This window comes from Sciurus vulgaris, assembly GCF_902686455.1.
Source record: "Sciurus vulgaris genome assembly, chromosome: 5".
In the NCBI taxonomy this organism is placed as follows: domain Eukaryota; kingdom Metazoa; phylum Chordata; class Mammalia; order Rodentia; family Sciuridae; genus Sciurus; species Sciurus vulgaris.
In genome coordinates, this window is record NC_136465.1 from 149,775,859 (window position 1) to 149,920,037 (window position 144,179).

Below are 144,179 nucleotides of genomic sequence, written 5' to 3' on the forward strand. Positions count from 1 at the left end.
GTAATTTTATGTCTGATAATATTTACTATAATACTGCATTTTTATAATGGTGTTAAAAATTTGAAAACCTAAATATATAACATGATTATATATTTGATTACATGATTCAATGTATGAAAGAAGGTTAGACAGCAATGATGACATACACAAATAAGTTTTAGTAGCAGAAAAATCTTTACCTTATATTTAATTTTTAACCACTTGTAATACATTTTTATAATCTCATAAAATACTCAAATGAAACAAAGTACATTAAAATGCAAGTGGTATTTTTGATGGACTAAGGGGATTTTTAATTGCTTATTTACATAGTTAAAAGTACAAAATAAAAAATATATTTTCCATATTTATCAATACAAAGCAAGTGCTAAAAAACTACAGTAACATACATATTACAACTAATGAGGAGGTTTAAAAACAAAGAAAATTTTAATATTCCTTTTGTCTAAGAAATTTGCTTACTCAACGAAACTGTGATCATTTCCAGGGCAAAAAGATGAATCAGATTACAGAGTTAATCCATAAATCTGGATATTACTGGAATTCAGGAAGCCTGAGGACACACAGAAGATGGGAAAGGCTTTTAAGCTGTAGTGTAAGGCAAGCACTCATCTCCCCAATGACCTTACATGACATTCCAACAAAAACTTCCAGTTGAATTATCTTATATCCTTTCGCTCCTTCTTGTCACATTGTACTTTCTCCTAACCAATAAGGTGCAATGTGACAAGATGCAGTGGTACCCTCCTAATTTTATTTTTTTTCGGATTCTAGAAATTGAACCTAGGGCCTCACACATGCTGAACAAGACTATACCACTGAGCTACCTCCCCGTCCCATCAAACTTTTCTACGTAGTTCATCCTTCCAATTTTCCGTCTTCAAATGGTTGGAGCTAATCACATAGTAGATTCTTGAAAGTTTATTGCATTAAATTTCCCTAATTCAATTCAATATCTATCTAATAATCCAATAAAGTTTCAAAGGAAGGGAGATTGGTAATAAAAACAGATTTGGGGGGAAGGCTGAGGTGGTGATAATGCATAAAATAATTGAAGTTTGGAGAGGCTAGGAAGTGTGAATAAGGCATAGCTATGATAATTTGGGTAGAAGGCAGCATGGTTACTGACCATCCCAAAGAGACATTACCTGACAGTTGCACCATAAGTTCTGGGATATCCCTAAAGCAGGACCAATGGAAACTCCTATGTTGCTGCATGGCATTGGGTTGTTGGGGAGGTTCCAGGGGAACCAGTGGTAAGGTGTGGTGAGTACATAGGAGGCTCAGAGCAGAGCAAAGGGAGAGTGTTCCAACAATGTCATGCCAGAGCAGCCTGTGAATGCACACCACCTGATGTCCCCTGAGGAGAGAAAAAGTGATGCAAAGAGTACTTGGGAAAATGAATTCAGAGAACTGAGCAACTATTTAGAAAATCATGCTATAAAAAACAAAAGCATTAAAGAAGCTTCTTAGGTGTGGAGAAAAAAATTGTACCTCTAACAAAAAGATGAACAGAGCCAGTTTTAATAGTGGGAGGAAAAAAGACGAACTGATTTTATAAATGCTTCCATTTGACATGATAGTAAGACATCTAAGTGAGACTAGTCTAATGAAAGTTGGAAATATATGCCTTAAGGGAGGAGCCCATTGAACATATTAAAATAGTTAAGCAATTCCATCCAGAGATAACTCTAGGAAGCCCATACAGGAAAATGCCCTGAAATTTGAAAAAAGAAGAAGAAGGAGGAGGAGGAGGAGGAGGAGGAGGAGGAGGAGGAGGAGGGGGAGAAGTCAGATCTTAGGAGACCACAATACATAATGCTCCAATTAGTGGCACTTAAAGAGTCCTTTTTTTTTCCTTTTTTTTTTTTTTTTTCATATCTTCTTTCTATTCTTTTGCATTTTTGCCTACAACATCCATATCATTCCTTGTATAAATGGGGAAAGTATTCACTTCTGAAATTTGATTTTACTTTCACTAACTACATTACCTGGATCAGTATACTTCAAGGTGTGATCTAAATCACATGGTTAGGTAGTTAAACTTGTTATTTTTGCCTCGTTTTGTTTTTCTGACTTGATGAATCAGGATCTTGGTGGATGGTGTCCAGGAATCTGCATTTTCAACAACTTCACTAGCAATTCTTATGCACCCTGAAGTTTATGAACCAGTGACCCACAGCAGAGCTGCACAGCCCTAGGAATATTTCCTTATCTCTTTTTGCAGTGATGGTAATCAGTGGGCATTGCTTCCATCTGCAGCTTGGGGTTTTCTCAGCTTCACTGAGCATAAAGCTTTCTGAGGTTCCCAAATTCCTTTTAGAATTTCTACTGTGGTCCTCTCTGAGAGAGATTACTCAGTAAACCATTTTGGTTAATATGTTCCAGGTAGACTTAGATAAATCCACTGGCCCATTAAAATCTTTTACCTACTATAAGGAATAAACTTTTGAGGGATTTTTTTTCCTGGGCCCCTTATTCTTTTTGCTAAGCTTTATCTCAGTATGAACTGACTGTTATTCTTCGATTTTTCTCCATTAATAATGGCTAGAAGAGGTGCAAAAGCAAGCCTGATATACAGAATCATGCATCATCTCAGACACTGATCCATCTCAGACACTGAGATGATCTCCCAGTTGGATCAAGTCTGCCTGCCTTTGGGGAAAAAAAATGTTTAATGACTTTATTTACACACAAGCATCCCCCCCAACACACATATAATCTTTGTCCAGGACCCCTGTTAATGCTTCTTACTAACCCAAGGGAAATTTTTTTTAAAAGATAATCAGAATATTTCTCTCAGTTGTGGAAAAGCATAAGATATGTAATTCTTACTTGAAAAAAAATATTGAAATTCAGATTTTTTGAAGGTCATTAAAATGTGTGAAGCGATTCTCACTGAGAAGGCTTTAGGGAGATGACTATTGCACTGATTTTTTTTTTTTTTTTAAACTAGGTATATCTCTTTTCCTCTACTAAAATGTAGATAATTCTCTTGAAGATTAAAACACTTTTTGAAATTGGATAGGGGGAACTAAAGGGCAATATTAAAATCACACATCTAGCTATGCTAGCAAATAATGTTAAGGTTTTTTTTTTTTTTTTTTTTTTTTCTCACATTGATGCCCTCTAGCAAGATCAGAGACAAGGTCACATATTCCCAAATGTAACCAGTTAGCTGCAGAATCCAGAGAGTGGTGCTAATGAGGCTAAGGTCAAGGTTCAGTTCCAAAACAAGCTGGTTAGTGTTCCAAGAGTGATGGCCTTGTCAATCTGGCTGTGCGAAGCATTATAGTCACCGGAGGATTTATTTTTTTTGCTCTGTTTTGGTTTTTAATTGTATTTGTATTATAAATTTCTGGGTCTTATTCCAAACCAGCCAAATTTGAAATTCCCTGGTAAATTATAAACCAATCAGGATTTTGGAATCAATGACCCTAGAGGAGGGGCCAGCCCAAGCGTGAAATAAAGTCAACATGACTGCTGGCTGGTCAATGCAAAATCGCAAGTTCTGAAATTGTATCCATTGAGAACCCTCCAAATCTCCAGGGAGTTTGTCCTTCTACCCCCGCGGATTAGGTTTCTTCGGAGAAGCCAGGAGTTCAAGAATATTTCAAGTCTTAATAACAAAGAACAGGCCTGCCCTCTTACAAATAACCCTCCCTTACATGCCCCTTTTTGTGCGCACTTCACTGAAGTTTTAAATGCTGACCGGCAGAGCTCACCTTTCCCCACAAACACAATTGTCCCATTGCCCTGGGAAATGAATATTGATGGCAATTCAGCCTTCCAGAATACTCTGCTCTGAGGTAGTGATCATTTCCCCTGAACTTACCCAGACATTCTTTTGGAGAAATGAGAAAGGGTATCTTTTCTGGAGAACTCAGCTCTTCATGGCTGAAGTATTTTCAAATACAAAAATCAGTCTCTGGCCAACATCAGGGGAAAACAAACAAACAAAAAAACCAAAAAACTCACTACAGGGTGGTCCTGAGGGCAATCAGGTGAAAGCAAATGATAAATCTATGTCCCCAGTGGGAATTTGTATTGGAACACAGGGGAGGGGTCTCGGGCAGTGTGTACAAGCTAGGAAAACAGCAGGTTTAAGAAATAAAAAGTCTGAAAAACTGGCAAATGGAGTAGAAAACAAAACACTAGAGAAGTATGTGAATTTTTCACATTCTAAACAGCGGTGCTGGTGTAAAATATATACAATCTGACTGTATTTGCTTTATTTCCAAGCCGAATAGTTAACAAATAGCTCTCCGAGTTAAACACAAATGCTGTAAGATGGAGAAACCCAATTTATCTTAAGGCACAAAATAAATACCCCCCCCCCCCCAGTTTTTAAAACAACATATATATATATATATATATATTTTTTTTTTTTTTTTTTTTTTTTTTGCGGTACTGGGGATTGAATTCAGGGCCTTGTATTTGCAAGGCAAGCACTCTACCAGCTGAGCTATATCCCCAGCCCACAACATATATATTTTTTAATTTAGGTCTGGAAAAAAAATTCAACTATAAAAGTTTTCTTTGAAACTGGACATTACCCTTCTTTCTGTCAGATATTGGTCATGTAAACCCCTCCCCAGCAGAACTTTCAGCCCCAACCCAATTGGCTCAGCAAACACTTCCTCAAATGCAAATATCATACCCATTTCCACTGTCATCTAGCAAAGGAATCAAAGCCAATGAGATCTGCCTTTGCAAATTTTGACAACAGTAATTGACATTTATCCACCATCCCATCTGTTACATTTTCGGATAACTTTTTAGAAGATAGACTTTCACTCATTACCTTCTGTTGTAAATATGCTCAAAGATGGAAAGGCCCTGGGGGAGGGAGCTGGCGCAGTGCATCACACATTTTAAAAGTTGCCTGATACCTTTGTTTCTCAACAGTCAATACAGATGGTCCCTTCCTTGTCATGAATCTTCTTCAACTTTACGATGATGCAAAAGCACACCCATACTATGTTTTCAAGTCAGTGCAGTATTTAGTAAATTACACGAGGTGTTCAACACTCCATTATATAATAGACTTTGTATTAGATGATTTTGGCCCATTGTAGACTAATATAAGTGTTCTGAGGGTGTTAAAGGTAGGTTTGGCTTGGGCTAGAGCTGTAACTCAGGTAGAATATGTGCTTAGCATTGTGAGGTCCTGTGTTGGATTCCCCAGCACCACCAAAAAACAAAGCAAAAAGACACACAGACACAGACACACACACACAAAGGCATAGCTAAGTTATGATGTTAGGTGTATTGAATGCATTTTCTACTCATGGTATTTTCAACTAAGGATGAGTGTATTAGGACATCACTCCATGCTGTCAAGTAGCATCTGCGCTTTTAAAATAAAACAATGTCCTTCTCCAGAGAATATTAACATTAAAGGGGTTTCTGCTCTGTTATTAGAGCCAAATGATGGCATAAAATAATCTCGTTCTGAATTCAGTAGGGTCCTTGACTACAAAGAGTCTACAAAGAGAGAAGCTCAGTTACTGTCATTGTGAGACAGTCAGCCAAACGGTTTTACAAAGAAGAGGAAACTGTGGGTAGATGAAAGTTCTGCCTATAAAGTGGATGTTACTACAGTGCATGTGGTTATATTATGTGTGCCCAAAGGATAAAGAATTCAGGTGTGAAGTGGTGTGGCAAGAGTTGCAAATTAAGTAAGCTCTGCATTTGGGGTTTTTCCTTTAGTGAGCTGCAGTAACATGCCCGTGGCTCCAGGGAACTTCATGATTAAGTTGGAACCAAGCACTCATGCCTCATGTTAAATGTAGCAGAGGAAAGGTTATTAAATATTTCTTGGCAATTAATTACCTGAGATACACCCTTTTTTCACAGCTTTAGTTTCAGGTATGTGGGAGAGTTGAAAACATTTAATTGCACCTAATTTGTTGCTGTAGTTTAATCATCTGCCTAAGCATTGTGCTGGAGTCTGTAACCTGTGAAGAATTTGTAAGGGGCTTCATTGTGACACCACAGAAGAAGGATTTTTTTTTTTTAACTTTTGTTCAATAATCATATCTGACCTTTGATCTACTTTCTTTGAAATTAAGGAAATTATGAAAACCTGCCAAATACATAGTAACAATTTGGAAAGAAAATCCTGTTCTTCCTGTACTTTTTCTTTAATTAGAAACAGCCCTTTTTCTCACTCTAATCAACCTGTTGGCCCAGATTCTGAAAGAAATTTCTTCCCAGATAGAAGCTAAAAGAGAAACTGAGGGTAGCCATTCCTTTGCATTTGGTCTATGTCACGCTATCTTGCTGTGACTTTCAATCACCTGAGATCTCATTACTACTCCTAATCTTGCTGACCTTGTCTTTTTTTTAGACCTCTAATTTAACCATGCATTTAAGGTATTTTGTTTTGTTTTGTAGTACTAGGGATTGAATCTAGTAGTGGTAGGCATACCACTAGTGAACTACACTCCCCCCGTCCCAGTTCATTTTATTTTGATAAAGGGTCTCACTAAATTGTCCAAACTGACCTTGAACTTGCACTTGTGATCCTTCTGCCTCAACCTCCTGAATAACACAAATTTCAGATGCAAACCACTTCACCTGACCATACTCCAGAATTTTTACCTCCTGGTTTCAAGACATTCTTCTTGTTTTCAAACACTTTCTAGTTTTCTTCATAGCACTTTATACTAAAATCACATTATTTATGTATTTACTTAATGTCAACTAGTTTTTGCCTGTCTACTCTCACTAAAAACTATGCAACAGAAGGAAGCAACTTTGTCAGTCTTGCCTCTGTTAATTCCCTAACATCTAATCCAGGGGCTAGCACCTGATATTTTCTAGATTCTGTTGAGCATTGGGTTTATGATCACCTCCACTTTGGTACCTTCCATGTAACCCAAAATACATGGTGTATTTTAGGAACTTGCCAAATTTTTATGTGTAAAATACAGGTAAAAGGGTTAGAAGTACTAGATTCTTCTAAGAATGCTTAAGGTGAACATAATATAAAAACAACTTCTGAGTGACAGTTGACCAGATGGGGGGAAAACTGATAAGATAGATTGTGGACCATGAGTTTGGGGAGAGGTGACTAATCACTGGAGATATTCCTGCTTTGCTTCAGAGATAATGAGTAAATGGGTAGAAGATTAGAGTCACGGTTTCCCAGGTCAAATCAAATCAGTATCTTCTACTCAGTCATACATTCAAATAAAATGAATAGAGGATGAAACATAAATAAGAGCAAACTCACAACGGAAAGCATTTTAAATCAAAGGCTTTAATTAGATATAAGCATAAGTATAAATATAAAGGCAGAAGTATGGAGAAGTACCCTTAAAGCTGAGATCAGATTTCACTTATCCTTCATAATGAAACTATCAAGAAGATAATGCCCAATAATATAGTAATACATGCATACCCATATTTATAGTAGCACAATTCACAATAGGCAAACTGAAACCAGCCCAGGTGTCCATCAACAGATAATTGCATTTAAAAAAACAAAAAAGATGGCATATATACACAATGGGGTTTTATTCAGTCATAAAGAAAAATGAAATCACAGCATTTGCAGGAAAATAGATAGAATTTGAGAACATTATGTTAAGCAAAATAAGCCAAACTCAAAATTCAAGGGTCATATGTTTTCTCTTGTATGTGGAAACTAGAGAAGAAAAAGGAAGAGAAAGGTGGGAGGGGTGTCTCCTAAAAATCAAACAGAGATCAGCAGAATAGAGGAAAAGAACCAAGGGGACGGCAAAGATTAGGGAGAAGGGAAATACTGAGGAATGATATTAGTCAAATTATGTTATATTGTGTGCACATATGGATAATGTTATAAGAAATCCCACCATTATGTACAACTATAATGCACCAATAAAATACATGGACAAAAAAGAATGTCCAATTTTATAGGAAACTAAAGGTTATATTAGCTTATTAATCTGCTCCAGGTCACACAGTAATAAATATGTGACTCACACTCAAATACATGCTGTTTGGGCCGTACTATGTTGGAATAAATGGGTATCATTTAAACTTCAGTTCTGGTTGACTGGCAGCAGCAACATCAAAACTAGTGCTGAGAAGCCCTTAGACAAACAGAAGGATCTGAGGGACTGGATGACAAGTTCAGCCTTGGCTTCAGATGACCACCATGGGGATCAACAGCTCCTGTGGAGCTGCCCTCTCTGCACATGTTGCTTTGTTATATGAGCTGCCAAATGGTATTGTTTAGGTGTTTGGTAATATTGGGGTGATACTATATGAAGAATTACTAACAATCTTAGTGTAGGTGGCAAATGTGATGAGGTATTTCTATCTAAACAAATACTTGTTTTATAAGGAAACAGCAAGAGCATAAAGCGACTTTTAAAAATTTTTCTCCATTTTTATTATTTAAAAAGGAGTACATACTTATAACATATATAAAGGTAGAAACACTTTAAATAATTGAAATACCATCCCTCCATCCACCAATTTTTACCACTTCCATTTTAATAAGGAGGTACATTTCCCTCCATATTTTTTCCATGTTTACCATTTTCCACATATGTGAACATAATAGAGTTTACCATTTGTTTTTGTAATTATACCATTCTATCTGTCATCTATCTAAATCTCTCAACTTCTATTTCTCAGCTGGTATTATGTAACATACCACAGTGTATACGTACATAATTTTAATGGTAGAATAATGGACTCTGGTACCATTCCTTCCCTGATATACATTTGAGTTGTTTCCAGTACTTTATTCTTTCATACGAGGCTATAAAAAGCATATCTTTATGCACCAGTGCTTTCAATTTTATACAAAAAAAATCATTAAAAGAGGAATTTCTGGGCCAAAATTTGTGTTCATTTATACTTGAGTACACATTGCCATATTATCTTCAAAAGGGTGTAGCAATTTATGGTTCTGTTAGCAATAAATAAAAGCATTTTATTCCATGGATCCTCACCAGCACTTAGGCACCATGCCACATTTTTTAACTTTTGAAAGTTGAAGAGGAAAAGTGATATTTAATTGTTTTACTTTACCTTTTCCTGACTGCAAGTAAAATTTAACAGCTTTTTATGTTTATTGAATAGTTAGGTTTCTTCTGTGAAAAGATACTTGTCAGTTTTCTAAATATGCATATTTCATCACTTTTCTTATCAATTTTTACATGCTTTTTCTGTTTACAAAAAGTAATGCTTTTCCTGTGACGTGCACTGAAAACAAAATTCTTCTCCTAGGAAATCATTTGGTTTTCAGTTTTTTTGTACAGTATCATTTGACATAAAAATATGTTTTACTTTTATACTTTTATATGTACTTAAATCTCTCTTTCCCTCTCTCTCTCTCTCTCTCTCTCTCTCTCTCTCTCTCTCTGGGTTTCAAGGCTTGAGCAGCAACAAGATTTCCTTTCCCCCAGAACCATTTTTCTACAAATACTTGCTTAAAATTTCTTCTAATATACATAATAATTTATATATCACATTTAATTCCAATTCATCTCTGATTTCTTTAGTTTTCTTTTAGATGGAGTAGCTAAAGAAACACCATCTAGAAAGTAATCTGGAAAGAATAGACATAAGAAATTCATTAGAAAACAATGCAGAAAGAAATGAAGGGTAAAGGGGGCACTCATGCAGGGAAGATCTATTGAACCCTACCAGCTGTAAGTTGGCTCAAGTTGAGTCATAAAGGGCATTGTAAGCATATGCAAATCATGTCACTATTTCTCCTTTTTTTCCCCCTTAATCCATTATTGATATTTCTAATAATACTTTTCTGCTCACTCCTTACTATCAGTAGTTCTACTTCTAGCGAAGGAATCTCAGTATTGATGACTCAAGTGTCAGGCAAGTTACATACAAGGTGAATGTGGTTAGCAAGAGCATGCCCTAAATTAGTTGGCTTCCCAACAACCCCTGCAGATTCCTGCCACATGGGAATGCATGTTTTATTTTGCCATATTTAAAGAGAAATTTAAAATATTCATTTTTAATCAAAACATTTAATTTTTAAACATTAGCAACTCATGTCAATCACACATACACACACACACACACACACACACAAATAAACAAAAATCTTTAGGCTTTGTTCTTCTCATGAGTTACCTTCTCTGAAACCACAGGGTTGCTCCCAGCCCTGATGACGTTAATGGGTTCTGCATATTTTGCCAGATTCATCATCTCACATTCTTACTCAAAAGTTGGCTGCTGCTTCACCCAGTTGAATGAATTCAGTCTCAGAGTCCTGGCCTGATTTTCAACATTGTCAGTGCCTTGTCCTTCACCTGTCTTGCCTGTATCACCTTCCACACAGCTCACCACCCGGCTAGTGAAAGTTAGTATCCTCAGCATCTAACAGAATGTCTTACACATGATGTGCCCAGTAAACTTTGTACAATGACTGGGTGAATGGCTCTTTAAGGGATGATGTGTTGGCACGTTTGGGTATGGGAGTTGAGACAAGACTGATATGACAGATGGGATTTAAATTGGTCAGAGCCTAGAATAAAGTTTCAAGAGTTTGGACATTATGCTCCTGGCAGGATGTGTAATAGAGAGCATACAAGACTAAGAATCAGGAAGCCTGGATTTAAATCTGGTTCTCCCATTTTTAAATGGTGTGGTTCTAGATAAGTAACATACTATAATTCAATTTAGATTTCTTCATTTATAAAGAGAGTTGGAGGGTTTCATTTTTGTTGTAATTAGGTGGAGATGAATTTGAAGGAGGAAGGTATCTTTCCAAGACAAAGTGGGAAGATGAATTTGATGGTGAAAGGAGAAGGGAAGCGAAAAGAATCTCAAGATAGTAACATCATTTGATAATTATTGTACTGGTCAGACTATGAAGTAATGGAGCTGGGGACCACAGAGGCTAACATTAAACCCATGATGTCCCATTGCCTTATATAAAGGACATCTATTTTTAAAAAGCCTATAAAATTATAAGATACCTTTAAAATTGCTCAATTCAAGTTTTTATAGGTTTTTCTATACATGGACTATGGGACATAATGGGTTAAGAATAAAACAGAACTGTGGTATATATATACAATGGAATATTACTCAGCCATAAAGAATGATAAAATTATGGCATTTGCAGGCAAATGGATGAAATTGGAGAATATCATGCTAAGTGAGATAAACCAATCTCAAAAAACCAAAGGTCGAATGATCTCTCTGATAAGCGGATGATGACCCATAATGGGGGGTGGGAGGGGTTAGTGTTAGTGTTAGGGTTAGGGTTAGGGTTAGGGAGGGTTGCAAGAATGAAGGAAGGAAGGACTGTATAGAGGGAAAAGAGGGGTTGGAGGGGTGGGGGGAAAGGGAAAAAATAACAGAATAAATCAAGCAACATTGCCCTATGTAAATTTATGATTACACAAATGGTATGCCTTGACTCCAAGTACAAACAGAGAAACAACATGTATCCCATTTGTTTACAATAAAAAAAGAATAAAACAGAGGAAGAAGATGTAACTATGAATAAAGAATTTACAGGACTAGGTGTCAATTGGACAGGAAGGACTCAAACAGCTTTCTAGATTCAGATTTAGAAGACAAAGAATGCCTCAAAGACTTAGAGATTATCGATGAAGATCATGTTGGGATACTTGTAAATAACCAAACATAGTTAAACGGAAGAAGTAGAAAAAGCAAGTAAGCAGAAAATATTTTACTTTGTCCTATCTTTTCAATGCACCCCTGAAGAGCATCTCCAAGCTAAAGGAACTGGAACAGTCAGATGATTGGCCATGGCTTCCATTCTCACCTGAACTGGAAGACTTCTATTAAATAAATGTTCTCCAGATCTTAATGTCAACTGCAGCATTCCTATAAACATATCATTCCTGAAAAACGTGTCACCTGTGTAAACATGTCTATCAAATGTAGTTGAAATTTTTCAGATTACAAATACACCCAGACCAAGGGCTATAATTGCAGCATTGATCTTTTTCCTGATAATCTTTCCTCTTTAACATTGCTACTGACCCTCCTCCAGACCTCCCCCAGCCTCCCAATCAGTTGGATTTGAGTAGTAAAGCCATCGAATTGAGAAGGGTGAGAAGGGAGTACAAAAGGTTAGAGGAGACATTGGGATTTAATATTGTTTTATAGCTTATACATCTTTGTTAAAGACTCTCTCAGAACTGCATTTTTCAATATGAGAGTTACTGGCCATACGTAGTTGCAAGTGGTTGAAATGTGACTAATTCAAATGGAGATGTGCTACAAAGTGTAAAATACACAGTGTTTCAAATACAGCAAAAAGATATAAAACATCTTGAATGATTGTTTTAAATAATATTTTAGATATCTTGAGCTAAATAAGATTTCTTATTAAAGTTAATTTCTTTTTTTTTTAAGCTTTTCTTCCTATGACTGAGAAATGTAAAACTGTATATGTGGATTACATTTGTGGCTCAAATTTTATATCTATTGAATGGTGCTGCTCTATGAGGCTTATTCAGACCTGAAGGCTAATTATCCTAGCAAGGGAGATGCCATGTGTCAAAATTTTCTAAAATTCCACAAGTCAAATGATGCTTGCCTTTCATGTTTTTATTTAATTTACTCCAACATTCTACAGTCTAAGACTCTAAGGGAAAATTGGGAGTTTATATCATTACCAAAAGAATTTTCTCCATCCAGGGGAAGATGAAGAGCTCTATTTTGATCATGCTGAGTGTGAGGAAGAACGTTCCAGGAGAATATCTAAGGAATTGGAGATGTGGGATTGAAGTTCAGGAATGAGGGTAGAACCTGGTATGTGTAAATAAACTGAAGCAAAAAGCAAATGACTCATGTAAGCCTGTGTTTAAATGTCCACATCTCTTAGTGCTAAATATTTAGTCACAAATAAATTTGTTTGTTGCTGTTGTTATTGTTTTGTACTAGGGATTGAACCCAGGGTCACTTAACCACTGAGTTACATTCCCAGCTCTTTTTATTATTTTTTAACTTTGAGACAGGGTTCCATGAAGTTGCTGAGGCTGGCCTCAAACTTGCAATACTCCTGCCTCAACCTCCCCAGTTGCTGGATTATAGGTGTGCACCACCACACCCAGAATAAATAAATTAGTTTCAATTGCTGACACTCATTTTCATAGTACTAATATAAGAATAATCACTTTTTATTCTTTGGTAAATATTACTGAGTCCCTATCAGGTATCAGGCACTACTCAGGTGCTAAAGACAAAATGATGAACACTGATGTCTTCCAGAAGCTTCTGCACTAGGTAGAAAGACAATAGGAAAACCAGTGTGAATTACCATGGTCTATAAATTACCAAGTAGGAGCGTATCAGTCTTAGGGGCTCCAAACTACCCCTCTTCACCCTGATAATACATTTTCAGAATTCTGTATGCAATACAGCTATTCCTCCCCTAGAAAAATTTTAGCCACCCTATACACCCCAGAATCTGAGAGGTGCTCACCTTTTCTCCCTGCAAGCACACCTGCCAGTATCTCTGAATTGCTAATCCATTTCTCTCCTCTTTTATCTTTATTCTTTCCTCATCTCTTCTTCTCTTCTTTTTCCTCCACCCACTCTCTCTCTATGAAATCTTTGAGGGAAGTATTTGTGTTTTCTATCTCTGGTTCCTTATCAACACACTTCAAGTACTGAATAAAAATTCCTTTTCTTTCCTTTTCCTCTCTTTTTCAATTTGAAGTTAAGAGTTAAAGCCTTGAAAACAGATAAGGGTCCTAAGAGATGATGAAGAATCCAGACTTTAAAAGGCTCACGACTGTTCTTTGGGAAATATCTCCATTTTAGAAGAAAATTTTATCATTGAATCTAAGAGAATTTTCCAAAAAGAAGTGGCAAACAGTACTATCAAATGCCACAACAATATCAATAAGGATGAGATCATTAAAAAGATGACTGGATGGGGCAGTTGTAATACATTTATCACTTGAATTTAGATCAGAATACCATAGGATAATTTCCCCCAATGACTTCTTCAGCTTTAGCAGTATTAAGTCTTTGTTTTTCTTACCTGTAAACATTATGAAGATCTGAGAAAAAGATAAGATTCTTTTGCTAAATGACAACAAAACTCTTGAAGGTTGACAGATGCCTACTAAGGCTGTACAATGAACAGTGAAGCCAGGCAAGAAAGAAAGTCGGGCAATTCTCTTGCTAGCATTGAACCACACAGCATGACTCTGGGCATTCTTAAGAAAACAGCCTCAATTTCTCCTTTCAGTTATTTCTAGCAGTGGCTGAAGTAGAGATTCCAGGTGTTAGAGTCATAAATTCTCTATTCTTCCTCGAACACTCAATTCTGACTCAAGTATCTCCACCCATTTCAAGTGCTGGAGGGAGGTAAAGAGGCCTGACATGATTCTATACTCTGACTTGCTGCTTTCTAACCAAGAGCAAGTCATTTCTGTGCACCCGTGTCTCTCCATGTGTAAAATGTATCTTCCTACTCAATTGTAAGCTTAGGTCAAGCACCAACTTTAATTTTTTTTTTTTTTTTTTTTTTTTTTTTTTTTTTTTCATTTCTTCCTCTGGATGGCATTAGGTATTGAATGAGAACTAAATTTTAGCTTAGAATCCTGATTTGGTTATTCCAACATCTGAAGTTCTGACATTTACTTTAAAATTTAAAATGCTTTTCAACCACAGGAAATGCAATAGCATTAGCAATGTATGACCCAGGGCCCAAATCCAGCCCTCTTGTTTTTTTAAACTTTTACTAGAACAAAGTCATGCACATATATTTGTATGTTGTCTGTAGCTAGGGGCTGTCAAACTGTAACAGCAGAGTTGTGTAATTCCAACAGAGATCATTCAACCTGCAAAACCTAAAATATTCACCATCTGGCCCTTTATAGAAAAAGTGTGTCACCCCTGATATAGCCTCCTGTTGAACTCTGAGTGGAAAGAAATCTCACTGCATAAAGTTCAGGTGATTCCCGAAAGACAGCACTGAACCCAAGGACATTCTTCTTGAATAATACTGAATTTACATTGCAATAGACTAAGCTTAGTGGTCAGTAAACATACTTTTCTTTAAGGACCCCTTTATCTTTGAGATCTGCATGCTCAATGAAGCTGCCATAATAAAATACTGAGAAGTAGAAATCAACCTTTACTTTTAAGCACTGGTGATCCAATAGTGTCTGAAAAGTAGGCCAAATAGCTCACAGGGCAAAAGCTATTTTTTGCTTGACTAATTTCACATTCAAGATCAAACTACGGCCTCAGCAAATCTAGGAAGGACCCCTAGAAGCATACCTGGCATATTTAGACAGTATATTTTTTTGAGTGGTTCTTAAGACTATGGAATCCTCAAGGGATCAGATTTGTATTGCTGATAAATAGCACAGTGCATAGCATGGTATATTATAGATACTCAACAGATACTTTGGAGCCATACTAAACTGAATAGATGGGGTTCAGACTGGACGAAGACATCTACCTTTACCTAAGTTGTTGCCCCAGATTCCAAATGAATTAAAGATTATTCTATCCAAAAATAGGAAATAAATGCAAACTTCTTCAGATTTCCTTTTCCCCAGAACTCCTCACACTTTCCAAAGTGATTTTTAAAAATAATAAAAGAAAAACCATATGAAGATCAAATATTTGCTAAGCGCAAACTCTATTACAAGGCAAATGAAAATAGACAAATTTCCATTGATTGCATGATATAATTATTTTTCCTTCAAGATCCCCTAGAGATCAATTAAGATCACTTTTTGCTGGGGCCAGGAAACCTCCCATTAGAGACAGGGCCAGATGAATGCCTAGGCTGAACAGTAGAAAGGGAAGAATGCAGTCAGGGTCTACACCATGCACTCTTCACCCAAGGAAGCAACAGTTGTCTTAAGTTGGCTGGATGAAGTTTGTACCCATTAAGGATGGACCAACTGGTTCAGATAAAAGCTTGTAATGAATGAATCATTAAGAAACACACTTGAGGAACATAGAAAAACCATGAGCCATGCAGCATACCCAGAAGCAATCCTCCAGATACGTGGTTGTGCTTAAATGCAATGCTAATTTCTGGGTGCCTGCCATTGGTAATAGTACTGAGATGAATCACGATGAACTTATGAATGTGATTCTGCATTGCCCATTACACAAGCCTTCCCCTGAGGAAGTGAACCATCCTGAGAGCAACTCCTAATAAGCACAAATTAAATGTTACTGTCCCCTGCCACTAGGAGGAAAAAAAAAAAAGAATGTATTTCTTGGGGGAGGGATGGAAGGATAGGTAATTTGGTTGTACATAAATAGTGTGAAGGGAAAGAGGCAGGCATCTATTTAAGCCTGTGGCCTGGGAAACCACAGTCCCCGTGCTCAAAAGTCAGGAGCCCTCTTACATAATGAATAACTCAGAAACCCCAGACTGAGGGCCTGACTAGGAGGCCTGCTTCTGACAATCTGTCTCTTCTTTTTTTTGGAAAAAGTTATGGATCACTTTGCAACTCAGAATTCCTGCTTTCCACGTAAGGATTATGATCAAGGCCTTCAGCCAGGGTGCGTCAGGAGGAAACAAACACAATCCTGTCATTGTTTGTGTTATTTATAACTTATTGTTTAAAAAAATTGGAAGTGACTGGGCTCTCTGTGGCAAACTAAAGATCTCCTGTGCGTGAACTTGGAAGACGCTTTTATGGGAGCAGATTTGAAAAGCAAATTCAAGATATTATACCCTGTTCGAGGGAAATATGGCAAAAGAGAAACCCTTCCTTCCTGATATTTATTTCTTTTGTGTCCCTCCAGTGTCTTCTCTGATATTTACCTGGGGTGATTTTGATGAAAAGTCAATTGACTTTAATTTTTCAACTCACCCCCAATTTTTCTATGTGCTATCTAAGGAAAGAAAAAATCCAAATATCTCCTTTTGATTAATCTGATTTCAGTATGATCTATGATAACGCTAAGAGATGTACACAAAAAAATTAATGAGATATGGTCAATATATAATGTACTGAAAGAATGAACATTTTTTTAAGCTGTCTGTTTTATCTCGACTCCCTAAGGTCTCCCTCCCAGTGATGGGAACAAAGCCCTTAAAGCTGTTCCAGGATATAAGATAACCAGAAACTGTTGACCAGAATCTACGCCCTGTTGTAAAACATTGTGAAACATGTTGTATGTTATCAGCAAACCCAGACCCCCTTTGGAATTTCCCAGCGGATTTGTTCCCCTTTTCCCCTTCCATGTGCGACCCCACCCGATGTGTGGTTTCTGCCTTTATAAACTTGTAAGATTTTCTGCTAGGGACTCGACTCCTCGACTCCTGCGTGAGTCACCAGTTGGGTCCCAGCGCCTCTTGCGGTTTGCATCAAGTGACGCCTCCTGCGGTTGATTGGGGTTGCTGTTGATCTGTGGGACAGAGTTAGGGTCTCCTTTTTGGGGGTCTTACATTTGGGGGCTCGTCTGGGATCTGATGGCCCCCCTCATCCATGGAGTCGACCTTGGAGGTAAGAAGGGGTACCCTGAAGTTGTCTGTCTTTGTCTTGTGTTTTGTTAGTTGGTCTGGTCCTGTAAGTGCACTTTCAGTTTCGGTTTTGCAGCTGTTCGGTGACTCGTGAGAGTGGCCCAACAGTGGTCGGTAGACGTGCCTGGAGGGCCACAGGTTGCAGCCCTGGGGGAAGCCCCAAGGGTGGAGGAGAGCCAGGGATGCCTGGTAGTCTCCTACGGTAAGGGTGCTGATCATGTTCAATTGTTGGATCAGAGATTGTCAAGATCGCACCCATCTGATTCTGTTGCATGTTTGTGGCAGACAAGGTGGAGTAAGTGGGTCCTCTTATCTGTAGCATTTTTGTTGTTTGTGTTTCTAACAACAGATGAACTGACGATGGGGCAGACTGTGACAACCCCTCTTAGTCTGACATTAAACCATTGGGCTGAAGTTAAGGGAAGAGGTCGCGAACTATCAGTTGAGATCAAGAAAGGCCCATGGCGGACCTTCTGCTCCTCAGAATGGCCTGCTTTTAATGTAGGATGGCCAGCAGAAGGGACCTTTTATCTATCTGTCATTCTTGCTATTAAAGAGATTGTTTTTCAGAAGGAACCTGGAGACCATCCGAATCAGCAGCCCTACACCGTGGTCTGGCAGGATCTGGTGCAAAATCCACCCCCCTGGATTTGTCCTTGGGTTGCAAAACCCAAGCCCTGGCCAGCCGCACAAATCCTAGCCACCCAATCTCCCAGTTCTGGGGGGAAATCCAGTCACTCAGACACCCCCCCCAAGAAGATTTATCCCGAAACCTAGGCTGATCACCTTCTCCTTGACTCACCTCCCCCATACCCTCCCACCTTGGTCCCCGTAGGGGGTCAGGAAGAGCCAGAAGAACCGCCGGCCCCTGCAGTCGCCCCCTCTGCTCCCCCTAACGAGTCTATGCTGGGGCCCACGCAGGGCACCATGGGGCCTGCAAGGGGTACCAGGAGCCGCCACGGAGTAACTCCCAACACCACCATTGCCCTTCCCCTAAGGGCTTATGGGCCCCCGCCGGTGGCAACGGATGATGGACTGGCTCCTCTTCAGCCCCTCTAGTACTGGCCTTTCTCCTCCACAGACTTGTATAACTGGAAAACTAATCATCCTCCCTTTTCAGAGGACCCCCAGCGCTTAACCGGGCTGGTGTAGTCTTTAATGTTCTCTCATCAGCCCACATGGGATGATTGCCAGCAGCTACTGCAGACCCTTTTCACTACTGGGGAGAGGGAGAGGATTTTATTGGAGGCAAGGAAGAATGTACCAGGAGCAGATGGACGACCCACCCAGCTCCCAACATCATTGAGACTGCCTTCCCCCTCTCCAGGCCTGACTGGGATTTCAACACGGCAGAAGGTAGGGAGCGACTGACAGTCTATCACCAGACTCCAGTGGCTGGCCTCCGTGGGGCAGCGAGACGCCCCACTAATTTGGCTAAGGTAAGAGAGGTTATCCAGGGGGCCACGGAACGCCCGTCAGTATTTCTCGGGCGCTTAATGGAAGCTTTCAGGCGCTACACCCCGTGTGACCCTACCTCTGAGGGGCAAAGGGCTTCCGTGGCCATGGCTTTTATAGGGCAGTCAGCAATAGATATTAAGAGAAAGTTGCAGAGAATAAAAGGGTTACAAGATTATACCCTACAGGATTTAGTTAAGGAGGCAGAGAAAGTGTATCATAAGAGGGAAACTGAGGAAGAGAAGGAGCAAAGGAAAGAAAAGGAGAGAGAGGAAAGAGAAAACAAAAGGGATCGTAAGCAGGGGAAGAACCTAACATGGATTTTGGCCACAGTAGTCAGTGAGAAGGGCCAGGAACAAACACAAGGCAGGGCTAAGAAAAGGGTCAGGTACCTGGGCAACCGCACTCTATTAGACAAGGATCAGTGTGCCTACTGCAAGGAGAGAGGTCACTGGGCTAGAGAGTGTCCTAAGAAGAAGACCGGGCCCTCCAAGAAAGTGTTAGCCCTAGAAGAAGAAGAAGATTAGCGGGGACGGGGCCCGGAACCCCTCCCCGAGCCTAGGGTAACACTAGAGGTGGAGAGGAAGCCAGTTGAGTTCTTAGTAGATACTGGGGCTCAACACTCGTTCCTACTTGAAACGTCTGAGCCCATCTCCCACAAGAAATCATGGGTCATAGTAGCTACAGGGGACCAGCAGTACTCATGGACTACCTGAAGAACGGTAGACTTAGGAACGGGATGGGTAACCCACTCGTTTCTAGTCATCCCAAGTGCCCTGCGCCTCTACTTGGGAGAGATCTCCTAACCAAAATGGGAGCTCAGATTACCTTCACCCCTGATGGCCCAGAGGTGACCCAAAGCAAGAGAATAACTACTGCCCTGACTATGCGCCTGGATGATGAACACAGACTTTTTGAGAGACAGGGAGCAAAAATATGTCACATAAATAACTGGTTGAACAGGTATCCAGGGGTGTGGTCCGAAACGGCTGGAATAGGACTAGCCGCAGAAAGACCACCCATAGTTATAGAGCTTAAGGCCACATCTACTCCTGTGGCTGTACATCAATACCCTATGACTAAAGAGGCCCGGGAAGGAATTAGGCCCCATATCCAGCGCCTCCTTCAGCAAGGTATCCTAGTGAAGTGTCAGTCACCATGGAACACTCCCCTGTTACCTGTTAAAAAGCCTGGCACAGGAGACTATCGCCTGGTACAGGACTTAAGAGAAGTAAACAAGCCAGTACAGGACATCCACCCCATTGTACCTAACCCTTACAGCTTGCTGAGCTCTCTTCCCCCGGATCATATTTGGTACACTGTCTTGGACTTAAAGGACGCTTTCTTCTGCCTGCGACTACACCCTTCCAGCCAAAACATCTTCGCATCGAGTGGAGGGACCCTGACTCTGGGACAACAGGACAATTGACTTGGACCCGATTACCCCAGGGGTTCAAGAATTCCCCCACCCTCTTCGATGAAGCTCTCCACCAAGATTCAGCCCACTTCCGTGCCAGCCATCCCCAGGTAACACGTCTGCAGTATGTAGATGACTTACTACTGACCGGGGCCACAGAGGAGGAATGCCAACGGGGCACGGGACTACTGCTAGAAGAACTTGCCCGCTTAGGATATCGGGCCTCCGCCAAGAAGGCCCAGATCTGCCAAAAGGAGGTAACGTACCTGGGGTACGCCCTCAAAGGGGGGCAGAGATGGCTAACGGAGGCCAGAAAACAAACTGTGACTCAGATACCCGTTCCTCGCTCACCCCGCCAGGTGCAAGAATTTTTAGGGACTGCGGGGTTTTGCCGCCTGTGGATCCCTGGGTTCGCTACCCTGGCAGACCCCCTCTATCCTCTGACTAGAGAGGGTGCCTCATTTGAGTGGGGTAACGACCAGCAGCAGGCCTTTGATGACATCAAGAAGGCATTACCGTCTGCCCCAGCCCTGGCATTGCCGGACGTAGCAAAGCCCTTCGTCCTATTTGTGGATGAGAGGAAGGGAGTAGCCTGAGGGGTGCTGACCCAGCCTCTAGGGCCATGGAAGAGACCGGTAGCCTACCTCTCCAAGAAGCTAGACCCTGTTGCTAGTGGCTGGCCTGCCTGTCTGAGGTCCGTGGCAGCAGTGGCAGTATTGATGAAAGATGCTGACAAATTAACTATGGGACAAAAGCTAACGGTCATTGCCCCTCACTCCTTGGAGAGCATCATCAGACAGCCCCCTGACTGGTGGCTGTCCAACGCCCACATGACACGTTACCAGAGTCTCCTACTGAATGGAGACAGGATCCAGTTCAGGCCGCCTGCCATCCTCAACCCAGCTACCCTACTACATGACACGTCCACCCAGGAGAGTGTGCTGCATACCTGCCAAGAGATACTAGCAGAAGAAACGGGGACCCGAAGGGACCTCCAAGACCAGCCCTTATTAGACGCTCAGCTGACCTGGTTCACTGATGGAAGCAGCTACATAATAGAAGGTAAAAGGGTAGCCAGGGTGGCGGTAGTGGATGATGAACAAACTATCTGGGCAAGCAGCCTACCCGAGGGGACGTCGGCTCAGAAGGCTGAGTTACTAGCTCTGACTCAGGCTCTGCGGTTGGCAGAAGGAAAAAAAAATTAACATCTACACTGACAGCAGGTATGCCTTCGCTACTGCCCATGTCCACCGGGCCATCTACCGGCAGCAGGGACTGCTGACCTCGGCAGGGAAGGAAATCAAAAATAAAGAAGAAATTCTAAGCCTGTTAGAGGCCATTCACCTTCCTAAGAAAGTAGCAATTATTCACTGCCCCGGACACCAAAAAGGGGGGTCCAAAGTTGCCGGAGGGAGCCAAAGGGCTGACAGGGAAGCCAAGCGGGCAGCTCAAGGACTTAACGTCCTATCCTTGCAGGGGGGGGGGGGGAAACGAGGTCTCACCCTAAGGATGCGATATACCCCTCTGTTAGGAACTTTGAATATTCAGAACTAGACCTTGAGGAAATGGACAGATTAGGAGTTCGCCTGGAGACTCCAGAGGGGATCCGGGAAACCTCAGAAGGAAAAAGAATTCTCCCTGAAACACAGGCGATCATTTTTCTCAGACACCATCACAAGTTAACTCATCTGGGCCCAAAACATTTAAAAACTCTTGTCCAGTCTTCACCATATTACATCATGAAGCTCGGGGAGCTTGCAGATACAACTGTAAAAGAATGCAAGTCTTGCCAGATGGTGAATGCCCAGCCCAGCAAGCTACCTCATGGCAAACGGCTCCGAGGAGACCGTCCTGGGAGTTACTGGGAAGTGGACTTTACTGAGGTAAAACCAGCCAGGTATGGATACAGATACTTATTAGTATTCATAGATACATTTTCAGGATGGGTTGAAGCCTTTCCTACCAAGAAGGAGACTGCTCAGGTGGTGGCCAAAACAATACTAGAAGACATCTTCCCGAGGTTCAGGGTGCCCAAGGTAATCAGGTCAGACAACGGCCTGCGTTTGTTGCCCAGGTAAGTCAGGGACTGGCCAAAATCCTGGGGCTTAATTGGAAATTACATTGTGCTTATAGGCCCCAAAGCTCAGGTCAGGTAGAAAGAATGAATAGAACTTTAAAAGAGGTCATGACTAAATTATCCTTAGAGACTGGCATAACAGACTGGACAGTCCTCCTTCCCTTTGCTTTGTTTCGGGTGCACAGTACCCCTGGCTCCCTCAAGCTAACTCCTTTTGAAATCCTTTATGGGACTCACCCCCCACTCATTACCATACAACACCTTCCTTCCCCAGAATCTTACCCCTCTCAGTCTCTGTACACCAGATTAAAAGCCCTTGAGACTGTGCAGAGGGAGGTGTGGAATCGGTTGGCGGAGGCCTACAAGCCTGGGGACCTAATAAGTGCTGTACAGGTACTAATGCTCAGGCAACAATACCAGTCCCTCTGCCAAGGAAATAGCTTTGGAGAAGAGTATATAGAGACAGAAGTTCCATGATTAGAACTTACCAAAAAGAAAATGGGGGAATGAAAGAATGAACATTTTTTTAAGCTGTCTGCTTTATCTCAACTCCCTAAGGTCTCCCTCCCAGTGATAGGAACAAAGCCCTTAAAGCTGTTCCAGGATATAAGATTACCAGAAACTGTTGACCAGAATCTACGCCCTGTTGTAAAACATTGTGAAACATGTTGTATGTTATCAGCAAACTCAGACCCCCTTTGGAATTTCCCAGCGGATTTGTTCCCCTTTTCCCCTTCCATGTGTGACCCCTCCTGATGTGTGGTTTCTGCCTTTATAAACTTGTAAGATTTTCTGCTAGGGACTCGACTCCTCGACTCCTGCCTGAGTCACGAGTTGGGTCCCAGCGTGCTGGAATAAAAGCCTCTTGCGGTGTGCATCAAGTGACGCCTCCTGCAGTTGATTGGGGTTACCGTCAATCTGTGGGACAGAGTTAGGGTCTCCTTTTTGGGGGTCTTACAGTACAACATACAACAACATGTAAACTATAAAATTTCATCGAATGCTACTTTGTGACTCTGGAGAAAGGCACTCATTCCCCAAGTCAAATTGAAGCTACATTTTTCAGTAAGTGGAATGTGTTCTGTTTGTTTCTCAGACCTCAGCCCATAGTCTCTCAAAAGTTTTACTTTTCAGGGTATCTTTAAACAGTAAAGAGCACTAAGAAGGACAATAAGAAGGATGGACAACCTGGGATTCCTCCAAGAACCTGGAGTCAGTAAATAAATGTATTTTAGTGTGAAGGACAATTTTGCAAATTTTTTAAGCTGCCCAAGGTTGACAACGCACACAGTTGAATATCAACATGCTATTACATTATGTGCTATAGAATAAAAATGACATCAAATTCTTCCTGGCCTTGAAAATGCATGTCCCACCTGAAATGGCTTCATAAATCTGCCAAGTAGACAAGCAAGCATGCCTCCCCCTCCCTCTGACTCCTCCACATACCACCTGAAAAAGAAGGAGCAGGAAATGTCCTTTTACACTTCTATTTACTGGTTCTGCCAAATGCTTATTTGCCTCTAGGGGGCATTTCTAAAGACAGCAAAGGAAAGTATTTCAACTATTATGGCTGTCAAACCAGATGGCTCAGGCACAGGTATTAGATCTAATGATAAAATGGGGGGGGAAAAAGTCACATTGGTCAAGTCAATTTTTAAAAAATTATTTCCTTAAAACTTTTCATCTACTACATTTTTCTGAAGAGTGTCTGATCTTTGAAACCTAGAATAAATGCCACAAGGGTTAGAGTCACAGGGGTCACATTAATTCGGAAAACAGTAATGGGAAGAGTCCACTTTGATGGAGATAATCACTTCCCACTTTTAAGGCCAGCACCTTAAGGAAAGAAGGTGTTACAACATTCAGAAATTAACTGTTACATATCAAAAGAGAGACTCGTTCGAATGGGCTCTTCAAAACCTAGAATCAATATTATGATTTAGTGTTACCCCAGCTTTATTGTCTTCCAGGTTCTTTCACCTCATCTTTCTAGATCTATTGCACCTTCCTTCATTTTGAATATTTCACTTTGTTCTTCTTTAATATGTTTTATATTTCCATAGTTCCTTTTATCTCCCAGCATTTTGCAAACATCAATTAACTAAGCTACCCAACATCCCTGTGTGGGTAGAAATATGCTATTATCCTAATTTGGAAGTTGAGTAAAGCAGGTTAAGTGAGGTGAGAGGCAGAAAAGGATTTGCAGCTTGTGATGCCTGGTTATCTGCTGTAACTAGCAGGGCACATCAATCCACCTTCTAGTCTCTTCCTGTGCGTTATCTGGATGAGGCCATCAATATTGAGGTCCATTTGAAGAATGAGTCAAAATTTCATAATACTCGTCCACTTGTGCTTTAAAAATTTTTTTTTATTGAAAAATTTCAAGAGCCCATTACAACTCTGTCAATTCATTTTTCAACAAGCAATTTAGCAACTAAGAATGATATTTTTGTTGTTCTGTTTTTTTTTTTTTTCTTATTTTATTTTTTTTATGGTATGGGGCATTGAACCCAGGGGCACTTTGCCATTGAGCTATATCCCAGCCTTTCTCTTTTTTATTTTGAGACTAAATTGCTCAGGTGGGCCTCAAATTTGCAATCTTCCTGTCTCAGCCCCCTGAATCACTGGGATTACAGGTATCCATTACGATGCCCAGTTCAAAAGTGGTTTGATGAGGACAAAGCTGTTATACCCAAACTCACTAAGAGTCAAAAAGAAATTAATTTTTACAAACAAAGACAGATGAAATTGAAATTAACCTTTGTTAGTAATAATAAAATCTACCATTCTTTGAGGTCTTGAGCATATACTGTGAGCTGGTACCTATGTGTTTTTTATTTTGTCACTTAATGCTAACAATTCTTTGGGGAAGTACTCTTCTTGTTCTCACTTGAAGGATGAGAAAATTAAAGCACATAGAAATTCATGGGAATCGTCCATCATCAGACAGCTAATAAGCAAGGAAGTCTAAATTCAAAATTGAATATTCTGTCTCCAGAACCCCTGCTCTCAACTGATTCCTGGTGATTAGCCCATTGTCTAGGTGAGACCTGGCTTTTTCTCCACATTAGAAATTGCATTCTCTCTGACCAATACAGAGAATATCAGTAAGCACAGTCCCAGCCATTGTATATTGCACCAGGGTCTTTAAAGGACAGAGTAAGATGTACTTTTCTCCTCAATGACAACATGCCACCTTTTATTGAGTGTCTATATTGAGTTTGACACTAAGTTTAGTGCTTTACATGCATTATCTCATATACTCTTCCCCAGTCCTATATAGCCTTTACTTTCCTTTAATAGGAAAAACAACTAAGTTAAAGAGGCATGAAACAACTTTCCAAAGATGACTCTGATCGGAATGTTGGTGCAGGTATCTGACCCAGGTAATAAGACTCCAGAGCCCAAAACCACATATTACTGTCTTTCTATCTTTGGATTCCTGGAAAATATCCTACAGATTAAGACATCTATTTTTAAAATATCAGAATAATTAAAGGCATTTTACAAGTTCTAAAGCAAACAGTGAAAAATAGCTTCTGAAAGAGCCCCAGGTTTCCTTTTGCAGCAAAAGGTCATTGGGCTGAGTTGTGTTTGTAGCTATGGAATGAAGCCTGAACAGACATCCCTGTAGTGTCTGGGAAGAAGGGCAGGGGAATTAGGTCACCTTGGCTAGCATCTCAAGAATGATCACAGGCAGGAAAGATCTGGTGTTAATCTGATATAATCTTATATTTTTCAAAATTGATTTCAAACACTTTACAGGTAAAACCCACTCACTAAAAGGCAAGAATCAAAAAGAGGTATGGGGGTCGGGGTGCGGATTCAATTCTGATTTGTAGGTTCAGTGAATTAACCACTAAAAGAGATGGCCTTTAAGGCACCAGGGGAGGTTTGAGCTCAACCTCAGTTATCTTTTCCTCCTGAATAGCAGTATAAACTCCTGGGGAGCAGATGAAAGCTGCCTTGCAAAACAAAGGCCAGCCTTTGCTGCTTTTTCTCTATCAGATGGAAGAAAAGAAACTGTAGAAATCCTTTATAGTTAACAATTAAAATTGGCCATTCCTTTTTGCTTTTTTGTAACTTCTTCTGTAGCTGTCAATCTTTAAGAGCAATCAAGCAATAAAATTGATCCCTAGGTGAGCAGCAAACATGAAGGTGGCCGCTCTGCTAAAACCAGCACCCACAACACAGCTAAAAGGAGAACCAACTGCCACTCATTTGCCAAAAAAAGGTCTCAGTCACCTGGGTATATTTTCAGCTTTGGTGTCAGATCCTAAATAGGATGATTTTTTTTTTCAGGGTCTGTGAAAGAAGGTAGGGAGAAAAGAGAGGTAAAAGATGTCTGAGCTGTTTCATTCCCTATCCCAAGACCCTCTCAACTGCTAGAATCCTGCAGCTCAGGATGGAACTGCCTGAAGTAACAGAAGAGCTCAAAGGAAAAGAGAAGCACACACAGGGGCAGGTAGCTCCAAATGAAAACAGAAATGTCAGAAATGCAGGGAGAGGACTAAAGAGAAAAAAAAAAAAAGGAACACAGAGCTCATTTCAGAATAACAAGAAGAAGGAAACACAGAAAGAAGAGAAAAGAACATAAAAAACCTGGGATAGCAGTTTACTGTGTCAACAGTTTAGCAAGGCAACTGGCTATAAGAGACCATTGTCCAGGAAATATACTGAACACAACAGGGATTCAAAGACAGATGGGACGTATCTCTGGCTCTAAAAAATTCACAATTTAGGTAAGCAGATAAAACATGTAAATAAATAACAGCTAAATGTAGCAACCTTGATCTCAAGAAAAGGCCTTTCTATTTGTTGATCCTTCACCTTGAAATGCTGTCTCTGCTTATCTTTTCATATCTGACTACTTCCTGGTATTCAAGTCTCATCTCCAAACACCTGGTTAAAGCAGCACACCCAGTTCTTCTCTGCACTAACTCGCATCTTCTCCAAAAGTCATTTTGAACATCAGAAGATATCTTAAACTTATTTCTCCAAAGTTTTAAAAAGTCTATCTTCCTTTAGGAGCATGCAAATTCAGTGAGGAAAGGGACTCAGGGAATAGGCATTGGTGACCTTGTAAATATTTATTGATTTTTTTCGATGAACAGAATCACATTAAGTATGCCGTAAAAGAGAAAAACCTGGGATTCAATGGTGCTGCAAGGGAAGATGCAAGCAACTCTATTATGAGAGCATCAAGAAAGTTTTCTCAGAAGAGGTGACTTTGTTGTTGCTGAATAGGGCAAGGGAGCAGAGCATTCCAGGCTAAGAGCACCTGTAATGACAGGGTCATAAAAGAACAGGGTTCCTTCCAGGAATTGCATTTTAGTGTGTCGGAATACTAGAAAAACCCAGAAGCTACAGTGGAGTCCTTGAAAGCATAGATTTTGAAGCTAAAAATTCTGAGAGCAAATCCTGGTTCCTTCACTGGTAATTAGGTGACATGAGGTAAGTTGTCAGTCTTCCCTGTATTCTAGAACCCTCATCCAGCTCATATCATGTCTACCTCATGGGATTCTTGGATCAATTTCATCAGTTATCATATGCAAAACTTTTAAAAGCATGCAAGTGCTCAGAAATATACATATTATTGTTATTGGCAGGTGATGATGCAAAAAAGTAATGACGGTATGTGACAGCCCTGTTTGATTCTAAAGACCATGCAGACTAATTTAATCCATACATGCTTATGAAAAAAAAGTGATATTATTATCACCATCTTACTGATGAGGAAACTGAGAGGTAGAAAGTTTAAGAAATTTACCCAAAGTCACACAGCATTTAATTATAGTACCAAGATCTAAGTCTAGGAAATCAAATGTTTGAATCTTGACTTTCACTATTGCATTAGACCATTTCTTTGAACACCTAATTGACAGGGATCTTCTGAGCAAAAAAACAAATAAAGTCCTTGTCTCACTTGAGGGCCTAGCCTGTATTGAACACTCAATAATGATATGCATTTTTAAAAATACCTACAGGATAATAGAGCTACAATTAAGCTAGGTCAATATTTAGAAAAACAGTGTGTGGGTTTACTAGAAGACGCAACAGAACCTGGAGAAGACAATTAGGGAGCCCATCAGGAATAATTGGCTGGTTGATTTACTGCTGATCCACAGTTGAAAGGTGGAATAGCCATAATCTCTTGCTTGACCTTGATTTCTGATGGGACCTTGATTTGCACCAGGGACCTCCTGCACATCAATCTTTGCCCATCTCTACTTCTCAGCTAATTAATTTTAAAAAGATCTAAGTCAATTAATTATGAAGCAATAGGTTGTTACTTCCAGTTGCCAATATATCTACATTACAAACTGTAGCTAGTTAGTTTATTCTATCTCTTTCTTGGAAACACACTTTTGTATGTTTACCTGCAAATAACAAGCTATTCAATATTCTCTAAAATATTGTGAAACTATTTTTAAGAGGGTTTCTTTTTTTATTATTTATTTCTTTTTTCCACATTGTTTATTGGTGAATTATAGTTGCACATAATGATGGGATTTGTTGTTACATATTCATACATGCACATAATATAACAATGTAATTTGACTGTGGAACTAGATATTTTGGGGACATTTACCTTAAAGACACCAGGTAGAGGAAAACATCTTTAACATGCCTAGTCAGGTTCATAAATAAACAAGCGAACTTGATAAAAATTCCATAATGGAATATGATAAATGCTTTGAAAACACTCTGTAAAGCCAGCCAAAAGCCTGGTTGACCTTGAGGGAGATGGAATCACAGCAGAATTAAAGGAGCAACTCGACTAATTTCATATAAAGGGTTGGGCAGCCTTAACACAAATATGAAGAGAGGTATTTTCTTTTACAAAGAAGCTATTATTTTTCTTTGCCCCATCCTTTTTTTTCTTCCACTTGTCTTAAAAGAAAAGGTATCCCTCTTATCCAAGGCTAAAAACTCCATGGAAGCTCTTAATCTCAGTTCCTCCCACTCCCCTGAGCCCTTGCCACATAAACAACTCCCTGTTTTCTTTTGTATTATCAATTGCTGCCTCTCTTGGCCCTTTCTCAGACTACAGACACTCTGATAGCCTCCTGCTACTGAAAACAGCTTCCCTAAGGCCTGGTACTGTCACCTCCACGATTTAAACCACTTTGCTAGCCTTGCTCCTTTCTTCATGCCAAGGAGGAGGCTCAAGTTTTGTGTCCACTTCTTTATCTATATAAAGCCTCTCTTGAGAGATAAACGTCTATATTCTGCATGGATTGAGTACTTTGTTCACAAAAGGCTCAAGCCCTTTGCACATCAAGTACCCAACAAGTATTAGCTATTACAGTTGTTATTTTTTATTTAGAGCAATGAGATTTTAGAGCACAGGACCCCCAATAAAATACTACAGCTCAAATCCTGGTTCCATCTCCTTCTAACTGTGTGACTTTAGGCATGCTGCCTAATTTCTGAAATGTTGACTACTTGAATATAAACTGTGACCACCTAATAAAGTTGGTGAGAGAAATGAGGTAAAGCATTTAAGTACTTAGTACTATGTTCAAAACATAGTACTCAAATATGCTTTTTAGCTACTCAGTATAACACTGTGGATGGCCAATTTCAGTCCATCCCTCTCTCTTCTAATAAATACAGGGAATTTCCTTCCGGGAATAACTGCCCGTCCAAGAAATTGGACACTACTTCTGACTTCACAGGTAAAACATGAATCAGGTCTAGCCAATCAGATCACTGAATCTGGGCACGTGACCCATGCCTGACCAATCAGAGCATGAGATCCCCTTCTGAGGCCATATGAAGCAGCTTCCATAATCAACATGACACTGCTTTGTCTTCTTGTTCATTTCACAAGAGGAATTTGCCAAGTCATTCCCATAAGAAGGAAATTCAGGATTTTTTCACAAGTTATCCATAAGAGATGTTGTCTCTTTTCTAACCAAGAGGATGTGTTATGGAAAGCTTCTGGAACCATCATGCTATCATGTCTAACTGTCCTTCCCAGTAGGAATTCAACCTACAGAAGGATCATAGCCAATCCAACAGACCTGATATTGAGTCTCTAAATCCAGCCACCACTGAGGCCAGGCCTGCCCATGTACCTTTCACCTATTTGCCAATGAACTTCTATTTATGTTAGTGTGCATTTTCTGTCAATTGCAAGTGAAAATGTTATAAATTCTCATCATGCTTTAGCATACGTAGTTGTTGAAGGTAAGAAACCCTTTTGTTTATTTATTTAGTTATTTTTGTGGGACTGGGAATTTAACACATGGTCTTACACATGCTAAGTATGTGCTCTACCACTGAGCTGCACCACCAATCCAGGACCACTTTGCACATCTTGTTTTGGGGTCACTGCATAGCTCTGTAGGGGCTCTATAAATAGCTGTTGCACGGAGGTGAAAATACTTGGTTTAAAGTGATGAGAGGTACATTTTGTACCCACAACTCATTACCTCACTCACCCTTTGGGCACAGATTGATGCAAATGTCAGAATAAAAGGTGATTGACAGAGCAGGAAGAATATTCCTTACAAGTCCAGAGCTGCCCTTTGGCCAATAAATACTTTTTTCATTTTAAATGTCATCTCTTCCAGCTATTAAGAGAAGGAAACAAATAGCTTATTTAACAAAGCACTTAACTGAAAAGAGTAGATGACTGTGTCAATAATTTTCAAACAGGATAATACACCTTTGGCAATAAAGAATTGCATGCTTCTGATTTTAAATTATTTCCTTTGTACTTTTTAAAATCGTTTTCTGCAAAGGTTATCTTTTCCCAAGTTTATAGTGAAAACTGTAGTGACATGAGAGGAGCAACAATGAAATTCAGTATCAACCAACTTTTCATATATCATAGTTCTTCTGGAAGTTAAGAGATACCTGAACCTGGTTCTATCTAGCTAAACTAAAAATCTGCCTAAAAATAATTGAATAATCCTGCTGTTGAAAAAATTTCTTCCTATTCTTTTGGCTGGGCATAAGAATGAATCAGAAAGGAGGCAGGCACATGAAGAGTGAAAAGAACAAAGGATTCAAAGAAAGTATGTATTTAGGTGGGCAACATGGGGGCAGTTAGGGGAAGTGAAAAATGAAAGATATTAAACAACTGATGTGCATTGGGGAGGACATTCTAACCGAACGTAAAAAATGTTATTTTGATGCAGATGGCAAAAGAAATAAATTCTGGGGGAAAAAAAAAAATCTGTGCTCCATTAAAAGCCCTGCAGGCATATTCCTGATTCTTCTGTTGCTTTGCAGCACAGGAACACAACAAAGAGGAATCAGAGCCAGTTATGAAATCATGGCAACCAGGGTACTGCCATGGAAAGACCTCCTCATGTTTGGCACATATGCCAGGTCTAAGAGGGTTTTCATCAGTGAAAGGGCTGCTGCTGGACAATAAGCCTTCTCTCCTAAGAGTGAGAAAGGTTGTTGCTTCTTCAAATTGGCATCTGCAGCTGCTGGTCCTTGCAGTCTTTGCTAGTCACAGTCCCTCCTCTGTCCTGTGAAAGCTGGCACCATTTTAATTATTTTCGTAAATTTTGCCCTCCATTAGCTCTACCATGCTGAGATATAAAGGGGGAAAAATGCCCTCTAATTTGAGGATTCATTAAGCAGCTGTTAGTTATTTGATGCAGTAGGAGCTGGAAATCTGCTGATTTGCTGAATTGGTGTTAAAAAAAAAAAAAAAAAAAAAAAAAAAAAAAAAAAAAAAAAAAAAAAAACTACAGTATTCTAGCCAGATTGGTTTTTATTTGTTTCACTCTGAGGTCAAGCCACAAGGAAACAGACATTCAGCTAGAAAATAAACTAATATTTTTTTTTCCCCTCTCTTCTTAGAAGGGTGTTTATTCATTCAATAAATATTACTGAGCATCTACTTTATAAGATCTCTTCTAATATTGTGCAGTTACTATTTCATGAAGAAACATTTACTGTAAGAATCTCTGTTTTCTCTGGGATAAGTGAAATAAGCTAGAAGCAAACCCTTCTTAAAATATTGTCTTTGATTTATAATCCATGTACATGCATCCTGTATCTTTATTTCTCAGATTTTAACAAGGACAGAAGGTAGAGTAAATCTTTCTTCCAAATTGTACAGCCACACAATATTATATCTGACCTGTAATCTGAGCAGAAAGTCAACTGTAAAAAAAAAAAAAATGGATGCTGGGAAGTGTGGAATGAGACCACATTCCTTCACTGCTCCTCTATAGTTCTGTGCTGGAGATGAGCACCCATAATTCCATTTCAGGCAACCTCCTTCCAAGCCCTTTGATGGGTAGAATTCTTCAGCTGAAACCTCCATCAAAAAAATCCTTCTGCTCCCATTCATTTTCCCCAAGTCTCTCTAGTAAATTTTAATAGAAAAAATCTAAGATTTTATTTAAAAGAAATAAAGTTTATGATTCTTAAATATATGAAAACGGTAGCCTCATATTGTATCTTGAGGCTAAAAGGCCAATTTTCTCTAAATAAAAGAAATTAGATGCATTTGTGAAACTTCCCAGGAAGTCTGAACACCACCCAGGTCAAAACATTTTCTCCAAATTCCAAATGATCTTCCTCACATAATATGGCGAAATGAAAGTCCAACCAGGGAGCTAGAACTCTGTCCATTGGTGAGAAATTGGCACCAACTACAGGCTGAAAGAGAATTCTTCTACCGGTTCTGTCCCCAAAGGTCATGCTTGGCCATATTTTGTCTCTGAAGACAGAGAACTAAAATGTTATTTGGTCTTGTGAATTACTTTTTTTCTTCCTTTATTGAAATTCAATGGAGTAAAAATAACCCCTGTCCATTATCCGTTGCCTGTGAGCTCTACCTGGGCTGAGATGGTGGGAAAGGACAGGAAGAGCTGTTACAGATGTTTAATAGAAGAAAGCCCATTTTGGAATGTGTTTGCATGACTCATAAAGAACAGTTATTCTTAGCTTTCCCGTCAGAAAAGATAAAGCTCTTTGTCCTATAATACAGGCTTCTACTTAAAAGGAAAACCTAAGGTCCATTCAAAGTTAGAGCCCAATAATAAGCTCTCATTATAGTACCTGCCGAAACCCCTGGAGTTATATTGTATCACTCTTTGCAAGCCCAGAACACAATGCAAAATTTTATTCTGTTTGGCTTTTTGATTTGTCAAGGTTACACCAAGAAAACACAACAGGCACTGCTTAATCCCATAGCAATGAATTTAGTTCAGTATAGAAATTACTCTATTTAGCTGTACAATTTAATGCAACTTAATTTATTACACCATATAGAAAAGTTATCACCTTTTTGGATCACCTCTGTAGAATCAAATCTTACAATCAAATTTCAGTCTAATTTTCATTATTATTATTATTATTTGTACCAGGGATTGAACCCAGGGGTGCTTAACCACTGAGCCACATCCCCAGCCCTTGTTTATTTTCTATTTTGAGAAAGAGTCTGATTAAGTTGCTTGGTGTCTCAATAAATTGCTGAGGCTTTGAACTTGCAATCCTCCTGCCTCAGTCTCCAGAGCCTCTGGGATTACAGGCATGTGACACCACACCCAGCTTTGATTATGCTTTGATAAGCCTGTATTGATTTCTAGAACCAATAAGCCAATAACAAATTGAAGCAACTCACTAAAGGAGAGCTCCACTCTTTGATGGATTAGATAGCATAGTTCAGTGGAGACTAAAAGGACTTTGTCTGAATTAAGATGCATCCTCCCTCCAGTCTGTTTCTAAACTGGTTTCTTGCAAGTTCTGAGATTTTTCTCCTTTTGGATTGTTTTAGCTCATCAATGCACTTTTTCCCTTTCATTATTCTTTCATTGTTTCAAAATTTATTAAAAAAAAAAAATTGGGGGGGGACAATCGTTTTCTTTCTTTTTAAAATTGTTTTTTTATTGTAAACAAATGGGATACATGTTGTTTCTGTTTGTATATGGAGTAACAGCATACTATTTGTGTAATCATACATTTACATAGGGTAATGATGTTTGATTCATTCCGTTATTTTTTCCTTTCCCCCACCCCTCCCACCCCTCTTTTACCTCTATACAGTCCCTCCTTCCTCCATTTTTGACCCCCTCCCACCCCCCATTAAGTGTCATCATCCACTTATCAGTGAGATCATTCGTCTTTTGGATTTTTGAGATTGGCTTATCTCACTTAGCATATTCTCCAATTTCATCCATTTGCCTGCAAATGCCATAATTTTATTATTCTTTATAGCTGAGTAATATTCCATTGTATATATATACCACAGTTTCTTTATCCATTCATCAATTGAAGGACATCTAGTTTGGTTCCACAGTCTGGCTATTGTGAATTGAGCAGCTATGAACATTGATGTGGCTGTATCTCTGTAGTATGCTGATTTTAAGTCCTTTGGGTATAGGCGGAGGAGTGGGATAGCTGGGTCAAATGGTGGGTTCATTCCAAGTTTTCTAAGGAATCTCCACACTGCTTTCCAGAGTGGCTGCACTAATTTGCAGCCCCACCAGCAATGGATGAGTGTACCTTTTTCCCCACATCCTCTCCAACACCTATTGTTGCTTGTATTCTTGATAATTGCCATTCTAATTGGGGTGAGATAGAATCTTAGGGTAGTTTTGATTTGCATTTCTCTTATTACTAAAGATGTTGAACATTTAAAAAAAATTTTTAACACTTTCTTTGAACCCAGGCATCACAGGAAAAGAAATAAAACTTCTTGAAGAGAACAAATGTGCCTTTATAAAGGATTATCACTCTAGCTCATGAAAAAGCAGGGCACCACATATATTCATATATCCCTCTTTCATCTGGTTTTAAACTCCTCTACTGAAATACTTCCTATCTCTTAGGTCCAGGAGGCCTTCTCTACCTACCTATTTCCAATATAATATCCATGCCTGGCAGGGGACGGCTTCCTAATGTGCTTCAGTATCAACCTGAACTCAACCCTATGGGACTTCTCATGCAATTGAAAATATGTACATATTCCCAATGACTTACATGTCTGTATTAGGATTCTCTAGAGAAACAGAACCAACAGTATATATACATATATATATACATACACATATATATGCATATATATACCTATGTACATAATTTACATATATATATGTGTATATATTTTTACATATAAATATATTTATATATGTAACCAACAGTATATATATATTATATATATAGAATAATATATATATATATGATTATAAAAAGAGAATTAAAAATTTTTAAGATTGGCTTATACAACCAGAAGCAGAATAGCCCCACAAAGGCTGGCGCCAGGCTGTAGAGCTGGAGGAACTAGTAGCTGCTCCGTCCAAGAAGCTGAAGCCTCAGAACAAGAGGGATCAATGATGTGACCCAGTTAGGGACTGAAGGAAACTCCCTGGAGACTCCCTGGAGAGTCACTAGGAAGAGTCTGCTTTGGAAAAGTGAAGGAGGTGGATGGAGTCTGATGTCCTCAGGTGATCCAGCAGCAATCAAAAACCTGTTCAAGAAGTATCAAGCCTGATCTGTTGCTGCTTCCTTATTCTTCCAACTTTTTGTTCCATCCAAGTTTCCAACTTACTGAACTGTGTTGCTGACACTCAAGGTGAGTCTCTGATTCAGTTTTCTATCCCATAGGCCAATCTATCGTACAAACACCCTCACTGAGACAACTAGAAGCCTCTTAATCTTTGGTATTTCTTAATCCAATCAAGCTGACCCTTCACATGTCCCAATATATAGTTTTATTTTAGATTGCCTACCTTTGGAGTTCCTGTTCTCATTGATAATGGTGGAAAGGGAGGACACTTGTCAATTACAGATGATTGTGTTTCTTTTATTTACAACATTTTCTCTAGAAAACTCTTCTGTCAATTTTAAAGCTCAAATTCCCGTTTGGGACTGTCTTTACCCTCTCAAAAGGCACTGTTCCAATAGTTCATTTGTCTATTTCTGCACCAGTATAACATCATCTTATTATTTCTAATATGAAAAAGAATGTTCAATCATCACACTGAATTTTCTTTTTCTGAAGAGATTTCTCATTGTTCTTGGGCTTTGTTTTTCAATATGGAAATTGAAATTGTGTAGTTTAGTGGGAAAGCCCTTACCTAGCATGTGCTAATGCCTTCAGTACTGGAAATCTTCAGTGCAGAAGTACAATCTTCAGTACTGGAAAAAATAAATAAATAAAAACTCTAACTTTTACAAAAATACATCTTTGGATTTCAACAATTTTATATTTGTTATTGAGATTTTGAATTCACCACAGTAATATATGTCTCCATTAATGACTCTTAAATGTCTTTCAGTAAAATTGTATTTCTTCTGTTAAGGTCTGAAACATCACATAAATATTTCTAGGAACTTACTGTCTCTTGGGGATAGGCATTATGTTGTCATTATTGTTGTTATCCTGTGTTGGCTATGCTTAAAAGTGATTGATTTTTGTATTTGATATTTTTACCCAGAGATTTTGCTGATATTTATGTTGTGGATAATTTTTTAAGTCCTTTCATCTATCCCCTCTTTTGCTTGGTTTATTGCCTTCGACATAACTGAAAAAATTGAATAGAAGTGATGTTAGAAGACAGCCTATATAGTATATATTATATAATGTTATTGTTATATATAACTTAATGAATATACAATTATATAATAATTACAATATATTAATGTCGATTAATATAATAATATGTATAAACTCTAGATTGCAAATTCTGAATTATTTCACTACAACTATGCCAATTTCATTGAAATATTCACAGAATTAAAAACTTGGGACTTGGTGAGTTAAACAGGATTTTTTATTACCAGCGAAATATTTTCTGAGTATTTTTTCTAGACCCTGTTTATCAGTTAAAGAATGTTAATTTTTTTTATTTTTACAAACTGCATTTTGATTCATTGTACACAAATGGGGTACATCATTTCATTTCTATGGTTGTGCACGATGTAGATTCACACCATTCGTGTAATCATACATGTACATAGAGTAATGATGTCTGTCTCATTCCACCATTTTTCATATCCCCACCCCCTCTTCCCTCTCATTTCCCTCTATGTAATCTAAAGTTTCTCCATTCTTCTCTTACCTCCCATCCCCATTATATGTCATCATCCACTTATTAGGGAAAAACTGGACCTTCAATTTTGGGAGATTGACTTATTTCACTTAGCATAATATTCTCCAGTTCCATCCATTTATCTGCAAATCCCATAATGTTCTTCTTTTTTTTTTTTTTTTGGTGGTGCTGGGGATTGAACCCAGGGCCTTGTGCTTGCAAGGCAAGCACTCTACCAACTGAGCTACATCCCCAGCCCTATGTTACTCTTCTTTATGGCTGAATAATATTTCATTGTATATATACATATATATATACAATGAAATATTATATCTATTATAACTATAAATATATTATAAATATAATATAAATACATTATAAGTATATTATAAATATTACATATATTATGTATATACCACAGTTTCTTTATTCATTCATCTGTTGAAGAGAATCTAGGTTGGTTCCACAATCTACCTATTGTGAATTGAGCTGCTATAAACATTGATGTGGCTGTGTCACTGTAGTGTGTTGATTTTAAGTCCTTTGGGTATAAACCAAGGAATGGGATAGCTGGGTCAAAAGGTGGGTCTATTCCAAGTTTTCTGAGAATTCTCCACACTGCTTTCCAGAGTGACTGCACCCATTTGCAACTCCACCAGCAATGCATGAGTGATAGAGGTTTAATTTCATTTTATGGCATATGGATTTCCAGTTTTCCCAGCACCATTTGTTGAACAGGCTATCTTTTCTCCATTGTATGTTTTGACTCTTTTGTCTAGTATGAGGTAACTGTATTTATGTGAATTTGTGTCTGTGTCTTCTATTCTGTACGGTTAGTCTTTCTGTTTATTTTTGGTACCAATACCATGCAGTTTTTGTTACTATCGCTCTGTAATATACACTAAGAAAGAACTTGAAGAAAACCTTAGAAGATGGAAAGATCTCCCATGTTCTTGGATAGGCAAAATTAATATTGTCAAGATGGGCATTCTAATAAAGGTGCTATACAGATTCAATGTAATTCCAATTAAAATCCCAATGAATTTCCTTACAGAAATACAGAAAGCAATCATGAACTTCATCTGGAAGAATAAGCGATCTTGACTAGCCAAAACAATCCTGAGCAGGAAAAGTGAAGCAGGAGGCATCACAATAACAATGTTAAATTTTATCAAAAGCTTTTTTATATCTTCACTGAGAAAATAATCTACTTCTTCTCATTTAAATGTTTTACATTAAAAACTATTATGAATGGATTCCTTATATTAAACAAGTCTCATATTGTTAAAATAAACCCAAATTGTTTCATATATGTTAATCTTTTAATACATTCCTGGTATTTTGTGCTATTATAATGTATATGATTTTTGCATTTGTGCTTTTGAACAAGATTTTTCTGTAAATTTATCTTCCCATTCTTGTCAGCAAATGCAACCCAAGATTAACCTAGCTTCATTGAATTAATTGGGGGAAGATGCTTTCTTTTCTTTCTTGTATTCTCTGCAATATTTTGTCTAAGATCAAAGCATTCATTCCTTGAGTGTTTAATAAATTTGCCTGTGAGACCATCTGGATCTTCTGTCTTAACTCACTGGATTTAGAATTTTTAATCACTGATTCATTTTCTTTATAGCATCATTCATGTGCTTACATTTTTTGTGAGTAATGATTAGTCACATATTTCTACAGAGTTCTCCATGTTAACTTTTCCAATCTAATTATTCATATGGTTCCATTATTTCTTTGCAATCTCAGCTACATTTCTGGTCATATAGCCTCTCTGTCATTCTTAGCATTTGTTTTACTCTCTTTCATTTGACTTGGCCAACCTTGCCAGAAGTTTCTTATTTCTATTTATTCTTTTTGAAAAGATTTAGTCTAGTAAATAATTTTTGATGTCTTTATTTTCTGTTAAATTTATATCTGATATTTTAAAAAAACATTTATTTCCATTTTTAGATGGTGATTTATTGTGTTGTTCTTTTTCAAATTCTTGAAGATGGGATCACATACCAAGTTTTGTTATTATTTGTAACCGTTCATGTCACCCTTCTTTTAAAAAAATGATTGTACTTCTTTGCCCATTATTTTAGTTTCAACTCTGGAACTTGCTTTGGGTAATGGAATGTGAGTGAAAGGGAAAGGATGCCAGTCCTTTTACTTTCAATTGTGGGCAGAACCTTATAGAGACATTTGAATTTCCTGGCATAGAAGCAGGACTCTCAGGCTGGGTCATAGAATGGAGCAGAGACAACCCAAAAACCTGTAGCAAAACTGTAGCAGAACCAGGATTCTGTGTAATATAAGCAAGAGATTGATTTTTGTTAGCATAATCGCAAAGCTTTTGAACTCATTTGTTACCATAGCAAAATTGACAAAAACAGATATAGCTATCTTGAAATGAAGCACTCCTATAACAAACCATTGGAAATCTGTGTGTTGACTCTGTGGGTAAGAGACTAGTTGCAAACTATTATTGGAGGCTGGGAAGATGGTGACCTATGGTTGGAAATGGCAAAATATTTAGCAAATGGTCATCTGCAATAACGTGGGAAGTAGATAATTTATCTTCTCATTAAAGAGTGGCTTTGGGAGAAGAGGTTTCCAAACAGAATGTTGCTAACATTACTGCATTACTTCTTTTCCTCTGAATTGTCAAATGTGCTCAGAAAAGAAGTACACCGTTTTGCATGCAGGAAAGACAGAAATTAGAGAACCAGTTCTCTGGATTGAAGAGTTGGAAAACAGAACTACTTCTCATTAGTAAAAAATAAATAGAGCCACGTGCAGTGGTGCACACCTGTAACCCCAGTGGCTCTGAAGGCTGAGACAGGAGGATAACAAGTTCAAAGTCAGTCTCAGCAATTTAGCAAGGCCCCAAGCAACTTAGCAAAACTCTAACTCAAAATAAAAAATAAAAAGAGCTGGGGATGTGGATCAGTGGTTGAGCACCCCTGAGTTCAATTACTGGTACCAATCAATCAATCAATCGATAAAAAGTAAATGCTCTGAACAACAAAATCTCACATTAAGATACGTGCTCAAGTAAAAGGCATTGCCCTTCATATCCTTTGTTAAAAACACTGAATGGTTTAAACTGACTTCTAGAAAATCATGCCAGTTGGATAAAAACACTTCTTAGCAGCAGGAATTCCCAATAATTTCTTTGAAGGCTCATGGCTCACGTTATCTGTAAGTCTTGAGAGAAAAACACATCTCCAAAGAACAGAACACATTTCTGATTGAAATAAAATTATTTTTAAAACCCCACAGTTTTAATGCCACAAGTTGGCTTAAAAAAGTTTGTGAGTATTAAGGTGTGAAACAACTTCTGGACCCCAGATCTCTAGAAGGAGGGGAAACATCTAAGCAAGATCGGCTCCCAAGATGCATGTTATACAATACATTTCTGTGATAAGGCCAAGATGGATAACAGAAATGACTGTTCTTTCAGAGAGACGATATCAGCACCTGGGAAAATAGTAGATCTAGCAAAATAAGGTCTAATCAAGTAACATTTCTTATTCTTTTTCCAAGGGTTGAATTTACTGTTCACTATCCCTTGATCATGTATTTGAGAAAAATGCCTTTTTGAAAGATCTCTAGATCCTCATCTGGGACAAAGACCATCATGAAACCCCAAATTTTGAGCTTGATGACAAGATTGAAACAAAATATTCAAGGTTACTATCTTATAGCTAGGAGTAAATACATTTTGACTGCAAAAGGAAAATGAATCAAGGTAGCAGACAGCAATTTATTTCCTTTAATTCATGTCAAAACTTTGACTTTGGGCTTGGGCCTAGACTTGCTTTGACAGTGGAACAGTTTTGAGTAAAAGCTTAAGGTATAAATGATTTTCCACCAGCTCTCTTGTTCTTCACCTTGTCCTTAAGTACAAGAATAGACTGATCTCTTTCGAAACTTCTTTAGCCTGGATTCTGGAATGAGAAGATACATGAACCAGAGTTACACAGCAGACCAACACTGGGGCAGACCAAGGCCTGGCTTCCATCTAACATGTGCAGCTGATAAATCCATCATAAGTTGAAAATGTCTTCAGTCAAAAAATGTGTTTAATACACCTAACCTACAGAGCATAACAGCTCAGCAACACGGCGCTCTATCAGTTATTTACCCTCAAGATGCATGGCTGAGGGAGAGACTCCATTGCCCAATACAAGAAAGAGTATCATACCACAAATTGCAGACTTGGAAAAGATCAAATTCAAAGTACCATTTCTAGTGAATATGTATGACTTTCACATCATCTTAAATTAAAGAAAAAAAGCATCAGTCAAATCATGGTAAATCAGGGACCATCTTTACATGTTATGTCAGAAGGAAATGAGCAATTGTCAATGTCAGGCACTAAGATACTGCATGTTACCACAGCAAAACTGACTTAAAAGGTACTTAATTCAGTATTTTTCATGCCTTCATTTTCCTAAGAGAAAAATAAAGTAATGACATTTTCTCTGGAGAGATCTGTTAATTGTATTCTACAAGTTAGTATGTAATACGTTTTAATGGTTTAAACCTTTCAGTTCTAAATATTTTCTAATTTCCATTTCCATTTTGTCCCATGTGTAATTTAAAGTCAATTTCTTAATGTGCAAATATTTGGGACAGTTCTAGTTATTTTTTTAACTTCTAATTTAATTGCAATTTAATAAAAAAGTTGGTCCATACTATACCAATTCTTTGAAATTGAAACTTTCAAGAGGAAGTTAATTTCAATAGATTTCAAAGTGCAGTAAGAAAAGAATGCATGTTCTCAGTTTTTGCATGTAGTATTTAACACATTTCTATTAGACTAAAAACAATAAATTTGATATTTGTATCTTTTTTCTACTTAGCATGTTTTCTCCTTGATCCATCATTACTGAGCTCCAACAATGACTCTATAGTGGGTGATTATCTGCCTCACATTGTAGTTGTACAATATCTTAAAGTTATTTTGAGATTCTGCTACTAATAATACCTTTGCTTTGAATTTTAATATCTCCATGGAAAACTGAAATAGTTTTCAATTTAATGACATTCTTTTTCTCTAATAATATCTTTTTTTAAATCTATTTTGCTTATATTAAAATTTCTATATCTTTCTTCTGTTTTTATTTCTTTTTCAATTCTTTTACAACTCTATAATTCTTTACTACCAGATTTTCTGCATCTTTTTTAGAGCACTCTTCTTTATGGCACATGCTGGATTTTTAAAACGTATGTAGACCACTTTTACACTCTGCTTGAGGTTTTCCCTGTTTATTATAATAACTAATACACTTTAATGATTTCTGTCATCGACTTTGTATTGTGTATTTGTTTTGCATTTGCTATTGTTTTTTCTTGTTTCTCTTTTGGAAAAACTAAGTAGTCCTTTGACATTTAATGTTATTATTTTCTACTTCTTCCAATGTTACACATTCTATTTCTGTGCTAGAAATTTTAACAAATTCACTTACCAAAATCTAAAGAATCAATAGTTTATTCTCCATCTGACTAACACCTTAGAACACTTAAATTACCTTATCCCAATTTCAAGGCTATTGTTTTGCACTTTAATTCTATCTTGGTTTTTATTTGTTAATATTGATTAGCTGACTATGATAGTAGCCACAAAGATAATGCTCTAGGGGTTAATGAAACAAAAATTAATTTCTTAATATTCACATTCTGACTTGGGTTAGGTATAACTCTGACAAACCTCCTCCTACATGGTATTCAGGAATCTGGATAAACTTCCTCCCTCTCTCCCTCCCTCCCTCCCTCCCTTCCTTCCTTCCTTCCTTCCTTCCTTTTATTGTGGTTGCTTTTTGTTGTTGTTGTTGCTTTGGTTTTGGTTTTGGTTTTATGGGGGGGGGGGCGACTGTTTTTGTTGTTATTGTTTTTGGTACTGGGGATCAAACTCAAGGCCACTCTACTCTATTTTGAGACAGGGTCTTGCTAAGTTGTCCAGACTAGCTTCACATTTACAATTCCCCCTGCCTCAACCTCCCAAGTCTCTGGTTACAGTTGTATAACACCACATCTGGCGCCACCACACCTGGTGGGAAACTACATTTGTAAACTGAACTGTTTCTGAATTGATTTCCAACCACATCGATGGGAGAGAGACACAGTGAACCACATACCTGTCAGCAGCATCAGAGTGGGTAAAGCTGAAGTCCCAAACTCCCCATGCTTCTTAATCCTGGTTCAGAGGAAGAACAGGAACTGCAGTCTAAGTGCCCAAGGAGGAAAGAAAAAGCCCTGTCGGTCTACACACTTTAATGTTCTTGTTTGTAGAGTTAATACTGTTTACATTTACTTATTCAATTTTTTCTGTTGGTTTGTGGTTCTCCTTGCCTTTCCTGCTTGTTTGTTTGAAATTCCTTTCCCTGTGCCTGAAGAACATCCTGTGGAATATTGCACCTTGTTAGAAAAACTTTGGTTTTTAATTAAAATATCCTTTTTCTATAGCTATGCTGAATGCAGAATTCTGGATTTAAGAGTTTTAGATGTACACTTTTTATAGCTTAAGGAAGGCACTTTGACTGCCTTTTGCTTTCACTATTGTTCTTGAGAACAACTGTCATTCCAACTTTATTTTGGAGGAATTCTGTCTTCTCTTGAGAGGCTTTTAAAATCTTCTTTTTGTATTTGATGTTATGCAGTTAAATTGTGATGTACTGGCATATTAATTTTTGAAATTTTTAAAAAATTTCCATTATTATCTCTTTTATTTCTAGTTATTGTGGTTGGTTCCTTCCCAAATCAGCCTCTTAAAATACTCTCTTCTGCTTCTGCTTTATAATTCCTGTTTCTTTAAACATTCCGAAGATAACTGAAACTTACCTGAAGTGTCAGAAAGATGAGTTATCTGGTAGAATAGTCAATTTAAGCAGTCAGCCAAAATGGAGGAGTTATACCATTAATCATTTTCTGAGATGGTATAAGCAAAAGTCTAAAACTGAAAGGAGCTCCCGCTCTTCCTATTCCATTTTCCCTGTGAAATGGTCTATGATGAAAAGTCAAGTAGATCAGATCGTAGTGGGGAAGGTCTCACTGTTGAGGGCACCTAAAACTACAGGCTCCAACAGCTTTATGGACTTTGGAGTCAGAGAGGAAGGACTGAGAGTGGGAAAGTACTGGGTACTGTGTCAAAGTGAAGCAAGCATCTTCAACATCCCTTCTCTCTCCACAGAGAAGGTCTCCACAAGGCATCTGAAGACTTCCACCTAGACCTCAAATAAAGACATCTGAGGCCAGGCACAGTGGCACACGCCTGTAATCCCAGCGGCTCAGGAGACTGAAGCAGGAGGATCATGAGTTCAAAGACAGCCTCAGAAAAAGCAAGGCGCTAAACAATTCAGTGAGACCCTGTCTCTACATAAAATACAAAATAGGGCTGGGGATGTGGCTCAGTGGTCGAGTGCCCCTGAGTTCAATCCCTCTACCCCCAAAAATAAAAAAGATAAAGACATCTGGGAATAAAGGGACTGGGAATGTAAATATGTGAAAGAAAGTGACTGTCCAGGGGGTCTGAGGTCCCAACTGTAATTCCCATAAGAGACTGCAGGGCACTGAACTTGCACTGAGTCTGGCCAGGGAGGGCAGCTTTCCCCGTGTGGCCTCTCAGGTAGGAGACTTCATAGTTGTCTCTGGTCAGAACTGAGACATCACACTTAGGTTTTTAAACCAAGAACCAGATGCCACAAAAATGTAAGCATTTTATAATTATTTTTTTCTAATAATTGCAGCTACCAGCAGAGAATTTTCCCTTCCACTCCACTCAACATTTGAGAAAGACAATTTCCTCACATTCTCCTTGTGGAGAAGAGAGAAGGCCAAATGGATTTATTTCTAGTTCACATGGAAGGCATTTACAGCTTCAAGCTGGATGTGATAAGGGTAAGGAAGGAAACTTTCTATTTGTCTGTCCACCCTGGACTGGCTTGGGACTTGCTTATTTTTCTGGTTTCTATTCTCTATCTAATCTTCAAGTTCAAATTCTCTCAGTATTTCAAATGTTCTCAGTGAAACTCACAGCTTTGTCTCTTTTCTTTGTATTCCTGATTTTGCTGTTAGCCCATCAATATATTTTTATGTTTTTAAAATGTATTTGATGTTTCTGACTATGTCCAATAGGTGATCTATTGGGTGATCTATTGGACCATTATAGTCTCATGTGGAAACACGAACAATAGTCCTGCTGGATATCTTTGTATTTCATGCTGCTATCTGCTGCTGGGACTGAGGACCTTGTAGTGCAGATGTGTACTCTGAAACCTCCTTATTCCCACTCTAAGCCTTTCTTGGTCTCCTGGGCCTCTTCACATGCAGGGGAGCATATGAGGACTTCTTCAACCCATACGCTAAATGTGGGAAGACATCGATATTCTCTCATATTTTCTGTTAACTATATAATACTTGTCTTTTTACTTATCTGCTCTTACCCCAAATGGTTCAGGGACCACTAAAGAAAAATTCTACAAGTTAAAAATCAGGACACAAGCTTTCCATGCTTTTGGCATTGCTCAAACCTAATATCAATTTTCTATTGTCATGTTACACCCTTTCCATGTCCCACCATTTCCACCAAGTGATCCATTAGGCAGAGGCCCAAAGTGGTGGGAGTCTAGAAGACATGATGGAGTTCTTCCAGTCCTTCCACCTCCATCTGCATTTCTCTCATAAAAAGGAGATACAGGAGGAGGAAGAGGAGAAAGAAGAAAGTCGAATCTGAAATCCAAATTCAAACAAGAATTTACTGATTCCAGTTCAGGTTCCATCCTTCCATGAAAAGAAGAGAACCAAGGAATACTGTAGAACCAAATTCTTTGCTTTGGTATCTGAGAAACGATAACCTGCTTCACTTGTTTGCTTACATGCATTATTTAAATGCTATATTACAATTTGTCTCTCGATCACATTAGACTCTAAGCTTCTCTAGACTATGTCTATTTTTTAATAACTGAAAAGTCTCATTCAGGTTTGCCTGCTGAGAAAAAAGTGAAAAAAGAAAGAACATCTAGAATACCAGCATATTCAATATAAAGAAGATGTTTTAAAAGAGTCCCAGCTATACAAGCATATAAAAAAAAAACAGAAACAAAAACCCAAAATCCCATTCTATCTATATTCTCAAATGAACAATAAACATGCTTTGCTTATCAACATTTTCCCAAGTGCACCTAGGAAAAGTTCATCTGGAATCGGTATGTAGAAAACTCAGCCTGAGAGGAATTTAATCATAGTACAATTTCTTTGAAACATTTGCTTATTCAAATGACAGGTGTGTTTGGCTGGGGGGAAATTGGGAGAATAACCAGTGATCTGTGTAAAGTACATGTGCATGTCAGAACAAAATAGGGATCTGGAGACTTCCCATGCCTCTCCACCACTCAACATAGCCCCCCAACTTTTTCTTCTTTCCCATTAAAATGCTTCTTAAAATGATTCTGCTCAGAGGCAAGACACGCTCAGGTGCTTTTCATTCCTCCTCCCCTTCTCTTTCTTCTTTAGCCATTTATTGAACATTTACTACATACCAGGCACCGCAATAGAAATGAAGATGAATGAGTCTCAGCATCTATCACCAATAACAATACTGAATGGCACCATGTGTTAGAGAACAAGTAAGAAGCCACTGGAGTACCCTAGGTAGAGGAAGAGTGGTAAGTACCTTCATGTTTGAGATAACCATTTTTCTGGGCCCTTAAGAAAATGATCCATCTGGTTTCCCTGATTGAAATATGTGTACCTTCAAGAATGCAGCTAAGATTACCAATGAGGGCATCAGGTTCCTAGGGGAAATGAGGGCATCAGGTTCCAAGGGGAAATGAGGGCATCAGGTTCCTAGGGAAAGGACAATTGGATTCCTAGTGTTTTTACACCTGCCAATTCTGTAAAATTTCCTCCTGATGATTACATAAGTCTTCTTTCACACCAGTCAAGATAACATTATGCAAGTCCTCCTAGTCACACAATAACCAGTCACAGACAATCTCTTTCAAAGCTGTTAGCATTTCCTTTATAACTTCTTCAAGTCTTGAAGTCATAAAGTCGGAAATGAGAGATGCAACTTTTACAATCTCATAGAGTTCTGGGGGTCAACTTTCTGGTGATATTTCAAGTTTCCACTTTCATTAAGGGAAAGACAGGATTATATCAGTAAAAAACAAAATCCAGGTATAATTCATGTGTTTTTAGGTACATACCATCTCACTCTCTTAAAACCACTGTCAAAATGAAGCATCAAGAGCTTTCATTGTTGTGTCGCTCTAGAAAATGTAAATTGGAATTTCAATCACTCATTCTCTAATCTGGAGCAAGTGTCAAAAATCCTTTCCAAAAAGTAAATAGTTTACTCACTTCTTTATGAGCAAATGAGCTTACTTATTTTACTGAAAAGTAGCTCTTGAAATAAAAATGACAGTTGTGTAAATTGTTAGGTTTCTGATTTTTTTTTCTCACTTTTGAAGAATTACTACATTCTGTTTATCTATTGATTTGCTTAAGAAATATCTATTGAGCACACATTAAAAACCACTGTAATTGGAAAAAAATCACTGCATGTCTTCAAGAAATGTGCAAAAAATAGACAGTGTTTTGTGCCCTTAAAACTATTGACAGAATAAAATCATTGAACTAAAGAGTCTGATTTGTTAACTTTCTACTTTGAACATGACATATTGATAATGATCTGTATTGTTTATAAAAATGTTTTCTAATAGAAATATGTGAATCAAATATTTAATTTAAAATATTATAGTAATAACATCTAAAACAATAATGAATTAATTTAATGGTATTTTATTTAACTTGACATATCTCAACTATTATCACCTAAGTATACATTCAATGTAAAAATTAATATTTTACACTTTTATTATACTGTCTGAAATGTTATATATTTTCCACTTATAACACATCTCAATTCATATGCGCAACATTTTGAGTATTCAGTCATGGATCCATATAGCTAGTGGTTAACACATTAGTTCAGTTTTAAAACAGATGAGTTGGTATAATTTTTATATTTTATAACACAAAGAGGAATGAAGAAAATATAGTGAACAGGATAATCCTTTATGAGAATCAGAGATGTCTACGTATTAAATGTTTAAATGATTTTGAGAATGTCAACAACAAAAGTAAAGGATTTGTATAAAAATTAAGTTCAAGTTCATAAACAAAGATCTCTTTAAGAAACCTGTCTGAAACTGATTTATGTGGGATGGCTTTTGTTTTTCATTTAGGTCCATGTGTTTGAAGTGATCTTGTTCATGGGGTGGAGGAGTTTTAACATAATAAACCACCATAATAGAAAATGCAATGACTTCTGACCTTGCAGAGAGGAAATTCTATGATCTATGACCTGCTGGACTTCAGGGTGGGGTCCTGTTGTTCCATAGAACAATCAAAGTAGACAAGGCTCAATTCAAAGCCTAAGGAACAGCGACTACCTGGGTTGAACTTTATGTGTTTGCATAAGGCATTCTGAAAAGAGTGCATGCATTTAATCAAGTCACAAACTACATTTATTGGGCCCCTAAGGTATTCAGTTTCTTGTTATTCCATGAGGTTACTGTGTTTATAAACCAGGTACACAAACTGGTAGCTAAATGACAATCAAAGTATTCCAGAGGCTGTCAATTCTACTTCTTCTCTGCTTTAGTCAGCTTTGAATTGCAAAAATCCTGACAAGAACAATTGTAGAAGAGAAAAAGTTTAATCGGGGGCTCACAGGGTCAGAGGTCTCAGTCCATAGATGACCAACTCCATTCCTCAGGGCTCTAGATAAGGCAGAACATCATGGTGGAAAATGATGGACAAGTGTGGTGGACCAAAGAGGCTCACAGGACAATCAGGAAGCAGAGAGACTACACTTGCTGGATACAAAATATATACCCCAAGGCATGCCCTCGGGTTCCCAACTCCTCCAGCCACACCCTACCCTCCTTCAGTTACCACTCTAATGGGATTCATTAGAGGATTAATTCACTGATTGAGTTAAGGCCCTCATAACCCAATCATTTCACTTCTACACTTTCTTGCATGTCTCATACATCAGCTTTTGTGGGGACACCATATACCCAAACCAGAATATTCTCATTTTTTGGGGAGGGAGGAGAACTTAAGGCCAAGAGTAAATCAAGTCCCTTATGGTAAGTATCACATCACATCATCTTTTGTTTTCCATATTTTTATTGGTGAATTGTAACTGTACATTATGGAATTTGACATATTTGTACATGCACACAATATAACAATATAATTTGGTCAATATCATTCCCCAGGATTTCCCCTTTCTTTCCCAGGCTTCCTTGAATTGGAGAAGAAGATAGAGGTGCGAAAACACAACCTTTTGATTTCTGGGCTGTGAATTTTTAAGCAGTCAGATGTATAACCAAAGATATCAGTAACTATTAGAATGTATGACACAGGGATAGGATCCAGGGATACTGATCCTACGGTTCATATGACAAGAGATTTCATTAGCATTGTTTGAATTTTGAATTATTTGTCCCAGTTCATCCTTGTTATTCTCATTCATATCTTAAATTTACTTAAGCCAGTATTTTCTGTGCTCAAAATATTGTCATTATTAGTTTGCTATCAGTTATGTATAATTCATGCACTCAATATAAGAGTTAATATTCAGTCATTAAAACAAGAGCAAAAAAAAAGTTGTCCAAAGAACATATAGGTACCATAATACAGCACACCTAGGTATGTTTTAATACACAACTTAAGAATCCATTTGCTGGGCTGAGGTGTAGATCAGTGGCAAAGTCTTTGCCCCGCATTTGCAAAGCCCTGGGTTTGATCCCCAGTTCTAAAAAAAAAAAAATAGAATCCATTTGCATTTGCCAACCATACTCCCAGGGCTAACTGGCTCACAGATTCAAGAAAAGCTGTTGGAGATCAATGATTCCAATTTATTCTCATTTTGTAAGGCCCCCTCCATGACATCAGGATTTGGTAAAACAATGACAAATTCTGATGTGTGCTGAAGAGAGCAGAGTCTGAGATAATTGCTAGTATCTCCCAAATGATCCCCAGTGAGCCATAGTTAAATGCCAAAACCCAGAGGTCATGTGTTAAACAGGCCTAAGATAAATGTCTTTATCTCATCTGTGCAGTGGCCTCCCATGCTTCTAAAACATATTACCAGTGTTTAAATCATCAGTACGCTATGAAAAAAAAAAAAAAAAACTTTGTACAGCTTGCAGTTCCATGTCGTGTGCAGTTTGCAAAGTAAGCCCAACCTTACATCTGCCCCCCCCCTCACTAATTATCCATCAAGCTTATTTCCCAATCTGACTTCTCATTTCCATAACCTATTTTCCTTTTCACCTTTCTACCTCTCTGCTCTAGTTTTTAATTTTTTTTCCTTTCTTATTCTCTAATGCAAAAGTACATTTTGTCCCTAGATAGCACATTTTATATATTCAGGTTAATATTATTAGACTAAAACATTCCTCACTACCAGCAGGATCCCTGTAGCAATCCTGAAATGGCAAGTCATTTAAAGCAGAACTCCAGTCTACATGAAAGTCAAGGATCCCTCAGCTGAAAAGGGTGCCTATTTCATTGTATTTCCTACTCATGTTATTCACATTCGAGGCTAGGGAGTTTCTTACTTGACTATATTTATGGTGTCGGAGAGCATGTAACCAAAAAGGCAATCTTTTCCTTTACGTTTATTGTTAATTAAGTACATGGGAAGGTAATCTCCTTGGTCAGCAGGGAATCATATTCTCAGTTGCAAGTCTCTAGCTTGATATTGACTGTGGGATCATGAGCAATTATCCAACTTCTCAAAGCTTCTGTTTCCTCATCAGCACTATGGGAATAATGAAGAACCTACATTAGCATCTCTTGAATAGTCAATGAGATAATACACAGTTCCTTGCCCACTAGAGGTACTCAAGAAACTTGTCATGGTATTATTACCACCATTGTTATCAGTAATAGTGGATTAGCATTATGAAGTCTTCATCAATTGGGAAAAAAAATTAAAAAAAAAACTCCATGGAGTTCATTCAGTGTTCAAAAATATATGCCAATGACCAAAATATATGCTGGAAAAGATGACGGAAGGCAGGTGCAGTGGCCAGGAACAGGGAGGAGAAAGTCTACTCTTATGGTAATTTAAAAGGAAGCCCAAGATAATTGCTCAATTTTTTCCTCTTATTTGCCAGTTTAGCACACTGAATGTGACTGATGGTCTCATAAGTCCGTTTTAATCAATAGTGTCTCCATTGTATTCTCTTGATATTTATAAGTCAGACTGAATCATCATTAGATAAGAGATAGGAATGGTGGAGGAGAATGGGAGGGCAAGGGAGGGTAATGGTGGGTAGATAAAATTAAAAGTATGTTATATGCAAGTACAAATATGCTCCAATGAAACCCATTATTCTGTATAATTAATATGTACAAATAAAAAAGACTGAGTCATTTATCTTTAGAGATCTTTAGGTTTCTCTGCATCTAGATTTTGCTAATTGCATCTCTATGTTGCCACTAGAAGGTTCCCACATTTTCTATTGTTCCTGTTGTTAGATCTAAGGAATGATCAGATTCAGATTTGAATGTTTTTTTACAAGACTACTTTATAGATGGCATATTTTCCTACCAAGAGACACATTGTCTCTCTCTTTTAATTTTATAAGAAGTTATTGGTGCTCAGGGTCTTGATCCTTTGTGTGAATCAGTGAGAAAGGGGGGAGGGAGGAAGAGATAATATTGCAGCCTTATTATTCCGTCATTATTTCCTAGAACATTTCTATTAAAAAAAAAAAAAAAAAAAAACTAGCCCTCCTCTATCAATTCACTGTTCAATGATACAATATTGGAAAGGCAGGGTAAATGCTTAACCTGACACTTCTCCCTATTTTTTGCCAGCTTTAAAAATAAGAAGACTCTCACATTGGAGGAACCAGTGCATTTTGTGAGTGTTTATTTGGGTAGTGCTACAGATCTGTGATGGGCTCATTGAATTATTCCTGTGCCCTCAAAGTGAAGATTGTTATCCTTAAAAGAGAAAGAAGGGGATTGGGGATTTAGGTATTAGAAGAGGTTAAATAAAACTCTATCCTTGATTTAAATTGGAAGATACAGTAGGAATTTTCATTAACTTTATCTTAAAAAATAATTCCTAATTTAGTCTAATGAAAAGACCTCAAAACCATGACTAACCAAAGAACAACAACCCTTTTCCAGCCCAGAGTTTCATTAAAAAAATACTATCTCACCAAAACAAAACAAAATGTCTGGGACAAAGAGTGTGCAAGATGATTTTAGAACATTTTACCATATTACTTAACAAGGAAGTTGTCCAACACTGTTAAGGTCATGGTGAAAAGATTTAGACATTAATCTAAAGATCCACTGACAAAAGATGAAACAGTTCCAATTGTACTGGGAAAACAAACCAAAACAAAACAACATGTTCTATATCTATTTGAGCAATGTTCTACACACACACACACACACACACACACACACACACAAAAAAAACTATGTCAACTTTATTAGTCATCATTTCTAAATTCTTTATATTTGATGATTTCTATCTGATTATTTTTTCAGTTACTGGATATTACACATATATTACAATAAAATAAACTTTAGCAAAGAAAGAAAGAGAAGAAAAATGGGATAATTTGATCATCAATAAGAATGCAAGCTGCAATGAGTAACTTTTTCGCTGCTAAATCTCCAGTGTTCAGAATAGTGCTTTGCACAGAGTAAACATTCAAACACTAAATAAATCAACAAATGGACTCAATTACCATCTATATACTTATTACTTCCAAATGTAACCCCAAACTTAGAGTACTCACTGAGCTTCTTATCTATATATTTGACTTCCCACAATATACCTTCATGTGGATAGTAAGTAGGACTTTGTGGTCAAACCAAAATTAATTATGTCCTCCTTTTCAGTGACTTGTTCCACTCTCCACCACCCAAACAAGAAACTTGGCTATCCTTGATGCTTCCTTCTTCCTCAACTCCCACATTCAATTCATCAGCAAATCTTGTTGACTTGATTTAAAAAAAAATATTTTCCAAACTGTCTTTTTCTTCTTTATCCACACCCCAATTTAGTTTAGTTTGGTTATCTTTCTCTGCAGGCTTATGATGTTCTACTAAGACTTATCCACACTGCATACCTCCAATCTGTTCTCACCACAGTTCAAATGTGGCAAAAGTGCAAATCTGCCTGTGTCACTTGCCTACTTAAAAGTCATCAATAACTTCATGTAAGTTAAGATAGCATAGGTGAATGCTTCTATAACAAAAGCAAAATCTCAATAATTTAAGATAAAGTTATCTTTCACTCAAGTCTAGATCAGGGACTTTCACACACAACTGTCCTTATCATTAATCCAGACTGGATCAATTTCATAGTTCTGCAGTTCTGATAGATCAAGGGTAGTATACTTGTCTCGGTTCTATATCCCCAGTATAACCAAAAAAAAAAAAAAAAAAAAAAAAAAGAACAAGCAAAAACTGTTACATCAGTTTTATATTCTGACATTACAGGGCTTCTATGTTCAATGCTGGGAGGAAGAGAGGGATGCAAAATCTTTTCAGATATCCATTGCTTCAGTATATGCATTAGTATATGTATTCCTACTGCTGCTGTAACAAATTACCATGGTTGTACATGGTATACTTGTATAAGATAACACAAAGCAGTTATCTTGGAGCTTTGGAAATCAGATGTCTCAAATGGATCTCACTGGGCTAAAAGTTCAGATGTCAGCTGGTTCCTTCTGGTGTCTTTAGGAAATGATCTACTTGTTTTTTTTCTAGCATCTACAGACTGTCTATATTTCTTGGGTCAAGGCCCATTCTTTTGTCATCAAAGGCAGGATTATAGTGTCTTCAAATATCTCTCTTTCTCCCTCTTCCTCTTTCTTTCTTTCCTTTTCCCTGTCATTAGGTCATCATAGCTCCTTCTCATAAAGATCCTTACAGTTACATCAGGCCCATTGGATAATTCAGGATAGCATCCTATCTCAAGGTCCTTAATCACATCTGTAAAGATATTTTATCCATGTGAGGTATCATATTCAGAGATTCTTGGGTACATGTATCTTTGGGGTGAGGGACCTGAACCTTAATCAGAGTCCATATTGGTCCTTACAGTCTATTATCCAGCACTAGTGACAAACCCTCTCCCAGGTGCAAGATTTCTGGGACACATAGTCTTACATGTGCCCAGGAAGGATAAAAGAAAGACAGATACTGGTGAGCACCAGTAATACCTACCCTAGGGTCCTACTGCTCTTAGAATTAAATCTGAACCGTGTTGATCAGGTAAGCCCTATAGGATCTGCCCTACTACCCATGCTCCATTTGACCTAAACTACATACAATTCCCCAAGTACTTTGCCTGTTCTCTATCACCCCAGGAATTTCAGACTCTTCTTTATGTAGAAATTCTATAGCCAATCCTTCTTTTCATTTCTTCCCTTCTTAGATACTATGCTCTAACTGACTTGGAGTACTTAGGCTGCAACCAGTTGAAGGCTTTTCTTCACACTTAGGCTCATTGCTCATATGGATTCCTTATGCAGCGATGTGATTAGTTGCCTGGGCATGCTACTTACACTACTGGCATCAAAGGCCTATTTACCATTCACTTGCTTTCGCAGCCTGAGACAAGTTAATTAACATCTTTGTATATCCATTTCCTCATTTGTAAAAGGGAGAATCATAATCAACCAAATTTATAGTTTTGTGAGGATTAAGTGAGAAAAATGAATATGAAGTATTAGCACATTGTCACTAAGAAATGCCTAAGTTCACTGGTTATTATTACAAGGAATTCCCTTTTTCCTTTTTGCTCTGAAATGATACCTTTTTGAAAATCTTTCTTATTTTTGAATGTTTGGTTCATAAATCTATGCAATGGGTTGATTGTGTCTCCCTAAATTCATGTGTTGGAAATAGTCTCTAAATTCAAATGTTAATAGATTTAGAGGTGTAACTTTGAGAACCAGGATTAGATGAGGTCATGAGGGTGAGACCCCAATAATGGCACTATAAGAAGAGGAGGAGTGCCCCCACCTGGTACCCTTGCTCTGTCTCCTCATGTGATACTATTTGCCATATTATGACACAACAAGATGACCCTCGTTAAATGCCAGGCAGATGCTGGCACGAAGCTCTTGGACTTCAGCCTCCAAAACTATCAGAAAGAAATTTCTTTCTTTTATAAATTACCCAGGAACACAGCCATAGCAACAAAAACAAACTAAGACTCTCATTATCTTGGTAAAAATCTATTCCTTGAATTTATACTGTCTTCTGCATATGCACACATAATGTCAGTATTTTCAATGTCATCCAAGTAAATATGACAGCCAAGAAGAGTCTAAGAAGAAGTAAAAGAAGCTCAGACCACTAGAAGGGACGCAAAGATGCAAGGGACTATTTAAAAGTTTTAATTGGCGAGGAAGAGTTAGGATAGCTGCAGACCCAAGGAGACCTATTCCAAGATGCCAGAGAAAGAGATCATGGAGAATGGTGTTTTGTGAGAATTTGTGGGTATAAAAACTGTACCACAGATTTGTTAAGAGGCAGATTCTGATTCAATGTACCTTGGAAGAAATCTGAAATGCTGCATTTCCAACAAATTCCCTGGAAGGCTGTGCTGCTGATTCTCCAATCCCACTTGAGTATCTGGAATCTAGAAGGGAAGGTGAGGTTGCAATCTAATACACTCAGGAAAAAAACAAAATTAAAGCCTGTGAGTCAACAAGACAGAGTGTACAAACTAAAGAATAACACCTGCAAGAAAGGAGCATGGGCCAGGAGACCAAGGTCAAAATCAAGGGAGGCACATTACGTGGTCATTTACAGCCATGACACAGCTGACCCAGACCTATCCTGGAGTCAGAGCCCAGGACAGATAAGGCCCGGAGAACTGAGTAGAGAAAGATGCTCACCACAGCAAAATCCTTCCTTCTTGTAAAGAGGCAATATAGTATGGTAGACAAAGCTCTGGACTTAGAAATAAATTCCAGTGAGATAGAGACCAGAGTCTTGCACTTACTAGTTGTATGTTTTTGAGGACCCATTTCCTAACCCAAGAAAGGAAGAGTAATACTGTCTTCAAAAGATTGTTGTCAAGAGTAAATAAGGCAATTCTTTCATTTGATAATTGGGTACCTAGAAGATCTCTAAGTTCCTAAACTCAGATTATTCATCTATGATAAACATAAAGATGACCATAATGCCTTATTTGAAAAAAAAAAAAAAAAAAATCTTGTCTATTATAAAACTCACAAGTCTTGCCTAAATGGCTGAGAAGAAAACTTTTTCAGCTAAACCATTATTATGCAGGAGATGATAGAAGCCTAAAATGAGGGGCTGCAAAGCCCAAGGAGGTAAGTAACCTCAATGAAAGTCATGAATTAGGCAGGAATTGGAGGCCCTTAGAGGATGCCTGTCCTTTCACGAGACAGTCACCAAGAGAGAAAGTAGGCCTGGCTTCAACATAAAGAGAGGGATATTTACTTGAAAACCTCTTAATTTTTAAATGTTGGCAATAATTCAAATATTTAAACACTTGTTTGGGCCACATAAAACTTAACTTGTAGGCTCAATTCCTGCCCTGAGCTAACAATCCTCACCCCCTGCCTTCCACCTTTGCCTTAATCCTTCGAGGAATTCATGCCTTGTAAAAGAAGACAAAGCTGTCCTTCAGCACTCTCTGCATGGTAGACTGTCATGCAATCCTAAAGGAAAGAATATGAGACTTTCAGAATAAAGTGCATTTCCAGCATCCTTAAATCAGGCCATGCAGACTTGGAAAAAAAAACCTCTGCCCTTTTATATAATGCCTAAGAAGAAAGGCAGGTGGCCCTTCATCAGTTGGGAGTCTTGGCTAACTCAGGGTTGGGGAGACTTTCCATGATATGATCTTATAAACTAACTGCCCCCAAGATTCCAACAGTTACAGACCTGGCTTCTGAGAAACTGAGGAAGTGCGAAGACCTGTCCTTTAAAACTGATTCTTGCAATCAAGTCAGAAAGATTTCAGACATGTTGCTCACAGTAACAGAAATAAGTTTATTGAAAGGATTGGAAAAGGGAAAGGGGACACTCTCAAGGGAGGGAACGGGTCCTCTTGGAGATGAGAGGGACAATGTGCCTCTCATGCACTCCAGTTTTATTGGGGATCCCAGAGAAGTTTCCAGAGAAACTTCCCACCCCTTCCGACTCTTGACTTTTACTGAGAGCAAGATGACATCAGACTTTCAAGTGCCCACTGCCATGGCAACTCCAGGTCACCTTGGTCCATGCTGACTGGTTCTAGTTGGATTCTTAACCATACATTCTCACAACTTTTATTGTTAGGAGGAACTGTTTTAGTCAGAGTTCTCTAGAGGAATAGAATCAACAAGAAATATGATTATAGAAAGGGGAATTTATTAGAATGGCATATACAACCAGAAGCTGGATAGTCCACAGTGGCCATCTGCAGGCTGGAGAGCTGGAAGAACCAGTAATTGTGCAGTCCAAGAGGCAGAAGCTCCAAACAAGAGGGATCAACAGTGCTACCCTAGTCCAAGATGGAAGACTTCTGGAAACTCCCTGGAGAATTACTGGCAGAGTCTACTTTGGAAGAGCAAAGAAGTTAGAGTCGGATATCCTCAGACAATTGAAGCAGCAATCAAGAACCCAATCAAGAAGAGTCAAACTTGCATCCACTACTGCTCCCTTGTTCTTCCAACTGTTATTCCATCCAACCCACCATCTTTTTGGATGATGCTGCCCTTTCAGGGAGGGTCTTCACTTCAGTTGGCTATCCCACATCCAATCATTCTAGACACACCCTCATCGACACACCAGAAGTCTCTTAATCATCAGCATCTCTTAATCCAATCAAGTTACAGTTCAAATTAACCATTACAGGAACTATCCTTATCTCCCAGTTTCAGGATCTGATCACAAAATCTACCCATTCAGAGTAACTTGGATTCCTCTTATCAATATTATTTTGGGCCTGCATTTCTCCTGCAGTTAACAAGTAATTTACTGAGGAATGTGACATATCTTGTCCACTTTGGCCAGGCAGAAATGCAGGCAAATTTCTTCTTGGAAAAGAAAGCATGTGGGGGACAGCACAATGGGCCCATTTTATAGAGTTATCTTCTTAACCTCATGTTCTCCCCATTCTCATCTGTCTGTTCCCTAACAGGACTCTGTATTTTTCCCTCCTAAGGGCAAGACCACTTTCAAATTTCATTTTCCATGTATTTTTCTCAGTTCTAATCTTTGCATGGTTTACCATGGAATTAATCCATTAATCCTTAAGATTTTTGTTTTCTTCTATCACTGAATATCAAGCACTCTTGTAGGTGCTGGAGATAGAGCAGAAAAAGATAGTGGAGTGGAAACATTAATAAAGAATGTAATAAGAATAATAAATCAGGGACAGGGGAGATAGTTCAGTTGGTAGAGTACTTGCCTTGCAAGCACAAGGCCCTGGGCTGGATCCCCAGTAACGCAAAAGAAATAAAAAAAAGAAAAGAAAAGAAATCAGAAAATAATTTCAGAGAGTGGTAAGTACTAATGACAAAATAAAACAGAATGGTGTGGGAAAATTTCATGCTTTGAAGGGTTGTGAATCTATTTTTACTTGAATGGTTGAAAAGACCTCTTTGAAAAGGTGACATTTAAGCAGAGACTGGAGGATAAAGAGACAGTAGCATATTAACATCTGAGGGAAGACTATGATGGAAGCTGATCCCTTTTGTGGAAGCAGTGTGGCTTGTTTTTGGAAGATGGGAAGGCTGGTGGGGCTACTGTTTGTAGATGAGAAGAAAGGAGTGGCAGCAACTGAGAGGAGGAGAGAGGGGCCGCAGCAGGCACCTCAAGTGGGCCTAACAGGAAAAAAGGCTGGGGTGAATTTGAGGGTCGTGCAAAACCAGTGAAAAGTACTTAAAAGGAATATTATGATATAATTTATATTTTCTACATTTTCAGGAATCACTTAGGCCACTGTGTGAAGAATGGATCCAGAGCAGCAGGATTAGCAGCAGGGGACTCATTTCCAGACCATTGCTGGAGGCAGAACAGCATAAAGCCTCAAACAGTGGAGAGAATAAATTCAGCAATTTTTGGAGAAAACACCAATGGGATATAAATATGTGTGTATTAAGATAAGGTAAAGGAGAGAGGGAAGGAGAGGGGGAAGGAAGGGAAGAAAGAAAAAAAGAAGGAAGGAAGGAAGGGAAGGAGGGAGAAAGAACTACAAGGTTCAAGTGTATTAGGAAATACAGTGTTATGGTTTGGATGTGAGATGTCCCCCAAAAGCTCACATGTGAGAGAATGCAGGAAGGTTCTGAGGAGAAATGATTTGGTTTTAAGAGTCTTAACCCAGTCAGTGAATTAATCCCTGATGGGATTAATCAAAATGGAAGGGTGTGGCTGGAGAAGATTGGAATCGGGGCGTGACTGTGGGGTATATATTTTGTATCTGGAGCATGGAGACTGAGTCTCTCTGCTTCCTGATCACCGTGGTGCAAGCTGCTTCCCTCTGCCACACTCTTCCACCATGATGTTCTGCCTCACCTCAAGCCCTGAGGAACGGAGTGGGCCTTCTACAGGATAACATTTCTGAAACCGTGAGCCCTCAAATTAACCTCCTCTATCATTGTCCTGGTCAGATCATTCAGTCACAGCAGTGAAAAAGCTGACTAAAACACAGAGTTAATATAACTCTGAGTGTGTGTGCATGTGTATGCGTGTGAAAGAGAAAGACAGAGAGAAATGTCTACCAAGGGCAGTGGCAAGGTGGGAGTTATTTTAGTAAAAAGTACTCTTATTCTCCCAAACTTCTTTGAACATGAAATAATTTTATCCATGAAGTAGCTCCAGGGACTTGCATGCTACAAAAACAAACTTGAAAAATGTTGTCAAAGTATGATTTTCCAAAAGTTACAAGCACAATTTTCATAGACAGTAGTCTCCTCTTATCTCAGGAGATAATGCTAGAAGCCCTCAGTAGAGGTCTGAAACCATGGATAGTACTGAATCCAATATATACAATGCTTTTTCCTCTACTTACATGCATAATTTAGCTCCTTTTCCATCTTATCTAAGTACTTATCATGTACTGCGGCCACAACTTTTTGAGTTTGAGATATGACAGCCAAAACAGCAATAATTTCTTTTTCTTCCTTCACAATTCATGAATAGAAGATTCATTCTACCATAAGTCTTAGCAACCTTAGCATATGATTTTTCTTTTTTGTTGCTAAGAACTTTCACCTTTTCACTTAAAGAGAACACTTTACAGTTTTTTCTTGATATATTTAAATTTCCAGCATCACTACTCTTGAGCTGTAGGGTCATTATTCAGTAAAATAAGGGTTGTTGAAACACAAGTCCTGTGACAATATGGTAGTCTCTCTGATATCTAAGACAGCTACAAAAGACTAAGGGCAGGTAGTGTGTACGGTATGAATACTGTGGACCAAGGGATGATCACGTCCAACCAGGATACAATGGGACCAAGACAGATTTTATCCTTCTACCAAGACATATGTGCAATTTAAAACTTGTGAGTTCTTTGTTTCTGGAATTTTTCTTCCTTTCTTTTTTTTTTTCTTTTTTTTCTTTTTTTTTGATACTGCAAATTGAACCCAGGGGCACTTTACCCTCTTCCACTGACCTACATCCCCAGTCCTTTCTATTTTTATTTTCAATTTTTTTTCGAGGCAGGAATTCACTAAATTACAGAAGCTGGTCTTGAACTTGCAATCCTCCTGCCTGAGTCTCCCAAACTGCTGGGATTACAGGTATGCACCACTACACTCGGCTTGGAATTTTTCATTTAATTTGTTCAAACTGAGGTTGACCTCAGGTAACCAAAACCACAGAAAGCGAAACCGTGGATAAAGAGAATTCCTCTATTCAACTCATGTACTATGGGACGAGAAGATGGTAAAACTTGTTCAAAGCACAACTGAAGGACTACATAGTCATAGGAATTTGAATACAATTGCTAGGTTAGATACAATCCTGATTAATGTCCTCCAGAGAAGTGATCATTGAGTTCTTCTATTCTATAGAAATTATTTACATCTCTACTGACTCCATAGTTTCAGTGTTATGTTCAATAGAATCCTGGTTTATGTGATTTTTCTGTTTATTAATCAAACACATAAGGTACAAAATCTAGACTTTCAAACTAGAGTAAAGAGAAAATCCAACAAAAGTACTTTCCTTTAGGTAGGCAATAATCCTTGGTTAGGTCAATAACATTCCAATATAAAATTTAAAAATATGTTGGCCTTTATTAGTCACACATTATTTTGAAAGAGTGAAAACCAAATTCTGGTGTTGTACAAATATAATTATTTGGTAGTAAAAATGTCAAAGATTTCTTCCACATTCAGGATACTTTTCCTTAACAGACACCATATAACTTAAATAATCTTCAAGGATTATTCAAGATTCCTCATGAATACACACATACACATACACATAATGATTGCTTATTATATTCTGGTCATTCCATTTACATAGATTAACACTATATGCTAACTCAGTTGAATACATAGAATAATATAGTTTTCAGAACCTACTGCCAGAGAAGTAACTTCCGTGTGGAAATTTGTATGATTATACTTTCAAAAACCTCTAAGTTGTTTGCTCTTTGGTTAAGAGCCTGCAAAACCAAGCCCAAGAAATTCATCTTTGTGAGTTTCACCTATAGGACCTATCATGAAGTCAAATTCCCTGGTTTCCAAGACTCCCATAATCTATTTATGTTCTTGGTCTGCCAGAAAGAGACCTAGGGAGAGCTGAGCTCCTCCTTTATTTTGACAATCCTTCTTTATAAAACAGTTATGGTAATTGTCTCAGTAAAATGCTTCTTACTATATAGTTGAACTAGTTAAGAAACACTGAACATATTAAATAAAACCTAATCTTTTTTGCTTCTTGAATGAGTTTTGTGATTATACTTAGAATCTCTGGGAAATCTCACAAATTTTAAGTGTAAACAATATATTGATTTTTACCTCCTAAAGTTAAGATCTGATCTTCAAAAGCAAAAAAAAAAAAAAAAAAAAAAAAAAAAGTAGTTCTTGATTAAACCAATAAGTTCCAAGTGTTCAATTCTACAAATAGTTCAAAAACCAGACACAGTTATATTAAAATAAGTTGGAAATCATAATCTAGAGCTTATATGTATTATACCAAATTCATATTAGGTAATTAATCTGAGTATAATTATCTTATTCTTCAGTGCTATAAAATTATATATTATATATTATATATTATATACTATGCCTAAGTTTTTATAGGTATCCTGTATGTAGGAAAATGGTACAAAAGAAGATCATTCCTAAAAAGACTAACTCATAGAACATAGGCTACTTATCAACCTAACCATACAGAGTTTAAATATGCCAATGTAAGGAACTTTAGCTCTGTAAAGAAAAAATCTTTTGTGCTTTTTTTAATAATAGTAAGATATAGAATATCTGCTGAGTAATATCATAAAAGATAAAGGATATATTTTATTACATCTGGAAAAATCAAAAGATGCCAAGACACACATTATTTTGAAAGAGTGAAAACCAAATTCTGGTGTTGTACAAATATAATTATTTGATAGTAAAAATGTCAAAGATTTCTTCTTTATCTTTTGAGCAAGTCCTCAAAAATGAATAACATTTTAATAACATACTCATTAGTTTCAGGTTCATTACTCTCAAATATAATAAGCTAGGGAAATAAATTTTATTTTCTTTCTACAAGATTCCTACAACATTCTATGTCTATGCAGATTTTGTTTCTTACTATTTGACCTGACACTGGTCAAAACTACAGTCTCTAACACTTGATAAACAAAAATACATCCATTATGTTAATCATTGTCATCCCTCTGTCACTACTGTTCCTAACATAGCTTCAATTGCTCCTATTAATTCTAATTCTTAACCAGATTGAGTATTTTTATAGAAAAAATCAAGAGATATGTAATGGTAACTGTGTATCTTAAGCATTTTAGCATACTAACAAAGCTCATGAATGGAGATGAGTAAAAATCTCTGTTGGGATAGTTTAATACACTCTCCACAGTCACACCAAGTTCTTTCACATCTTTTTAAAATGGAAAAAATGAATACATGCATTAATATGATCCAAAATATGACAACTGTATAATATATGTATATATACATACATATACATATGGAGCCAATAAAAAATTTGGCTCTGAATTTATGTGCTCATACCTACATGTATACATACATCTTTGGTGACCAATGTTTTAGTATCCTATCTTAGAATTATCTGAGATTAATTATCTTGACTTATTATTAGTGCAAGAATTTAAAACTAATTACAGGATTTGACAGTTATGTTTAAGCTGACACACTACAGAACTCATTATGTATATAAAAACATGTATTGAAAGTTGAACTCCATTTAGTTGAACACATGATTTTGCCTTTATTCTTAATTTTAAACATCATGCATTGATATCTAATTTGATTGCTAAAGCATTATTAAAATGTTAACCAAATGAAAAATCCAAATATTATATAAAATAAAATACATGTTCATCTTATGCTCTATATTGACCATATCAGGAAAAATACACCAAGTGTTTTTAAAAAAGCATTAAACCAGTTTATTAGATCCAAAGTTTGATTTTAATTATGTGAACTTATATTATTAATTGAATATAAAAATTGGAGAATGGAGACTGAAGAATGTTTTTTATATATATATAAAATATAATATATATATATTCATGAATATCAACCAATCAGAACAGAGTTCCTATATTGAGAAACTTTTTAATGTATTACTATTCTCCAGCAATAGGAAAATATTTTGTATTTCTAAGATGAATTGAGTTCCAGTTATCTATTATTGCTTAACAACCCTTTCCAAAATTTAGTAGCTAGAAACAGCTATCTTTTATTTTGATCACTAATCCACAATTTGGGCACAATATTTGGCAGGGAAAGGTCCATGAAATGTCAGTTGGGGTGGCTTAACTGGGGAATAGAGGATCCATTTCCAAAAAGTCTCATTCATATGGCTAGCAAGTGGGAGTTGGTTGTTAGCTGTGAGCTTAATGTGGGCAGAGGGCCAGGACCTTGGTTTCTCTCCGGGTGGGTTTGTCTACATGAGTGGCTTGGGCTTCCTCACAGCATGGGCTCCCAACCATCGAAACACTTTTATGATTCAGCTTCAGAAGCCAGAGTGTATTACTTATACCTTCTTGAAAAACTGGCCCGAATTCCAGAGGACAAAAAATAGATTCTGCCTCTCAGTGTGAGGAGTATCAAAGTCACATTGTGATAAGAACAAGTTGGATAGGAAAAATTGTGGTGCCCATATTTTTTAAAAATACAATATGTGAAAATTTGTGTTTTACAACTACAGTCACACATTCACACAGAGAGCTCACAGTTTCCATTCTATGACAACCATCATGCATCAAAATCAAAAAACAACACATTATCCTTTAAATACTTTGAGTTTACAAATAGACCAACAGTCAACCAAACAAAAAAGACTACCAAACCGTATTCCCTATCCTCTTCCTACCACCCCCATTACTTCTGAACTTCCAGCAGTAATTGCTGGCTTGCAGTCATGAGAGTTGCCTTAAGTGCTTCCCCATGGAAGTAGAATATGTTTGAATTTCCTGATTTTGCCCAATTTTCACAAAGGATATTTTCTAAGAAGAATCCAGTCTCACCAGATACAATTTTCGAACTGGAATCTCCAGTCAATACAAGACAAATATCTGACACGAGGCCAATAATAGCTTAAAGATGCTAAAATGTGCAGCTACTTAAGTCCTTAAAATGGTATATTGTTTACATGTAACCTCCAGTATACATCAAAGCATCTCTAGATTGCTTCTAATACCTAATACAATGTCAAGGCTATGTAAATGCTTTCATACTGTATTTTTTAGGGAACAATGACCTTAAACTCTGTACATGTTCAGTACAGACACAATTTTTTTCAAATATTTTTAGTCTGTAGTTGGTTGCCTCTAAGAATGTGAAAACCACAGATATGGATGGTCAACTATATCTGTATTACAGTATATATAGTTTTATGTGCTATATATAACACTAGTGTATATGTACATACACATATATACCATATGTACATAGCAGATATTACTAAACCATTTTAATAAAACTACTACTGTTATTCTTCTTTATAATCCTATATGGAAGGTGATATGATATTAAGAGGGCTGTCAACTTAGCTTTATTTTGACCTATATGTCCAAAAATCATAGTGATAATAATTAATATCTAAATGGTTTCAATATTTCAACCATAAATTCTAGAGAGGAACATACATTGCCATCTAATACCTTTCTTTTAACCCAAGCAGGAATGTGGTATATTTCCTATATTTCTATGTGAGGTGAACTGCTTTTGATTTGAGACTGCTTCAGGAACAAACAACTCATTTTCTTCATCTGGGAGTCAGAGTATTCTTATTATCTGAAAATGGGCATATGGGTATTGCCCCTTTTTGGATATGTCTGCCATTCATTCATTCCAGAAGTCAATCTGAGGTGTTGGTATTTACAACCACATAAGTATAAGGCTGGAGCCCCCACCCTTACAGCAACTGCACATACAAGTAGACTTCTAGCCCTTTCCCCACATAGCTCTTTCTGGAACTTATGCTCAGAAGGGGGACTCATGAACTTCCAAACCAATGAATCATTTTTAAACTCCTCTCTTTGAAAACTGTACACTCCCATATCTCAAATCCCTACCCAAGATCAATGGTCTTTCAGTTGGAGACTAATGAAAACTCTTTACTCAGGAAAACAATTAATGACTAAATGTACTGCAAATCAAAATCACTAACTAATCCCCAAATATTAGCTTCTTGTCAATACAGAACTCTGGATCTGTGTACAGAGAACTCCTACGATAAATGTGATAAATTTTGAAGGCGAAAATGTCTTCTATTTTCAAAACAAGCCCAACTAAACTAAAAGCACGTGAGTCACCCTTATTTCCTAGACAAGGATAACAAGGACCATTCTCATTTTCTGCACAAGAAGGACGACTAGTGGTCAAAAGGTGTACTAGTCACTTAATTTAACAAATCTTGAATTTATAGAATCATACATTTGGAATTAAAATTACAGATCACTTAGTTTATGCTTATCTTTGAGGATAACAAGGCCATGAAAAGCAGAAGTGAATTAATCCCTCAAGACTTCCTGGCTGTGTTGTGGCAGATCCTGGTCTCTTTCTAATATGTAACCTCTTAAATCTAATTTTCTTTGTTTGTGAATATGCAGTGTAAAATAATTAGCTCAGATTCCTTTAGTGGAATAAAAGAATTTGGTTCATTTTGCAAAGACAAGCTGTAACCAGTATGTTCAAAAACTTGGAACCATAAAACTTTTCTCTAACGTATTCTTTCTGAAGAATTTTGAAAAATATTCTTAGTTTTTGACTGGCTTTCAACCTTCTGAAAGGGAGTAGGTGTTTTATATTTATTTTGGTAGATGTATGTGCATTGAAACTTCTCCAATGGAGTTATTGTTTAACAAGTAGATGAACCTTAGAATGTCGTTGGAGAGCATAGCTCCCCAACTCTCCATCTGCATACCTACACGTCTCAAGAACCCAATCACCAAAGCCCTGCATTCCTCAGGCCACGACAGAATGTCGACACTCACACCTGATTGTGTGCCTGGAAATAAATGTGCAGCAACAAGTTTATAACTTTCAAATAAATTTAATTGTTCTTTGGAAACTTGGAACAAGGAGCAGGTAATGAGTATGTTTAGAAGTAATTGTTTTTAATTCAGAGCTTAAACAAAGATCTCTTCAATCATGTAGGCATTTTCTTTTCATCACTCACTCAAAGTATTTCTTAATTTTGACACAAAACGGCCCTGTGTGCAGAAGACTCCCACATAAGAGAGGGAACATCTTCCTAGAGGTGACTAATACATAACTACAAAGAAAAAAAGAGGAGAACTAAGAACTATTCTCTTGAAGGTGAACTGATGAAGCTAAATTGGCAAGAAAGAAATGTTTGGGAATGAAATAGTTCTGGTATTTCTGACCTCCTGCTCAAATTAAAGATGTTTCAAATTTTGTGTTTTCTTGTACACACAGAGGCACAACACTGCTTCCCACAGTAACCATATTCTCTGGTAAGATCAACACAGGCAGTTTTGGGGGAATGAAGTATTTATGATTAACTTTGAAGACTTCAAAATTTCACTAGGTTTAGTTAGGCATTAGGAAAAGGAACCTCTTGAGGAAAGAATTGTTAGAGCAAACATTTACAACAAAAAATACTATAATTCACACAACCTCTGCTATGAAAGTATTTTCTTATACATTCAACTAAAAAGACTCTGATTTGTATAAGTGCTTTCTATTAAATCTGTCTTAAGTACTGACATTGAGGGCAAATGCTCTGCCTTAAACGAAGATGTGCAGGTGGTAGGTAAGTGGTCACAGCATGTACTTACTCATTTATTCAACATTCATGATGCACTTGAAGTGTGCCATGGACCATGCTCGGCATATAGTCATAAAGAAAGTAAGCCTAGTGAGCAAGTCATATTTTTAAAAGTTCCAATGTAATGGTGCATATGCTCTGATAATGTACATATACCAATCCGATGGTATGTATACATTAACAAAATATTTACTAATAGGAAGATCCAAAAGCTCCAATTTGCCAGCTTTACACCTGTTGTGCCAAAGGAATGATTAATAGTACCCTGGTTAGAAAGAAAAATTATATAGTTCCCCTATTTATTTAGCAACACATGCATGTCAAGAGAGAACTTCTCTGCCCTTAAAGAGTTAAGTATCTAGTAGGAGAGATGGACAAACAGTTGGAACATATGTGATAAGTGTTATATATATTATAGATACATACATTGAGTATCTTCAAAGTTTATTTAAAGCATACCTGGTTCAGACTGAATCCTTTCTTTTTAGAGTCTAAGGGGCATATGACAAGTAGTCTTAAAGGGAAAATAAGAGTTAACTAAAGTAAGAAAAGAGTGTTCCAAACCAAAGGAGTTGTAGTTGCCAGTAAGAGGAATAAGAGATCATAGCAATTCTCAGAAACTAAAAGCCGTTGGTTTGTCTAAGGCACTGTCAAGGAGGACTAGGAAGGAACTGGAGCTGAAGAGGATGATTGTTGGACCATGAAGGAGCTTGTGTGCTGAATCAAGGCCTGAACTGAATTCTGAGGGTTGGAAAGGTATTGACGTATAAAATACAAAATTGCTTTGGCTACAAAGTGGAGCATAAAATAGAGAGGTGAAGATTGCAAGAAGATATAAACAAAAGTTTCAGGTGGGGCTTATATAAAATAGTCCTAAGTGAGCTTATTTTGGCATAACTCCCCATATATATGTATACATAAATATTTTTCCTTTCACCTCCTTTATTGTTTTCTGCTTGGAATAAGAATGTTATGACTGATTCCAATTGTTATGACTGGATTCCAGCAAATGTCTCTTGATCCTGAGAAAGAAAGTGACACAGTAATCAGGGCAAAAGCAATAAATCTGGATTCATCTCTTAATTATAGGCCTTCTTACCTCTACATTATCCTATCCCTTCTGTTTCCTTCCCCAGAATTTTTAGCCATTATCCTAAAGTTGGTGTGTATCATCTCATAAATACTTTTATTTTAAATATGTATATAAAAGTAAATGTAACCTTTTATATTATAGTAATTGGAATGTATATTAAGCTGCTATAACAAAGAAACTCCAAAATATAGTGGCTCAAATATCCTGTGGCTCAAGAACCGAATCTGAGGATAGATTAGCAATTCAGGGTAGATAATTCCACTCAGAAGTTAGCTCTGATCTTGGTTCCCTCTTTTGCTGCTGTATCATAGTCTCAGGGGAGATTATAGTTGAAGCTGTCATTCTTGTATTCTAGCCACTGGGAAGAGAAAAGAAAGGTAGGGATGGGTGTGCAGCACTCTTTTACATTTACGGATGCAACATTAAAGTTGCATACATAATTGTGCTTGAGTAGAATTCAATTCACAGCTGTATCTAGCTTTAAGGGACACTGGAAAATATCAACAGCATGGCCATGTACTCTCCTGGATCTTGGGTGAGGAGCTGTTTTCTTACCAGAGAAAGAAGTTTGAGTGTATCCTGGGTGACAATCATATCCTGAGTGATAACTCATAGATTTTTAACATTTTAATATATATATTTTTTGAGTGTATATATACTCTTATATTTTTTACACTTATATATGATGATCTTATTATATATATTCTTATATATTAGGTATTAAATCTTTCACATTTAACCCCATTGTTACATTAAATGCATGTTAGGTCATTTTAATAATTATAAACTTCATTATAGGGATGAATCACACTATATCCATTCACCTACTAATGAATATTAAGATATAAAAATCTAACAAATAGCATCCCTCTTCTTGATCAGAGTTGAGCCAATTTAGAATCAGTTTTATCATACAAAAAAATTATCTTTTCAGAAAGGTATTCTGCAAGTACACAACCAGGCAAGGTATCCCAGAGGTCACAGGACAGAAAGGTTCAAAATGTTAAAATTGTATGGCTTATTAAATCAACATAAAATATAAAATGAAAAAGAATACAAGCGCTAATAAGTAATTTCAACAAAGTAACAGGATACGAAACCACATATGAAAATCAATAGCTTTCCTATATACCAGTAATAAATCTAAGAAGGAAATCAGAAAAACAATACTGTTTTATTCAGCTTTTTTGCTGCAGTGACCAAAAGCCCCAACAAAAATAAATTTAGAGGAAGAAAATTTATTTGAGGGCTCACAATTTCAGAGGTCCCAATCCATAGATAGCCAGCTCCATTCCTTGGGGCTGAGGTGAGGCAGAACATCATGGCAGAGGTTTGTGGTGGAGGAGAGCATCTGGTATCATGGCACCCAGAAACCAGAGAGAGAGAGGCTAAGATCAGTTCACAAAATATACACTCCAAAGACATGTCCACAGTAACCCACCTCTTCTAGTCATACCCTTCCTGCCTTCAGTTACCACTCAGTTAAACCCTATCAGGTGATTAATTCACTGACTGGGTTAAGATTCTCATTACCCAATCATTTCACCTCTAAACCTTTTTGCATTGCCTCACACATGAGCTTTTGGGGGACACCTCATTTCTAGACCATAACAAATTCCATCCACAATAGCCTATAAAAAATACCTAGGAATAAATCTAACCAAGGAGGTGAAAGACCTCTACAAAGAAAGCTATAGAATATTGAAGAAAGAAATTAAAGAAGATATAAGAAATTGGAGAGACCGTTCATGTTCATGGATAGGCAGAATTAATCTTGTTAAAGTGGCCATACTGCCAAAAGCAACATACAGATTCAATGCAATCCCCATCAAAATACTAATGACGTTCTCCACAGAAGGAGGAAAATCAGTGTTAAAATTCATTTGGAAGAATAAAAGATCAAGAATAATTTTAAACCAAAAAAGCATTGCTGGAGGCATCACAATATTTGACTTCAAATTATACTATGGAAATTTTAGTAACAATAACTGGTATTGGCATAAAAACAGACACATAGACCAATGGTACAGAATACAAGACCCAGAGGTCCACATAGATATAGTCATCTGATCCTTGACAAAAGTGCCAAAAACATATATTGGAGAAAAGACAGCCTTTTCAATAAATTATGATGGGAAAACTGGCTATCTATATGTAGAAGAATGAGACTGGATCCTTATCTCTCACCCTGCACAAAAGTCAACTCAAAATATTTCAAAGGTCTAGAATTACAACAGAAACTATGCAAAACTTAGAAGAAAATGGAGGGTCCACACTTCAAGAAATAGGCACAGGAAATGTGTGTCCCAATAGGATCCCTAAGACTCAGGAAATAATGTCAAGAGCTAATAAGTGGAATGTCATCAAATTAAAAAGCCTCGCAGCAGAGAAAACAATTAAGAATGTGAAGAGATAACCCACAGAATGGAAGAAAATTTTTGTGTAACTACTCTTCTGACAGAGGATTTATAACTAGAATATGTAAAGAACTCAAAAAACTTCATACCAAAAAACAGCCCAATCAATAAATGGGTAAATGAACTAGATAGACACTTCTCTAGAGAAGAAATACAAAAGATCAACAAATATATGCAAATACGTTCAACATCATCAGCAATTAAGATAATCCAGATCAAAACTACACTGAGATTTCATGTCACTCCAGTAAGAATCGTAGTCATCCTATCAACAATATGAACAATAATAAATGCTGGAGAAGATGTGGAGAAAAAGGAACATTTTTTCACTGTTGGTGGGATTGTAAAGTAGTACAACTACTATGAAAAACAATATGAAGGTTCCTCAAAAAATAGAAATGGAGCCACCATACCATCCAGCTGTACCACTCCTTAGTATTTATCCTAAAGAATTAAAGTCATAATGCTATAGTGATACATGTTTTCCCATGTTTATAGCAGCACAGTTCACAACAAAACAGCCTAGGTGTCCACTGATGGATGAATGGACAAAGAAAATGTGGTAGATATACGCAGTGGAATTTTACTCAGCCATAAAGAAAAATGAAATCATGTCATTTGTAGAAAAATGGATGGAATTTGAAAACATTATGTCAAGTGAAATAAGCCAAACTCACAAGGTCAAGGGTCAAATTTTTTTTCTCATAAGATGAAGCTATAGAGGAAAAAAGAAAAGAAAACTGGGGCATCCTTTGAAAATTAAAATGAGATCAGTAGAGGAAGAGGACTAGCAGAAGAAAAGAGGGTAGGAATAGAGAAAATACTGAGAAATAAAATTGGTCAAACTATATTGTTATACTGTGCATGTATAAATACATAATAACAAATCCCAACATTGTGTGAATCTGTAATGCACCAATAAAAATATGGAAGGAGGCCAAGCATGGTGGCATACACCACCAGTTCAAAGCCAGCCTCAGCAACCTAGTGAGACACTAAGCAACTTAGTGATCCTGTCTCAAAATTTAAAAATAAAAAAGGGATAGGAATGTAGCTCAGTAGTTAAGAACCCCTGGGTTTGATCCCCGGTATAGACACCCTTCAAAAGAAATGGAAAAAAAAAATAAAACATAAGAAGCAAGGAAAAATAAATGGGGTAGGATAAGACAGGACAGGATGTAATCAGGAAAGAAGGCCCACAGAAGTTCAAGAATGCTGAAGAATGTAATGAGGGGTTGGAGGGGGGCAAGAATGGAGGAAGGAGGGACTGTATAGAGGGAAAAGAGAGGTGGGAGGGGTGGGGGGGAGGGAAAAAAAAAAAAGAATGCTGTCTCTCTCCTTCTGCTGCATCAGCCTTCCCTACTGGGGCTGTGGTTATAAGGACCAAAGTTGAAATTTGAGGCAATGGAGTCCACAGATAGAAGGTGACCAACATACATTCTTGCTCTATTGAAGAGGCCCAGTGGCAATTAAACTCATGAGCAACTATGGATTTTAACTGCATTTTCTGGATAGAGAACTTTTGGGACCAGAATGGTGTCACCAATGGATAGCTTATTTAAGGCCTCATAATTATCAACTGCTACTTCATACTTATCAACAGAATTAGATGTTTACCCTTTCTTCTCTTGTTGCTTAATCACCATCACAGGGAAGCTCATATTTGAAGCTATCATACTTGCGTTCTAGCTACCAAAAAGAGAAAAGAGAGATTGGGGTGAGATGCTGAGGCTTATAACATGCTGACAAGTTACTCTTGCTATTTGAAAGGCAAGGCGGGGTGATGCTTTTTCAAGGCCTCAAGTGCAACGTCTTACCTTTTTTGAATTCAGTCATATACATGTAGGCAAAGTCACTTTAAGTTGAAGGAAACTGCTATGTGGAAACTGCTATAGTAAAAATCCCCCCAGCCATAACCTAGCAAATATGCCCTTCCTATCTTACCCACACTTAGAACCTCTTTATTCCATATCCTCTTTTATTCCCCAAATTATATATTTCTTGCTTGTTTCTCAATGTTGGGAGTCAAATGACCCAAGAATAGTATCCATCTGGACTAACTCATTTAAGAAAAGAGAAAGAAGAAAGTCAGATGGAAATTAAAATATCACCTTTTTATTGATAAAAACTGGAGAATATGTCTTGTATCTATGGGCAAATAGTTTTCCTAAAGTGGTACCCTAGAGGCTAAGTCTGAGGCTGTAGGCACCTGTTATAGTCCTAGTCATACCAACAGGGCAAGGTTAGCCCAGTCAAACTTCCAGAAAGGAGGAGAGCATTAGGTATACTTCTTGCATGATAGCAGACTCCCAGGAAAAAAGAAGAGGAAGGAGCCACACTAGGCAGCTAAATTTCTAATGTCAAACCAATAATTTAATGCACCCTGTGAAGAGGAGAATATGAGAAGTTGCACTGATTAGTGTCCGTCTCCTGGAGCAAAACAGGGGTTTTAACTCCACAATAAATAAGATAATACTTTCCAGTTTTTCCACTATTAAAAACAATGCTACAATGTAAATTTGTATGCCCATCTCCTTGTGCAAAGTGCAAGAGTATCTTTAGAATATACCTAGGAGAGGATTTTCTAGGTCATATTATATCCAGTGACATGCTGTTGAATTGTCCTCTGTAGTGTGAAACAATACACATTTCCACCATTAGAATGCAAGCTCCATTAACCTCTATCTTAGGGGGCAGGATATTGTAAAAAAAATTAGTAAATAAACAAACAAGTCATCTTCTGGGTGTGAAATGATATCTCTATGAAAAAATGATTTCGATTTGTATTTCCAATATCTTCATGAAATTGAACTCCTTTCATGTCTACTTGTCATTCACATTTCCTTTCATGGGACTTGCCCATTCCTATTTTTTTTTTTTGTTCATATTTTCATTATTTGACTTCTTACTGATTTACAGTGGGTTTTCTCATCTTTTTTTTTAAAAAAAAGTTAATACAAATGGAGGTCAGTTACATATATTATAAATGTCTCCTTTTTGTATTTTCTGTTTTTCTCCCTACACTGAATTTTAAGATAATTTGGAAGTGAGGGGAGAGGAGCAGAAATTAAATATCCTGTTGACTCATTGTCTCTTTTCCTGTGTCTAATCTTCCATTTAATCCGTCAATCAAATTTTAAATATTAGCCAGGAGATAGTATGGAAAGAAGAAAAAGAAACTATGTTAAACACACTGCAATAGCAAACAACTTTATAAACATCACTTAGTAAATTCTTAGACCTTCTTCTTAAGTTTTTTAAGTTCTTTGACATTCTTCCTTGGTCATGAGCCTCTGAGTCTGTTCCTTTCTTTAAATTCTTCCCTGTTTATCTTACTTTAATCTCTAATTCCCCAAGGAAACTCTTTCCCTAACTCACATTGGTAATTTTAAAAAGGTAACTCTTAAAGTTAACTAAACCCTTAGAAGGTAATTTGATGTCCATTCCCATACTTCCAAGCAACATCTCAAAAGAATCATCCTGCAAAAGGGAGGCTTGTATTGTAGGGAGGTCAACAGTAGGTTGGTCAGGACTTGTTTGACACTGAGGGAATTAAAATGCTAAAAAGGGGAAAGCCTCTAGCAATTCGGATAAAGTGGTCACTCTGTTACCAAGAAAAATTATACATATTTTCCTCATAATAATTGTTCTCACTACTGTTCTAGGACAAATTTCTAGATAGGGAATGACTAGTAAAAGTGCATTCATTAAAAAAAAAAAAAAGTGCATTCATTGTTTAAGGGTTTTCACAAGTGTTGAAAAAAAATGGTCTTCTACTATAACTGACCTATTTTTAATCCCATATGTGGTAACATTGATTTCCACAGTTTTTGATGCACTGGAATGATCTAGATCCTTCACCAGTATCTAGGGATCATAGTACATTAAAGACTATTGTCATCTCTCAGTATCCTCAGGAAACTGGTTCCAGGACTCCAACAGATGTTAAAATACTCAAGATTGTTATATAAAATGGCATAGTATTTACATACAACCTACGTACATCCTCCCAAATATTTTAAATGATCTCCAGATTACTTATAAAACCTAATGCAATGCAAATGCTATGTCAACAGTTGTGCTATATTATTTAGGGAAGAATGACAATGGGAAAAAGCTGGGAGAAAGCCTATACATTCGGTTAAGGAGGGAAGATTTATTTTGGCTTATGGTTTCAGAGTTTTCAGTCCATGGTTGGTTTGCATACCACTCTGGGCCTGCGATGGAAAGCACATGGCAGCCCAGGGCTGTTCGCCTCATGTAAACCTGTAAATATGTGTACAGATGTAACTTTTTCTGGTTTTGATTTGTGGCTGATTGAATACACTGACCAGAACACAGAAAGCTGAGTGTATTCACCTTAACACATAAGAAAACTTAGCAGGAGTTTTCCACATTAGTAGGACATTTAGCATATCTGACCTACAGTCAGAATCTCCCCCTCAGTCTCTCTCTCTCTCTCTCACACACACACACAGACACAAACACTTTATTATACCTGTCCTACAAATACCCTTGGAGTTAAAAGAAAATACTGCATGAAAAGTACCATGTCAAAGCACCATATCTGCAGTACCAAACAAAAGCCATTTATTTGCCAATTGTGTCTAAGCACTGTGTTTGACGCTATAGATAACAAATGAATTAGAAAAAGCAACTACCTTCAAAATGCATCTATTTGGAGAAGACAAACATAAAAATAACACTTAAAGTAATATCTCTGGCCTAAACTTTAACCTTTCCAAAACAATTATATACTTCTAGTAGACGAAGGGAGAGAAGAAAAATGATCCTAAATAGTTTCAGCAGAATATTACATGCATTTCTATTCGAAATTCCAAATCTTAAATTTCTTAATTTCCCTAAAGATGTGGTTTGCACTACAAGCAATTTCTCATTCCATAGTAAATCCATTTTACGGTAAATTCAAATTCAAAAAGGAAAGTAGATTTAAAAACGTAACATTCAGCCAGGCATAGCAGTGCACGCCTGTAATACCAGCAACTTGGGCGACTGAGGAAGGAAGATCACAAGTTTGAGGCTAACGAGTTGTCTCAAAATAAAATACAAAGAGCTGGAGATGGAATTGAATGGCAGAGCACTTCTCTAGCATGCCAGAAGCCCTGTGTTTAATCCCCAGCACCATACACATACACACAAAATGTAACATCCATTTTATAAAAACTCACCACTATGGTATTGTTGATAATGTTCCTAATTTTATTAGGACTTTTTATTAAGAGTGCTCTTAGAGTTGCAAAGACTTGTCACAAATGAGAGAAAATAGACTTGAATTCATTTCACTTTTAGAACTGACGAAAGAGCAGAGCTTGAGATGAGCATCTCTGTAAGTCTCACACACACATGTATGCAAAAATTGCCAATATGGATGTGAAAAAAAAAGAAAAGGAAGAGATAGCCCAAAAGGATACCAACACAAACAACTGAAGGGTTAAATTGGAAAAAAAAAAAAAATAGACGTGTATAAATGGCACACACCTTCCCCTATTTGAACAGTTGAATGCTGTACATTTCCATCACCGTTTGTCCTTTCCTTTCTTTTATCTGGAACCTCCTAGAAGGCAGGGAAGAATTGCTTTTAGCACCTGGCACCTGAAATCTGTGACCACTGGAGAGATAGATGTCAGTAGAATATTCCAACTAGAAGTCACTGATATTTTCATTTCAACTCTTGGCAGTTGGTGATGACTCTAAAACATGTTCCTCCCTTTCTTATGAGGAAAAGCAACCTTTTCAAACACAATGGAATCTTTCTTTGATGATTCTTAAGTTTGGTGCCTCAGGGACATCCTCAGAAACCACAGTTTTCTTTGCCCCAAACCATAGCTTCAAGTGTGGGACCTTGACCTTTTAAAAGTTAATCCTTTCAACTAGATTGTTTTCTTAAGCTTTTTCTTTCTTCCAAGTGAGAAGGGGAAAAGAAACCAAAACTCTTAAATGCATTCAACTATGGTCGATTTAAACTAAACATTCCATAGGACCCCACATTGTCAAAGCTAATGATGGGCTCCTCTGGGTTCTGTATTTTAGCCTCTACTGAGGAATTAGAATCACAGCATCACCTTTATTAGAGTATTAGCCTGTCTATTCTCAGCCACCAACTTCTCACCTAATATGGCCATTTGCTTTGCAAAGCATATACTAGACTTAGCTATGGCTGGATTCCTGCACATCCATCTTTGCTGAAAAAACTAACAATGACCATGTACTTCTTGTGCTTTTTAACATATGAAAGATTCTAGCAAATATTTTGCCATCTACCTGGCACTAAGCCCTAAGATAAACAGCTGAATTCAACCAACATTTGTCAAGTACTAACCTACCACAGCAAATACCTACCATTTTTTCTCGGTGTGTTTTAGAGAACTAAGAAATCAGATAACAGATCAGCTCTAGATCTAATTAGCTATTTATTCTGAGCAGGAGAAAAGGAGAGGGGTTAACCAGTACCTGTTTGAACCCAAGGACAGCCTTATTGAATGTTTAGATGCTCCAAGGTCCCACCAAAGACTTTTCCCTTACCTGGTATGAAATTCATGCCCATAAAGTCCACTCATCTGGGACAATCAATAAACATGTAGCCTCTGAATTTATCGTTTTACCTTTCTGTCCTTTTCCAACCGGATTATAAGCTGCTTAATAGCCTCATGAAAGGCATTTATAAATGTTTGCTTAATTAATTAATAGAATGTATTTGAATCAAATGATCTCTAGATGGCCCTGCTAGAAAGGTTACCTACAAACTACAGGAAACTTTAAAGCTCACAGTCTCTTTTTCTTTTACCCCCTGCAACCTTCAAATTTTTGACCTCTAATCGTTTGAGGATTGCAGGGCATCTTTGTTTTGAATCCACACTGATGAATCCAAAGGGCGAAAAATCCATGGGCAAAAACTATGGCATACACAATGTGTGCCCAGGATAAAAATTTGCTTCCCTTTCCTTCATCTTCTAATCTCCAATCAAAGGTTTCCAGAAGAACCCATCATATTAACAGACCATTGAATGAACACCTACTATCTACATAGTTCACTGTCAAGATTGTGTTCACTTTATTAAAACTTAACAATTCAGAAAGGAAGATGTTGTTCATATAGCCCTACATGGGAGAGATCTGGACAATCAGAGTGTTGGTTTTGTTTTTGTTTCATTAATTTTGTTCAGTTTTATAGTAAGGGTCTAAATGACAAATGGAATTATATATACTTAAGTTATATTATCTACTGCTTTTATTTTTGACATTTGTGATATGTTCATACATCTATACAGTAAGTAATGACTAAATCAGGATAACCAGCATTTTTCTCTCCTCAAACAGTTATTTTTATGTACTGGGTACTGTCAGACCCTTCTATTTATATGGAAATACATAATAAATTATAGACTATAGTTACCCTATTGTGCTATAGTATAAATAATTCATTCCTCTAACTGTATCTTGGTATCTGTTATTCAACCATTTTCTATGCCCCATCTCCACCCCATTTCCCAGTCTCTAGTGACCACTATTCTATTCTCTTCTATTAGATCAACTTTTCTAGCTTCCACAAATGAGTGAGAGCCTAGGGCATTTATCTTTCTGAGCCTGCCTTATTTCACTTAGCATGATGTCCTCCAGTTCCATCCTTGTTACCAAAAAGGACAGTATTTCATTCCTTTTATGGATGAGTAACAGTCCATTGTACACATATCACCACGTTTCCCTTACCCCTTTATCCATCAAGGGACACCTTAATCCACTCCGTATCTTGACTATTTTTAAAAACGCTGCGTAAACATGAGAATGAAGGTGTTCCTACGTCTAAAGATGATAGGAGGATTGCTGGAGCATTTTGTAGTTCTATCTTTAGTTTCTCATAGTTGCTATGCTAATTTACACTCACATCAACATTGTCTAAGAGTTCTGCTCTGCAGAGAGGATTTGACTTGATTGCTTAAGGCCCAACAGCAAGCAAGTGATAGAGTGAAATTTTGAATCCAAAACACTAACTCCAAAGTTTTAGCTTTTGAGGCCAATACCCTGCCTAAGATTCCGTTTTAGATGATTTTGAATTTTCCCAGTGAACTCTTCAGAATTTGTATTCCATTATCTCAATTGTTACATTTTAACATCTATTTGGCCTATGAGACCCAGGGAAGTGAATTGATTTGTCTCCAGCCTGTGGGGAAGTTACTGTGGCCCCAGGAGAGAGCAGAGTTCTAATTCCCATCCCGAGTCCCTTTAACCTCTAACATCATCAACCTAGCCTTCTGGGCCCTGATCATTCTGGCATCTATGAATACCACTTACCCCTTCGTTCCTTCCACTCTGGCCACAATAACTAAAGATATCAGATTCTTTCCACTTACACGTGCATGCATTCCTTTTCTGTGCATGATCTACCCTGATCCTCTCTTTCCACCCCACACCTTTGACTCTGGATATTACTGACTTACCCATTAGGTCCCAGTTCAGATGTCACTTCATAAAAGGAGCCTTCTTTACTCCTTTCCCTTCTCCCACAAAGAATTGCCAGACAAAATATAGGAACCCAGTTAAATTTGAATTTCTCATAAATAAGAATTAACCTTTCAGTGTAATTATAGCTCAGATATTACAGGAGACGTACTTACGAAGCTCTTCATTGTCTACCTGAAATTCAAATTAAACTGGCATCCTATATTTTTATTTGCTAAGTCTGGCAACTCTCAAAACACTTCCAGACCAGGTATGTTTCTCTTGTTATACCATGGTACTAATAGTACCAAGGGTCTTCCTTCATAGTATTTGTAAAACTATAATTAATAAATTTGTAATGATACTTTGTTTACAAATGACTTCTACTAGTCTAAACTTTAGGCTCCAAGACTGTGTCTATTTTATTAGATATTATTTTTCCTACACTTAGCTCACAGTTTCTCACATAATCAATATTTAGTGAATATCTGTTTTATTAAAGAAGAAAGGAAGGAAGGAAGGAAGGAAAATAAGAATTATCTCTGTTTTCTCCACAGAGAGGGAGAGTTCACACTAATGTGTGTAATTCATAATAGTATTAAATTACTACTAGTCATTTTAGCATGGCTGCTCATACATAAAATACCTTCATTCCTCTTCACTCTCATTCCCTTCCCTTCCCTATTTACTTTATCCAGGATCTACTTGCAGCAGTTGATGTGCTTGGAAGTTTTCCTTTCTTTCCTTTTCTCCTGTTTTAATTTTTTTTCAGTGCTGGGGATCAAACCCAGAGCCTCATGTTTTCCAGTCAAGAACTCTACTACTGAAACACATCCCTAGTCCTATTTATTTATTTTTAAAAGAAAAAAGGGAAGAGCTATGGTATTGGGTGACAATGCTACATAAATATTTCCATGTTTCTTCATGGCCAGGGCTTTCTGAACAAAGAGCACTGGCACCTGGATTAAAGTATGACTGAATATCAAGTGTCTTTGTCTGTTTCTGCTGCTATAACAAAACAGCATAGACTAGGTAACTTGTGAGCAACAAAAACGTATTTCTCACAGTTCTGGAGGCTACAAAGTCCAAGATCTAGATGCTGAAAGATTGAATGTCTGGTAAGGGTCTGCTTTCTATTAATAGATGGCACTTTCTTACTGTGTCCTCACAGAGGGCAAACAAACCCTCTGAGGCCTCTTTTGTAAATGTACCAATACCATTCATGAACCTAATCACCTCCCAAGTTCCCATGTTTAACACCACCACCTTGAGAAGTTAGACTTTCAGCACACGAATTCAGGGGAAACAAACATTCAGGATGTCGTACCAAACACAAAGATAGAAAAACCTGGAGTTTTCCCTCCCTGGAGGCAATAGTTTACATTCCAACGTGGCAAAATAGAAACCCTCTCCTCCTTTCCCCAGAATTTCCTTACATTTCAGAGCTAAGTCTTTCTTTCTTTCTGTCTCCAAAGGTAAGCTGGGAAGATGTCCCATCAACTCCTGTATAAACTCCAAGTTTCTTTCATGTCAGGTTCCCTCTCTTGTGCTGCCAGCACTACAGCACAAGCAAGTGACATCAGGCCTCCATCGTGTTACCCTGGGAGGAACTGACTCTGATGCAAATTTATATCTACATAATGGATACACAACACACACACACACACACACACACACACACACACACACACACACATGCAAGTGAACACCCCAGACATCAAGGCAGGCTAACTTGTTAGCTTGCAAGTGAGGTAACATCTCAGACCCTTAGCAGTTCAGACCTGATATTTGTTGTGTTCTGAGCTAGGAGGAAAAAGGGGTAGGTAGCATGGATAATTTGGTTAGATTTCCTCTATAGATACTTTGAGGTCAGCGGTCACACACTTAACTGCCCAAAAGGAACAGGGTGAGACCCTGCACACACGCAGTCTTAAAAGTCTGAGGCTCAGATGACATCTTTGTTCTTGAGTAGCAAAAGATGTCATTCTTCATATTTCCATACAGGAGACAGGCTTTAAAACAGGATACTTTTGGCACATCCAAATACAAGCATAAAAAAATTCATTTCCACTAAGTTTCATGGACAGTAGATATGGACAGGTGCAAGCCAGGTTGAAAGAGGAAGAACTGAAATGGCAAACAAGGTGACCACAGTTGACTTGTGGGGACATGAGAGAAGTAACTCAGAAATAAGTGAGAACATTTAAGGCAAGCAATCTTTCAATATTTAAAAGTATATTGACTGCCATAAAGAAGAATGAAATTATGGCATTTTCAGGTAAATGGACGAAATTGGAGAATATCATGCTAAGTGAAATAAAACAATCCCAGAAAACCAAAGGATAAGTGTTTTCCCTGATAAGTGGATGATGATATATAATGGGGGTGGGGGTGAGTGTGGGGGTGGGTAAGAGAAGGATGAAGGAGCTTTAGATTACGTAGAGGGAAATAAGAGGGGGGTGGACTAGGGGGTATGAAAGATGGTGGAATGAAACAGACATCATTACCCTATGTACATGTATGATTACATGAATGATGTGAGTCTACATCATGTACAACCATAGAAACAAGAAGTTGTACCCCATGTGTGCAGTGAATCAAAATGCAATCTGTAAAAACAAAAAGAAAAAAAAAGTAGATTGAAGCAACATAAATTGGGTTTTAAGAAGAAAAGTAACCCTTTGTAAATAGAGGCTAATGAGAAAGACTTCCATTTGAGTTATTGGCAGAAGTTATATTTCTAGCATTTGCTAGATGCTGCTTCTCACAATCTCTAGATTTAATCTGCTAAAGTTGTCTAACTACTGAAAGTAGTTTTCTCTTTATGCCTTAAGCTTTTCGGGAGGTTAGGTCATATTTTGCTCTATCTGTCCTCTAAAGTTTGAAAAACTTAATAAACCCCACTAGACTAGACCTGCAAACCCACTCACTTTATTCACATTCTAATACACCCCCAACACACACACCCAGAACTCATTTATCAGTCATATTTATTCTGTATGATGTCTAATCCTTCGGCTTCCTCATTTTTCTTCCACCCTGCCTCAGGCATAAATGATGACAGATTTGCCAAAACAAATACAATTACTATTTCTTTCATATACAATTAAACTAAGCAGCATCATGAGCTATTGGGCTGTGATTTATAGTAGAAAAGAGAATGATTCCAAGAGACTGAAGCAGAAAGAACAACAGCTGCAGGAGGGGGAAATGTAGCAGAAAATGAGCACTAATGTTCCAAATGATACCTGGAGCTGGCCATTCTCTTCTGCCCACCTGCAGACCCTGGGTAGTCACTTAATTTCTTGGTCATTTCCCTCAGGCCCAGCCCCAACTTGCCCTGAGAAGTGAACTGGCTCCGTGGCAACCAAGGAAACAAAGCTCAAAGAAGATTTCGCAAAGTTAAACCCAAGAGAAACTGTGCCAGGCAAATAGCAGATATTTGCGAAAGCATTTCTTTCTGCTCACAGTGTTTTCCTGTGTACATATTGAAGGAACAATGCCCCTTACACCTCCTCCAAATGCCCTTGCTGTGTCCCATTGCAGAAGGGCCTTAGGTATTACAAATCCCCAGCTCCATACTATTCAACATTAATATCTATAGAAATGTGTTCATACATGTTCCGGGGGGAACAGAAAGGATGATAAAAGAGGCTGAGAACCACTAGTCTTTAGGATTCGCAATGCACATTAGCCCATTAAAGTATCTGAAAAGACCTTCAGGAAAATTCTTGTCTAAATTTTCAGTGTTTCTCATACTGTGAAATCCAAAGAACTCTTTCATTTGAGATGAACATATTTTCAGAAAATTTATCACAAGATATTATATTAATTTCCTAGGGATTTTCTTTTTTTTTTTTTATTTTTGCAGACTGCATTTTGATGTTTTAACAAATTATCATGAACTGCGTGACTTTAAACAACATACTTATTCTTTTGTAGTTCTGGAAGCCAGAAGTTCAAAACCAAGGGAAGAGTTCAAAACTCACTTCTGAAGCAGCAAGGGAGAAGCTGTTCCTTGCCTCCTTTAGTTTCTGATGGCTCTGGGTGATTCTTGCCTTATGACCACATCACTCTAGTCCCTCTTCCACGATTACATTCCCCCTTTCTTCAATGCTTCTCTCTACTTACAAGAATACATGTAATCAATTCAGGTCCCTCTCAGATAATACAGGATAAACCCTTTTTCTCAAGATGCACCTAAGGTAATATTCACAAATTCCAGGACTTGGATGTGGACATATATTTTTAATGATCATCATTCAACACATTATAGATGTTAATTGAAATACCAAAAGTGGTACTTTCAACTTGATTCAGTTTAGTTCTATTCAGCAATCATCTACTGAGCCTGTAGTGTGTGCCAGGTATTATCCTCAGCCTGATCATAAAATGAGTCAAGTCCTTGTTATGACCTTTAAGCAATTCATATCCCAGAGGAGGAGGTGGACATGACACTGAATTTATACTGTGCATAATAGTAAGTGCTACATGAAAGTTATGATCAGAGGGAATTGAGGAAGTGATTGATCTTTCCTGGGGGAAAAAGAGAGTTTTTTATAGGAGGAGCTTGGTCACTTGAGATTTAAGAATGAACACAAGTTCCCAAGCAAAGCAGGAAGATAATTTCAGGTGAAGGGAACACCATGGTCAAACACACAGAGCATGGAACTTTGGAACACTTGTGAAAACTAAGCAAGAAAATGCATGAAAAACTCTTAGCACAGTGCCTGCTACTCAAAAATGTTTCTTATTTATCTGATGTGAGACGGGTAGAAGAAGGAGATGAGGCTAAAGACACAGGCAGGGGCCAGACTGCATTGCCATTCTAAAAGCAATGAAAAACAATTGAAGTTTTGTTGTTATTATTTCTGCAATATTGAGATTAAACCCAGGCGTGTCTAGGATGTACCTGAACTACATCACCAGAACTTTCTTATTTTTCATTTTGACACAGAGGGTCTCACTAAGTTGCCCAGACTGGCCTTGAACTTGCCATCCTCTTGCCTCAGCCTCCTGAGCACCTGTGATCAGATTTTTTAAAGAATATTCATGTTTGTGGCAATTATCAAGAATACAAGCAACAATAAATGTTGGTGAAGAGGTGGGGGAAAATGTACACACATACATTGCTGGTGGAACTGCAAATTGGCGAAACCACTGTGGGAAGCAGTTTGGAGATTCCTCAGAAAACTTGGAATGGAATCACCATTTGACCCAGTTATCCCACTCCTTGGTTTATACCCAAAGGACTTAAAATCAACACACTACAGTGACACAACCACATCAATGTTTATAGCAGTTCAATTCACAATAACTGAAATATGGAACCAACTTAGGTGCCCTCCAACAGATGAATGAATAGAGAAAATGTGGTATATATACATAGTGGAATATTACTCAGCCTTAAAGAAGAATGAAATTATGGCATTTGCCAGTAAATGGATGGGGCTGGAGAATATCATGCTAAGCAAAAGAAGCTAATCCCAAAGAACCAAAGGTGATATGTGAATGCTAATTCACAGTAAGTGATGGGGACTAGGAAAGAGTAGAGGTACTTTGGATTAGACAGAGGGGAGTGAAGAGAAGGGAGGGGTTTGGGGGTAGGAATGATAGTAGAATGAATTGGACATTATTACCTTATGTGTACATATGATTATGTGACCTATGTAACTCTACATCATGTACAACCAAAAGAATGAGATGTTATACTCCATTTTTGTATAATGTGTCAAAGTGAATTCTATTGTCATGCATAACAAATCAGAACAAATAGAAATCAATAAATAAACAAGTGAAAGGAAAACTAGTAGAGTAGAGGAAGGAGACTAGAAGGAGGGAGGAGGGAAGGAAAAGGAAGGAAGCTCTGGGGACTGAAATGGAGTAAATCAAATTCCATGCAACTACACTTTTGTCAAAATTAACCCAGCTATTGTGTATAACTCTAATGCACTAATAAAAGAAAAAATGAAGGAAAAAAGAATGTTCATGCTTTATCAGATATACACAGGCAGAAAGTCTGAAATTTTTTTTCATTATTTTTTATTTTTACAGACTCCTTTTTGATTTATTGTACACAAATGGGGTACATCTTTTGTTTCTATGGTTATGCATGATGTAGATTCATACCATTTGTGTAATCATACACGTACATAGGGTAATGATGTCTGTCTCATTCCACCATTTTTCATAACCCCCTCTCATTTCCTTTTACACAATCTAAAGTTCCTCCATTCTTCTCTCACCTCCCACTCCCCAAGCCTTAAATTTATATGATAAAAGTAATTTATTTAAATTTATATGATAAAAGGTCTAAATTTTTTTATTTTAATGGTAAGATTCCAGAATACAAAGAAAAAGGAGCAAGAGAAAAATAATAGTGCAGAATGCCCTCCAGCTGAGCACTAAGTCACCTGAATGAGAAATTAACAGAGATGTGGAACTTAATGTAGGTGCTAGCATAACTGTTTTCACCAAATACTCTTCTTTTTAAGGCCTGCCTGTTTTCATCTTTGTGTTCAATATAAACATGGGACAAGGCTAACCTAGAGAAACCTAGGAAAATTTCCATAAACATGGTCTCTAGGAAATTCTGTACAGGAATAACAGAAATAAAAACCAGTCAAGTTCAGCCAAACTGGTAGATATTTTGAAAGAAAAAGAATATATTTCACAAATAGTTAGATGATTTTTTGGCTCAATCTATTCATTAAAGCAAACAGGCACTATAGTCCATGGCTACTCCTAAAATAACTGGAGATCACTGCATCATTTAAAAGGAACTTATTTTTTTTTTTGGTCATGCCCAAGAACATGCTTTTAAAAGCCTCCTTGATCAGTGCCATTCTCAATTCTGATATTCTGGCACACGAAGTAGCACTTTAAAATGCCTGTTTCTCAATATTCTCCTCCCTGACATGTGGACTCCTCTTAACAATAGTGGCATGTTGGCTAGGGCTGTAGTAGGACTAAACTGTTGACCCCTGCTCCTAATGAAGGAGTTCTCACAGGGCGACCTTGCTTTGCAAGGACTTAAGAGTTCAAGGAGCTGATGGAAATAACTGAGTTTTGATAGGGTTCCTCAGCTGACCTTTTAGATCTCCGCTCACATTTCATCTTTCCATAAAGGCCTCCACTCCATATACAATCCCACCCATCCCCGCTCATCTTTGTCACTATGCTGTGTGTCTTACGCAGGCAGCACCTACCACAGTCTCTAATGTCCTGCTCGTTTATGCTTCCTGTGTTTTTGCTTTCCATCCTCCACTAGAACATAAATTCCCTGAGGTCAACACTTCCTGTCTTGTTCAAGTTTTCATTTGCAACTCATAGGACAATACTTGGCATAGCTGATCAAAAAAAAATATTTCTTGAATAAAGGAATGAATGAAAAACAAATTGAGGGAATAATTACACTGGTAAATGACCAGAATAAACACCAGGAAATAAAGGTAGTGAAAAACTCTTGAATCAAACATTTTAGAATAAGTAATTTACCCTAGGAAAGTATCAGGCCTAAATGAGTACTTGGAGAACAAACTTTCACTTGGACTTTTGAAGGAGTTCCCCAAAGTTAACTTTGACATTTAATAAATGTCCATATCCTGGCCATGAGGAATGTTATATACAAAGAACCAAATTGGGTTTCCTAAGATAAGATCTTCATAATGCAAATTAACCTTCTGGGGAGCATTTTTCCAAAGAAAAAAGTAAAAAGTAAAAGGAGGAAAAGAAGGAAAGAGTTCCTCTTGTAAAAATCGTAGTGATTGAACAGAATTGCTTGATTCCCCTACATAAATGATTATCACCCTTATTGAAACTGAAAACGAAGTAAAGTCTGAATGAATGGGACTAAGAAGATAAAAGGAAAGCAGTATGAACTTCAAACTGTGACCACGTGTCTTACTCAGAGACTTAGTCTCTAGGAGACATTTTATGAGTGACTGATTCAGCATTCAACAGTTGATGATCATGGAGCTGACAGGAGAAGAAAAGAAATGGCACAACTTGCCCTGGGGAAAGCACTTTGTGTGAGTGACAATTCTAGAAGATTCTATTTAAAATATGGCTTTGGGTATTCCAGACCTGAAATGGTGGGTAGTGAAGCTAGTAAAGATTGACTAAAAATAAAGTGATACTTCATTTCTAACTTTTAAGAGACCTACTGTATCTCCCTGATACCAACTCTTTTAAGTCACTGACCATATCACATACCAAGAGGTCAAGTCTCTTTTTTCCAGGAGTTTCAGCAAAACATTTAACCATTTCTCAAGAATCATATTAGGCAAAATTGAGACACATGGACTGTTGGTGCTTATTTGGATTTATTTCTTTGAATAATCTGCCCCCCCACAACATTAATACATGAGTTCTCAAAACATGGGGACATTTCTAGTACAGAATTTCAGCATTCTGAACTTGGCCTCTTCAATTTAATAATTTTAATGAATACACAGGGGGAGACATAGAAGTCACGCTGACCAATTTTTGCAGATGCCAGAAAATTAGAGTGATTTCTTGGGTGAAGATAAATTCAAAAGAAGAATCAAAACTGAACTATTCAGTGCTTCAGATACAGGTTAAAAAAGAGATCTGACTAAGCAACAGTTACTGGGAAAAAAGAGAGTTGGTGTTAATCAACAAACAAATTCAACATGAACTAAAAACAATGGGTTTTCTAGAAAAAAAAATCATGCATTCAAGACTATCTAGAACTGTAATTTCAAAACTGAGTAAGACTGAATCTGCTTAACTAATGTTTTTGAATGAATGAACAAACAGAAAAACATTTTAATGAATGAAATAACGAATAATTTTGAGGCTTTCCCAGGCAAAACTGGTGTTTTAGTCAGCATTTTTTTTTTTTTTTTTTTTTTTTTTTTTTGCCACTGTGACCAAAAGACCCATCAAGGACAATTTTAGAAAAGGAAAAGTTTCTTTGCAGCTCATGGTTTCAGAGATCTCAGTCCATACGCAGCCAACTCCAGTACTCTGGACCCACAGTAAGGCAGAACATCATGTAGGAAGGGTGTGGTGGAGGAAATCAGCTCAGAATATGGCACCAGGAAGCAGAAAGTGAGCTGTGGTCATCAAGGGCAAACTATAAACCCAAAGTCATGCCCTTCGTGACCTACCTCCCTTAACCACGCCCTACCCGTCTCTACAGTGACCACCCAATTAATCCACCCAAATGGATTAATGCACTGATTAGGTTAAGGCTCTTATAACCCAATCATTTCACCTGTAAAATTTCTTTCATTGTGTCACACATAAGTTTTTTGGGGGGGAGACACCTCACACCTAAACTATAAAAATTGGTCAAAAGTTGTATGATATTTCCTTACAATTGTAGCTGCAAATATTTGATAGATTTCTTTACTAAGTAGTAAATTCTCAGATCTGGCCATCTTAAAGTGAATGGCTACCTCCCTTACAAGAAAACCTTGAATTGCATGAGAAAATTGAACCAGATGGTATCCAATGTGCTCTCTACCTATATGATTCATCTAAAGAATTTTTCAGGCAGGATGGGTAGAAATGACAACCATAAGTGATCCTTCTCATGAAACCAGAAGGGAAACTGGTGAGCAGTTTCCTTCTCCCTAGAGAGAACATTGGTTAAAAGTTAAAAAGACCTAGATTAAACTCCAGCCCTTCCATTAAAGAATTACAGAATAGGGGCATATCAGTTATTGTCTCTAAGACCCAGTCTTCTCATCCGTAAATTAAGAATAATATTCACTTGATATAAAGTGGTCTCCTGACTAAAGAATATAGTGACTGGGCATTCATAAAATGTGCAGTACATTGTGTTTAGTATTTAGGGTGCAACAGATATGTTCAGGTACATATCAGACTGTGTCCTTGTGGGCTGACAACTATCTCATTCTACTCCTCTAGAAAAACACGTTAAAGTATATTTAACTATTCTTTGGTACTATGGGGCATTGAACCCAGAGGCAATCTGGCAATGAGCTACATACCCAGTCTTTTTTATTTTTCTTATTTTGAGACAGGGTTTTTCTAAGTTTCCCAGACTGGACTTGAATTTGTGATCCTCTTGCCTCACCCTCCCAAGTTGCTGGGATTACAGGTGTGCACCACTGTGCCTGGCTTGATTATTCTATATTCTTTATAGTCTTTTCTTTATACCTCTTTCCTTGTAAGATTGGCTTAGCCTTTCTCATTTGCCGCTTAGACACCTTTAAAATATAAACACACACATAGAGAATCATGCACAAGACAGAATTTTATGAAATCATAACATTAATTTTATATTAGAAACAAGTATGCTCACCAACTCAAGCCAGTCACAGATAAGAATTTCCTTTCATAATTTATAACTAAAATTTTCTCAAATCAGGATTCGTGCCACATGACAAAGTTACAACAATATGACTTCTTTTGGGCACACAGATCTTTCAACAGAGTAGGAATTCCCAGGAATACCTGAACTCTAAAATCACATTGGATATAATTTTGCATTTCTTTTACATAACATCACTTTTTCAAAAGCAGAACTCTGTATGCTTTGGAAAATATAAAAACTGTGGCTTTTTAATCACTTCTGTCAAACATCTCACAGTGATTCCGAGATCATCTTTATCATGTTGGGGAACTCTGGAGACAGAAAATAGTCAGTTGTCTTCCTCGGGTAGAAAACTGAACTCCATACTCACTGGTGCACAGAGCCTGAAGGGGGAAAACATACATTACCAGCATATAAGCAACCACATAGATCAACACTCCATTCACCTCAATCTCCTTCCCCAGAGAATGTTTTAGTTGTGGAAGTGCATGCGATTCTTCTGAAATCCTGGTAAACAAAACCCATTCCCCTAACAAGAACAAAGAAGCAAGAGATTGACATTTCTTGAGGTTTTGACATTTGCTATCACTGTGCAAAGCACTGTTTTCCAACTTAATCTTCAGTACAAATGTATGAAGTCAGTCATATTCTCCTTATTGTAAAATAAGCTCTCTGACGTTCACTGAAGACCCTTGCATATTTATTAACTACTGTGGTGAACAAGATCTCTGAAAAATAAAAGCATAAAAAGTTCCTTCTTTAGATCCATTACTCATTTTTCCCTGCCATTGAAATATATTATTTTTTACTTTAAATTATAAGGTATTTTTCATCTACATCTTAATTTTTAAATCAGGGCTAATGCAATTCCATTCCTATATATTTTCTCAAGAACTGATAACAGGTACTCAGGTAAATAGTTAAGGCACACCCATTTTCACAACAGCAGGATTCACAACTCTCAATGGAAATAGCCCAGACAGCTATCAATGCATGAGTGGATAAACCATTCGTGTGTGTGTGTGTGTGTGTGTGTGTGTACACAATGGAATATTATTCATCAATAAAAATAAAAGAAGTACTGATACATGCTGTGATGTGGATGAATCTATAAAGTATCATGCAAAGTGAAGGAAGCCAAACATAGAACATTACATGCTCCACAATTCCATTTATGCAAAATATCCAGAAGAGATAACTCTATAGAGGAAGATTGCAGATAGGCAGTTTCCAGGGATGTACAGAAGAGGGTAGCAATAAAATTGCTTAATAAATAATGGGGTTTACACTGGAGTGATGGAAATGATGTTTGGAACTCCATAGAGGTTCTGGTGGTTACAGTGAACTGCTCACCTTAAAATGGTTAATTTATGGCATACAAATTTCATTTCAAACTAATTTTTAAAAAAATAAGGGCTATCTCCTACTTTATCTCTTATCTTCCCCTCATATTTGATCTGAGGCTATTACTGGAAATTTTTCTCATTGGGGGGAAAGTGACAGTGATGATAGTTTTGAAATTCCCCTTCTTCAACTCCTAGAGCTCTTCAGCCAGCAGGTGGCCCTCTAGTTCCAGCTGTCACAGAAACTGATCACAGCATCAAAAGGGTGGGTTTCCATCAATGAAAAGACACAGACACGTGTGCTTAAACTCTTTTACTTAGAATTTTTGGTGAATGCTTCTAAATTCCCTTTAGAAAATATTTTCAACCCAATAATGAAGTATTATGAAGCAGTAACTGTTAGAACCGACGTTACGTGAAAATACTAGCTAGATGTGACTAAAACAGTGAGGATATGTTAAAAAACAACAACAACAACAACAAATAAAAAAAACCCACCAGTTTTATAAGCAGATGGATCTGGATTCTAATCCAAACCCCACCAGTTGCTGACTATGTGTCCTTGAGCAGGTTCCTCAATCTTTCTGAATCTCCGTTCTCTCTTCTGCAAATTGTTAATAATAATATTGTACCTACTTTTGAAGGTAGTTGTGACAATTAGAACTCTGATTGCAACAACAGGAAAGGCCACAAGATGGCAGAATAGAGACAAGGCTGGAACTGCAGTAGGCGATGAGTTACTCTGGTAGATGGAATTTGTTCATCCTCTGCTGCCTGAACTGGCTGGGGAGGCCTTCCCGTTTCTGTCAGATGGGGGTTCACAGTTAGGACAATTTTGGTACTACTCCAGCTATTTCACATCTCAAGTTAGTGTTTTACTTAGTAATTTTTACCATTTGAAAAAATAAATCATATCTTCTTCCTGCCTCAGACATTAATATTCATCAAGCTCAAACATTCTGTTTTAGCATGATTTAGTTATAAAATTTTATAAATTAGGCAAGATCTCCTGCAAAAAAAAAAAAAAAAAGAAAAAAAATTTGAGGATGGGGTGCTTTTGCATAGGGAGAGGGCACAAGGGAGGAGGAGAGAGGCCTGATGAGACAAAGAAGCACCATGTGTACATTACCACTGAAGAAAGGCTCTTTTCATAGTGTAAGGAGACCAGAGCTGAGAAATTATTTCCAGTAAGGTTGGGAGGGGTGAGTGCACATACTGCACATATGTGTCAGGGGAAATGGTTTTAAAGACTTCTTTTATGATCATGATGGTAAAAGAAAACAACACATGCTCATTGAATGACACTTAGGAATTATATGAGGGGGGAAATGGCCACATGTAAGCAGAACTATAGTTTACCAGATGTTATATCTATGCATATGAATAGGTAGACAGAGAAATATAGACAATACATTGAGCAGCATGTGAAAGTATCAATTGGTGCAGTTGTCACGCTTGATAGTATTTAAGCAGATAAAATATCTATGTAAAGTATGGCCCAGCCATCTCATTCAAATAAATCCTCACACAGGTCCGTAAGCTCATATACATAGAGATAGCAATGTGGCTTGGGGTATCTCAAAACTGAAGGGGACCTGCATGTCCAGCCCTGAGAAAGTAGATGAGTACATTGTGTCATATTTACCAGATCCTGTACAAAAGAGCACATGGCCAAGCAGCACATACATTTGACCTTCTGGAGCAGTGTTTCATGGGAACAAAAGCAGCAGGCACCGAGACCTCCAAAATAACTGAACAACTTATATGGAAAGTTAAAAGCCCAAGAACAGACAAAATGTTCCTAAATTTTAAAAAATATAATAGCATTTGTCCAACCTGTCATCTAGACTTTTTGTAAAAGTAGAATAATTGATATTGTGTGCTATAGACACAAAATTACACTTACTGACCAGCAGCAGAAAAGGAGGGTACTCACGAAAGACACAGTGAAGATGCAGATGGCTGGGGAAGAGAATGCAATCAACTAAATGATGTTGGACCATTGGTTAGTTAAATGGGAAAAATATAAAAAGTTGGTTCCCTCGTGCACACCATATATAAAAGTCAATTTTCAGATAGATTGAAATACAAGAAATAAAAATGTGAAATTATAAGATAAGATGCAAGATTATATTCAGTGTAGATATCTTTAGAAGACAAAAAAAGCATGAATTATTAAGAGAAAAGATTGAGACATTTGACTATATTAAAATTTAAAATATTGATTTTTAGAAGTACCAGGAAGAAAGTAAAAAGGAAGTGTCATAAACTTGAAGGAGATATTTATAACACATATAATCAATAAAGGAATAGAATCTAGAGTATATTTTAAAAACATCTGCAAGTCAATAAGAAAAAGACAACTCAAAAGAAAAAGTAATAATTAAGTATTTCATGAAATAGGAATCATGAAGGCTGAATACATATTTGTAAAATAATTCAACATTATTAGTAATAACAGAAGTTTGGAAAACAGTTAAACATCTTCATACCAAGTTAAATATTCTATACTTTAAACCAAGCAGTTCCACCATGGGTACCCTAGCACCCAAGAAAAAATCTTGGACATGAATAAGAACATTTATTAACATATCATTTGCATCAGCAAAAATTTGAAAAACTACCTTCTAATTTTCAATGGAATGAAAGTGGCTTAAATGAATTATAAAATAATTACAGAATAGAATAATATTATAGAGCCTAAAAATGAATGAACCACAGATACACAAAAACATATGGATGCATTTTAGCAACATATTTTGAAATGAAATCAGCAAACCAAGGAAGACCACATATGGGATGATGTAAATACATAATGCTCAAAACCAAGCAAAACCATGCTCTATATTGTGCTCGTTAGGGGAACATACACTAAAAAAACTAAATTAACAATTTTTTTTTAAAATGTAAAGAAATGATGAGCACAAAATTCAGGAGAGTATTACCTCTGAGGAGGGAGGCATAGGGATAGGTTTGGGGAGAATCATATTGTTACAAAGACTGATCAAGTTCTAGTTCTTAAACCCACAGATGTTCATTTTCTTACTCTATATTTGGCTTATGTAAATGTCACTGTGATTTTTACATATCAACTATTACATCTTTTTTAAAAAGTTAAGCATATTTACTAATACAAAAATAAAATCCAAACATTTAAGTAAAGCACACATATGCAGACATGTTATACAGTTTGCTTTTCTCCTGTATTCAATTTTATTTCTTTTGTTGTTTCCTTTAACAGATAAGTTTTAAACATCATGGTCTTCAGATTCTTCATTGGGAAACATTCTGTCAAAGTAAGACAAATAGTTTAGGAGTAGAAGTGGGAAATAAAGACCATTCCCAGCTACGAGGGGGCCCGGAAGAGACAGACTAGAGACAGACTGTCACTAGAGAGTAAAGGATACACAGTGAAGATGCAGATGGCTGGGGAAGAGAATGCAATCAACTTTCTTTGTTTGAAAAATATCACATACATAGATAGGTCCCTGTCTATAAGGGTCTGCCATTCAAAAATTTTAATTTGTAATAGGGCATCTCTTTTGACATACAATGTGGAACAGCATGGCAGATGCCTACTTTCTGGGTAAGTTTGTGTCTCTTATTTACCATTAACCATAATTTCACAACACTTACTTCAAATTCTGAAGGACTATTTTAAAAAGTGTGTCTTTGGCTAATATAAAGTTTAAATTCTAATTTTATTTTAGGTTCAGAGTAGATTCATTTTCTTCTAGTTTTTTTTTTTTTTCCTTTGACATCCTATCATCTTGTAATTTGTGCAAAGACCCTGTAAATTTGGATTGAAAGCAGCACTGACAAATCTCCCTTTGGCATGACATTATTCTCAGACAACCACATTTGATCTATTTCTTACATCATGCTTTTCCAACTGCCAGATCTCTTCAGTAGATGCTGAAGAAGAAGAGCATTATTTAAAGAACACAGGATCTAGTGTTGACATGAGCTCAAAGCTGGTTTACTAAATAACTGGATCAAGCTATTAACATTTCTGGGTCTCAATTTACTCACCTGGAAAATGGAGAAAAATCATTGTATTGGTGAGGAATTTTTGGTCTGAAATGCAATTTGGCTGCAAAGCCAATTCAAAATAACTCAGAGAACAAATACAGAAATTTCACATTGCTGGAAGGTTGGTAGTCAACGTGATTAGATCCAGAACATATTAGGTATCTTTCCCCATCCCTCTTCTCTACTGGTCTCCAAATATTCACATTCTTATGCAAAAAAAAAAAAAAGAAAAAAAATCTCTCATCATTTGCTTGGAAAAACTAGTCAACTTCTTCCAGTTGGCAAGTTTAGGAGGGTAGAGAAAGAGGATAATTTCTCCACTCTACATCTGATTCATCTTTTTTAGATCTCATGCTAACTACTAGGCCAACATTGCTCCAAGAATGGGCTCCTATAATGGAGAACAAAGGAACGGGCATAGTGATTGACAGACGTACCAGGACCACTTCTTGTGGACAGCAGATCCTGCAACTGGCAAAAAAAGGTTTACAGACAAAAATATCAAAGTCTACTACAACAATAATTTCTCTAACTAGAATGTTATACAGACTGCAAATACGAGATGAGTGCTTTGTGTTTTGTAGAATGCATTAAGTATTTGATTTAAATGATTTTTATTAAATAAATTAACATGAAGAGATTGAAGGGAGGAACATAAGATCATATTAGAATGAGGCATCTTTACAAACAAAGTTAATTCTTGTGTAAAATTGGAAAAAAATTGTTACATATTCTTTACAAAGCAAATTACAGACAAAATGAAGGAAATAAATATTAGTTTATGTTTAATATAGATTTTTTGAGAAATGAAAGCCATAATAAAATCTCCAGTGTCTTTATGTGCCCACAATAAGCTGAATGTCTCATTTTCTCTCAGGAACAAAATGTGCTCAGGGGTGTGAACATGTCATGATTGCTTAGCTTAATGGGTGTGAAGTAAATGCACTCTTTTCTAGAGGGAAAATTTTTTTTCTAAAGATCATTGCAACATTTACAGAACTAAGCACAGTTTTATAAAATTGAATGGTTGGAAGTGACCTGCAAAGTTCATCAAATCTTTGCCATGGCTTTAGAATGACAATCAAAACTCTCCAAGGAAATAACTATATTGAAATAGATTTTTTTAAATGCCTTCCAGGGACAGCCTCTCTGGGGAATTTAGGTTTCACACAATAAATCAAATCCACCTTCACCTCTTCCCTTCAGGCTGCCAGAAAATAATTGGATTACACCACCTCTCCCAAGGCAGTGGTTCTCAAACCGGGTTATTCATCAGAACACTCGGGAAAGCTTGTAAAATACAGGTTTCCAGTCTACTCCAGATGTACTGAAGCAGGACCCAGGGTTTAGTATTGTTTTTAAATCTTCCCCTGGGTCTCTTTCTGTAGCCACTTTGATCCATGTGCTGACCTTGGAGAAGCACAGAGTTCAGGACCAAGGAGATATTTAATTATGACTCTAAGATGTCATTGCAAAAGAAGTGTGTCTACTATTGTGGCAAGCACTAGGAGAGAAACATCATGGTAACTAGTTTAACTTTTGATGCTCAAATGATATGTAGAAAGTTTTCAACTCTTAACGTTTTCCTAATTTTCCTTTCATAATATTGATGTTAAAATTTAAAGTACTGACTGTTAAAATATCAATTTATATCCAGTTCTAAAACTTTGCAGGCTTTAGGTTCCCTACTACATGCTCCGGATGTTGGAAAGTGCTAGGAAAAAATATGAGATCATGATGAGGAGAAAGAATAAGCAGACAAGCTGCTTTCATTTCACAGCAGAGAATTTTCTTAATTTATGAAGAGCAGCTCCCATTTGTTTTGAAAAGGGTTACCAGTTCACATCAAAATGATGAACTATCTTGAATTTATTAAAAACATGATTGTGAAAAAGCTTAAAGAGATCAGAGATCAGTCTACATAAAAGGTTTCCACTCTGCTTTTCTTTTTTGTTTGTATCACATCATAAACATTTTCCATGCAGTTATAATTCTTCACATATATGTAATAAGGTAGCTATATGTGGATAAGGTATCTATGCATATGCATACATATAATCTGTGAATAAATGCACCAAAGTATGTACTAGAATCTTAGCAGTAGTGGGATTATAAATCATTTTAACTTAATTTTTGCATTTTTCAAAAATAAAAAGATATATAAATTTAAAAACAGAAAAATACATATTTTATATAGCATGCATTTAATACACTTTAGAAAGAGTAATTGTTTTGGCATTCTTTCTCAAGGTTAATAAAACAAAGAAAGAATAAAATAGCTTAGACACGGAAAAATAAAGAAAGTTAGACACCTAATAAAGAAAGTTTCCAGAAGAAATAAGGATGGGTTACTAATTTATCTGTTTCTTATTAATTTATATATCTTAACTCAGCCTCCTTCTTACATATCTTTTAGTAATTTTCTAATATTTCTAAAAGGATATATTACTTTTATCAATGAGAAAAGCACTATTTAAAGAAACTCAAAAGTCTAACCTCTCCTTTAGAAGAAACTATTTCACATTGGATTATTCTATTACTAGAGATGAAAAACACCTACTTTTTGTTTTGTATCTCTTGGTATGATTTTTACATTTTGCTTTTTCTTTGTCATGAACTTCCTCTCTTTAGGATGTTGGCACAGTTTTACTGGGTCTGCTCCAGTATTCAAATCTGTGTCAGATATTGGATATTTTCCGTCTTCCCAGCCCTGGACATTCTCCTAGGAGGCTGAGTTTCTAACTCCCCACTTGCCCAGGAGGCTAAGGAATAACTCTTGTTCTTCATGCTCAGTCAGCAGCCTTAATGTATTTAACCTTGGCATGTCCAATGAACTAATGGCTTAGAACTCTACCACTGGAAATTCTTCATATGCCCAGATTCACACTGGGTGCTCCAGGTAAAACACAACCAAATACGAGGTGCTTATTACCACATCCAGATGTGGTTTCTTCTTTTTCTCCTTCTTCCTCTTCCTCCCCCTTCCCTCCCCTCCTCCTCCTTCCCTTCCCTCCTCCTCCTTCTCCTCCTCCTCCTCCTTCTTCTTCATCTTCTCTTTTGCACACTACTTTGTTTCAGCTACTAAGAATAGTACCTGGTCGTGCTAGACACTCAAAAATATTTGTTAATGAATGAATGTGTAAATTCATTTGACATCAAGAATAGAGAAATATGCTCTATTGGCAAAGTCCATTTTCATGATTTCATGCAATGACTCACCTGGCAGGTCAGGTTCACTCATATGAACCAACCACCTCCCTTCACCTTTCCTTTTTTTTTTGAAACAGGACCTCTAAATTGCTCAAACTGGTCTGGAATTTGCAATCCTCTGGCCTCCCTTCTGAGTTGCTGGGACAGGCGTGTATCACAGCACCCAGTTCTAAACGTTTTTTAAGTGACTACTCTGGCACTTATCAGCTAACAGAGGAGAAAAAAAGTACATCATAGAAAAGATAACCACAATAGGCAGATGGGTAATTAAAAATAGTCCAGGTGATAGACATTTCAGATGTGCAGAAGAGGAAGTGACTGGCTCACATAGGACTCACTGTGGTCATCCGCTGGAACAGCTGGGACCTTTCATTATCCTGCACCTTAGACCAGCTTCCAGCTTCATGCCATCAGAGAATAACTTCAAGCAGCAACTTGGAACAAAGAGTAGACAGATGTCTGTTTATCCGAAAGCAACATCCTACCAACATCCCAGAATAACAGAACAACACAAGAGTGAGAAGCAGCTTCCAGTGCTAGAGAAAACCAAGTTCCTTGCACTTGATCACATCAACACGAATGATCTGTTTGGATGAACTATCATCAGGTTTTTTAAACATCTCCTTGTCCCACCAGTTTACTTTCTTATAACATTGAGTTTAGCAAAGAAACTTGGTAACTCAGTTTACGTGCACCCCACACCCTCATCTCATCAATTCCCCTATGCTCCCCATCCCCTAGGTCATGTCTGATTACTTTGGCCTTTATTCCACAAGGATCTTTCTAGGTCAGTTTAGCCAGAACCCCTCTTTCCCTCAATAATTTTTCTATCCACTGACCCGCCCCCCTCTGCTTCTCAGTGTTAAATTCCTACTGCCCACACTATATTCAGAATTGAGACTAATTTCTTTCTCTGCAGTAGGTACATAGGTGTTATGTAACTTTCTATGTTTCTTAATTAGTTGAAAATGTTTCATATTTATAAAATACAAATAAAGTAAAATTTAAAGCAAGGTCTACACAGTCTAAATTCTACCTTGGAACCCAAACTTATCTCTTTATACTTAAAGTTTTCAGATCAGAATGAGTAAATTTCTGATTACAAATCTTACTTTATTCCTTAGCTTTTTGGCTTGTCTGAGTCCCATCCTTTCCTGACACTCAATTTAAATTTCATCCTCTAGGGGGAAAAATATATTAGATGTTCTTATTCCTCATTAAGAGATGGGTTTGGATTTCAAGGTAGAATTTAGACTGTGTGAACCTTGTTTTAAATTTCATTTTATTTGTATTTTCTAAATATGAAACATTTTAAACTAATTAAGCATAGAAAGTTATATAACAGCTATCTATGTACCCACCACAAACTAGAAACAGTTATTAAAGTTTGGAAAACTTGCTTCATTATTGGGCATTCTTTAATGAACTTGGATTCTCTAGGCCTGACCTGGACATTTTAAGCTGAAGGTGGATATCAGGTTAAAGGGATAACAAGATACCATGGAATCAGCATGAGATATTTTCTTGGACCAAATTATACTCAGAAATTGGAGAGATAGGAAAAAGAGAAGTATAAAATAGAAATAATTTAAAACATCTTGATAGTCTTAAGTACTAATACATTATGGAGGTAAATGAAAAACTGATGTAAATTTTTAAGTTAAAATATGAACTATAAAAAGTTTTACCTGCTGTATCGACCCAATGACTGTATTTCCAGAACCCTGAAAACATCAGCCCCACCATCTCCACAGGGATACCTAGATTTTTCTCTTTGCTGTTTGGAATGTTTCTGTGAAGAATATATGAAATGTTCTCTTCCAGGCCCCAAGGACCCACTGACATTTCACATGGAGCTTGATATTTTAAATATGGAAATTATTGTCAACTTTTCATCTCTGTGACCAAATACCTGAGAAAACAACTTAAAAAAATATTTGTTTTGGCTCACAGTTTCAGAGGTTTCAGTTTATGATCAGCTGGCTCCATGGATTTGGGCCTTAGGCAAGGTAGAACGTCATGGCGGAAGGGTGTGGCAAAGGAAAGCTGCTCACCTTATGGCAACCAGGAAGCACAGAGAGAGAAAGAAACCGAGGATGATATAGCTCCAGAGGGCGTGCTCCCAAGGACCTACTCCCTCCAACCAGGTTCCACCTCCCACAGTTTCTGCCACCTATCAATGATCCATCCAGCTGTGAAGCCCTCAGTGGATTAATCCACTGATGAGGTCAGTGCCCTCTTGGTCCACTTTCCCAAATCCCCACCTCTACAGATGGACATGCTTCATTGAGGGAAAAGCCTTGAACACATGAACCTTTGGGAAACAATCCATATCCAAACTAGAACATTACTGTTTTTAGCTTAAATTAACCACTATCAATTAAAATAAGCTACTAATCTCTGTGCCACTTGAAGTTTCTCTTCTAAGAGGCATTCTCTCAGGGTGGTTTTTTGTTTTTGTTTTGTTTTTATAAACCTCTGGAATGATCTAGTAAAGAAGAGAAAGAGAAAAGAGCAACTTTAAGAGAATTAGGGAGGACTGGGTGTGGGGGGCACATAATGAAATCCCAGAGACTCAGGAGGCTGAGGCAGGAGGATCACAAGTTCAAGGCCAACCCTGGAATTTAGCAAGGCCCTAAGCAACTTTGTGAGATCCTATGTCTAAATAAAATATAAAAAGGACTGGGGATGTGGTGCACTAATTAACTGCCCCAAGGTTAAATCCTCAGTACAAAAGAAAACAAAAAAATCAGTGAGAAACAAAGTTTAGGATCCACAAGGAATAAGAAGAGCTCACTTACAGGTCATGCAAGAAACACAAGGATGACTCACCTTGTAGTGTGGCTCACATTCATTTCTTGTAGAGCCCCTGCTCACAAGGACTCCTTGCTCCTCCTTAAAAAAGACAAAATGTGTGAGTGCAAGCCCAAAGAGAAAACCCTGCATGCTAAAGCAGGATATATTTAACTGAGTTAGTGGGGCACCCTTCTGTGAGGAGACACATATTAAATAAAGGTCTATGATCCAATTTATAACAAACGAAAATATTCAAAAGTTGGAGATCACCTACAGCATCTTTTTTTTTTCAATTCAATTCTTTTTTTTTTTTTTATTGTAAACAAATGGGATACATTTTGCTTCTCTGTACATGGAGTAAAGGCATAGCATTCATGTAATCATAAAATTACACAGGGCAATGTTGTTTGATTCATTCTGCCATTTTTCCCCCATACCCCCACCCCTTCACCCCTCTTTTCCCTCTAAACAGTCCTTCCTTCTTCCATTCTTGCCCCCCTCCCTAACCCTAACGCTAACCCCTCCCACCCCCCATTATATGTCATCATCCACTTATCAGTGAGATCATTCATCCTTTGGTTTTTTGAGATTGGCTTATCTCACTTAGCATGATATTCTCCGATTTCATCCATTTGCCTGCAAATGCCATAATTTTATCATTCTTTATGGTAGAGTAATATTCCATTGCATATATATGCCACGGTTTCTTTTTTTTTATTAAAAATCATAAATTTACATAGGGCAATGTTGTTTGATTCATTTTGTTATTTTTCCCTTCCCCCTCCACCCCTCTTTTCCCTCTATACAGTCCTTCCTTCCTCCATTCTTACCACCTTCCTTATCCCTAACCCTAAACCTAACCCTAACCCTAACGCTAAGCTCTCCTACCCCCCATTATATGTCCTTATCCGCTTATCAGTGAGATCATTCGTCCTTTAGTTTTTTGAGATTGGCTTATCTCACTTAGTATGATATTCTCCAATTTCATCCATTTGTCTGCAAATGCCATAATTTTATCATTCTTCATGGCAGAGTAATATTCCATTGTATATATATATGCCACAGTTTCTTTATCCATTCATCAACTGAAGGGCATCTACTACAGAGATACAGCCACATCAATGTTCATAGCTGCTCAATTCACCTACAGCATCTTAAGGAAACCAGTTTGTATTGAACTAACCTTTTTGTAAATTTCACTGCCAGGCCTATTTTGAGGAACAATGCAGAGGCTGATGCTGTTGCTCACTAACTTCAGCTCTTATCACTCTTGCCTAGAACTTCATGGTGCCTGCCTAAATCATGATTGATCACGTTTGGAGATAAACCATCATTTCTGTTTTATACTCATATTAATGTAAAAAAAATCTCACTGCCCCTGCTGAATAGCATGATGGCCACCTGCAGTCCCACCACTCAGGATGGCCCTCAATTCCTTGGTTTGTATTCCAGATCACATGTGCTTCCCAAGATTTTCCTGTTTTAGAAATTGATCTTCTTTCCTACTGTTGATGCTTCTGCCAGCACTTGTAAGAACCTCTTTGCTGCAGCAGAGAAATTCTTTTTGAAAATCAGTTAATAACTAAATTACTTGAGATGATGGATTAACAAGGTGATAGTCTCATGAAAATAAATTCTGTGGCAGGTTAAATGTAATGAGGTCTAAATGATTCATCAAATTCCAGTCAGGGATCAAATGCTGAGTAATTTAGTAAAAAAAAAAAATTTAAAAATCATCGCCATTATAATTTTCAGTAACTCTGTAACTAGAACTTTTATTATGTCACACATGGTGATAGGCAGAATAATAACCCTTCTCATTCCCAGACCTATCAATATATATTACCTGAGATGGTAAAAAGAACTTGCAGACGTGATGAAGTTTATGAACCTTGAGAGAGGGTGAGAATCCGAATACATGTTCACTAATACATAAATCCCTAAAATTGAAAAGCCTTTCCCAGTGGTCAGAGAGATGCTGAACGACCAAACAAGAGTCAGGGAGATACAACTGTGCTGACTGAAGGTGGAGGAGACGTGCCGTGAGCCTGTCAAGGTGGGTGACTTCTAGGAGTTGAAAAAGGTAAACAGCCTTTCCCCTGCAGCCTCCAGAAGGAACACAGCCCGCTGATGCCCACTGAGGCCTTGATTTTCACCTAATGAAACCCATATTGGATGTGGAATACTGAATCCAGAAGTTAATAAATTCCTATTGTGTAAACCCCTAACTCAGGATAATTTTGTTCCAGCGATAGTAGAAAGTTAATACACACTTTGAATAATTTTCTTACGTAGTCTCTGTTCTCTTCTACAAATTCTGCCCAGAGGAATAACACCTTGCAAGCCATTTATATAAGCGGCTTTTAAAATCTTACCAACAATTACATGTTTTCATTTGAACAGGATATTTAGCCTATAAGATAGACAGACTCACACTTATTAGATGAGGATGCAGGCCAGATTATAAAGTGCCTTGTTGAAGGTTAAAGCTGAAAAGTAAGTGGCTGGGTGAGGATGTTAAATCTCGTCTTCTATCTCTTTCAATCTTTTTTTTTTCTATGACATCAAACCTGTTACTAATATTATTGCATATTGACCTATTTAGGTAGAAAGAATAGATGTAGACACAGTTACCTTTATTTTTTTAAATTTTTTAATTTTTACAGACTGCATTTTGATTCATTGTACACAAATGGGGTACATCTTTTCGTTTCTATGGCTGTGCACAATATAGGTTCATATTTCCTATTTCATAGAAGTCATCTGTAGTGAATGGAAGAAGAGTTCCTCACTTTTAACTCACAATCCAGTGCTATTTCCAACTTGTGCTGCCACAAATAAGACATGATGTGTGTTTCTAGAATAAAACATGCAAGTTATTTAAAAGAGAGAAGAACACAGGTTTTAGATCAAAGCAAACTTGATTTTCAGAAGAAGCAACTTATAACAAGTTGGTTCACCTTCTTGAATCTCAGTTTTGTCATTTGTAAAATGCAAGTAATAATGCTACTTGATACAGTTTATTGGACAAAATTTTCAATTCCTAATGGGAATATTGTATTTAAACGCAGCTCCTAGAATATGTGCATACACAGGCATCTGGTCAGGGTATCATGTCAGTTTCTGACTGCTCTCTGTTCTTTCTGTTCCTTTTCACAGACAAATGGAATCCACATTTCAATCAGTCAGAAGTCACTAAATCTTGACTCTAATCAAACTAATAAAATCCAACTTAAGAAAGAGTTAAGAGGTAAGCAAGATGCTTCACTATATGAATGAATTAATTTGTAGTGGTTCCTTTGCCTTCTCAGGCCCCAAAAGGAAACTGGCATGAATGTGAAAGCTGGATTTAGTTTTCTGGATGTCTGTCTATAAGAGATACAAGAGAAGATAAACCTTGACCTCAATGAACTCTCCTGAAAGAAACTGCAATCATGTTGAAATCTGTCCTGTTTGTATGGGTCCCATGGAATCAAAATTGATGGGAATTGAGTGCCCCCAGATGAGCACAGAGCCACTGAGAAACTGGGCAAATCTATCCACAGTCATTTAAAATACAGTCATGCTTATAACTCTAGAAGGAACTTCTGCAGTTCAGCACAAACCCACTCTCTAAAAGGCATTTTTAAGGAAAAATTTTAAGTAAAAATGAGACATAGATTTGTGTTTTATTGTAAAGTTCTGATTATTTTGGAGTGTTCTTTGGAATTCTTATAATGAAGAACAGTAATATGTAATTTTGAAGAAAAAAAAATTTATCAACAAGTAATTCTTCATAGAGGCTATTTCAAATACTGAGAAATAGATAAGGCATTTTATAAAGAAGTATTCAAAAGTCTTTCTTACTCCATGACATTTTTCTGTGATAGAAATTAAAGGGAAGTTAAGAATGCATGGGTTATTTTAGTTCCTCTCATGTCTGAATCATGACATGCGGCTTGTACACTTCCTTCCCATTGAAGACTGGGAATAGGATATTAAGGGACACACTGATCATTCTACCAACCACTTCTCAAGTCCTGGGTCCTCATTATGTATATAAAACATATTAAGCAAAATTGCCTAACTGAAATGAACCCAACCATAAAATGGAGGACTTGGAGTTAGACAGAAGTTTTGGCTTTCATTGAGCTTTCCATCCAGCCATCTTAAAAGCTATTTTAGTTCAACATGCCCCAAACTGAACTCAATGTCCCCCTCTCTCAAGCTGCCCTCCCTCTGGTTTTTCCCTTCTTAATGGTAGCAGTCCCATCTCTTCACCCTAGTTGTGAACACAGGAGTTGGCATTTACCCTTCCTCCATTCTTCCCTCACAGCTGGCAAACCACTGTGTCCTAATAAGTCCGGCCCCAAATAGCCCTGAACTTCAGAAAAATATCACCACCTATGCCTCTGTCCAGGTGTGCAACTTCTGTTACCTGGATACTGGAAATGATTTCTTAGTTCATCACATGTTCTGTTCTCATCTCTTTCTTCCTCTATGACACTTAGTTTCTTCACTATCACTCATGAGACGCTTGAGCTCAAAACCACCCTGCTGTACCTCACCCCCTATGAGATAAGAACCACACACCGTAGCATGGTGTAAACTACCTTTCTTGTTTGGATCCTCACCAGAGAACTTAGCTTTTGCTAGCTATGCGCAGGTGCCAGCACTTGGCCTTGGATGGTTGCCTCCGGATATGCTTATTTTACTACTCTACACTCTGTATCTACTAGGCTTACCAATAAAATAAATACCTTGACCTATCTCTCAAGAAAATCCTGCTTGTTCTTTCAAAGTTTCCCTTCAGATGCCCTTTTCTGAGAAACCCACTTGACTCCAGAAGGATTCCGCTCTCTCCCTGTAAGCATCTGTTCCACATGTGGTAAATTTACCCATCTTTCTTCCTCATTATATGCCAAGCCCCTTAAGGGCTTCTCCTTTATCACAGGGTGTGGAATATGTTAAGCGTTCAGTTATTGCTCTCTGGATGAATGACTGAATTTAGGCTAACTTTTCCCCTTGTCTAATAAGGTAATTAAGCTCCAAGGAAGTTAAGCAACTTGCCCAAGGACACATAGCTGGCAAATTCAAGAGCCAATAAAAGCAGACAGGAAGGGCCTCCAGATAGCAGCCTAGTAATCACTCTCTGCTGCCAGCTGCTTTCCTATTCAACACAACCATATCCTACGGCAACACCATTCTCCAAGTTTCCTATCTTTATTAGCAGGCTTTTATTCTTGGCTTGATTCACTCTTTTGGTGCCAGCACCTTGATTTTCCTGTGGGGAGCTACCTCTCATGTGTTCCCAAAATCCATAGTTAGAATAAGGCTATCCCGTTCCCTGACTTCAGGGGAAGCAACCTACAGCTTCCCAAGGAGACTGCAGCATCCCTCTGGGTGGATCAGAGTCAATGTCAGCCCAGGACTTGCTAAAACTTTTGAGAGAGGCTCTCCCTCCACCGGGTTTGTGAAGCTGAACTGAGAGAAGAAGCTCTTTAAAAGAAGTCAAAAGAGAGAAAGAAAGTTGAGAAATTTCTTGAGGACATTGAACACCTCCAGCCTATTGTTCCACATGCCAGAATGGTTATCTATGTGATGTGCTAGCTTGGCTAAGTGGCACTCTAGCTCCCAAAATGCACTTCCCTGTAAGTTTTTGGTTAGAGTGGAACACAAGACATTTTGCATGGGAGTCAGAAGTGGAGATGAAGACAGCCATATTGCTTTTACCCATGAGAGGAATGGGTAGAGGCAGCAGGCAGCACTGCAGTGAAAGCACATTGCTGGTTTATCTGCTCACTTGTCTTGGTGGGGCAGCCAGGTTTGCATCTACTTTGTTTTGATTCAGATTTCCTTGGTTTTATAAACTCCTGGACAGGTGTATTTTTACCTTCATGACAAAAAGTGCCTGCTTTCCATCTGCAGGAAGGAGTTGACATGATCAGGAGGTGGTAAGAAATAGACCAGCGTTCCAGTTCTGTCCTCCTGGGTTCCGACTCATGTTCAAGTGTGCCAAGTTTTCTTTATGCCTTCCCACCTGCCTTCAGTTTCCCTGCCTGGGAAACAAAGGCAGCAGCTTAACAGAGACTAGTTAACCATCTTTTGTAATTGCATAGGTTAAACTCTTATTATAAATCCCTTTGTGTATGTGCTCACGTGTGTGTGTGTGTGTGTGTGTGTGTGTGTGTGTACATGCTCTTAATTGGTTAAACCCTTCTCTGATTAGACCCTAACAGATACACAGAACTATCCCTGGGCTTGACCCTAACAGATACACAGTACTTTTTCATGACACAATTGATGTTTAGTTAGTGTGTATTTGGTTTCTGTCACTTGCCACTAATTTTAGGATTAATATGCAGATTTATCATATCTTGACTAAACTTGATATCCTAAGGGCAGGGTCTGTCCTTCATTCATCCTAAATCCTCAGCACCCAGCAGAATGCCAGCTACGGAGCAGACGCTTGAGAAACACATGTTGAATGAACTGACAACAAACGGCTGCAGAATAAAAATGCTCTCCTGGGACCCTAACGCTAAAGCCTTTCACAATGTGGATGATGTGGAAGATGAAAAGCGGAATGACAGGGAACCCCTGGCCCCTGGAAAAGGCTATGAAGGTCCCGCGTCTGAGGAGCAGCTGAGCCATCCACCTGGCAGCCTGCGAGGAGGCTGCACATGTCTGACATCTCATGTTCACCACTAGCACAACAGGTGTCCCAGGGCAGACAGCCCTCGCCCGGAAGTGAGCTTCCTGTCACTGCTGACAGGGATTCACAAGAGGTGCCTGAGAGAAGTGGTGCAGGAAGGGATTTTTTTAAACAGAAAATCTGAAAGCGTATCAAGTTCCTAGAAAAGGAAGCTTCTGAGGAAGGCGATCTCACAGTAGGAAACCCCATGAATCATCTTAAGAATTTATATCTGAGGTAAAACATAAATGCTAACTATTCTTTGTGCGTGCCTAGAACACTTGACTAGATCCTAAGGAAATATAAGTGGTTTATGGGAACCACAAAGGTTTCTGAACAGAAATTTTTAGAATGGTTTATCCGATTTTTGGTGAATCAGGAAATTATCCAGTTTATTTCCAAGTACAAGCCTTCACAGAGAAAAACAGGAGACATGCTACTGTATATTAAATCAAAATGGTGGGCGTGTAACAGGCTGATAGTGACTCCAAAGATATCTAAGACCCAGTCCTGGAACTTGAGAATATTGCCTTATATGGAAAAGCTTCTCTGTAGGTATGATTAAGGATTTTGGTTGGGGAGAGTATCCTAAGTTATCCAGCTAGGCCTTAAATGCAATCACAAGTGGCATTGGCAGAGGGAGATGTGACCAGAGAGGAGCCAGTGCAGAGTAAGATTTGATAATCTGGCCTTAATGATGGAAGGGCGGGTCTGTGAACAACAGAATGCAGCTCTCAGAGGTGGAAAAGGTGAGGGAAGGGATTCTCTCTATATCCGCTGTGGGGGCCTGGCACAGTCATGGCCCTGCCAACACCTTGTTTTTAGCTTCTTCAAACCCATTTTTGACTTCTGACCTCCAAAACTGCAAGAAAATAGAATGTGCTATTTGAAGCCATCGCATTCAAGGTGATTTGTTACAGAAGCCTCAGAAATTTAATAGAAGGGACCAAGCCACAGAGGTGCAGCTTCCTGGACATAGGCTGTAGGGAACAGAGCCACACATGGGCCCTTAGTCAGTTAGATCCAGTAAAGGCCAATGGGCCCAAACTGGCTCCACACCCTCAAAGAGTGCCCTTCCAGGTTATAGAATGCCCCTAAAATTCCTCCCCCATCTTTATTAAGCATCAGAAATAATATCTCCTGGATTCACTGCCTCCTAAACTTATTCTGGTGACCTTGGTGTTTGTTCCACTGACTCCTTGCTTTTATCTCTCTGCTTGACTCCTTCTAGTGGACATTTCATTTAGACAGCTCAGGGATTCTTTCCCTGGCTCTACCTTGGGATCCTATCTTTAAAGTGAGTGTTGACACCTTGCCTCACAATCCATGGGCCTGAGCAGCTTTGTTTCCACATCCAACCCTGGTTCATGGAATCCCAAGTGGATTTAGTAAGACAGGTCACCTTACTTTCCAGCAAGGACAGTGTAGTAGATGGAACAGAAGAAAACTGGCCTTGGAGCCAGAATGAGGCCTAATTTGGTATCCTAGCTCCAACTCCTGCTGGTATGTACCACTAGCTTTCTCAAAAGTCAGATTTCTCTTCTGTAAACTGGAGACAATACTGTCTTCATGGGGTTTCTGTGAGGATCAGAGGTGATGTATAGAAATTTAGCATAGTGTTCAGCACATACAAGATGCTCAATAAAACTGTATTATAATTATAAATCAAGTCAGTGGTCATTTTTATTCTTTCAGTTAATATTTTCTTTTCTGTGACTGTGGTCTCTGTAACATAGACCCTCCCCTGACTATCTATCTTACCTAAGGCCTCTTGAATGAGACTCTATTAAGGAGGATTCCAAGTTACATATCAGTGAATCAGAACGGATGTTAAACTCCAATTCAGGTTTCTTGTCTGACCATCTGAGTACACCAGGAGAGACTTTTATGAAGTTTGAGACACTAGATTCAAACACCAACTCTGTTTCTACTTCCTACTTATGGCATTTCACAAAATTATTTTTCTTATTTGTGTTTTAGATACCACACTGTAAAGTGAGGATAAAGCAGTGACAAGCAAGGTAATAGAAAAATTGTAAAAAACCGATACTTCACAAGATAGCATGACCAAATGGAAAAAAAACAGAAAAAATGTTCTGACTCCATTGACTCTGAGTTCAGCATACAATAAAACACCACTATGTACCCAGCAGAATGGATAAAATAAAGATGACTAACAATTTGGAGTCTTAGTGAAGAAGTGGAACTGGACTCTCCTCCACTGAGAATGGAGTGGACTCTCCTCCACTGTGCCACTCTTCTCAGGCACAGGCAGGAGCAGTCTGGCCCTGGTCCTGCCTCACCCTGTGGAGTTAGGAATCCATGCAGTCTGAGAGCATGCTCACTCAGAACACATCCCTGCTCCTTCCCAGGACTATAGTCCAGATAGTTAGGTTTCCAGAATTTCTTGTCTAAATAGAACTCTTCCCCAGACCCATTTTTGAAAAAGCAGACCCAAGTGGGTGATCAAAGAGTGGTAATACAGACAGGGACTGCATATACATGTTAGGCTTGTTGCAATGCAAGATATAACTCAGTGTAGGAGAGAAGAACAGCAGACTTTGGAAGAGGTGATAAGGATGGTTGTTCCCATGCTATCCCTGAGAATAATGCAAAACCACTATGAACAATGGCTGTACTACATCTGCAAAAGCTGAAAAGTAATTTCACCAATGTATAAACCAACAAAAATGAATTACTTGTTTTTATGTGTGTAATACATAAACACACATACACATACTTGCATATATATATATATATGCATATATATATGCATAATGTCATAATGAATATTAATATATATATATATTCATTATGACCCCAATCTAGAAACAACGAAGATTTTCCTCCACATTAAAGTTTGCAATTAAATTGCAATATATTTATACAATAGAATACAGACAACAACAAAAACGAATTACTGCTTCATGCAACAATGTGAATGAAGTTTATAATAGTGATTGCACTTGTCATAGTAAACCAAAGAAGTAGGAGACAAAGAGAACATACAGTTTTATTTCATTTAGATAATGTTCAAAACTAGGACGACAGAAGTCAGGATAGTGATTAATCCTGGGTACGTGGGAGGGTGTGTGTGGTCCATGTTTTATTTCTTGATCTGAGTTATAAGTTATATAAGTATGTTCAATTTGTGAAAATTCATTGAGATGTGTGAAATGTATACCTACGATTTACGCTTGCTGCCATGAGTCATGGCAGTCATATACTGTTGTCTCAATGGGAAGTGAGCTCAGGGCTTCCCACCCTAGCTCAGCCTCAGAGTTGCACACCATTGAATGTTTACCAGAGTCTATAGCAGAAGGCTTTGCACTATCTGTGTGTTCCTGATACAGGGTGTGTCCTTTCACAGTAACTGTCAATTTCCATAGGTGTGTCCCTCAATGTGCTGTGCTACTTGAAGGTGAGAACTGCCTCTTCTATTTCTATCTTCCCAGTGTTTAACACTGTTTCTAGCACAGGAGTGATTCTTGATAATCCTGAATCAAAGAATGAATTCCTGACCTATAGCAGCCATGTAATGCATGTCAATCCCATCTCTCCCCATCTCTTTCTCTCCTCTTATAAGAACCTATTCTAAGCAGAAGTCTCTTCAAATAAAATATTTTATTAACAGTCTGAATAGAGACAATAACTGAACCCACCTTAAGTGACTGTGTAGTCAAAGTACATGCCATGATTTCACTATCTACCTGGACAAATGCTTCCACTGAAGAAAGTCACCACTTGCTTGGCTTGTTGCTTAATCAGAAAACACCTGCAGTTAACAGGGTCTTTCAGGATGTTAGACAAAACTTTCAATCATCCATGCTATGTGAAGTGGAAGATTGAAAAATTGAACAGCTGATAGCAAGACAACCCACTTCTTCTGGGGACACAAGTACAGTTAATGTGCATTACAAGCTTACATGAATCCACTGCAAATGCCTCTGAGAGGAGGAGAGTCCAGAAAGAGGACCCCAGTATCTGATGAGCACTTGCTTATGGTGCACAAGTCCTATAATTGTTTGCACATGGCTTTTTATTTAAACAACAACAAAAAAAAGTAATAATGAAGAGTGAGGTATAATTAGCCATGGATTGATTTAATTCCTTGGATAATATATAGAAATACTCAATTTTCACAATTATATTTGAAGATAAAGTTCATATAACCAGTGTTTGGAAACAGGAGAATTAGAATCAATTTAGATGCTCAAGTTGTGATACTTCCGTATTAAGGAGTAACGTGTAGTTATTAAAAGATCACAGCACATTTCCATATGGATTAGCATGGAAAGCATCTGAAATACACAGAAAGTTCTGAAGAACAACATGCAATCTCCAGTCACAAAAAATTCAAAGAAAGATGTGTTGACAAAACACATGGAAAATCATCTGGAAGGAGTCACACAAAGCTTAACAGTGATCGCATCACAGAGGAAGAATATGAGAAGAGGGGAGGCAAGGAGGGAAGGGACATTTTACTTTTTCTGATTTATTTTTCTGATTAGCTTGAGTCTTTCATAATAGCTTGTACCTCTTGATAACTTTTTAAACTTCAAGGTATTGGATTATCTTGGAAAAAAAGTTTGAAAACAATGCCATTACTTAACTTCGGCATTGACTCTTTCTCCATATCAGTTTCTCCAATTGTAAAATAGTGATAACTACCACTTCATGGTGTGGTAGCAGGAGGTGGTCTATGTAAGACTTTTTACCTAGTGCCTGATACTAATAAAATGTATTTATATAGGCTATTTATGCTATCTAATAATGCATGCCAGAAATCAGTGGTTCAAAACAATGACTATTATTATTGCTCATGGAACTGTAGCTTTGCTGGGAGACAGCTGGCATAAACTTGGCTTGGCCAGGCTACTCTGCAGAGTTTGGCTCTGTTCCACATACTCACACTTGCCTTAGACCAGTGGGATAGTCACAGCATGTCCTTCTTATGGTGATAGCAGAAGCACAGATAGTGCAAACATGTGAGGTCTCTTAAGGGCAGGGTTCAGAATTGATACTCTGCAATTTCTATCTCACTGTATTGGCCAAATATGTCACATGACCAAGCTCAAGGTAAAAGGATATAAAAATATACTTCACTCTGGGTGACCAACTATTTTCTCAGAATCAAAAATTTTCAGGCTAACCAGAAAAGTCTTTGGTAAAGAGACCAATTGGTCACTTGAAATCTCTCTGTTCCTTCTGTGGAGATAAACTTCCAAGTCACGCAGCCAGGGGTACAGACAGTATAGGGACTAGTTGAAGAACCCACCACACCTTTAATACTGTTATTATCTCAGCAGCTAGGAAAACAAGCACATAGTAGGTGGTCAGAATTATTTTTGGTAGATTGGTTTCAAACAACATCAGATCTCCTCAAAGTCTCCAACAGAACATTTTCTAAAATATTACCCACAAAGGAAATGCATTAAGATATATCACTAGCAAAGAGTTATATTGTCAGGTAATTAGGACAGATTTTCAAGGAAGCTTGACTCTTTCATACATAATTTTAACTTCATTTGACAAAGAATAAGATGAGTCTCCTTCAGTCCAATGAGAATTCCTAATAGCAAACTCCTATCCTTCTAGGGAGAATTCTTTTTGCTTATATAAGATTCATTTTTCTTTATTGAAAAATGGGTGCTTTACCACTGAGCCACATTCCCAGCCCTTTTAATTTTTTTTTTTTTATTTGAAACAGGGTCTAACTAAATTGCTAGGCTAGCCTTGAACTTGCAATCCGCCTGCCTCAGCCTCCCAAATCACTGGGATTACAAATGGTCACCACCCCACCCAGCAGCTTATAGCAGATTCTTATCAAGGAAGGTTATTTGACTTTTAATCATTTGCTTGTGTGTGAACAGCCTTCTCTGTTGTACTAATCCTTTTCAAATGCCAGACCCATGGTGGGTGACCATCCATAGAGGTCATATCCAAGAAGCTCTACCTGCTGCTTGCTGCTGCCCACCACTTCCCTCCTCCTATCTAGACTGCATTTGTCGTCTTCACACTGGCACTTACTGGATAGGATCAATGCACAGGCACAAATCACAAGAAATGGCTTATCTCTCCTCACAGGCATTTTCTTTATCCAAATTATGCCAGAGAGGAAAACTTATCAAGGCCCATAAATGTTTGGATTTTTTTAATCCTTGAAAAAAAATTTTTTAAAGGTAAAGGACTCTAGACATTCCAATTGAGAATGGGCTACTTTAGTACTCGAGGTTCATTTTCATACAAACTGGGAGAACAAAATGAAGAATTGCTAACAAAAATGCTTTCATCTGAGTAATCGTGAGCAGGGATCTGACTTTTAAGGGTTGGAGTCAATGTGGCACTTTGTTTCAAAACTTAAGGAAAAATAAACTAGGGTTTAAGTAACCTTTGGGAAAAATATCTGGCCACCAACCTTGCAACAAATCCCAATCTAGGTGCCAATAACAAGTGAATTAAGCTGCTTGGATTATTTTTAGTGATTGAAAAGGATAGTTCAGACAGATTATCTCAAATTAAAATCAATAATTTTAAAGATATCAATACTCAGCTCATTATATTGCAGCGGGTTAAGTAAGAAGTACCACCTCCAGGATCAAAGTCTTTTTGGCTGCCCACCCCTCTCTCACAAATGAATACTCTCCTTTCAATATTTGCACAGCTTGTGGTTCTGAACAGACCACCTGCTCTAAAAGACCCAGCAGCAATTTCATCTGAAGATTTAAGATGCTGTTAATCACCTGGGGCTGATAGAAACTGACAGCATCTATGTTGGCCTGAGGTTCCAGTGCAGCTGAGCACCAGGACATTTCCAGTTAACAATTAGCAAGGGCAAAAAACAAGCTGATTCCTGAGATGAGCTTCCTCCAGTCCTTCCTTTGATCTGTTGGCTCCCACACCATCTGTTTTCATTCTTGTCTTAGTTTGATAAGACAGATGGTCAAGAAGCATGTCATTCTGGGAAGATGTAAAAAGGCAAGGAGTAAATAATAACCATGAATATCGCTACCCACAGCCTTTCCCTAAATGATCTTGCATGGTTTTATGACTGTAACGACAAACCAGGACCCTGAGTTTAGGGGACCAGCTTATCTCCTAACCGTGACTTTCTGGGAAGGGTTCTCCAACAAACATTTTTTAAGAGCAGGCCAAATAATAAACAAGGAAGAGATAAGACAAAGTGATGATGTCTGTTCAGCTTTCCAAATCATCAAGGGACCAAAAAGAGAGAGAGAGAGAGAGAGAAGTACAAGGCAAAAGTCAACCCAGAATTAAAAGCTACTCAAGGGATAAGAATTTTTTTAAAAAATCTATTACATTTTAGAAAGTGTCTCCAGAGACATAGGGCAATTTTTTTTAAGAGTTATTGATTAATGGCTTGGGGAAAGGGGATGTTTAGGGAGTAAGAGACTTATCGTTTTATTTCCTTCTGGGAGTAGAAAGCACAGAAAGACAGGAAACCACCTGAGCAATTAGAATTGAAAGGTCAGGGCTAGAGAAAAATGGAGGAAATGAAAGTTTTTTCATTTCATCCTTTCCATATTTTCTTAAAATAGTGCCCTCATAAAGAGGAGAATTATAAGTAATAGTTACTGAAGGTTTACTATGTGCCAGGAACTTCCCATATTAATTCTATTTTACAGTTCACGTACCACTACACATTTCACCAATCCTGACACACATATACATCCCCCACTTTAACCCTCTCTCTCTCTCTTACACATACACACACACACACACCACACACATTACATTTTAACATAGAATTGATGTTCCCTTACAATCATAATGGGCCAAAAAGCAGACATGATGTAATTCTGTCATTGTCTGTGAATGTGTAAAGTCATATTAATGTCACTTCAGTTGACTTAATGCACATCATTGACACTGCATATGTGTTTAATCTCTGTTTTAAAATCTGTTATATTATTAATTGGTATTTAATTGAAGGTTATTTTATAAGCACAGAAACTGAGCAAAGTGGTATGGGATAAATTCAGTATTAGTAAAGCAAATATTCATATAGGAAGTAAATTTCATCTTTTCTTACAAAGCAACAACCAAATGCTTTATAAGACTCTCAGAATCAAAGCTACCAATAGCTTCATTTTGTTACTGAGAGTTTTATGCAAAATTATTGCTATTATATGCCAAGAAATGCAAGAGAAGACAGAGAATGTTATCAAATTCCAGAAATAGATTAATGCCATTTCCAAACTTAGCCTGGTTTGAATGACTGGTGCATGATCAGCAATGTTATTTTTTTTTTTCTTACTGGAATATAAAATAATGGTGCATCTTCTATCCAGTGGCACTTAGCTTCAATAAGAAGGATATTATCACAAGTTTTCTTTAGCCAAAAAATAAAAAAGAAAGAAAGAGAAAAACAGAGGCCAGATAAGTTAAGTCACTGGTTCCAATGTCCAAAGAGAGTGAGATCTTAGAGAAAACACTTAAAACTAGGCCAACCTCATTCCAGAATTCATGGTCTTTCATGATGATAATTTATTTCCCAAACAGGGGAAAAGATTGGCATGACTCTTTGAAAAACTGTCAGATCAAGGCACTTCTTTTTCCAATAGATTTTTATCTCAGTCAGAGTAAAAGTTGACATCCTTTGCAAGGCCTAGTGGGATTTACAGGGTCTGGGATGGCCTCCTGCCCCCTGGCCTTATCTCCCTCTCTTCTCCTGCTCCTCCTCACTCACTCTGTTCCAGCTGCACCGATTCCTTACTTTCCCCTTAGCATGCTGCCAAGCTCACTTGCACTTCAAATACACTCCTGCATCAGGATCTTGACTTAGCTGTTCTCATCACCTGGAGCAATTCCCTACCTCATCTCCACTTCATTCACAATCCTATTCCCTCACTGTCTGCTCAATGTCACCGTATCAGAGCCTCGTGCCCTTTTAATCCCTTTTAACGTTTCATTTTCTCTGTAACACATTAACACATGAAATATCACATATGAATTTTTTTCATTTGTTTATGAAACAATGTAAGTAAGCTTTGGGGAGCAGAAACTTTGCTACCTACATTTCCATATCTCTATAAACAGTAGATAGGTGATACAGGAATGAAAAAATGAATTAATCTTCCATTGACAATGTGGTACCATATCTTTCCCTTCTGTTTCATTATTGATTCAGAAAATTATGTAAATTGATGTCTGTGGATTATTATTATTTTAGAAATCAGCAATTCTGTTTTTCACTCCTTTTAGGAGATTAGTGAGGGGTGACACTTGTGAAGTTGGACCCCCTGGATTTTAATGCTGACTCTGCCACTTGCCAATGTGAAGTCATGAAAGTTATTTAATTTCTCTTCAGTTCCTGACCTGTGAAAGTGAGATAATGATAACATAGGATTTACTTCTGACAATTCTTACAAGGATTAAATTAAATAACACAAGGTCTGCCAAGTGTGGTGGTGCACACCTGTAACCTCAGCAACTTGGGAGGCTGAGGCAGAAGGATCACAAGCTCAAAACCAGCCTCAGCAACTTAGCGAGGCCCTAAGCAACTTAGTGAGATATCCCTGGTACTAAATAATAATAATAATAATAATAATAATAATAATAATAATAGCAACAACAACAATGAAAACAAGACCTGATAGGTAATAAGCATTTAATAAAATATTTACTTTTATTGAACTATTTCCAACCTAATAGGAACTATTAGGAACAAAATACTTCTCAACCAGGGGGAAATTATTTCCCCAAAGAGGATATTCGATGATGCAGGAAATGTTTTGGTTATCATAGCTAGGGATGAGATGCAGGGTATCACAAAGACCAGGGAGCTGCTAAATATCCAAATTGCACCTCAACAACGAACAATGACCCAGCACAAAATGGTAATGTCACTGATAAGAACCCAGATAAAGAACATTTGTTCAATATACCACAAACCAAATATTCAGAAGTAAGAAATTTAAAGAAGAAACATTTAAAACAAACAAACAAACCAGCATTACTCCTCCTGTCATGCCTATAAATTCAACTCGGAGATGGAATCCATGCTTGTCTTACCTTCTCTGGAGGCCTGGCCTTAAACCTTTTACTGTTGCCCTTCCGGATTCAGGGCCGACCCTATGCAGGCATGGCTGTCCAGGTCTCAGGATTCTCAGCCAGTTGTCCATGAAGACTCAGGTCTGCCTCTTCAGTTCTGCATTAGACCACTAGAGGGTAGAGAAACACTATCCATCATTCAGCATTTGGTCAGCTGAGTTGAAATTGTTGGTAATGTCAATCTTAATAAAATGTTAAATTAGTCCTGGCCCCTAAAATAAAAACTGCTCAGAATAGATTTATTAAACCACTTGATGTGTATGCAATTTAACAGGCTGATTCAAATATTTCACTCTAATCGTCATCACCCCAAACTGTAAGGTAAGGTAGTAATTAACTTCAATGTCATGCTAAATGAAGACCTAATAAATAGCCACTGATAAAACTGTGACTATTATGACAATTATTATGATTTGCTTTAATGTTCTGATAATATATTATGACTGTATTTAAAAACTTTCTTTAATGAAGATTTGATTATACTGTGGGTAAATCATATCAAATTAATGTATAGAATCTTATCCCCCAGGAATTAAGCAAAAATTGAGCATGAATTGAAACCTAAAAATAAATTCAAAATTAGAATAAATAGCATGTTGTTGAACCCTGGACCAAGCACAACCCAGAATTAATGCTCATTTTTGTAACAATATTGCATTAAGGACTTGAGTGACTAAAAAACGATATAGCCTGATCACCAAATATTCAAATATAGCTCCGTTTCACACACTGAGGTTTATAGTGGAGCCAATGAAGAAGTGTTGAAAAGAAATTTGGAGTGTTCCAGGTGTGGCAGCACATACCTGTTAATCCCAGTGACTTGGGACGCTGAGGCAGGACATTGCAAATTCAAAGCCAGCCTCAGCAACTTAGAAAGGCCTTAAGCAACTTAGTGGGACCCTCCAAAAAAAAAAAAAAAAAGTAGAGGAAAATATGAAAAAATTATTTGAAGAAAAGAAAGTCTAACTATTTTCCATTACAACTAAAATTTAACAAATGTGGTAAAGCAAATATTACATACATGACTCCTAAACTTGCTCTTCTAATATTCCAAGATGTCCATAATTATTACTTAAGAGATTACAAAATTCTGTTCAAAAGTTCAATTTTCTTGGACTGGGGATATATCTTATTTCTTAGAGTGCTTGCCTCGGAAGCACAAGGCCCTGATTCAATTCCCAGCACTCAAAAAAAAACTTTAACTTATATACACATGCACACAAATACAAATGCAAGTAAATAAAAAGCTGTGTGAGCATTTTGATACGGAGCTAAAAGACAAAATGATGCTGTCAAATCCAGCAAATGAGAATAGAAATCAATGGTTCATAAAAGTTTCAGTAATGCATTAGAAAACACCAGACTTTAAGAGACTACGCACAAGGGTGGTTAACTATACAAGTCTGATATCAGATTACAGGTTTGAATACTCCTTCAAATTAATAGTTTTGAAGCTCTGGGAACATTATTTTATGTCTCTATATCATAGAATACATGAGTAAATATGGGTATGACATTTAGAAAAGTCCTTTGCAAGTATTAACCTATGTAAGTGTTGTCTGTGATAATTATTTCATTTAATAGATTAAACCATCAGAACAGATAATATCTAAACCCCTCTGTTCTACTGGACACTCCTTTTTTTCCTGGAGTATTTACTAAATCATTGTATTCCCCAAGTAAAGCAACCAACTGAACATATTGGACTTCCTAGAAATTAAAAAAATCTGAAAAACTTGGCTCAGTTTCAGAGCTGTCCCATCAAAATCATCACAACAGAAGCAGTACTTCATTTCTTTTCTTCTTTTCCTTCCCCCATGACACACCCACCCCACACCCCACTTTTATGTAAACAACAGGTGCAAATGATGGAAGGAGAGGAAGTAATCATTCTTTTTCTTCTTTTTTCCATTTAACTACAACACTCAAGCTGGACCTGAAGATAATCATAATGCACAGCAGGAAAAATAGCCTCTTAAAGTCATTGTGGATCCTCCTTTAGAAAGCTCAAGTACATTAATGGAAACAACATTTTTTTCCCCTCTTATTAGATTCTAGAAAGTTTTACTGGATGTTGAACTTTTTTATTTCCCTCCTGTAATAACTGGTTATCATTAACTTCTGATAAGACCAGAGGAAGGGGAAGGGGGGAATACAAAGACAGAAATAATGTTCAGCAAAACCAGGGTCCAAAATCTTGTCCTCATGTCAGCTCTGCAAGAGTTAAAGCCTTAGTCTGTTGCCATGGAAACAAGACCCTTATGTCTGGTGATGTGGATTCCAGGGGCATAGAGTGCACCTCACCTTGCACTTCATTCAACTCCAATCAGCTGCATTTCATTCAGAAAAATCCTCATTTACAGAGTTCAGTCCCCAAACCTAAAAGGGCCAAACTGTCAGATGTTCAGTACATGACATCACAATTTCATTAGTGAAAACTCACTAACCCACGTCACAATCAGCCTCATATCACATCAGTATTTTATCCCATGATAGCAGGAATGATTTGCCTAGAAGTGAAACATTAAAGTATGCATGTAATAAAAAAATAGGTACTACAAAGTTTGCATTACTATTATTTCCTTCTTTTATAAGCTAGTTCAACAGGGCCTCCTTATTTGAAAAAAATTATGTAAATATTTCCTTACTCCACCTAAGCACAGACAGACGGATTGGTTTTGAATTCTTGCTTTACCACTTGTTACATAATTTTAATCTAAATTCCTAATTCTAGAGCTGAAGTCATAGCTCAATGGTACAAAATGTGGTTAGCATGCACCAGTCCCTAGGTTCAATCCCTGGCACCGAAAACCAAAATAAATGCATGAATCCCTAATTCTCTGTGTTTCTACATTCTCATTTGTAAAAGAAGAAAAATAATAATCTCTACATCACAGGATTATTGTGAAGATTAAGTAAGTTAATATACCAAAAACATTCAGCACTTGGCATATTATAAAACACTACTTATATAGATGTTTGTTATAATAAGATTAATTTCTATTGTAGTTATAATTTTTTGAAGAGAGAAAGAAAATTTGTTGTCTTTAGATGCTCTTTATTTTAATCAATTTTGAAAAACTCTATTTGTAATACTCACTTCTGTAATTTAGCCTGGCTAAATGAGAGAATGCAATGTTAAAAGAAAGGAAAAGGGAATTCTTTTAGGAGGATTTTTCTATTTTCCTTCATTTTTGTCTCTGAGGCTCTGGGCAAGCATTTTGGTACATTCAGTCACTGTTCATGACAAGCCCAAATGAATGAATGAATGATGAACAGAACAGTTTTCTAACCAACTGGCAGCCAGGGCCATTCATTCTAACTGTGGAACTGTACTGGAAATTACTTAGCAACCACTTGAGTAAATGATGGAAAAAACTCAGCGGAGCAGTTTGATTATGGTAATCAAGCAAACATCATTAAAGTCTTTCTCCTGACCGTATTTCCTGAGCTCTATTTATCTGCAAGTTATCAGAATAAACAGGTCCAATTAAGAAAAACAGGGGCCCAAACATCCCAGATCATGGGTGTAGAGAAATATGTAGTCTCAAAGCTGTTGGAAGAATGTTTGGCAAATCGTTTGGCTTGTATGAAGACAAATACATTACATAATGGAATGTTTTGGATTGGAAATCTTTGCCAGGACACAGAATTAGTGGCTTGTGCAAGCATACCTAGTCCCTTGGCAGAAGTGACACTTGAATAAAATTTCTTCTTTATGCCACCCTGTGACATGACTCTAGTTTAGTTCTACCATCTCCTTCTGTTCTTCTAAGGGTCTCTAGTTAGGAACATCTAAGAAGTTGAGTGTGATTTCCCAGAGTTTTTCCTTATAGGTCCTTACAAGCTACAGTAAGAACTGTAAGTTCCAAATCCCCAAAAGGCAATTCATCTACTCCAAATACATTTATCGAGCATCTACTAAGTAATATACTGAGTTTTCTGTTAGGAATACAAAACTAAATTAAAAGTAAGTGCTTGTTTTCAAGAAGCATATATCTACTGGAAGGAAGAGATATAAGAAAACAATAATAAAACAATGTGAAATATTTCTACAGGAATAAGTACAAGGAACTATGTGAGTATATAATAACACTTATAATAGCTAACATCTTTTTTTATCTGTTACTTTTCTAAAATTCTGTGTATATTATCTCTTCCAACTTTATGATTGTCTTGAAAGTAAATTGAGGGATGAGAGTTTAAGTCATCTTTAGTCATACATTAAGTGTTAACAGTCAGTTTAGGAGAAAGGTGTAACTTGCTCTGGGACAATGACAGAGATTTCCTGGAAGAAGGAGGTAGACTATGCTATGCTACATGGGAGATGAATGAGTCCATTAGATAGCACAGGGGGAAGAGCAACCTGGCAGAGGGAAATGTGTGCCAGTGTAACCCTTACACATGGAAAGAGGGCCTCAGCTCCTGGGCTCTGCCACTCCTGGCTCCCCACCAAGGTTATGGAGTCTGTAGGGCCAAGAGATGCTTACCCAGAGCCCATCCCCACACTCCATTCTAGCCCCTGATCTGAATTCCAGGACTCCAGAATTACCTGCCCCAGTGGCCCTTTACCCCTTACAAAATCTAGAAGGGCTTCTTTCTGATAATCTCCTCCCAGGGGTGAACTAAGACTATTTTTGCTGATAAGAACTAGTTCTTGCAGGATGTGTTTATGGTTCCTGATGTGTGGAATATGTGCCAATATTCCCACAAGCGCAATCTTTGGTGGTGCAGGAGAGATCAAGGGGTGGGAAGAATAGCCTGGTAGACTGAATGCTGGAAATGCCCTCCTGGGCTGTGACATTATGATGGGGAATTCTGAAGTCTGAGAATTCAAAATCTAAGCTTAGCTTTATAGGTAGTTTTAAAGGTAATTTTTAAAACCAAAGGCAGAGGACAGAACATTTTATGTAGCAATGTGTTAGTTTAATGTATACATTTTAAGAATTTAGAAATAGAGCCTATGACCTCCATGTTTACTCAAGTCTTAGACCCTGTAAATGTCAGAGGTGGACCTTCTGTGTATGGAGATAAAAGGCACTGCTTATTCAGGAAACTGAACGTTTAAGCCTAGAATGTGAAGCAGAGGGAAAGAAGGCAGAGTTCAGGAAAGCACTTACCTACCTAGTTAGTTCGTTAGTTAGTTATTTTACTTAGGTACAGAATGGAGTGTGGGAATGGGCTCTGGGTAAGCATCTCTTGGCCCTACAGACTCCATAACCTTGGTGGGGAGCCAGGAGTGGTAGAGCCCAGGAGCTGAGGCCCTCTTTCCAGGTGTAAGGGTTATACTGGCACACATTTTCCTCTGCCAGGTTGCTTTTCCCCCTGTGTTATCTAATGGACTCATTCATCTCCCACATAGCATAGCATAGTCTACCTCCTTCTTTCAACTTAATTCTGAGAGCAGTGATGGAACTTTAGCTGGCAAGCAAGTCAGCATTGGGTTTGCAGCATTTACATCATACTCATCAATCTGCTCTGTCCCCACAAAGAAACACCAGATATTTTCATCCTTTCGTCTTCCCTTTGCTTTCAACCAAAAGCAGGAAAGAGGAAGAGTGAAGGTGACTACTCAGCTGGAGAGAACCTAAAATCACAGCCAAACCAGAGCCAGGAGTCCACAGACATGGAGGACAAGACAAGGGAACAAGTCAAAGACAGCTAAGTCATCAAAGAACTATGGTAGACTTGAGGCACAAAAGACAGGACATCCTTGGAATGAGACGTGCTTCACCTCCAAGCCTTGGAAAGCTCTCAGGAGCTGCAGACAACTCATATTGCCTTATTTTCCAGAGCCTGGTCAGTTGGGCCAAGTGTTTAGATTTAGAATAGGTTTCCTATCTTATTTACTGTACAAGACTGCATCTACCATAACTGATGGACACTGGACAAACAGAATCCTCCTTCTGTAGATTTCTAAAGTAGATATTTATCAAGTTTTCTTGCTAAAAATAACCTAATTTTCTCATGGGGAATTATCTTTCCCATGTGGTTTGGGGAGAAGCAATAGCAAAACAGGAAACTCCAACCAAAATTTCCATCAATAGGACAGCTGATCTTTTGATGAGCACCCCATTCCACCTTGCAGTCACACAATAGGGTTGTGAGTGAATCTCAACCTATCAAACACGCACAAGTAAGACTGTAAACTTTGAGCCAGTGAGGCAAGAATATGACAACAACTGGGGTGCAGATTGTTGCTCAGCAATACTTGGGGTGTCTGGAAGCTCTGCTGAAATAGACGCAGGAATTCCAGGGTGGATTCTTGGACCAGACTGCCCCAGGAGAATGACCTTGGAGGTAAAGGATACTGCCCATCCTTGTCCCAAGAGTGGCCCTCGAGCCTCCTGAGTTCCTTTCATCATGTCGATAAATTCCCAAGTGCTTCCATAAAATCCACCAACCTCCTTTCCATGTCATGAGCAGTTTTTGCCCCAAGCAGTGCTTGCCAGTAAGTTTGAAACCCTGGAAATTGCTGCTCAAAATTATAAAAACACAGATTTTCACATAATCACAGTTTACACTTGGAACCCAGTGGCTTCTCCACTTTTAGCTAAGTATAATTGACACAATGCAGAATTATGCTTCTGAGTTCTCTCCTCGAATCCAGGGTGTGCTAATTGTTACAGACCCACTTGACTCTCAGTTTACTCTGGGACAGGGGTCCCTGAAGGAAAGGGAGTTATTTTTTATTTCCCTGGAGCCCTGTGATTCCTGATACTGAGGGAAAGATAAATCAGTTTGGTGAGGAAGAGAAGCCACGGCACTGCCTCTTTCCTCTGGCAAGGACCACTGACAAGCTCGGGCAGGAAGTACAGATGAAAATTGAGAAGGCAACTCATGGGTGGCTGCTTGGGCCTTCATGGCTGGCTACTGATCACACTTGGGCAGAGTTTGATTTAAAATGTCATTTTGAAAATTAGAAAAGCATACACACACATACCCAACTAGACAGATGTACACCTCCCTCCTCCTCTTCCTTCTCCAACACTCACAGGAAACACATGTCTGTGTTGTCCTAAGTCCACTTGCTAATTAGCATGTTTCAGTAGCACATTTCACGGAGGATAGGGAGGATTTCAAAGGGATTCCTTCCTTTTAAGTTGAGACAGCTGGTGCTAATTACCAGGCAGGAAAAGAATGTGCAAACAGATCACTGAGAAGTCCCCATCAGTGGAGCAGAAGGCTAAAGAGGTCTTGCGTCCTGTTGAAGAAACCTTCTTCAGAGGGTGGAAGGGGCTACCTTCTTCACTCACCCCAACAAGCAGCCAACCTGTTTCGTCACTCTGGAAGGAGGTGGAGACCCAGCCCAGGAGCACAAGTTCAAAGGTCATTCCACAGCATGTGTGCAAATTTCACAGACAAGTAGTTTGAACTCTTTGAGTAAACGAGGACACTCAAAGAGGCACAGCGGAATGGAAGCCGACTATGACTTCTTCCTTTCTAAACCCACCTCCAGATTACTGACTCAAAGTTCATCTCTAAAATTAAGTGTTGCTGTGAAATGACGTGCAGTAAAAAGAAACAAAACTTGGATTTATGGTTTAGTAATACCTCTCGCAGAAAGAGCACTAGACCAGAAATATCTAATTATGAGACTTTTCGAAGGTTATCCAATTTTCCTGAGCCTTAGGTTTTCATCTCTAAACTGGAAATAATGGAACCTATCACTCAGGACTGTATCTGAAAGTTTTAGATTACTATGGAAATATAATACATATTTGATTTGAATCTCCAAATAAAGGTAAAATTGGGGGCATCTTTGAAATGTGATTTCCAGCAAAATCGAGGTAACCCCAGTCACATGAAAATATGTGAATAGCCAACAGAAGAAGCTGTTTGTTCTGGGTCCTAAGGCTCCATAGAGGAGATAAAAGGTCTACAGGATGACTAACTGGATTTTAGGAAATGACTGTATGATTAGAAACAATTATGCAAAAAGCACAGCAGAGTGACTTGAGGTAAGAATGCTGAAGTCACACCACATAGTTTCAGATTCTGCTCTACTACGGTCTACCTTTGTGACTGCAGGAAAGTCACTTTGACCCCCAAGTATAAAAGGGTGACAGTCATGACACCAACTCACAGATGACTTTATTGTGAGGATTAAATGAGATGTAACATTGCACAATGCTTAACAAATGAGAACTTTCTTCTCAAAAAATATCAGCATTATTATTACAAAGACAATGTTAGTATTAAAATTATAGGGCTGAGTAACAAGTTCATTTTACTTAATTATTTTTATTTGAATGATTGCTAATGTTAGCTAATGTGTACATAGTACATAGTACATGCGCTGTGTGGTTTTATGCATATTTTTTCAATTAATTCATAACAACTTCATGGAGGTTTGCTAGTGAGTGGCACAACTGGGGTGTAAAACCCGGGCAGAAGCTTGGCACTTAATCACAGTACAAATTAATGTGTGCCAGTGATTGAGATTGTGGAAACTGTAAGAGTGAACTACTTGCTACATGGTACCTTGTATAGCTGTAAGTATGAAAATGTTAAGGTTGCTAGCAAGACTGAATGCCCTCCCACCTGCAAATCAGATGGCAAATAGATTTCATTGCCTTGACATTATAAAGTAACCTTACCTTGACTTATCCTAAGCATTAATTCTTTTTCTTCTTTATAATTTCTATTTTCAGGAAATGGAAAAAATCCTGAGAAGTAAAGGAAGTGTTTCTCCATTCCAAATATTCTACTTTTAAAGACAAAAAATAATAACTTAGAATAATGGTAAGATAAATTGGATGAATCAAACACCATTGAAAACTCACTTACCACCCACACTCACTGTCTGAAAAGTCCCAAGTTCTATCATTTTTAACAAAGCCTAAAGATTTCACTTGACTTTTTTTAAATCAAACAAAAAGAAATTTGTGGATCATTGTGAGTGCTTTTTATGAAACACCTAATGTTTTAAGAACAGTGACTAGACCCATGCCCTGCACATCGGGAACTCAATAAAGACTTGCTGATTGCTTAAGAACTGATGAAAGCATCTGGTTGGAATTAGATGGTACTCTATAGATGGGAAACAGCAATTTTTATGCACAGGCTCTTTTGAACTTAGGAAGGCATAACTAGAAGATAATCAGTGACTGACAATGATGGCATAGATTATACATAAGCTGGTTGTATGATACAGAGAAGGAAACAACAGCTTCAAGGCTTAAGACACATAGAAAGCCTGAGGAGTGACATGGAGGAGCAGATACAGAAGAGATCTCTGAACAATGTCTGGAGTCATTTAAAGAACAAAGACTATGTACTCTGAGTGCTCTGAGGTCACATCAGCTTGCCCAAAATCCTGCTCTCTAGTCTTCTCCCCTTGCTGACTATCACAGTTTCTGGCTTAGGCCCGCCCATCACTTGCCAACCAACCTTCTACATTCCATATCTGTGCTCTTATTTATGCTTCACTTCTTCTCCAACTTTTCTTTTGTCCCTAATTATCTGAGTCTTACATATTTCAGACACCTGATCAAAAGTCATGTGTCTGCTCCAGGAATATAAATTTTGTTCCCCTCAATAGACCCTTGCACATTGAACCAGTATTATTGAAATCAAGTTCTCGCTATTTAATTATTCACCAGGTCTGCCACATTCACAATTTTTCTCCCTCAGGAAAGAGATTGAGAATAAAGTCTTGAATTCCCACATCTTTTTGCCAGTGAGTGACTTTTTGCACAAAACATCATATTCAGTGGATCAACTCCATTACTGTGCTTAATGTCTGCATTCCCACTGTTTTCAACTTGTCCATGCCATTGAGAAGTGTAATTAAATTTTGGTGTTGCTACTGGACATTGCAGAACCATTATTACTGACTCTGCCAAAATCTACAGAGAACATCCACTTCTAAAGACAGATGGAAAGCTGCATCATTACAGTTAATTCCTGGGAGGCCAATTAACATAGTGGTTATGAAGAAGGTTTGGAGAATGCAACAGTCATTTTATAGCTGGTCAACTATTAAATTCTTTAACCTCAGTTTTTTCTTCGAAAAGACATAAATAATAATTGTATTTTCCTCATAGAGTTTTCTTTATGAAGAGAAGGAAGATAATATAGATAGCATAGTACCTGGGACAGAGAAAGCCCTCAGTAAATATATGCCACTAGTATTGTGATTAATTAATTAACCAAAGACTCATATACATTTTAAAGATACAGTAGACATGCTAATAATATGCAGTGTGTCCAGATTTGAGATTAACTTTTATAAATACATATTTTGAGGACTTTAGTTACCCAAAATTTTATTGGATACTCACATACAGAATTTTAGAACTGAACCCCTATCTCTTACCCAGTACAAAAATAAACTCCAAATGAATCAAAGAACTAAATGCAAGACTTAAAACCATATAAGAAAACAGGGGAAACACTTCAACACATCTATATAAACAGTGATTTTTTTTTTTTTTTGGATAGGACCCCAAAAGCACAGGAAACAAAAGCAAGAATAGACAAATAGGATCATGTCAAATAAACTTCTGCACACAAGGAAACAATTAACAATGTGAAGAGACAAGATACAGAATGTGGAAAGATTTTTGCTATTCAACTGACATAGGATTAATATCCAGAATATACAGATAACCTTAAAAACTCATTAAGAATAATCAAATAATTCCATTGAAAACTGGAAAAAGGACCTGAATAGATACTTTTTAAAAGAAGAAATTCAAATGGCAAACAAATTTATGCAAAAGTGCATAAATTCATTAGCCACCAGGGAAATGCAATTCAAAACCACAATGAGTTATCATACCATCCCAATTAAAATGATTATTATAAGAAAGTCAAAAACTTACAAATGCTGGAAAGAAAATGGAAAAATGGGAACTCTCATACACTGTTGGAAGGAATGTATCTTACTATAGCCATTATGGAGAACAATATGTAGTTCCTCAAACAACAAAAATAGAACTACCATATGATCTAAGGATCCCTCTTCTGGGTATGTATCCAAAGGAAATGATATCTGTATATCAAAGAGACACCTGCACGCTATGTTAACTGCTGCACTATTCACAATATCTAGGATATGAAATCAACTTAGATGCTCATCAATGAATGAATAGATTTTTAAAAGCATATGCACACACATACATACATGCACACACACACACACACGCACACACACACACACAGGTAAAACTTATAAAACAATAGAATTTAATCTTAAAAATGGAGGGTATCACTGAGGCTTTATAGTCATCCAGACACAAGTGAGAATTATAGCTTTTCCACTTCTTAGTTCAACTTCCTCATTTGATACAAGAAAAGAAGGTAATTCCTACTTTTCAAAATGGTTATAATTGCATGTATATGCTCTACCAGTCAATGAATGACAGCTGTCATGACTTCTGAGTCTTCTATCTTCCTGATTATTGTAAGGGACGGCTGCTGTGAGATTTTAAGATCAATCTTAGCAGGAAGGTACATATCAGGAAGCTTCCTCGGGCATCTCTCCAGGGGCATTTCTTCAGAATTGAGGCACAAGTATATCTTTGGGAACAGACTCATGTGGGAGAACTTGGAAGAGGCAATTTGTGGACTCTTTTTCTATAATGTTGGCAGAATGTGGGTTGTCATCACAGGATGGGTATTGTCTTGCTTCCTGCAATCTTACAATTGTCTCACTGTGACATGGTGTTATTTTCATCTCCATGATGGGCTGATTATAAAGTAAAGCTGCTCTGCCTGACCAACGTGCCAGGTGCCTGCTCTAACAATTCCAAGTATTATTACTTTTTAAAAAACAAATAGAAATGTGGAGGGAAAACAAGGAGCCACTAGCCAGAAAGCACTTCAGACTATACCACAAAGAGACCAGATGCTGCGGGACAGTCTTTTGTTTGGACAAGTACTTGTTATTCTTCCCTGGGATCAAGTGAAGAATTCAACCAATGCCTGCCCAACGCAATGAAGTTGACAATTATCTAGCAACATCTGGAACAAAGGGCAGTTCTTTTCTCCACTGAAGGGGCGCTGAAAAGGCAGAGAGGAAAGATGTAGAGCTATACAAAGACCAAAGTAAAATTTAAGTAGTTCAATTCATTTCCCCCCCCTACATAAGACATAGAAATGGAGCCAGTAATCCAATCCAGCCGCTGAAGCCATTTAGTAATACAGCTTGTGCCAAGAGCTAGGAAAAATTTAGTTGATATAATCATAACCAGAATGAACATGTAAACATAGTCCTTGGCATCAAGAGGCTTGTATTTTAGAGCTTTAATAAACCACCAAAATAATAATAATAATTACAAAATAAAATAAGACTCGAGCTTTTAAAAAGAGAATCACATATGTGCACTTATTGTAGAAAGAGGCATCTATAGGAGTCATCATTGTACCTTAAACATGAGGAATGGACAGAAAGACAAGTGCTCCGGGTGGAGGGAAGAAGATGGGCATAGACCTGAAGACAGGAGGAAGCTTAGTGTAATAAAGGACCTGAAAGGAGTCACTAAAGCAGAGTGAGTAATGGGGAAAGTGGCAAGATGAGGGCGGAAAAAGCCAGAGCCCTCCTCCTGCAGAGCGTTTAGGTCATGACTCATTAAATAGTGAAATAGGAAGCCATGGAGCAATTTTTAGGAGGAGAAAGACATGGTGTGATTTAGACAACCTCCCATAACAATCAGAGTTTCTTGAGATGGCTTACAGAGGCTCAAATCTTGGCTCAACCAGGTATTAAGTGGGTGGTGACTTTGTGTTTCCTCATCAGCAAAGAACAATAATAATAGTACCTACTCAATTATTTTGGAATTTACATGAATTATTTCATGGGAAACCCAAAGAACAGTGGATAAATTACTGTAAGTACTCCACAAAAGTTTTGTGTATATGTATATACACCCAGATATATACATACATATATAGCATATAGCTACATAAATGTAACTCATATATATGTTAAGGTTATTGCTCTTGCTGGTATGTGGATAAATAATTGCAGCACAAGAGAAAGTGGAATCAGGAAGACATATAAGGAGAGTATAGTTAGTAAGATAAGATGTAAATGCTGAAGGCCCAAAATAGTAGGGTGACATCATTCCAGTGAGAATGAGAAAGAGATAGAGCAATGTACATTGTGGTCATGAACAAACTAGAACTCATGATGGATTCGCTATGAAAGTAAGAAAAAGGAAGATGAAGAATGTATCTTAGACTATTCAAAATATGAAAAGGTAGAAAAAATTCAAGCATCCATCTCTGGATGAACAGATAATCAAAGCATGCTACATTTGGTTGGCCTTCCATATTCATGGATTCTAACCTCAGGTGGAGCCAAACATGAATCAAAAATATTCAGCAAACAATTGCATCTGTATTCATATGTACAGAATTTTTTCTTGTCACTGAAAAATACAGTGTAAAAACTATTTTTATAATACTTCTATTCCATTAGGTATTATTAGTAATCTAATGGTGATTTAAAGCACACAGGAGGATGTATATAGGTTATATGCAAATATTATCATTTTATATAAGAAAGTTGAACAGTGCTGATTTTGATATCCTCAGGGGGGTCCAGGATCCAATTCCCCAAGTGCGTCAAGGGATTACCATATATATCGTGGAATATTATTTAGTCATTAAAAGGAACAAAATACTAATACATGTTACAATGTGGAAAATACCAAACATTGTACTAAGTGGAAGAAGCTTGATGGTTGCCAGAGTCAGGGGGAGGGCAAGAGAAAAGTAACAGTATAATGGGTATCACGTTTCCTACTGGGGTGAAAATATTTTGGAATGAAATAGAGAAAACAACATTGTAACTGTACTCTGGGTTCTTCACTTGAAAATTGTTAATTTTATGTCACGTGACCATCAACTCAGTATTTTTTTTGACCAACTAAATGAAGATATTCTCAAGTCAGATGAAGAAAAAGGCTCAGTGTTCTGTTTTTTTTTTTAAGTGTGTGATTTTCATAATTTCTGTAAGTGAAAATGTACCAAAAAAGTTAGATATATAAATTTGAAGCTCAGAGGAAATATTAGAACTTAAAGCCATAAATTTTAAAACAGAAGTGAAAGATATAACTAAAAAAAAAAAAAAAAGAATTTAGACCTAGGAAAAGCTTTGAGAAATGCCAATCTCTAAGAGAAAATCCAAAAGGGATACTGGGAAGTAGAAGGAAATTAAGAAAATAATCCTGGGAGTCTAAGTAGAAGGATGCTTTAAGCAGGTGGAATTTCGCCTTTGACAAATATTGCTGAGAATTCAAGAAAGATTAGCAGGGAAGAAGTCCATTGGATTTGGCAACCTAAAGTTGTTGTTGAACTTAGCAAAGGAAGCACCAGTTAGCAGAGGTGGAACAGGTTGAGGAGTAAAAGGAAGATAAAGGAGGTCAAGGCAGTTTGTTTGGAGAGTCAGGAATTTGTGTATAAAGAAAAACAGGAAAATAGGGCAGGAACTTATGTACACTTAGGGGAAAAAAAAAATCCTAAGTGTTGGGAAACACTAGAACTTGTTTGTGTGATAACAGTGAGATGCTGCTGCTAAGGGAAAGCAGGAATAACTTAAGGAGCAGAGTTTTTGATAAGCCAAGAGGTAATGAGATCCAGAGAACCAGAGGAGGAATGGTTCTTCTGGGAAGAGGAGAATCACTTCCTTCATTGTGGGTGAATTTGGATGCAGATGCACCGAGTTGGCAGGTTTTGTGGTGGGAAGATGAGTGAATTCATTTCCAGTGACTTCTATTTTCTCAATGAAGTATGAGTCTGGGTCATCAGTAGGAGGAGGATGTGTGGGCGGTTTGAGGAAAAAGAAGATGATATGGTACAGTCATCTCAGAGAGATGGAGAAAATAGGATTCCTGAGCCGTGTGGCGTGCCTGCTGGAGGTTTCTGAACTTTGAATCAGTCATCCTGGCTTTGTGATTTTCTCCAACAAAGTGCTTCTTGGTTTTGAGTAAAGGGGAAACAGGGAAGAGTACCGCAGCCCTAGAATAGCCTTTATGATTCACCCCAGACCTACCATATTCTTCCCTCTCACTGGTTTCTGGGCACTGAACACAGTTTAATAGGGCCATCTGTTAAATATAGAAAGGGAGGAACATCAGCAACAAGAATTTTTCGTGTGCCTGGACAGCTGATGGTGGTCACAAATTTATGCCCAAATCCTTGGGGCCAACTACCCCAATGCATCCAATAGAAAGCACACTCTTGTAGCCATACTCACAGTGATGATTGGCCACCATGGGAATTGCCATGTGAAAAAAGGTCAAAGTCATTTCAGGGCTAAAAGTACAACCTCACTAATTCAGTATGGGCTAGATCTGAATTAAAGAATCTATAATAGATTTAAATGCAAACAAATGAATTTGTGTTTCTTTCCAAGTAGAATGCAATAATGCAATCCATTCATTTGCATCTAAATTATGTCAAATGAAGTTCTAAATACATGAAGTCCAAATTAGTTAACTGGCAAAAAGAAAGTGAGAAGGGAAAAAATAAAGAAACCAGTAGGTCCAAAAATAACTAAAATAAAAGGTAGGGTAAGAAGAGAGAATGAATTTTCATGGCGTCAGAAAAGTCCTTCACATAGATAAATTAAGAAAGACATTGTAGCAACCGACACTGTTGTTAGGGGAGCAGATGCATCCCTGTGCTGTCCTGTGGGAGCTCTCCTGTCCCTATCTTTCGTCACACCACTTAGCCAGGCTTACACGTCCTCCCCTGCTCCTGGTCATCTGTCCACACCTGTTTCACCTTCAGGAACCCACTCTGCCTTCTGCTCATTATGCTGAGGTGTCAACTTAAAGAACTTTCTAGGAAGATCTTCTTTATTTCACTCAGCTGTAAACACCCTGTAAATGCCCTGTTTTTTCTGGGGAGCACATTGCATTTTAATTAGATTCTGAAGGGGGGGCAATTGTCTAATATCTATTTCTGCTCAATACTATGTTTCCAGCTCCTGGTGTGTATCTTAACACTCAGAGACCACATAATCCATGTAATCATGAAAGGGAAGGAAGGGAGGGAAGCGGGGAAAGGCAATATAAGCAAGTGGAAAGAACAAGAGAAAGAGGGAATGCCATCTCTCAGTCTACAAAAGGTCTTCTCCCTCCTTTGAATTCGTAGGATATTGTTTCCATGTCCTGCATTGAGTACTTAAATATATACTTCTCTGATACTTGGATTTTTATAATGTGTAAATACCATATGTACAATAGCTACTGAGTGATTATATAAATGAGTAAGTCTCATGCTATTTACTTATAAGGATATAAAAAGACCACAAGCTGAGAATGGCATCAAATACTCCCCCAAGCATGCTAATAACTTGTTATGAATATTTTAGGGTCATGTCTAAACTTTTATTCAATGTATGCCTTTTGGTGGAATAATGTAATTCTTATATGTCATGAAAACTTACAAAAGAATTTCTTCTTCCTTCTCCTTTCTTATTACCCATCACTCATTGCTTCACATTTAAATTTCAGCAATTCAAAACAATCCATCATTCCTTGGAGACTTTTTCTGTCTTATAGCTGCAATGTTTTCTTCTCAGGATAAAATTCTTCTCTTTGAAGATCCATCACATCCTTCCCATCATCCAGGAAGTCTTCCAGTATTCCCACCACTGATTGTTTAATGATGAGTCCTAAGTCACTGTAGGACTGTGTCTTTTTCATCTCTGTATTCTAGGCTTTAGTGTATGGGTTGAAATCCAGTAGCTACTAAATGAACATCTATGGAACTGAGCTGTTGTTCATCATGAATATGCACCTTTCATTATTTCATAGAATTCATTCAGCTTTTCTGAATTTCTTTCCAGGTCAATTGTTATAATTCATAATTTAATCACATTATGAGGGGTATAATACCTACCAGAAATAGATTTTCTCAAATTAAACTAACCTTTTTAAATTTATCTTGGTTATGAAGGTCTGTATCAGATATTTTATAAAGTCATTCATTCCTGTAAAATTGCATTCAAGCATATCATTCCAATTTTATCCACAGAAAGTGGTATCAGCACCTATCAAATAATTTTTAAAAATGGTAATCAGTGTGCATCTTGAAGATAGGAATGCATGCTTTTAGCACAAGGAAGGGGGTTACTCTATTTTATTTCCCATCACTCTTCTCTTTCTTACTCACCCCATTCCTCATGTCCTACATTTTCAGCCCTTTATTTGTCTCCCTTTATTTGTTTCTGTATTTCTTCCCCAACCACTGCTGATATGCAGGACTTGCACAGATCCACTCACAGCAAACATGGGTTTTGCTTTTGCTGAATCCTTTTCTAGCATGAGAATTTAGGCAGCAGGGACTATAGACCTGGAATATGGACTTGTGTTCCTAGGTTCCAAATGGCATCAAACCAGAAAAGGATTGTATTCACAAAACTAAAGAGAGCGTCTCTCTCTCTTCTTTTTTGCAGTACTGGGGCTTGAATCCAGAGCTTTGGACATGCTAGGGACTGAGCTCTGTCTCCAGGCTCTCTCTCTGTCTTTTTTCAATTGAAAAATAAAAATTGTATATATTTATAGTATAGAACATGATGCTTGATGTGTTTCCACTGTGGAATGGCTAAGTCAAGCTATTTTCATCTTTTGATAGCCTCTTCTGCTATCCTTAGTGCCAAATGCAGAAGACAGGATCAGGGAAAGGGTAGGGAAAACATGACCTCAGAAAGATTTTCTGCTGGGACATCATGAGAAGCATGAAGGAAGAATGAATAAAGTTGCACTTGATAAGACCAAACCCACAGAAGGAAAGATGGGAAAAGGCAAGAGAAAGCTATGACAATCTCAAACTCTATCAAAAGAGGCCTTCTTCTGTTGGGCTAGAGCCCACTGAGCCACTCCTGTGGGGAGCCATCCTCGAGGAAGCTGTGACTCAGGGACCTGGCCAGCAAGGATGTGTGGGCAAGGCAACAAATTACGGTAAAGAAATGACTACCAGAATGTGGTGGTGACAGCAGCACTTACTGGCACCTGTACTCAGAAAAACTCATTCATTCACTTTCTCAAGTGTTATTTATGAGGCACCTACTGAACCCAAATCATAGCCCCTAAATAAGCATCATCTTCCAGATTCTCATAACTGCATATTTAGATTGCTCCTAATGTTCTCTTTGTCTCTTCTCTCTCCCTTTTCCAGTCTATTCTACACACAAAGGCCAGGAAATTCCTCCTCCTACACAAGAGTGGTTAAAAGTACAGGTTCTGGAATTAGACTTCCTGGATTCAGATTCTGACTCCATGACTTATTAGTCCTGTGATCTCAGAAAAGTTACCTAAACTCTCTGAGTTACGGTATATCGGGCAGCTTAGGCTGAATGGCAGAAATAAATGTCCCCAAAGTCTATATAGTTTTAACAGTAAAAGTAAACCTGGCTCATACTCATGTCCATCATGAGTCTGAGTCCATGTCCAGTAACCTCCCCATTCTGTAACCAAGGTTAAATGTGCAGCCCTCTCTGGAACATGCCAGTAGCAGAGGGAAACCATACAGTACTATTAAAGCTTTTGCTTAGAAATGTCATATGCCACTTTTGAACATTTAATTTGTTTAAACAAAGAGGCAGGATTAGGAGGAAGAGGGAGTTGATAATACAGTTAACTAGACCCAGATTCCTTGTCCACAAAATAACTTCCCTGGTGCCACATTCACCCTTTTCTCAAGTTCAAATGTTGAGTTCAATGAAATAAAAATGTTATTTTTTCATCTTTTGCACAATCACTGTTTGATATTTCAAATAAATTGGCTTAATAAATAGAGAAGAATGGATCCACTAAGGAAAGACAGGGCTTTCTACAAAACAAAAAATTATTTTTTGAAGCTCTGCTTGCAAAATAGAACTAAGACATGGGACCCTGGTGGTAATTCTGACATTGAACAAGTGGCCTGCAACACAGGAATGATTCAGATGAAAACTACTTAGGAACCTTCATATTCTCAATGCATCTGTCCACAGATCTTCGCAATTCCTCACATTGATAGATGTTTTATAGCCTATCATATATTCTATAAAATACAGTGAAGTATAATGTCACCAGCACTACTTTATTTGTGAAGATCATGAAGGAAAACTATCAATGACAGACAGAAGCATAAAAGCCAGTACGTGGGTCCAGCTAGACTCACTGTTATAACAAACAACCTGAAATCTTGTGGCTTAACCCAATACATTCTTATTTCTTGATTTCATCATGGTCCAGTATGCACTGGGGGTGATTAAGTGGGGGTGGGGCTAGAAGCTCTCCTTCACATCTTGCCATCCACCCTCCCCTGTATCCTTGGTGTCCTCACGTGAGAGAGAAAAAGACAGCAGAAAATTGCATCTGGGAGAGGTTTTTGGCCAGTATGTGGAAAATATGCACACCACTTCCATCACACTCAGCCACCACTCAGGCACAAGGTCACACCTAAAAGCAAAGGAGGCTGAAAGTGTCAACCCACTGTGTCCAAAGGAAGGCAGTGTGAAAACAGCTGTCCAGTCTGTACCGGAGTGACCCAGCCTCACTTTCTAGCTCGGTTACTTGATCCAGTATACAAATCTTAAGGCCAAGAATTCATATGTGTGAATTTACAAAATCACAAATTACATCTTGTCCTGCATATTTCACCTCACGTGCCTTGTACCTTCAAAAATGACAAACATCACTTTGCCATCAAAAGTACTGGTTGTGATACAAATTGCAGAATCACTTTGTGAAAACTAAGAAGTCTAATCATTGTATTGAGATAATAGCTAAAACCAAATAACCATTGAAATACTAAACACACCTGGAGCACCACACAGACACAGAGCATCATCACACCATCTTTCTGTGCTTTGTGCAAACACAGACCCCTTCAAAAGAGATTGACAAAAAGCATTAAAAAAAGAAGAAGAAGAAGAAGAGAAAGGATATGTACACAAGGAAATGAACCAAATCAAATGTTTTGGGATATGCTTGACTACCTGTCTTGATAAGGAATCAGATGAATTCATAAGATTTGCCTGCTCTCACAGTCAATAATTGTTAGAAAATTATCAGGCCCAAGATGGATGACATCATGCAGGGCAAATGAAGATCATTTCCTTCTACATTGATTGGCGCTTGGGTTTTGTTTATACCCCAGCTGCCTGGACCTTGTTGTAAGTAACCAGATATCCAAGGTTCGAAAGAGGCCTTCCATTTGCATCACTGCACAATGAGGGCAGCCAACAGGAAGCCCAGTGATTCAGAGAACTTGTTTTAATTGAAATCAATACCAATGCAAGCAAGACTGCTTGGAATCGCGGTGCTATGCTCTGATGGAATATTTTCATGGTCTCTGCCAGTGACAACTGTTATCAAGAATGAACTAATAACTTCAGCAGTGACTTACTGTGCTTTCCAGGAGGAAGGAAAAAAAATCTTGGACTAATGAAAGTTTTCAATTAGGAAAAGAAAAATTTTACTTCTTCAGATTTTTATTAAGTTCCAATCATAGATTCAAGTTCCATTTCAGTTTGAGTTTCCATTAATTGGAACCCTGAACCCTCTTCTGCCAACACCTCTCTGCCCTTTCTTTTTCACTCTCTCTTAGATTGGTGAAAAACAATAATTATGATAATTCATAAGTATTGGACATCTTCCAGGTGTAGTACTATATCCTAGTACAAAGGTCAGAAAAATCATCAAATTTTGCTTAGAGAGGACTATATTGCAAACATTTATGACTTTGTAGGCCATCCTATCTTGATTATAACCACTCAGTTCTGCTGCTGCAACATATACAATACCTAATGAATGGTTATTCTCTGTGTCCCAATAAAACTTTATTTACAAAACAAAGAGCAAGATAACTTTGGTCTATAGGACCCTGTACTAGGTTTTTTCATGGTTTATTATCTAATCTTGACTGAGAAGGGTGTTACTATTTTGCAGATGTGGTTATTTGTTGCACCCCAGGCTTCTCTAGCACTGGATGAATCTATGTCTAATACCAAAGGCATGTCTAACACTAAAACAGACTTGTTTTTATCCACTTGGCCACTTCATTGCCTGGCTAAAGAAAAAAGCAAGGAAGACTGGGAAATAGCAGAAACTGCACCCTTGGGTCTGCTTATTTACAAATACAACAGTTGTCTATCTGGGCCTTCTTGGTGATTCAGTGTTGACTTGGTCAAATTTTTCATGATGCAAGGTATATAAAGAGCCAGACACCCTCTATGATAAGCATTATCCGAGCAGGTAAACTCCCCAAACAAGTTTTCTCCCTATGGCTCCTGAAACTTCCAATCCACATAAAGGGCCAAAAGTGAGGGTCACTAGAGAATTAATTTGGTTTCTAATAAATATCGTCTTTATAATACCATATTTTTAATGCCCACAAGAACAGGAGTGGGTATATCTCTATTTCTGAAAAGGCTTGCACAGCACCTAAGACATAGCAAGTTCACAAGTGCTATCTGTGTCATGTCTTCACAGAGCATCAATGTAACACAAGTAAGATAGTATCCCTGCTGCCTGCAAGCAGCCCCTCTAGCAAAATGTCTATGGTACTCCCTGAGACAATATTTATACATAAATATTGTATTCTACCTGCACCACTGTTTAGGATCAAAAGAAAATTTAAAAAGTGCTACAATTGTTCAGAAGAGCAAAAAGAGTTTAGAAGACAAGACATCAAAGCTGGCTCTGGAACATGGGTGGGATTAGCCAGGTGGAGATGTTGGAGGGAGGACACCTCTGGCAAAGTAGAATTGACCTGCAGAAACAGAGGAGGGAAAGGTGGGGCCTTTGCACACAAGTGTCTTGGTTTAATAAGAGCATGGAGCAAGTGGCAGGGGTTGGTGAATAATGAAAGACAAGGTTGGAAAAGCACAGTAAGAGAATGCTGAACATGAATCATCATAGAAAAATTTTCAAATAAAAACTAACAAAAGGGAATGTGTCTACAAACAAAAAATATATCAATGTTTTTCCATTTTCTTCAAAATACAGAATTATTTTCCTAATTTAAAAGGAAGTTGATTAGAAAAGAATGCTGCTAACCTATAATATCATAGAAAAATTATAGACACAAGTAGAGTGGTTTATATGAACACACAATTATTTGTAAAATTATTGCCTTTGTTATATTTTAGATGTGTGGATTTATATATATTCTTATTTAACTAAACATACCATGTCTCGGGGAGTACCATAGACATGAAATGGAAATGCAATCTATTTTTTCTCACAATTATCGTCCCAGAACCTGAAACTAGATCTGGTGTTTGGCAGATGCATAATAAATGTTTACAGAAGAAATGAATGTAATTGCATTGTCATTCGTATCTATAAAAATGAGTATCTTTTTTGCTTATTTTTTGGTTTATGTCAATATAAGTCAGCTATCTGATAGCCAACCAGGAAATGCACACATAAGTTTACTGATAAACACAATAAATCCATAAACATCAGTTAGTTTGAGCCCTTGCCTTGATGTTAGGTGTTGATTTTATAAAGAATCAACCTAGACTCTTACTTTAAAATCAGGACTTTTAGCTACATTTGAGGAGTCCATATGGTTCACTATTTCTCATGGCTACAAATAACTTACAGGAGAAAAAAATTCTATGCTAAATCGAAATAAAAATTATTAGCCCCTTAATGGTTTTCCCACTCCACCTCTGTCACCTATTCCTGTCTGACTTACTCTATTCTAGTTAAGTTCCTGAAGCTCAAGTATGATTGTGTTTTTCATGTTTTTTAAGCTGAGATTAATGGGTCACTTAAAATTTAAATATGTGCAAAATCTTTCTAGCAATATCCCATCAAATAGATTACAGCAGCATAAGTAAATCAAGTTGAGGAGGTTTTTGTGGAAATTCCTATATAGATCTTCAGAGTCGAGAGGAAGGGAAATCACTCCCTGCATTTCCTAATCACTGAAGCTAAAGCAAGATTTCCTTGCCAAGTAGGCAAAGCATAATCTTTAGAGACACCCTTGCCTCAGAGTAAGATGATGAAACCCCCAGATGGTGGCTTGTTTTTTCCATATGGCACAGAAACATGTAAAATGTCAATCAATTATAAAATTGAAGCCCAAGACAGTGTAACTTCCACAATCAATACAAGGTGGTTTATCTTTTTTCTTGCTTCTCCTCCTCTTTCTCCTTTTTCTTTCTTCCTCTTCCTCCTCCTCCTTTTTCTTGTCACTAGCTACTATTGTTTACTTAAAACATTTCTTGGTGGTAGTGGTTACAGTGGTGGAATATCATCCCAGTGCACTGCAGGCAACAGCTAGCTCCTGAGGTCATTACAGTAGCTGTCTGAGCAGAGTGGCTTCCAAAAGCGGAGGTGGAAATTAAATGGCATTTACATAGCAGAGCTGTAGGGATAATTAGTAATTCGACACACAGCCATTCAGAGCAAGGTCAACAGAAGGAGTCACATAAGCATCATACACTAACTGTTTAATGGGCTGTGTGAAATGAGTGGGTGGTCTAGGCTCCGCTCTGGCCAGGTACTGGTTCCCACACTCCCAGGCTCAGGAGAGGGTCTAGAGTTCTACTGTACACAAAGAGTCATACAATAGCTCTTACTGGGCAGAGTTTGTCATCAAAGTTGCCATTAGGCCAGAGGCTGGTGCTCTTCTGAATAAATAAAGTCATTCAATGTAGCTGCAAATACATGACATTTTAGGAACACTGCTAAAACTAAATTATATCAGTTGGTAAAAATTTTCAACTTGAATAATTTCACCATTTCTTTCCCAATACATTATGAAAGGGAATAAGCAAAGCCATGTTAATCCCAGGTGAAATGAAATGTTTGGATAGAAGGAAGGAAGAAAGCTTCATGTTGAAGTTTTACAAGCAGGAAAAATAGAAAATGGCTTCAATTCATGAAAATGCTTAAGAGCGGCCTAAAAATATGAGGATGCACCTGTTTATTGGGTGGAGTTTGGTTGTCTTCAGCTATGAAGTTTTCCTCCCTCCCACATCCCTGTTGAATTCAGGATAGTGTTCATTTTCAGTGATACCAACCCTGTAAGAGTGACAATATAGATCACTCTTCTATACTCAGGGCAAACAAATTAAACACACAAAGAAAAGCATGATGTCATGTTATACTATGAATTTCTAATAACATTTCAATACTTTTGCTTTATTGGTATTTGAATTCAACAGATTATTTGTCACAGTCCTACTGCATGCTATGCTGATACTCATCCTATACTCTATTCTACATCTAAATGGAGCTCAAGCATAGGTCAACACAACAGACATGTTTCAAATTCTTTAGAGTAGGAAATTAGCAAATTTTCTTGTAAAAGGCCAAACAGCAAATGTTGTTGGCTTCATACAGCATGTGTTAGTCTTCACACAACTATTCAATTCTGGAATTACTCTGTGAAACCTGACATGGGCATTACATCAATGAATGATGTGGCCATGGTGTAATATGACTTCATCTTAAAAACAGGTGGCAGGCCTACAGGCTGTAATTTGCCAAACCCTGCTCTAGAATATATGAAGTCACCTGAAAATCAAACTAAGGGAGAATGGAAGAAAGAGCCAAAGTTCACTGACTAATTTTTGAAACCATGATCTGAATTATCCCATTCATGTTTATGAAGACACAAATTAATCCCTTCAGCTAGACGCAGAAGCAGCTTCACAGTCAGAATATTTTATAAATTCATGATCTATGCTTCATCTACTTACAAAAAGAATTTGAAATAGCTGCCACTGGGAATATACACCTAAAGACATGCCTACATGGTATGATAGAAGAGACTTCCCCAACCAAAGTAATTCTAAGCAGAAGCATATGTCATCAATTAGAAATTCACTAGAGATGACAACTTGCCTTCCTCTAACACTTAGTTAAGATGGACTCTGCCAAGATTGAGCAGAAAAAACTAGCAAAGAGAGAGTACTCAGGAAATGTGTCAAGTAGATCCCAATCCAGTAGAGAAGACACTTTAGAGGATGGGGTATGAGCTAAATTTAGGGTTATTGTCAAATCAGACATCATTAAAAACAAAGAACAGAAAGAAAGTATTAACATTTTTGAGAAAGTACTATTGCTAAGCATGGTATTTGGTACTATAAAATGGATTATCTATTTAGTTTTTCCTTTTTTTCTATTCAGATATTTATTCATGAAATTTGGGGAATACATTCAAACCATAGCAAACTCCTTATCAGTTATATGATATGCAAATATTTTTCTCAATCCATAGGTTACTTATTCATTTTGTTGACTATTTGCCATGCAGAAGATTTTTAGTTTGTTGAAGTTCCATCTATTATTTCTAGCCCGAGCTTTTGATGTGACATCCCCCCCACAAAAAAAAAAAAAAAAAAAAAAAAAAAAAAATGTTAAGGCCAATGCCAAGGAGATTTTCCCCTATGTTCCTTTCTAAAAGTTCTGTGGTTTCAGGTCTTATTTCTTTTAATATTTTCAATCCTTCAAGGTAGGTACATTTAACCATATATTACAGGAATGGAATGAAAACACACCTAATTTGCACAAGATAAACTTCAAGAATTGGAATTTAAACACATCTCTTTTTGTTTCCAAAGAGCTTGGCTTTCTGTTAAACAACACTGATTCTTGGGCACCAAAATATTAAGATTTTGCTTGCCTCAAGTCAAAAATTCTTACTTCTTCTTACTTTCTCTTACTTATTGTATGATCTTATTCTCTGACCATTGTTGAATCAATTTATAATCTATATGACTTTAAAAATACTGTTAATGATTTAGATAAGAGGTACCCACATTTTCTCATATGTGAGAAAATGCAAGAATTTTCAGAAGTGAAATGACTGGTTTTAAGTGGCATAACCTAATCCATTGATCAATTCACCGATATGGATTAACCAGG

At 37.6% G+C, this 144,179-nt stretch overlaps 2 long non-coding RNA genes across 2 annotated transcripts; both read right to left on the minus strand.

Annotated features, from left to right (window-relative positions):
* Positions 1-23,372: 23,372 nt before the first annotated feature.
* LOC306660763 lies at positions 23,373-75,167 on the minus strand. The gene is made up of 4 exons (XR_013763737.1): positions 73,068-75,167; positions 70,288-70,384; positions 36,468-36,528; positions 23,373-30,992 (listed from the first exon to the last, which is right to left on the minus strand). It is a non-coding gene; the product is annotated as an uncharacterized lncRNA (long non-coding RNA).
* Positions 75,168-104,267: 29,100 nt separating this feature from the next.
* On the minus strand, positions 104,268-125,619 carry LOC306661554. Its single transcript, XR_013763896.1, has 3 exons — positions 125,288-125,619; positions 118,306-118,454; positions 104,268-104,454 (listed from the first exon to the last, which is right to left on the minus strand). It is a non-coding gene; the product is annotated as an uncharacterized lncRNA (long non-coding RNA).
* Positions 125,620-144,179: the final 18,560 nt, after the last annotated feature.